The sequence below is a fragment of the Arachis stenosperma genome, chromosome 10, assembly GCF_014773155.1.
Source record: "Arachis stenosperma cultivar V10309 chromosome 10, arast.V10309.gnm1.PFL2, whole genome shotgun sequence".
In the NCBI taxonomy this organism is placed as follows: domain Eukaryota; kingdom Viridiplantae; phylum Streptophyta; class Magnoliopsida; order Fabales; family Fabaceae; genus Arachis; species Arachis stenosperma.
The window spans coordinates 130,490,313-130,611,529 of NC_080386.1; the positions used below are offsets into that span (position 1 = coordinate 130,490,313).

Genomic DNA, 121,217 nt, shown 5'->3' on the forward strand with positions numbered 1-121,217 from the left:
ACGTTTGTTTTCTAAAAAAAAAAACAGCTAAAAGAATCACAAATTTAATAATAATCTAAATTACAAATATTATTTTATATACTTAAGTTTGATTTGGTAAAATTTTTTAAAAAATATAAATTTTTTATTTTATATTTAGTAAATAATAAAAAAAATCATGTGTTTATACTCAGTTTTTTTTTGATAGTTTTAGAACTCACTTAAATCCCAAATAAAAAAGTGAGAGCAAGCTACAAACAACAAGAAAAAATTTTAAAAAATATATAAGGTAGAGTTTTAAAAAATAATTTATACTTATCAAAATTAAAAAATCTAATATAATTTTTAAATTTAACTCTTATATTTGTGTCTATTATAATATTTATAAATTTTAAAAATTATTTTACTGAAAATAATTATTATTTGTATTTATTGAAAATTATTTTAAATTTAATTTACTAAATATAAATATTACTATTTTTAAAAGATATATTTTAAAAATTACTTTAAAAAATAAAAATTTTACCAAATCAAATTTTAGTTTGTAATTTCGTTCTTTTGTTTAAAGTTTAAACTTTATTACACAAATAGTTTTATTTAATATTTAACAACATGATTATTTAGATAAATTTGAATCATAGATACGCAAATCTTAGTATAATATCATATGACATGTGAATGGATCAAAACTATACAGGATGCCATGTGACAATCTGTCGAGGACCAATAAGAGCATGAAGTCATTTTATTTTATTACAAAAATATTCAACACCTAACACATTTATTTAACTACTCAACACAGATCACAGTTAAGGCACTACCACAAACTACTACAACCAGTCAACCACCAGTCAACCCCTTGCTTACCATCTGTTCCTTCAGATCTCATCACTTCTCTTCAGAAACATGGCTGCTGAAGCTGTTTTATCTTCCGTTCTTAGTGTTGTTTTCGACAGGATGTCCTCCCCTGAAGTTGTTAACTGGATCAAAGGGAAGAAGCTTACTCAGAACCTGATTGAAAGGTTGAAGACTAATATCTATGCTGTTCAAGCCTTTCTCATCGATGCTGAGCAGAAGCAGATCAAGGAGAGACCTGTCAAGAACTGGCTTGATAGTCTCAAAGATGCCATGTATGTTGCTGATGACTTGCTCGATGAAGTCTTCACCAAAGCTGCCACTCAGAAGGAACCAGGTACCTTCCTCTCTCGTTTTCTCAATTTGCAAGATAGGGATGTAGCAAACAGGATGGAGGAAGTCATTGATAGGATAGAGTCTCTTGTGATTCAAAAAGACACTCTTGGTCTGAGAGAGATTCCTAAGGAGAACATGTCATGGAGGATCACTACATCTCTAGTTGAAACATCTGATGTATGTGGCAGGGAAGAAGACAAGGAGGCCATAGTAAAACTGTTGTTGGATGATGATAGTGTTGATGCTACTGGTGGTCATAGTGATGTATCTGTGATTCCCATTGTTGGCATGGGTGGAATAGGAAAGACTACTTTGGCTCAATTTGTTTACCAGGATGACAAAGTGAAGGAGAATTTTGATTTTCAAGCTTGGATTTGTGTGTCAGAAGAGTTTGATGTTTTCAAGGTCACCAAGACTATAATTGAGGCAATAACTTCAAGTTTTTGCAGCTTGACGGATTTGAATTTGCTTCAGCATGATTTAAAAGAAAAGTTGTCAAGGAAAAAGTTCTTTGTTGTCTTGGACGATGTATGGAGTGAAAGTTGCGAAGATTGGGATAAACTTCTAAAACCTTTTCGAAAAGGAGTTAAGGGAAGTAAAATTCTCATAACTACTAGAAGTAAAAGAGTAGCTTCTGTGGTGCAAACTGTTTCACCATATGAATTGAGCTTATTGTCTGAGGAAGATTGTTGGTTAGTGTTTTCAAAACACGCACGTCTCTCAACTGTTTCTATGGAGAATCCAACCTTGAAAAAAGTCGGCCGAGATCTCGTAAAGAAGTGTGATGGATTGCCCTTGGCAGCTCAAGCCCTTGGAGGCTTATTGCGTGGAAATTCTGATATCAAGTATTGGAATCATTTATTGAAGAGTGAGATCTGGGAACTCTCCGATGATAAGATAAAGGTTGTTCCTGCGTTAAGAATCAGTTATTACTATCTTCCTTCGTATTTAAAGGAGTGCTTTGTTTATTGTTCTTTGTATCCCAAAGACTATGAATTTAGCAAAGGCGAATTGATATTACTATGGATGGCAGAGAATTTTTTGCAACCAGCAGGAAAAAAGACTCCAGAAGAAGTTGGTGATGAATATTTTGATGAATTGATTGCGAGATCATTTTTCCAACCTCATAAGATTCGTGAAAACAAGTTTGTGATGCATGATCTGGTGCATGATTTGGCAATGATATTTGCTGGAGAATTCTATTTCAGAGCTGAAGAGCTTGAGAACGCAGTTGAGGTTGATATTAAAACTCGCCGTTTGTCACATAATGCCAAAGGCAATTATCCAATCTCAAAACTTTTGGAAGTTTGTGACCGAGTAAAACATACAAGGACATTTCTTGAAATCAATTTGAATTTCCTGATTCCATTTAAGATGGAAAATGCACCTTGTATCTTGTTGTCAAAGTTGAAGTACCTGAGGGCTTTATCATTCAAGGGCTTTCCTCTTGAGTCATTGTCTGATTCAATAGGCGAGTTGATTCATTTGCGTTACTTGGATTTGTCTCACACCCGCATCATGACATTGCCCGATACACTTTGTAACTTATACAATTTACAGACATTGAAACTGTTTGAATGTTGGAAACTAATCGCCCTTCCTGTTGGCATGAAAGATCTTACAAATTTGCGTTACCTTGATATTAGGGGGACTGGTTTGCATGAGATGCCGGAAGGCATGAGCAAATTGACAAGTTTGCAGGTTTTAAGCAACTATGTTGTTGGGGAGCGTAAAGGAAACAAGATTAATGAATTGGGAGCACTTGCAAATCTACACCAAAGAATTTTGATTGACAAATTGGAGAATGTGGTCAATAGCAGGGAAGCTTTGGAGGCAAGAATGTTTGATAAGGATGGTATTGAATCTTTGATCTTGAAGTGGTCGACAAATAAATACGAGAATATAGTTGATTCCCAAATTGAAAGAGATATACTTCAAGAGTTACGACCTCATATTAATTTGAAACAACTAAAAATTTGGGGTTACAGGGGTACAACATTTCCAGATTGGTTGGGACATTGTTCTTACCACAACATCACCCAAATAACACTCGGCAGTCTTTTGTCGGGTTATTTTAAGAATTGTTGTATGCTTCCTTCACTTGGACAGTTGCCCTCTTTGAAGCGCCTGGAAATTTCAGAGTTTGAAAGGCTTGCTATTGTGGGCGCTGAGTTTTACCGAAATGATGAATCTTGTCTGGAGACTCCATTTCCAATTCTTGAAACTCTTAGATTTGAGTCAATGCCTTGCTGGGAGGAATGGCGTTCGTTGGAGTTCAATGCATTTCCTCGACTTAGGAAGCTTATCATAATGAATTGTCCCATGTTGAGAGGAGATTTGCCAAATCAACTACCATCTTTGGAAGTTCTTAGTATTCAGAATTGCAAGCGGCTCAGTTGTTGTGTTCCAAGAGCTCCTGCGATTACCTGTTTACGCATAGAAGGAAGCAATGAAGTGAGAATTGGGGAGCTACCTGCTTTGCTGGATAATCTATCAATTAAAGGAAAGCATCAAGTGAAGTCGGTGATGGAGGCCATTACGCAAACCAAACTCACTTGCCTCACATCTTTATCCATCTCAGGTTGTTCATCCCACCTATTGTTTCCAGTGAGTAGTATTCCGGCATCCCTACAAGAGCTGACGATATTGTATTGCAAGAAATTAGAATTCGAAATGGAAGGCCAACACCACTCATTGCATAAACTAAGGATACAGAACAGTTGTGATTCGGTTACATCCTTCTCGCTAGATTCCTTCCCAAATCTCGTGCATGTTGAAATCAGCGAGTGTGAAAAGATAGAGTATCTCGTGGTGTCACGCTCTCTTTCATGTCTCCGTTCTTTAGAGATAAATAATTGTGGGAGTTTGAAATCCCTGCAGACGCTATGGATGGCATCACCTCAGCTTGAACATCTCTCATTACTTGGTTGCCCAGAGATTGATTTGTCGGCTACAGGGGATCCACATCGTTGCTTGAGAGATCTTACCATCAGCTACTGCGAGAAACAACTCAGCTGTGTAGCATCGCAGTTTGATGGGCTTACTCATCTTTATATTAAAGGTGAATATGAGAGTGTGAAGTGTCTCCCTAAGGAAGGTTGGTTGCCTGCCACCCTTGAGTCTCTCACACTGGATCGCATTAAAAGTGTGGAGATGTTGGAATGCAAGGGACTTGCCCACCTCATCTCCCTCCAACAATTATGTATTTATGAATGTTACAATTTGGAGAACATTGACGGAGAAAAGCTGCCTGCCTCTCTGTTACGACTCAGCATCTCTGAAAGCCCTTTGCTGGGGAAACAGTGTGAGATGAAGGACCCGCAGGTTTGGCCCAAAATTTCCCACATCCCCGCCATTCAAGTTGATTTCAGATGGATTTGGTAATCCAACAACTTCAACAGGTAATTCTTTCTGTATCACACAACGTTATTCTGTGTTGCCCAGTCACTGGTTTTTCATTCTTCATTGTTATTAATGTCTTGTATCATTCATACAGCTTTTCCAACAAGAGATAACTTGTGCAGTTACGATTTTGCTTTTGATGCATCCATAATATTCAATCATTCTAATACTCACAGGAATTCTCAGAAACAAGACAATCATAATAACTGCAACAGAGGAAGGTTCTTCAGGAGATAAGGGTAGAAAACAGAGAATGGAATTCTCACCATGATTGCTTTCATATAAGTGGTTAAGAAACCTGATGATAAAAGTGGTATGGATGGCTGAACTTCAAATCATTTCATGAAAATTTGCATATTACCTGAGAAGGAATATCTACTTTATAATGTTGGAATAACTTTGATTACTCAAAATATGAAAATTTGTATGTGGTGGTTAAAACTTTCTTGCAGAAAGCAACTTAGCAACCAGGGACAATAATGGACACAATCCAAGAGATTCAAGAGTGGCATGACACACTCATTGATACAGAGAGGAGCCCCAATGAACTTCATCAACTGTTCTTGGACATGCCTGTTTTGGTCCAATCACAAGGTAAGCAACTCAATGACATGGAGAGCCACGTGAAGAGTGGGTCCAGCCGTTCCAGTTTGCAAGGAAGCACCAGAAGAATACCGGAAGTCCACTTTCATTGCCTTCATAATATTGATCATTTTCATATTGATTTTTGTCCAGTCACCAAAAAAAAGATATTGATTATTGTCCTTATTTACCTTTTGAATTTCGGTTCATGTGTATGTTACACTCAAATTCTTCCAAACCATCTTATAATAAATTTCAGGCGCATGAACTAAAGTTTAGCAGATAAATTTAGTTTTGCTTTAGTTAATGGGATATTGATTGGTGGCTATGAACTAATTGGACTAATTCAAAACCTTATCAAGAGAAATCAGGTCAACATATTCTGTCACTGTGTCACATAACCATTGCATTGTAAAATAATACCTTGTTTGTTTTTCTGAACCTACGCTTTTCAAGATTGAGACTCTCATGTTCATGGTCTGGAAGGTTTTACTTGTAGTGAAATAAGAGTGGCAAAGATTCACAAATGAAAAGTATAGGCAATGCAGAATATTTAAGTGGTTAAACAATGAAAAGGGAATGAATTAAGATGATGATGATGAAGATAATCTTGAAGAATGCCATCATCTGTCCACTTGCATTCGCTAACCTTCTCCATGAGTTGACAGCAGCTCCTTATTATTGGTGTTTAATTCATCCATAGCCACTCTAATCTCTTCTGAATGCATGTATTTTGTTTTTTGGGATTTAAAAAATTTTCTTTACATGTATCACATGCTATAAATATTGTTGAATTACCTTGCTTGGAATTTATATATTGGAGGAATGAGATTAGTTGTTTTGCACCCATAAACGGTTAAACCTATGGTCTAAGATTTGTTTTTTTCTCTATTTTCTTATGCATTGTTGATTAAGAATTGCATGTTTTGTTAGAAAAATAACAAAAATTAGTCAATAATGCAGCAACAACTATGTTTATCCCACTTTATGATACGTGAACAGTTGAATAGTAGCACTAAAATTTTTGAGAATCAAGAAAAGCTGAAAGTTTCCACCTCAAACCATCAAAGAAGAGAAGCAATTAAAAATAGGAATATATTACCAATGCATCAACCAACTGTTTAAACGTATTATTTACTCACTGTAAACACTAAACACTATTTGCATCTCTTTTTAGTTTTTACATATTATAATAGATAGATAGATATTTCAAAATATAACATGTACAATACAAGTAGTGGAAATTTATTATTATTATTATTATTATTATTATTATTATTATTATTATTATTTTGCATGATGTTCAAAATCACTAAGCTACGGTTTTATGTTGCAAAAATTCCATAAATATTATATCATATAGAAAACTATTTTTGATACTTTTATTTAATTTGTAATATTGATTAAAACTAATAACCTATAAATTAAAATGTTGCATTAGCTATTAATCACATTAATTTAGGTTAGGATCGGATGGAGAGTATTTTCACAGAGAAAGCTCGAGTAAAGTGCAGTTTTTTAAATGATGCAATGTAATTCCGAATTATGAATTTCGTCTAACTGTATTTTTATTGATAAAGGACCAAAAAGTACTTCCGTATCAAATTACTTAATTAGCTAGTGTGCATGAATAAGTTCTAAAGTATACAGTGTGATTCATTAGATATTTTTACTTTCTTATTCTTTCCAAATTATAAAGAGAACGAAAAAAGGATTGTAAGAATAGCTCAATTGAATATATTGAGGGTACAAAAAACAAAAGGAAGAACAACAGTCAGAGTTGGTTACTAATGTTGTGTTATATACCAAGAATACAACAGAGAACAAATGGTGCCTAATGTGGTGCATTTCCTTCAAGCTACATTTACAAGTTCAAACTGATCTTTCATCTGCTACATCATGAAGCATGATCATTGTTTGTGATTCCTATTCTTGAGGTTTCCTTGTTGAATATTTGGTGATGTATTCTCAAGAGTAGTACTCAGATGATGAGCAAAGGTGCGGCGCTGAGTCTTTTCCTGGAAGTTCTTGATGGTGCCACTGCCATTGTAAGGTCTCTGACTATGAGGAGTAGCCTTTCTTGATTCAGATTGTATCTGTGGATCCTGAAAGTATAAATTACAATTAGAAAAATTAAGAGTGTGTTTGGTTTGCGTTTTTATTTTCTATTTTCATTTTCAGGATCTTGTGAAAATGAAAGAGAAAATAGGACAGAAAACAGAATTTTGTTGTTCTAAGAACCAAATCAAATTTTATAAGGACTCAATTATCCGGAACTGCATGGAGATTAAGAACAATATTGTTAACCAAACAAAGCTTGAGGAGAAAATGGGAATGAAGATTATATTATTATTGCAAACAGTTTAAGATACCTTCTGTGTCTCCTTGTTTGATTCTTTCCTTTCCTTGTAAAAATCAGGTAGTGGCCTTGCTTTGAAGCAAAAACTTTGGCGAAGTTTTCTGATCTCTGTCTCTGCTTTTTCCTGCAAAATGAGGGGATTGAATGATTTGGTGCTTAAACTGAACTGAGGAACTAGATATTGTTCATAGTAACAGACACTTGGTATTAAATTTTATTTGTCAACCAACCTTGAGTTTTGTATGAAGTTGCACTTTTTGTGCCTCATTGGCATTGAACTTTTCTTCAAGTTTCTGAAATTGATTTAGATCAATAGAGAAAGGAAAGGCAAGTAATTTAGTAACTCAGTTAATTAATTCTCATTTTTATTTGTAATAAGGTTAATTAAAGCTGATAACAAACTAAATTTGATTGATGGCAGAACCTTCTTTCTTCTTGCAGCCCTTTCTTCTGTCCTCAAGCTGAAAGGTGAGGATATCATTGGGGATCTCATTTTATTTCTGCATTCAAGTAGAAACATTGTAAATACTAATGTAAAGAAGAGTATTCACAAAAGCCATAAAACTTCTTTAAGCCAGAGCTAGGTTATGTAAATTTGTGGTCCTTGAAACTAAAGATAGCATGTTTCAACTATTGACAAACTCTACATTATGTCTGGCATGGATAACATTTGAACATAGAAACAATCCAAATCCATATAGCACAATGAAAAATCTTATAACACCTTCAATCAGAGTGGAAATGACTTACTCTGTTGAGAGCAAGCGCCATTTAGAGCTGGCTGTATTTTTGCCTGTGCTTGATAAATCAAGAGGAGTTTTGTTCCTATGGTTTAACAAAACTCAAATGCACCGAATCAGGATATAAAAACAGTTTTACATCATAATTAACAACTTACTAGAATTAGGTACCTTTTCTTTTCTGTTAATGGGGTCAATGCAGAATGCATCTGCATTTCCTTCTTATAAGCCTGCATTTAAAAAACAACACTTTAACATCATAGAAATATAGATTGTGAAAGATATGGCAAAGAATCTGACATACCATAGTTGGTGTTCTTAGAGGAGTTAATGATGCATCCTTTGAAGCCTTTGAGGAACCAGCACTAGCTCTTGCACTTTCAAATTTCTTCATGACTGATGCAGTCAATCTATTAAGTTCTCTAATAGGCGTAAAATTGACCGATTTGTAAGGAGTAGATCTTCTTTTATCAGCAGAGCTTAGTAATGAAGCATGCTTGTTGCTGCTGCTAGTTGGGGTAGCAGCAATATTACAGTTATCTCTCTTTGAAGAAAGAGTAGTCGCTGTTGATTTGATTGGTGTAGAAGCAACTTTGGAGGTTGCATTGCTCTTTAGCAATTTGAAGGAAGAAACTGGTGGTTTCTTCTTGCTAACTGAAGGCAAAATTTCTTGATCATATCTTGAACCCTGCTGAAATAATCAAATATTAAATCAATGTTATGATCTTGATTCTTAAACAATCAAACCAAAGAATAAAACACTAAGATTAAATTTTCTAAAAGGACAAACATTGTGAACCAAGAAAGTAATATCAATAACCACCTTCAGTAATGGTGTCATAATTGGAGTTGTTTCAAGGATCTTTTCAGCATCTTCATTTTGGCTTTGCAATTCAATCTTCATTGAATTCCCAACCAAAGGTTCTTCTTCCATCTTTGACACAGCTTCTTTTACCTTGTTACTTTGAGGCAAAATAGTACTACTTGCCTCTAAATCCGAAACTGAGTAATTCCCATTGGCACTGATAATGGAATCTTGTTCTTCTTTGACAACCAATCTAGTGCTTGAACTTCTTCTCTCTGAATTATCATCAATAGCATTGTTTTGTGCAACATCATTGTTTGCAACTTCGTCGACATGCTCATCTTCATTATTGTTTTGTGGAGCAGCATTGTTTGCTTGTTCGAGCAATGCTGCTGCAGCCGCCTTTTGAGCGGCGAGTTTCTTGTAGTGAGCTTCAAAGAAGGCCTTCTTCTGAGCAACTGAGCCAGGCCTTGAGAACCTCTCTGCCTCTTCGACGTAGCGGTTGTGAGAGAAGCTTGACCATTTCTCCCATGCAAGAGACTCTGACATGAACCTCCCAAAGGAAACTGATGATTGCCCCAATGCATGAATCGGGTTTCTCTGAAAAGTTTCACAGTTTTTTCAAGGTAAAACACCTTCATACAACATAGAGAAGAAAAAAAACAATGTCTTTTCAAGTTTTCATGATTAATTGCACCCAATAATATCATGCATGTGAAAACCTAACTCATCAAATGATTAACAAAAAAAATAGTAAGCAAAATTCATGGTCCATGAAAAATCAGATATAGGGTTCCTAAGCAAAGATTTGCAATTTCAAGCAGTTCATATAATGAGAAAAGAAATGAATACCAGCTCGAATTAGAAATTTTCATCTTTTGTTCCCATTCTTTCAAAATCACATGCATTCAAGTGAAAATTTAAGGAAAAATTTAGGTTAAAAAAAGGAAAACAAAGAAAACAGTCAAAATAGCAAAAGAATAAGCGGTTTATTCTTGATCAATTGCACCCTAAATTATCCAAAAAACAAAGAAACTAAGACAAAATCTGCAAGCAGTTAGTGAAATAAGAAACTAACACCAGCTAAAACTAAAGCATGAGAGTATAATATGAGACAAGTTCTTGAATTAACCTCATTGGCTTCATTGATAATCCCAGAAGCATAACAGAATGGTTGTTGCATTTGCATGAGACAAGTTGAGTCCCCCATGTTTTTCAGTTTCACTACGCAACGTAATAACTATAACCTGAGAAAGGTCCAAACTTTACCACTAACAATAACAAATTATAATCATAATTAATATTACTATGATGATATATGATGTGATTCACCATGTTAATGTTAGTAGTATTATTCTTCTATTAATATTTTTATGCTAATGTGGCCGTTTGTTTTGTACACATTCAAATTTGAAATTCAAAATAATAAAGGCATTCTGTGTCCAATACGATGTGGAAAAGCTGACACAACTTTAACATATTATAAAAAAAAATTAATTAATTAAAAACAAGATGTGCAGTGAGAGCGTAGTGTGTAAACTTTTTTACAAGTTTGCAAAGTATATGTGTAGGGCCCACTAACAAAACGGTTGGAAGAGGAGCCCAAGTTTGGGCCCACATATTTGAGAAATAAGACAATTAAAAAAATAATTGTAAAAAAAATATTCTCTATAACGGCTATGTTTGAATTTGGTGAAGCTTGCCTTCAATTCAAATAAAAAATGTTGTTGTGGTTCAACTTTTCAACCTAGGAAGAGAGTTCTTTGATATGGATGTAACATTTTTTCAAGCCTCGTATTAAAAGGGTTTTAAGAGAAAGTTGGTGGCAACTACAAAGTGTCAAAGTTGTAGAAGGTTAAGATGTAACATGCTGAACCACAGTTAGTTGCAACATCGCCTTGGTGAAAATAACTAGCTTAGGATATTGACTAATTTATCTATGGATGTCTATAGTTGGTAATTTGAAAATAATATATAAGCCATTTTGATGCATATGTACTAGAAGGAGTTTGTAGTGTGGATGATTTGCTAGAGTTGAATGGTAATGAGATGGAATATTACGAGAATAAATTCTAGTCATTTTTTTAAGTGGGACAAAAAAAATGTTTTGCTAAAAAATAGAATCGAGTAAAGAATAAAAATGTTTACTAAATTTTTTTAAAACATATGTTCATTGTACATGATTTTTTTTTTCTGTTGAATTTTCCTATTATAAAATAACAATGTCAATTTTGGTTGAAAGAAGATGTAAAAATGATATATAATAAGATATCACAGTTTAACATTAATTTTAGAGAAACATTTGAGAATTTTCTGAATAATTGTTGCTAGAATTGATGCATATGTAGCATCTTCAACTCTTCAAGGGATGCTTTCGTTGTCCTATTTATTATTTTATAATATAATGTTTAAACTTTTCTAATACGTGGTACTCTAGTTATTTTTGGAGATAACAATCAAGGGATAGATGGATGAATAATGGGGATAGGGACACAGTATTTTCCACTAAGCAGCATCGATTAGGAGAAGGAAGAAAATAATATGAGGAATTAAAATAGATGGGAGAACAGTAAGAGAGGTGGAAAATGTTACATAAATGATACAAGGTGAGTTCTTCAATGGGAAAAGTATAATACTATGTCAGAGCTCAAAATGCCTTTGTATCCCAAGGCATAAAGAAAAAGTGAAATGTATACATACTCTCACTCACCTATTCTGCATGATCACCCAAGTTGAACTTGAAGGTGCATGCTTCAGTCACTTTCTCTACATTACTAACGTTACATCTTATCAATTTTGGGTACAAAAATAATACAAGCACTCTCAAATTCAATAACAGAATATTAGTTTCTCCCTGTAAACTTTCTCAATCATTAATGTCCAAAGAAAACATCAAATGGGAGGCCTCTTGGATGGTCAACAATCAATATTGCTTGCTTGCTTTGTAGGAATGAACAATATAGGCTCAGTCAAGGAACATGCCTACTAATCCTTCAATTTGAACTCCCAATCAAATTCTGACCACCCGGCATTACAATATGGGAAAGAAAAGGATCAGAATGTTACAGAGGTACGTCGAGGCCACGGCTATGTCGGTCACGACCGTTCATTTCCATGAATCCTGTATGAACACTTCTTCTCCGTGTTCTATGGGGTTTTGCCCTTGATCCTCTTCTTTTATGACCTGAATACACCATATAAACGACAACAACGAAGCCACATCCGGAAAAGGCCCATAGGAATATCACCCAAAATCTGAAAGAGCTTGGCATCTCATCTTTTGGAACACTATCCAAATCCTCAGAATCCTTTCTCAGTTGCTCAGAATGATTTACTGAGATATGATTGCTTATTGAATCAGTACTTTCATCTACAATGCCAAATTTCCTTGACATGCCGCTTTCTTCTGTTCTTTGTTCCTCTTTTGGTGGGGATAAAGAATTTGCATTGGGGCATCTTCTCTCATGATGCAAAGTCAGTGCTTCATTCAGTGTTTTTGCACATTCAATGCTCAGCAGATCACGCTGAAAACCATCCTCATTGGCTCGATCTAGTGTCGATAGATCTGGTGGGTCTGGAAACTTGGCCCAGCATCTGTTGACCATGTCAACGTCCCGCCAATCTGCCTTGTCAAAACTCCAATTCCCAGTACCAAAACGTAACCCATAGTGAAAAACTCGATACTTGACCCCCGGTGCAGGTACATATCCTGGGTATATCAGTATCTCATTGTTTACAGTATGCTTCAATTTTAGCTGCATCAATAACATTACTGGTTATAGCGGTGAAGTTTCTTCATACTAGAAAGGAAGTAATTACAAAGCATGCAATACATAACACGACATGCCATTGGAGAGAAAGACATAAAGCAGAATGATAGGTAACAAAATGACTCATTTCAATCCAGGACTTTGACTATAGAGGCTCTAAAATCATGACAATGACCAGTTCTCCAAAAAACTTCACCTGTTAGGTGTAGGGTTCACAGATCAAGAATGGTTTTCTAATAAATAATATACCATTTATCTACTTGTCTTATGCTAGTTATTCGCATCTAGATGCATGACGGAACACCCTTAAGTCAATCGCCACTCAATAATAGCTTTGTTTCGAAGTCTGCCACCATCATTTGTTTGAAATTATCAAACACTTTTCCCTAAGAATGAGTGAGTTTGTTTGAATTAGTTGTTGCAATATTCACTCCCCCTAATTAATTCTAAACCACGTGTGTAAGCAATTACATATGCTAACTCTATTTTGGCTATCTAAAAAACCAAACGTAAGTTCGATTCATGTTTGTTCTACCAGATTGGTCTTCGCTAGTGTTTGCAGAAAACAACAAAAGTAAACATGATCGCAAAAGCTATGCTTATATTTATAGATTCAAAGAAGCTACTACTGAATTTTTGAAATTGTGTGGTTGGTGGCCAAAACATGTAGGAGCAATAGCTACCTAATTCAAAGAAGACGAACAAAAACGTTTGTGTTCATATGCATCTTAGTTACTCAATAGCAAATGATCTCTAGCCAAGACCCAAGCTACAGAATTGATTAATGCTTTAAAGGCTTAAGGAGGAGATGCTGGACCTTAGGTTGTATTTGTAACACTATGGAACCCATAAGCATAAACAGGTCAGTAGAGTATGCATAACAAAGTATGTAAAAGGTAAGAGAAAATACCTCGGCTGCTCCAAATGAGTAGCCATACATCTCACTGATCCAACCAGATTCATATATGTCTCCTGTTATATTTCTTGCATAATGAGCTCTATCAGCTCGGACTTCCTCAGTTTTATGTAGCCATAGCAAAGCGAATTTCCGAAGATCATCTATGTGCATAATGATTACACCACCAACCTTGTCACAAGCCTCAGGATGGCTAGTGTGCAATTTGGCAAGCTCGTTGTCACAGCCAATGAGGTAGCTACCAATAACAGGAAAAAGTAAATAAGTCACCCCGAGGATGCAAGAGAAACAGACATCATGAGAAACATATATGGATGGATTCATGCAAACTCTAGTCATCGAAATCGCATCTCCAGGTAAACAAAATTAACAGATCCCATAAACATAAATCAACTTCGGCAAGCGTACTCATAGGGAGTTGAAACTGGACGGCCACGAGCAGCCTTGAATTCCCATGGTGTAATCGGGCCTCTCAAGATCATATCAGCATCAAGAATCACTATGAACTCAGCATCAATATTTGCATGGTTAAGCCAGTGAAGTACAGCAGCAGGTTTATTAATTGCTGGATACCTAAAACAAAGAGACAGAAAATCATGTTTTTTTTCCTATAATCTAAATCATACAGGCGAGTGAAGCATTTAATAGTGGTAGGCTCTCAATAACAGCACATAAAGAGTTGAGGCACAAGAGATCTTGTATATAATTTAGGTAATCAAAATCAAACATGAATTGATATAACACGAAGATTAAGCAGTTCTGCAGTATTAAATAAATATATGAAGATTATTTGGACAACATCTGAGGGTATCCTGAAACAATAATAGAATAATCCATAAACCATAATTTAGAATACCAAAATCAAGCACAATTTTGATATAATGATCACATATAGCTGACTTCTGAGAAATAAACACAATTGAACCAAAAAAACAAAGGGGGAAAAAAACGCAAACTAATGTAGATAATGAGCTTCGTCATGGCATATATTGTTTCAGTTAGAATTTGAAGATAGTCATTGGTCATAGTGATGAACCACAGAGATTGAATTTGATCTAAATTAGTATCCTTAAAATAATTATACCACAAAAGTTAATCCTTTGCTTGTTCCATGCCTGATTTTGCAACTACTAATGATAATCACTTCGTCCAACAAAGTCAGTCAAACTGTAAATATCAGTTCAGACATGACAAGCAACTACCAGGGAAAAGGTTAGAACAGCACAACTTGAATTGAATAGCAGAGACACATAATTACCAGTCTCCTGTTAATGGATGTCGGCTCATAGAGGGAACATAATGGGTAGGAGCCAGATCATGACCCTTATATTGCTTCAAGTCTTCGTCTGTGCAGCTAAGAAGTCTAGTGATATTTCCTGGCTGTCCACTCAATCGGAAACTATGCATAAGTCCTACTGTCTGCCAATCAAAGTATGTGGTACATTCTGTGGAAAAAACAGTATGAATTTTAGGATGCGGCTTCTCAGCATCAAGAGCATTGTCATCTTCTTTGGTATCCTCCATCATTTGTAAAGTAGCAGGAGTTGGATATTTTGGCTTTGTTAGTTCAGCAAAGGCTTTGCTTTTCAAAAAGTTCAAATATTTAGACCAAGTAGGTTTTGGACAACCATTTGCTGCGTGCTGCAGCAAAAGACCCTCATTTATAATATTTATGCACTCTATACTTAGAAATAGTCCTCGCCTTCGATTAGGGTCAAGTTCCATCTGCCTTACCTGCAAGAAACTTCTAGTTTCAGCAAAACTTGGGAAACCAATGCTAAATTTATTGTGCCGTATATTCAGTATATTAGAACTAAAACACTAAGCATTTATCATTATTATTATTATTATTAGTTAAACCACCACACATAAATTTCCTCCCATAAGTATACTTGTTTACATACCTCCCTGGGATAAGGGGGTTCTGGAAAAAGACGGCCACATTCATAAACAATTCCATCTTCATGGTGAGCCAATTTATTAAATGACCAATTTCCTACACTAAACGGAAGCCCATAGTGAAGAAGAATCGGTTCAATTCCCTCCCGAGGAACATAACCTGGGTAGATCATCAAGTTATCATTGATCTTGTGCCGAAGTCCTATCTGTAAACAGAAGGGTGGAATCCAACAGTGTAGATTGAAAGAAGAAAAGAAAGCAAAGAAAATAATCAGCAAAAGTTGAATAGTCAAGCAATACAAATGGAGTGCTAAATGGTTTGAGTAGAGTTTAGTAAATATAATAAAATAAAAAATTAATTCAATCATTTTAAGGCAATGAATTTGACTCACTTCAGCAGCACCAAAAGAGTAGCCATACATCTCACTGATCCATCCTTTCCCATAGATGTCACCAGTTATGTTTGTTGCCCAGTGTGCCTTATCTTCCCTCACTTCTTCTGTTTTGGAAAGCCACAATGGTGCGAAAGCTCGGAGGTCATCTATATGAAAGGCCAAAAGCCCACCAACTTTGTCGCAAAGTTCTGGGTGTTTCGTATGCAGTTGAGCCAAAATATTGTCACAACCTCGTAAGTACCTGAAGAAAGAATTTTGGAATATGGCAAGTTTCAATGATAGTGCCTGAGAAAGAAACACACTACAAATTTATAGTTTTTTGTGCTTCAAGATACTTAAATGCATTTCATAGGTTCAAGCAAAGCACCCTAGTTTGCACTTTGAACTTTTGATTCTCTTAATGTGATACGTTAAAGATGAGATACATATAAAATACCTAGGCATCCCAAACTCCAATATTTTCATAGTATATGTACTGCCGCATGTTAAGGCGCACAATGCCATTATCATCATCCTTCTTCTACAAATAGTTCAACTGGTAGTGGGAGGTATTATCTAGCTTCTAACACTCTTATTATCATTAAGGGTGAGTTTGTGAGTTTTGATTTTACATTTAAAGGCAAGGAAGGGAAGTGCTCCTACTGTAAAGCTTAATCCATTTTACACTATGAATAAAAATTCCATAACACATTGTTAAAGGGAAAAGGGTGTAAATATATTGAATGAGAAATGAAAAAGAAATTAGTGATTACCCATAATATGCGGCAACAGGTCTTCCTTTCTCTGCACCAAGCTCCCAAGGTAAAATTGGGCCTCTGATTATCATGTCTGCATCCAGAATGACAACCCAATCAACATTTTTTGCATCTTTACTATGTTTGAGCCAGTGCAAAACCCCAGCTGGTTTGTTTATTGCAGGGTACCTGAATAGCGGACATAAGAGTTAATATCTCATGCTCATATGACAGAGGAATTACTCTTCATTTGCAAGGAGGTATGCATGTGTTTGATTCGGCACAATGAAGCAATAAAACTCAAAACACTTGAACAGAGAATAGCAGAGAGCACAAAACTTTTCTAAAATACCAAAAGTACAACAAAAAAAACACATCGACAATGTAGCAAGATCAGCAAACAATACTTATCTAAGACCCTTCACTAATTGCTGAAAAGAGTAAGCTTAGAGATCTGAGTTTCAACACTCAGAAGAGACATCAACAAACTTCTTACAAACCTCATAAGATGTCACTACTCATTGAAGCACTTTTAAACCAACAAGTAGAAATTCTACAATCAAAACTTCTATAAACACAAATCTCTACCTTAGTTTAAAAGAACAATTTAGCTACCACAGCAGCCCACAATCCATTCAAGAACATACACATCCCAACATAAAACATACCTAAGAAAGAAGAAAAATAGTAGCAGCTATCACACAACTATACATGCGACACACTGTTGCAGAGTTAAAAAAAAAAAAAGGATGTCCTACTAAACAACATAGGCCAATCAATCAGAAACTAAAGTCAACGGCACCATTAGCATTCATTCTCAACAAACCACATCAATCAATCTACATTCAGGTCACAAGGCAAAAACCTTATCATCCTTCTCGTTGTGCCAAGGTTCACCTTCTAAACTCAAACATATACATATACTAAAAGAACGAAATAACAGAAATGATTTATCCTCTAATAAATGCATCCTCCTAATCATCTTCCTAACAACTTCAAACCAAATGCCTTCTGATGTTTTCAAATTATTCAATGCATTTGAATATTTTTCTAGTTCAGAAATTACGAGGATAATCAGGAGAGTATATGTATCATTATTAATCAAGAAATAATACAATGCTTAATTAATATATTTGAACACTAAAAAGTGATTGCCAATGTAACCTAAAATTGAGTGTTATCAATTTTACCAGTCACCACCAGAACTTAAGTTGAACACTAATTGATCGTTACAAAAGCTACTAGATTTGATAACTTCTACCACTAATCACACCATCACATCAAAAACAGAAAAAAAAGAAGATTACCAGTCACCAGTTCTGGGATGCTTGCTCATAGAAGGAACCTCAAACGTTGGCGCCAAATGCATCCCTCTATAGTTCTTCTTCTCCTCATCCGTACAACTCAGGAGACGGGTTATGGGCCCGGGCTGCTTGGCCTTCCTGTAACTGTTCATGAGCCCAACCGTCTGCCAGTCGAAGTAGTTCTGACACTCAACAGAAAACAGCGTGTGGAGCCTCCATTCATGCTTCCTCGCCGCTTCGCTAAACCCAATGCAAACCACAATTCCCACTAACAAAGAAACAATTAACACTCTCGCCATTGTTTTCTCCTCTGAGCTAGATGTGAAATTGGTGTTTCCTGAAGCTTGAAGATCTGGATTTCATGCCTGGCTTGTTGTTCTTGTTGTCAAGTCAAAATTGAAGCGTTGAGATTTGTATTTATAGTATTGAATTTGCTACTATAAAGTATTGAATAATTGAAGAGTTCAATTAATTGCCTACGATCTACAATAGTAGTAATTAATTATTGTTATTATGAATCTGGAAAAACGTGTTGTTGGTAATGGTAACGCTGGCTATACTGTGAGATTAACAAGTATACGATCGCCAAAGAAACTTTTTGTCACTTTTGCATTTTTATTTTCGATTTCTATAATTTTTTTAAAAATAATTGTAAATAGAAAATAGAAGTTTATTTATTTAAAGTATTATAATAAAAAATAAATGCGAGTCAAACAAATTCTAAGAATTTCATAATTTAACATACCAAATAAAACATTATTATTTTAATGAAAATTATTGAAAATAAATACGATATTCAATCTATAATACTTTAAATAAGTTATTTGCATAATCCAAAACAAACACAAACGTCATAACTCATAAGTTTAAAACAAGCTCTCTTTTATAACCAAAAGATAAGTAGAATATATTTGAGTATATATTTTATATATTATTTTTATAACTAAATCTAATTAATTTTTTATGTCATTATTTTTATTTTTTTATTTTTATTATTAATTTTAAATTAATAAATTAATTTGATTAAACTTAATTACTAAAATAACTTAATAACCGGTTACTACATATATTGATCTTAATGGCTCTTTTGCAGAAAGGATGAATCTGAAGAGCATATTTTGTCCACTTAGTTGGAATTAATAAATTGATACACTTAGACTTGAACCATATCTTTGGCTTAAATCATCTAAAAAGTTAAGATAACAAATTTATTTTTCTTTAATTTTTACATCGTAATCATATTAGTATCTTAATTTTAAAATTAATCAAATTACTTCATAATTTTAAATCATCAATAAATTAATTTTTCTATTAAATCAAAAAAATTAAGATAAAAATTCATATTCAGATATTTTTATATAAAGTTATTAATTAAAAATCTTTAAATGATTTGACATATAAAATTTTATTAGAATATAAATTAAACTTGTTATATAATTATTCTTTAAAATATTATATTATAAGAAATAAATATATTTATTAGTATATTTAACCATTTAAAATCTAAATTATTTCTGTTATCAGTAGTTTATTTTTCTTACTGGTAGACACTTTTGTCAATGCAATGTTCATTCTTTAACACTAAGCAACAAGAACAACACTATAGGACGCTGGCGTTGCCGCAGTGTTTTACTGTTTTTACCTACCATAGTTGGTGTCACTTTGATCTTAATACTAAATTTGAGTTTATGGATGGAGAAGACGATGAATTTGCATGCATGAGAAGAAGAATCTGCATGGAGTGTTTTTAATTTTTTGAGAGGGCAATTTAGAGAATTCACTCTACTACTCTACTTGTTAGTTGTTACTATAATTTTTGGTTATTAAAATAATATTTTTCATAATAATTATTCATAACATTTTAAGGAGTTATTGACAACCTCCTTCTATCTCTATCTCTGCATTGTTTCTGTATTGTGCTCGATTCCATGATTCAATCTCAACAACCTTCACATTACAACGAGCAATTAGCTAGGGGAACCAAAATCAAAACAACCAAAGACCCCTAATTCCCACGTAATTTATGAATTTCAAGACTAATCGTAATAAATAACCCATGCATTTATCGTGATAATCAAAATCCCCAGAATACCCCTCCGTTTTCCGGTTACTTGGGTTGGGGGAAAAAGGAAATGCCGACCGTGGCGGTGAAGCTCTACAGCGTCTTCTTCAAGTTCCTATTGAAGCAGCGTTTGCAGAATCGGATCCAAGACTCGCTTCAAGAATCCGACCCGTTCGGAGTCACGTCCAGGCCCGGCGAATCCGTCGCAGCCGCAAACCCATCCTTCTCCGACGGCGTCGCCACCAAAGACATTCACATTGACACCTTCACGTCCCTCTCCGTACGAATATTCCTACCCGAGTCAGCACTCGCCGAACCCGAACTTGCACGCGGTTCAAAGCCTCACCATCTCAAATCTATAACTGACTCTACAAACAAATTAGCTCAGGCAGGACCTGGATTAATCCGCGCCGAAAAGGCGTCGCTCGCGTCGCGGCGAGCGGGGGCGACGCCGAGGGAGGAGCCTCGACGGAACAGCCTCGGCCCTACCGGAGAGGGATTGAGCTCCGCATCCGGTGGCGGAGGGTATCTTGGATACTCGCCGGCGCCGGGAGGCCGACGGAGAAAGCTGCCGGTGATTGTGCAGTTTCATGGAGGAGGTTGGGTGAGCGGGAGTAGTGACTCGGTGGCGAATGATTTGTTCTGCCGGCGGATCGCAAAGCTGTGCGATGCGATTGTGGTGGCGGTGAGTTACCGGCTGGCGCCGGAGAACCAGTATCCGGCTGCATTCGAGGACGGGTTCAAGGTTCTGAATTGGCTGGCGAAGCAGGCGAATTTGGCGGAGTGTAGCAGGTCCATGGAGGTTAGGAAGTTGGACGCTCACAAGGCTATTGTTGATTCGTTTGGAGCTGCGGTTGTGGAGCCATGGCTCGCTGCTCATGCAAATCCATCGAGGTTTCTTTTCTTTTTCCTTGAGTTTATCACATTGATTTTTCCCTTGTAGATTGCTCTGTTTAAGCATTTCGCTATCTGTATTGAAATTTGACATGATAGGATCCTAGTTATCAGCGAACTATAGGATGTGATTTTCTTCCTTTGTAATCATTGATTGTTTCGTTTAAATGTAGATGCTGATTGGCCAGCAAATTTAAGTTAACATTTGCTTGTTTAGGTCTAACCAAGTTATAATCAGATAGCAGAACAGCAAGACATGATTATGATATTTTATTAGAACATCATAGTCTCTAAACAAGTTATGAACTTCTTAGTAATAAGAATATAAGATGCTCCCTTAGTCTACAACAACAGAGAAGCTTAAACCAAATATATGAAGAAGACGTGATTTGTGAATAGTTAAAATGAAGCAAAGACATGTTTCTGTACTTTAACTTCTTCCTTTCATGTTTCCTCTTGGAAGGTTGTTATGCATTGTGCTACTTTGGTGCTTAACCACTTTTTCCACTTTTATTTTGAATCAGGTGTATTCTTCTAGGTGTGAGTTGTGGTGCAAATATTGCCGACTATGTGGCTCGAAAAGCTGTAGAAGCCGGCAAACTTCTGGACCCTGTCAAGGTGGTAGCACAGGTCCTGATGTATCCATTTTTCATTGGAAGTGTGCCCACTCATTCTGAAATAAAGTTGGCAAAGTCTTACTTTTATGACAAGGCTATGTGTATGTTAGCATGGAAACTTTTCCTAAACGAGGAAAAATTTAACCTCGACCATCCAGAAGCCAATCCCCTTGCCCCAGGCCGGGGTCCTCCCTTGAAGTTGATGCCTCCAACATTGACAGTGGTAGCGGAACTTGACTGGATGAGGGACCGAGCCATCGCTTACTCGGAGCAGCTCAGGAAAGTGAATGTTGATGCGCCTGTTCTGGAGTATAAAGATGCAGTCCATGAATTTGCAACGCTTGATGTACTTATCAAAACCCCAGAGGCCCAGGCTTGTGCTGAGGACATCGCCATCTGGGTCAAGAAATATACCTCACTTAGGGGTCACGAATTCTCGTATTGAGTATGATATCCCATATTAAGATGCTGATCAGTGAGAAAATATTGACCTTGTTTTCGAAATTAGCTTTAGATATCCCTTGCGCTACCAAATTAATTGGGGGTTTGGTGGCATATTAGTTAATTTGTTTTAATGCTTATGTCCTGCCGTCCTAGGTGTTGACAGGTTCTATGTTCAATCCACCTGTTGGTGCTTTTTTATAAGATAGAGTTGTCTGAGAGTGGGATTAGTTGAATCAGTGAGATGCATTTATCTCATGCACACAACAGTTGGAAGCCACCCAGTTCATTTTTCCCCTGTATTATGATGTACTATCTTATGGAAGGGTATAAAGGGTATAAAATTTAGTGCAATGCTCCTTTAGCATAAGTATGACAATGTAGTCTCCAATCCATTTTCTTATTCTATCTAATCTCCTTGTAGTAATGGTGGGTCATAGTTAAATTTTGTACAAGAGTTGTCCTTGTTTCTCGATAGGATTTAGAGTTCAGATTAAAACGACTTTTTTACCCATGAGGTACGGTTTAGTGATGATCATAGATGAAGTATCGAGTTTCTTTAATAATAAAGCATGTTCTTGCATAGTTTGCTTTGTTGGGCACAATGTTTTGCCTCCACTACAGACAATTGTTGAAGTCCTACTGCGACTATAAATATGCTATGGTCTTAACATGATTTCCTTGGGCTATTATCACAAATATGTTGCGGTAATTGGCCCCACTGCTTCCACCACTTGGTTTCTGGTGAGAAGAACCATTGGAAGCTCCATTAGAGGATCCTCTCATATAGCTTTAAAGCTATGTTTGGATATTGTCTCTAAGATAGAAAGATGGAGTTAGTAGATACCAAAATTTGTTTGGTTGTAGAGTCAAAGAAAAATGTCTCTGCCTTTATTTTTGTCTTCCTATTTCTGTCTTTCTATCTATTTATTCTGTATCAAAGGCAGAATCTGAATGCGAATTAAGAGATAGTCTGGTTAAAACTTATAATTATCTTCATGCCGAAGCCAAACCAATTTGGCTTGTTGATCTCAAAATATTGGAAGCATTTGAGGGAATGAGGAGCCAGTGTGACTCAGTGAAGTATGGCCAGTGATCAATATGTTACTTTTTTTTTTTTGGCGTATTTTGCCTGGGTGGCATCTCTGCTGAATGTACTGTATAACCATTTGTTATACGGACTAACTAGACATAGAATTATATTTCTTTTTTAAAAATTGTACTACAACTTTAGTTTCAAGCAAGCTAGAAACTGCAGCCAAGGCTTGGACCCAGTGGCAGAATCTGCTGCCTCACAAGGAAGTTATAGAACCCATATTAGTAGTGGTGTGTATGTTTGTGTTGTGTAAAAGAACAAAAAAAAAAGCAAGCTAGAAACTATTGTAAGATCACTTTATTACATAATGAAAAAGAAATATTTGCAATCAATCTCTTCTTTCTTATTATCAACGTGTGATGTTTTCGGTTGAAAAATTTAAAAGCAACTTGCAGGGGGCAAATTGCTTCTGCCCTTTTCAATTTTCTTTTCGTAAAAAAATTTCTTTCGGGGAAAACTAATTAAAAGTGATATTCGGATGAATAACGAAACAGACATAAAATAAAAAGAAAATAAGAGAAGCATTTGAAGTCAAATAGAAATTGTTGATGCAAACGATATGGAAAAGAGGATGACAAGTTTGGCGTCCACGACGTGGTATGCACAACTGGGCCAACATGACCGTGTAATTAATCAACACAATTCAAAGTTCTGCATATAATTAAATTGACATTTCATAAATAACGCTATCTAATACTATTATGAATAATTAATTATATTACAATAAAATTATTTAACAAGAAAAGCATAGATATTGGATATGTAAATTTGCAATAATATGATTTTTCAGGTATTGTGATATCTCATTTTGAAACTTCAAGCTTGCACTTCTATTTTCCCTTACCTTCAACTTTCTTCACTTCCAATTTCAACCTATAGCCAACCTTCTTCAGCTCTTACTTTCAGAGTTTCAGTTTTTCAACCTGAACCCAACCTTCTTCAACACTCACTTTATTATTTATTTATTTAATTACTTTTTGTCAATAAGTTACTTTAATTGAAAATCAAAGGCAGCCCAGATGCAATAAGAACATGACAAATTGACAATAATTGTTAAGATTCTTACTATTACTGATTAGAAAGAAGTGACCAAGAGAGACACCATTAAGTGTCATTTACATTAATGGGAGACAAACTGCCCCAAAATCAACTGAAAAAGAATTGTTTCCAGAATAATAAACAAGAAGCTAATAAATAATAATTAACTACAAAGAACTTTCCTGATCAAACTCTCTGGGCCTATAGCTATCAAAATTGGAGATGTTACCAACCTGTACAAATATACATGGCAACAGAAAATAAGTAGAACTATTAATCAGTGAATCTTCTGATTCCTCTCCAATGCAACGCAGATACGTCTCAGACAAGTCCCAGCACTCAAGGGCAATGCAGAAACTGTAAATATCCATATAACATAAATAAGAAATAAGAAACAACTTAATTCTTGTAGCCAACTACCAACGAGCCCAATAACAAAATCGACATACTGAATTTTAGGACACCAAACAAACTATTCAATGCAAGTACGGGCTACCTAGCAAACATACAACCATAATGCATTCAAATATCTAGAATGATATCAAGTCTATGCAAAAGCTCAAAAAAGAATAATGAGCAAATAGAGTGTAGTCTTTCTTTATTTACTCAAGAACTGAGAATGTAAACCAGTGACATGAATACTTTGCAATACAAACCTGATATAAAATCATCAACATATTCAGCATCAATCTTTCCATGAGCCATTGCACCAACCTCAATAACAGAAGCACGCAAGTTAGTCAATGACCTCAACAAAATCTCACAAGTTTGTTTTGGTGGCCAGGATACTGATACTAAGACTGAGAGTCTGAGACTAAGACAAGAGACCGGACACAAAATTGTATTTGGTTGCAGAGACATGGAAATAGATACTGAAATTTGTGTATTTTGTGTACCTTGAAAATTGAGAACACTGAAGACAACTTGGGGACACAATATTTACCTCATTGCTCCCACCGGAGCACCACCGCCGACTGCCAGACCTTTGCCGTCAGCAACCTCTTTTTGGCAAGGATCCAATGGCCGACTAATTTTCTGGCGGTGGTCCAGCTAGGAGTAATCATGTCCACCTAAAATATTTTGTCTTGTCCTCAACTATTGCCAAACAAGTTAGACACAAATTTGTGTCCATGTCTCTGTCTTTGTCCCTATCATTAAATGTATACAAAGGCATTAAGCATACCACAAACACAAGGTTCTCATCTTGATTAGCAGCAGCGAGGTAGTCGTTTATTTGAACAGCCTTAGGTGAACTGACAGAAAGCCCTAAACACAAGAAAAGCTATACATAAGAATTTTTATAACATGGATGAAAATATCAGTGGTTTATAGAAGGAAACTCACCAATCTTACGAGAATTAACGGGTAGGTGTTGAGTTACAGGATTTTCAATTAGGCGCAAAAGTTTTCCACGTTTACCCTTTGACTTGATGCTGAACTTTTGCAGTAGCTCAGCTATAATTATAATTAAAGATTCATAAAAATAAGAATAAATTAGGTACATGACCTTAATGGTGAACCATAATAATGAAAGACGAATGGAATAACAGATTTATCTGAAATAAAACTCACCCATCATGTTGCAAAAGCTTCCAAGAGTCTTTGGTATCTGGGTGTTTGGTTCAACTCGGATTAGTATTCCTTCATCAGTCCTAATGAACACACCACGCAACCTACCAGCCATGCAAAGCCGACTACCCATAATTTGAAGAAGAGCCTAATGATAATATGAATAAAAGAAAGTTAAATAAAAAATGAAAAAAAAATGAAACAATGTCTGCTTGATAAAAAGGGAAGTAAAAAGAAAATAAAAAACCCTCTTAAATTAGATAAAAATAAATTCAAATCAAAATGAAAGGGGAGAAAAAAAGTATATACCCATAGCACAAAGGAACAATATTTACAATTACCCAACAGATCAACACTCAAAGCAAGGTTTTACAATTACCCAACAGAGAGAGAAAAGAGGATGAACACGGGTGGTTCTACTAACCTCATGCACAATATCAGGCCTATAATCATAAGGGTTCTTGTTTTTCCTTCGAAGGAAATTGGCATGCTCATCTGGATTTAAAATCTGGTACCTCTGAAAGAGTTCATGAAAAGAAAAATGAATTTAGATATAGCATGAAAATTACAAAGTATTTAGTTTCATATTTATCACAAAGCAGTTTCATTCTTATCACTACTAAGAAAAATGGGAGAAAAATTAAGGAACAAAGAAAGAGGCACGAGAATCTTTCTATTAAAAGCGCAAATCAACTTTCAACTTTACATATTATAAAAATATAATAAAAAGAATACCTTTCCAACATAAGCAGCAACCAGCGAGGCTTTCTCAAGAACAAAATAGACTCCACCTTTTGAGTCCGGGTAGCAAGGAGATACAGGAATTCCTGCAAGCCCCACCATTGTAGTAGCATGTTCTTTGGGCCCCATTGATTCATCACATTTGCTAAGCTTTGTCTGTAACAAAGCAAAATGTACTTCAAACTATCTGTTATTCCTTGGGATGTAAAAGCATAAACTAAGGCATGGAGCATACCACAGCAAGACTGAAAATAGCAGGTGCAAATGTAACGCGTAAAATACTCGCAAATTTATAATACCCTCAAAACTTGAAAGTATATTTAAGGGTAAACCACCATTTTGGCACACGAAAGATTCTGTTAAGATCTTTCAGGAGACACGAGTGCCTTTCTTTCTGGCGGCACCATATTAAATTGGCAGCTTACCCTATATTTGATGAACAGAGAAAGAAAAGACATTCTGCAAATGGAAAATAACTTCAGGCTTCAGCTATGACAGGCCATCCTAATCCATCTGGTCAACATGTCAAGTATATGGGCTGGGCGGCTGGGCCAACTTTGTAGTCAGTTTCATAGTGTCTGGGCTAGCTGTTTTAGGACAGCCACATGCCTATACAGCCTAGGCCTTTTTAATTCTTTCTTTTGAATATGATTTACATAAGTACTACTTAGCTTCAAATATTCAAACTGAGTCCGAACATCAATAACATAATGTCACAATAACACAATATAAACCAAATTATATAACTTAAACACAAACTGAACTAAACATCACATACAAATGCAAATGAAGGTTGGAATTGTGAGGGTGAAAATAACCTTTTTCGTAAGACCCCCCTTGAGAGAAGGGTTGCCAAGGATCTCATTACCATGATTCTCTGGCTCTTCCTCCTCCCAACATTGGATTTGGGTTTGTTTTTCATCCCTCTTATGCTTCAGTTTACTGTCTGCACGAGGAGTGACCATCCCTATAATAAGTCATTAACATCAACCAATTCAGAATTGTCTTTCCAGCACCAAACAATGCACATGCCTATTTTTTATTGAAAGAAGAAGAGCTTATTATGATAGCTCAAGATTTAAACCAATAAATTAAAGACAAAGCACATTGACTTATAAAATGTGCCTAAAATATAGTCAAGCTTATGCCCAAATATCAACATGACAATACATGCTTTTTCTTCGATGGCATGTCTTTTGGACTCTAAACGTCCAAATTTGGATAGAGCCCAGTGAACATCAAGTCATCAAATCATGCTACAAATGGCAACAGAAAAGGCAATAACACACCATCATATCAAAAATAAAAGGTCTCAAGAAAGAGACATTACATAAGAAAAAGGGTGAATTATACTTACCTTCCTCCAGGCTTACTAGCATTATATTTAATCCCTTATAGCGTTTAACCTAACACTTACCATGTAACACTCACAACTGGTGAGAGCATTAGTACCCTTCTCAAACTGTGAATAACTAGAAATATACATATAAGCCTCCATATTGTTACCCTCACTTAACTAAAATGGAATATTCACTTAAAACAAAATAAAATTAGACAACTAATCATGGCTAATTTTTTTTAATATGAGGTTGAGATGTGAGCTATACTGAGTTATGGAGTATTGGGGAGATATACACGGTTGTGACGGCGTTCAATTTTTTGTTTTAGTGGGAAGAAATCGGACCGTCCGATTTCATTGCAGAGAGAGAGAAGGACACAAATCGGACCCAGGGTTTTCTGAAATCGGACCCAGGATTTTCTGCCAGACCAGGGTTTTCAATACCTCCAATCGGACGGTCCGATTTCTCTTGGACAGCCATCATACGCCAGTGAATCACCATACACCCCCATAACCCAGACACCATTCCTTTCATCATATTAAAAATAAAAAGTTCAACTAATCATCTGAAAGTACAAAAGTAACATATCTAAGATTGTAAGTACAAAAAAGTTCCCAAAAAGTTTATATACAATCTAATCCAATTAGCTCTTTAGTCACATAAAGCTACATTTCAACCTAACTCTTAATTAACCATTTACGAGACTAACATAAGCTTAATGCTAATCATAAATTAGCTAACAAGAATCACCAGTCTAGTTTTTTGAACTTTAGACGTGCATATTTAACTAAGTCACCCCTAAATCCTCTCAAACTAATCCACAATTCTAACAACCAAGGCTATTTCAACCCAAGTTACTCTTAAGTAAATCAGTATTGAGAGGGTTTAGCTCCTATTCCACATTCTTATATCTAACCACAATGCAGTGCCCAATCGCATTAAAACACGTTCGATTTCTCAAAACCACAATCAAAATCACGAATTACTCAAAGTCACATAGCCTAGGATTTGACGGAATAGCACCTCAGTTTGAGTTAGTGATACGCAGCTGAGACAAGGCGGCAGCAACAACGTCAACAACGGCAATGGCAGAATCAGCGGGCTCCCTCTTCTCTCTTCTTCTTCTCCCACACGCACACGTGCTCTCTCCCCTCGTTCTTTATTTATTTTGCTAACTTAGGGCTTTTTGGGTGAGCAAGAAAAGATATTTTTTGAGTTATAAAAAAAAATTTTTATCTATTAATTATGTTTGGGTATAACAATATAAAAGTACTTTTTTGTTTATTTATTACATGAAAAACATCTTTTTTTTAAAGGAAAAAAGATCTTTTAAAAAAATATGTAAATTACAGGTTCTCACAAAAAATCTTTTTTTATTTTACTAGTGCTTTTATTTTTACTACTATAAATTTGTCAAACACGTTAAAAAATAAAAAAGATCCTTTTTTAATTTTTCATTAAAAAAAAGATTTTTTTTTTTACAAAATAATAGTGCCCAAACATGCACTTAGTGAAAAACAATTGGAAATTATATATAGAGATTAGGGCAAAGAGCAATTTGGTCATTACCACAGGGGTGAATCTCTAGTACTTCAGGATAACAATGGAATAATACATTGTTTGCTTATCCTAAACACTCTTTGCAACCATAAAAACGAGTGAGATTAAAGGGTCCGAGCAAAATTTAGTATTACAACATTGAATCCCTTTTCCATTATGAGAAATTCCCATGGATCCTTTCCATGCCATTTTTCTGTTGAGCAGGATCATCTTTTAGAGGCAAGTTCAGAGCATACTTTTATGGCACTGGATCGAGGAAGAAGGAAATAACACTAGCTAAGTTTTGAGAGAGAGAGAAGGAGTATTTAGAACATTTTGTAAAATAGGAAAAGTGGATATATTACAATATTCATTCCAATCTTATTATAACTGGGGTGAGCACCTCCTTTTATAGAGGTCTCTAGATAGAAATAATATCTCACGAAATCTAGACAAACCTATCATACAATGCCAACTGGAGGATAAGGATAAATCTTATCTCTTTCTAGCTTTGGAAATTTTTGCAGGTCAAACCACTTGGCTCAGGGTGCTGGGAAGCTATCTCCCAGATAAAGATGTTCTATTTGGCTTTGATGCATTCTTCCGAACTCATGGATTGCATATCAAACCCACTGGCCTAACTTACAAAGGGCAGTTTTTGCTTTTTGCGGAGATGCAAAGCATTTTTTAAATCCAAGAAGCTCCAGAAGAATATAGAGAGATCCAACAACTACTTATTAGTGTCTGTTGTGACAGTCATGACCTATTCAATCACCCTGCACCTTTGTGAAAGAATCCAGAATTCTATGTTCGCCTCCCTTTCAAAAAGAATGAAGATATCAACCCAACAAAGGCCACGCATTCAGGAACGAACCCTGAAGATTTAAAGTTGGCAAGAGCTGAATGCGTAGCCCTTCTTGTTCAAGGACTTATTGAACCGACCAATTCTAACTGGGCATGTCAAGCATTCTATGTTGAAAAAAGGGCTGAACAAAACAGAGGAAAAAAGAGGCTTGTTATTGATTATAAGCCACTTAATGTCTTCTTACAAGATGACAAGTTTCCTTTACCAAAAATCTCAATTACCACACAAAGGTTAAATGGAGCAAAGATATTCAGTAAGTTTGATCTAAAGGCTGGTTTTTGGCAAATTGGGCTCCACACTGAGGATATATACAAAACAGTATTTTGTATTCCTGAAACCCAATATCAATGGACAGTAATGCAGTTTGGACTCAAAGTAGTCCCTTCCCTCTTCCAGAAGGCCATGACCAAAATCTTTGAGCCCATATTACACTCCACACTTATTTACATTGACGATATATTACTATTCTCGAAAGACAATGAAGCCCACAAAGCACTTCTGGCCCAATTCACTCAAATCATCAAAGATCAAGGAATCATGCTATCAGCAAAAAAGAGCTCTATTGCAAAAACAAGAATCGAATTTCTTGGGATGATTTTTGAAGATGGATTTTTTCAACCAGGAGAACATATTGCCAAAGGACTAATCAACTTCCCTGATGAGAACATGATAGTCAAATAAGTCCAGCAATTATTGGGAATCGTCAACTACATCAGAGACTTTATTCCAGATGTGACTAAACACACCAGCCAGCTGTCAAAGCTCTTGAAAAAGAAGCCCCCCACCATGGGACCAGAGCAAACCACAGCTGTCAAAATCCTGAAGAAGATAGCACAGGACCCCCTCCTTTAAAGATTCCTAGCATAGAAAAAAGAATATTGCAGACAGATGCTAGTGATGAATTCTAGGGAGCTGTGCTACTCGAAGAGATTGATGGGGCAAGACACTACTGTGCGCATGCTAGCGGAAAGTTCAAAGAATCCGAAAGACATTACCATGCCACTTACAAAGAGATTCTTGCTATCAAAAGAGGGATAGAAAAATTCAATTTCCACCTCAGTTCTTATCATTTCACTGTGGAAATGGATAACACCTCTTTCCCATCGATGCTGAAGATCAAGAAAAAGAACTTGCCAGATTCTCAACTCTTGCGATGGAAAGACTGGTTCTCCCGCTATAAATTCGAGGTGAAACACATAAAAGGCCACCAAAACACACTTGCTGATTTCCTATCTAGGCCAACCAAAGAACCACCTCCTAAACCAATAGAACCAATCCCAAAACCAATCCACTACATCTGCACCATGAGTTCTTACAAACCCTCATACACCATTTCATTTTCTGACTGCCCTCTTCACAAAAGATTGGCCCTTTTCCACTCCAAGCAACACCCTAGACAGAGTTCCAGATAGATAGTCTAGCCAGACAAACCTTGTTTTACTGGCTACACCATCTCCTTATCATAACCCAAATCCATCCAAACCTAAGGTACTTTGACATGGACACCCCCTTTTGCACTGTGCTAATAATCCAGGGACCTATCCCAGAAGAAATGATGTGGTATATCTGGGCTCTTTCTTCTACCAATTTTTGTGTACTATACTTTAAAATTTATTTCTATACTTTAAAAAGACTTGTGCATGTAGTACAAGCTCTTTGAATTATGTGCTAGTAGAGCACTGGAACACGTGTCACACGTTTCATTTTTCATTTTGAGAGTGACTTTTATTATAGTTGGACCAACTTAGTTGCAAAAAATATTTATATATATCATCACCCTAATATTTATATATAATTTATTTAAAATAAAATTATTATATATTTATTAAAAAGATTAATTTACTTAGTATACAAAAAGATTAAGTGATTAATTTACTTAGTATACAAAAAAATTAATGTAGTTAATATTCTATAATATTTTAGTTTACATTAATTTATATATTTTTATATTTTTTTCAAATGGTAACCTCTAAAATATATTTCAACTAAATTAAAAAAAAAGGATAAATTAACTATTATGGAATGGTAAAATTAATTATTTAGAATTTTTTCTAGTATATTTTTTATTATTCATGCATGATGTTTTATAAATTTATTTTATTTTTTGTTTTTAATTTATGCGTAAAGGAGTGTATATATGAATAACAAAACTTTTCGCATGTTGCACAAATTGAGTTGTCAGTATTCTTTTATAGGTAAAGTATATTTTTTGTTTCTGAAATTTATTAAAATTTTTAAAATTATCTCTAAATTTTGTTTTGTTTCAATTTTATCTCTAAAATTTTTTATTTTGTATCAAATATACTCCTGATGTTTAATCTAGTTACAAAAAATAAGTATATAAAATTTAAAATGGTTAATATTAATTTATATGTTTTTAATGGTTTTTCTAAATGAAAATTTTTAGAGCACATTTTAACTAATTTAAAAAATAAATAAATAAATATGTCTTGTTATATAAAGATAAAATCAACTATTCAGATTATTTCTCTTTATACATTAATAGACTATACTTATTTAATATTTGAATTATTTCTTTTAATTTTTGTATTGTTCCAAGTTAATATTTAATATATAAAAAATATATTATCTAATTAATATGCATATGAATATTATATTATAATTTATAAGTGTAACTTGAATAATTGAGGTTAATTTTTAAAGTCCTAAACATATATTATTAAGCAGATTTATAAAAGAAATAAATACTACTATGTATCTTAATATATTGTGTGTCATTTTAAAAGACGTTAATATTTTTGTAGAAAAATAGAAAAATAATTATATTAATTAAAATACAAAAACACATGACAAAAATACTATTTGTATATTAAATATTTTTGACATTCGTATAAAAATATAATTGTTATTAATTAATCGCATATCTAATTTTTTTAATTAACAAAACAAATAATCTGTATATATTAAAAAAATACTGATGTCAAAACAATATTTATTAAAAAGATGTCTAGACTGCAAAAATAAAAAAAAAATTAATCACTTAATATATTTTTTTAAAATATTTATTATTAATAAATTTATAAATATATCTTATTTTTTATTGTAGTATATTCTCTTCTACTGAAATTTTGAATAAAATAAAAGAACATTTAAATTATTGTGTGTCATGATAGCAATTAAGACTGTGTTTCATTTATTTGTTTAATTATTCTATAAAAGAGTGCTATATAAATTCTAAAAATAAAAAGACAAAAGTACTACCTATTAAAGTGATAGTAATATACATCACCATTATCATGCACATAAATCTTAAATAAAAAAGAATAATTATATATAAGATTAAATATTATTTTTTTATTCTATAAGAATGATCATTATTAATAACAAAAAAATAGTAATTATAAAAAAAATAGTGAATTAGTGAAAGAAAAGAATTTTGATATGATCTAATCTTTATATGACTCTCGAATTCTTTGTCTATTTGATAGAATTTACAGAAAAACAAATTCATATACTTGAATTACATAAAAGAGTAATTATATACTCAAATATAAGGATGTCCAAGAGGTGAATGAAAAGAACCACCATACTTTTGTGAGAGAAAAAGTATTGGATTTTAGTCTAAGAAGTATCCAACAAGCCCTCTAGTTGCCACTTGCTGAGCACACTTTGACTTGCTATAGTGAGAGGGTGAGTCAAAACCAAAAGTTGGATCAAGTATGTGTTGAGATTTGCCTCCCAGAAGTTCAGTGGAGGTTGGGTTCGGATAGTAGACCGAACTAAATGAAGAGCAGCGACCTCATTGCTCTGGCTACGGGATGGATGGACTTTATCTATAGGTCTATTATGCCCACTAACAACCAGTCGGAATGCACGATAGACAGAGCCATACTAATTTACTATATCATGGGCAGAAAGTATGTGGGTGTGCAAGAAATAGTTGCATACTGGTGCACGAAATTATAAATCACACTTTTCACAACTCGTACCACTAACCAGCAAGTGCACTGGGTCGTCCAAATAATACCTTACGTGAGTAAGGGTCGATCCCACGGAGATTGTCGGCTTGAAGCAAGCTATGGTTATTTTGTAACTCTTAGTCAGGAAATTAGTAATAAAAATGATTGGGTTTATGAAGAGTAAATAACATAAAATAAGTACTTGTTATGCAGTAATGGAGAATAGATTGAGGATTTGGAGATGCTCTGTCTTCCGAATCTCTGCTTTCCTACTGTCTTCTTCTTCACGCACGCAAGGCTCCTTCCATGGCAAGCTGTATGTTGGTGGATCACCGTTGTCAATGGCTACCATCCATCCTCTCAGTGAAAATGGTCCAAATGCGCTGTCACCGCACGGCTAATCATCTGTCGGTTCTCACTCATGTTGGAATAGGATCCATTGATCCTTTTGCGTCTGTCACTACGTCCAGCACTCGTGAGTTTGAAGCTCGTCACAGTCATCCCATCCCAGATCCTACTCGAAATACCACAGATAAGGTTTAGACTTTCTGGATCTCAGTAATGGCCGCCAATAATTCTAGCCTATACCACGAAGACTCTAATCTCACAGATTCGAATGCTCTGTTGTTAGGAGATGCAATCAAACACGTGGACCAGGAATCAAAGAGATACACACTCAATCTAAGGTAGAACGGAAGTGGTTGTCAGGCACGCATTCATAGGTTGAGAATGGTGATGAGTGTCACGGATCATCACATTCATCATGGTTAAGTACGAGCGAGTATCTTAGAACAGAAACAAGCGTGATTGAATAGAAAACAGAAGTAATTGTATTAATCCATCGAAACACAGCAGAGCTCCTCACCCCCAATCTTAGAGTTTAGAGACTCATGTCGTAGAGATACAATGTAAAACGTGAAAATATCATGAGGTACTTAGTAAGTCTCTAAAAGTTGTTTTTATACTAAAATAGTAGCTAGGGTTACAGAAAATAAGTAACTAAGTGCAGATAGTGCAGAAATCTACTTCCGGGGCCCACTTGATATGTGCTTGGGTTGAGCATTGAGCTTTACACGTGTAGAGACTTCTCTTGGAGTTAAACGCCAGGTTGCAGCCTGTTTGTGGCGTTTAACTCTGGTTTGTAGTCCGTTTCTGGCGTTTAACTTCAGAGTAGGGCAGGAAGTTGGTGTTTGAACGCCAGTTTACGTCGTAAAAACTCGGACAAAGTATGGACTATTATATATTGCTGGAAAGCCCTAGATGTCTACTTTCCAACGCAATTGAAAGCGCGCCAATTGGGTTTCTGTAGCTCCATAAAATCCATTTCGATTGCAGGAAGGTCAGAATCCAACAGCATCTACAGTCCTTTTTCAGCCTCTGAATCAGATTTTTGCTCAGGTCCCTCAATTTCAGCCAGAAAATACCTGAAATCACAGAAAAATACAAAAACTCATAGTAAAGTCCAAAAATGTAATTTTTGCATAAAAACTAATAAAAGTATACTAAAAAGTAGCTAAATCCTATTGAAAACTATATGAAAATACCCCCAAAAAGCGTATAAATTATCCGCTCATCACACACCAAATATACAACATAGCATTCAACCCCTCTTCACATGCCAGACTGGGATTCCCACACCTTATTTATCGTCTCTGTGACGCCTCTAAGGCAAAGGTGGAGAATGATTTTTCTATTTCGATTGAAAGACCAATCACCAAGAAAACCATGGAGTATGTGAGAGAGTATCAGAGAGTCCAGAGAAGAGAGCAAGCCGAGGAGGAGACTCAGTAGAACCAGCCTCCCGTACCTCAAGGGCATTACTTTCCACCTCAGGAGTATTGGCAACAGCTCACTTCCTCTCTTGAGCAGATGAGGATGACACAGCATAGTCACGACGTCCTTCTCCATCAGATTGTGACGGAGCAAAAGACTCAGTACCATGAGCTTTTTCAGCTGAGGCCGAATTTTGGACGACTGAGAGGACCATACGGACCATAGCCTAAGGAGAGAGGCACCCACCGTGATGACTGAGGTGGTTTAGTTCCTTTTTCACTTCCTATTTTTCTTCCGTTTCAATTGTTATATTCCTGTTTTCTATTGTTTTGCTTTATCTGTTGCATAATCTCTAGTATTTTCAGTTTCTTAAGTTTTAGTTTAATTTGGTTGTTTGTTTTTAATTTAAAAAGATGTCTCATGTACCGCTCACTGAGTTTGAAAAGAAAAAGAAAAAGAAAAGTGATATATTGCATGAGAAATTAAGTTTAGATCTAAGAGTAGCCTTATTTACTTAGATGTGGTGGTGTTTATCTGTGACTTTGAATGCATGATATGAATAGTACATAATTAAATTGGGATCAAAGGATGTTGATGCATGATGAACAGGAATTTAGAGAACTATGATGAATTCGCTGACATTCCTGAGCTTCAAAGGATAGTGAGATGCCAGAACTAATTTTGGTCACAGTGTTATTAACCCCACATAGAAAAGAGACTGGAGCTTAATGGAAAACCTCAACTCATGTAAATTCACATCTCAGGTCTATATTGTTTTCAGTTTCTTGAGAACAAGTAACAATTCAAATTTGGTGTTGTGATGCGTGAGCATCTTTCTTATCTTTTCTTAGTGAATTTGGAATTAAATTTGTTGAATTAAATCAGGATTTAGGTGTTTTAAGCCACCATGAATACTACTTTGAGTTGTTTGTAATTTGATTGATTTCGGGTAGCATTCGGGCATATCTGGCAGAATTTAGAAAGAAGAAAAGGAACTATTTACATGCAGAAGGTGGCGCCAAACTTGAGGATTCAAATTTGGCACCAAGATCACAAGAAACTCACAATTGGACTCAGCAATAGTGCGCGCCAAACTTGATCCAGCTCAAGTTTGGTGCCAAGATCACAACAAAGCCACAATTGGATGCTGCCATGATGGCTCCAAACACCACATCCCGGCATTTGGCGCCGGAAGCGTGGGAATATGGCAATGTTACAATGGACATGGCGCCAAACTTCAGTCAGCCCAAGTTTGGCGCCAATTTACTGGACGAGAGAGGATCCCACATGAATTACACCAAATCCGAATTATTTAATTTGATTCTTATTTACTTTTTAATTAAGAAAATATATTTTTTAGGTTTTAGAAATCATATCTTACATTTATTAGGATTAGATATAAAAGGAGAAGATATTCTGACTTAATCTTCTTCTTCTCTTCTTCCGCACTTTACACTTTTTTTTTGCTAGGATTTTTTCACACAATGAGCAACTAAATCTCCATTGTTAAGGTTATGAGCTCTGTTTATTTTGATGGATTAATAATTATTGTTTTGTACTTCTGATTAATGCATTGATTTACATTCAAGAATTTGTTCCGTTCTTCATCCTACTGATTAGAGTATATTGGAAAATAACACTTTTCTAACTTGAATTCTTGTTGAATCTTGGAAAAGTTATCTCACCTAAATAACATCTTGAAACTGAATTCTCATAACTCTCTAACTATCTGAACTTAATGCGATACGTGACATATAATCATATCATCTTTGGACTATTAGGGTTTTATGTGATTTATAAACTAGGATTTGAACCTAAACCCTCTAATTAGATCAAGTGACCAAGGAATTGACAATTGATTGAGTTAGAGGATGATTAAATTACCAAGAAATTGAAATATAATCACTTAAAGTTTGCTATGAATTGAATCTTTACATAATCAAAGTTGCTAATAAGAATTGTTAATCCTAAAATCTGAACATCTCCAAACCCTTAACTATTTTCTCATATAATTCTCACAACTAATTTACTGTTTGCTTTCTTAGTTTCTCTAATTACTGTTTAATGCAATTTGAACTCAAAACACTCCTTTTTGTTTGTCTGACTAAGTAAATCACTCAAACATTGTTGTTTAATCCATCAATCCTCGTGGGATCGACCCTCACTCACCTGAAGTATTACTTGGTACAACCTGGTGTACTTGCCGATTAGTTTATGGTTTCGAAATCTGCACCATTAGGCAAGGAGGTGGAAGCTTCTTGGTGTGACATATCTCCCTGTAAATGTCTACAAGAGAAACTCGGAGTGGGTGTAATTATGATACCTTCTAGGTTTTTCCGAGTTATACTCCTTTTTTTCGTAGTTTCTTTCTCCTTTTTCCGAGGTGGGTAAGGTAGGTTGGATATTGGGAGAGGCTCTCGAAGTCAAGAATTCTCTTCTATGTTGATGTATTTTTATGTCTGTTTTTGTACTTCGTACAATGAAGCTGGGTGTTGCTCGAATATGGATTGAGAGAACGACCCCTCTTTAAGGCCATTAACTAATCTCATTATCACTGCTTCAGTAGGTAGGTTTTGAATCTCCAAGCATGCTTTGTTGAATCTTTCCATGTAATCTCGAAGTGTCTCCCCGACTTCTTGTTTAACTCCTAGCAAACTCGGGGCATGTTTTACCTTGTCCTTCTGAATTGATAATCTAGTGAGAAACTTCCTTGCCAGGTCATCAAAACCAGTTACCGACCTAGGGGCTAAATGATCAAACCATTTCATCGTGGCTTTGGTCAGAATTGTCGGGAAGGCTTTGCAACGGGTAGTGTCGGAGGCATAGGCTAGGTACATCCGACTTTTGAAATTGTTAAGTTGGTACCTCGAGTCGGTTGTTCCGTCATAGAGATCTATGTCGGGAGTTTTCAAATTTCTTGGGACCTTGGCTCGCATAATGTCTTCAACAAACGGATCTTCTCCTCCCAAAAGGCTTTCTTTCCGATCTGCTCGATTGCTCCGTTTTCTGAGGTTAGCTTCTAATTATAAGAGCTTTTCTTCCAACTCTTTTTGCCACCGTACCTCCCTTCGCAGTTCTTGTTCATCCTTCCGATGTCGTTTAGCTTCCAGCTCGAGTTGCTCTAATTGTCCACTGTGCCTGTGGACTAAGCCTAGCATCTCTGTTGGATGGGGAAGTTCCTCATTCTCGAGCGGGTGGATCTCTGATTGGATTTTCCAAGGCTGAGGGTTTCTAGATGTTCCTTCTCCGTGAGGAATATGAGTTCTCTCCCGAAGGGGGGGGTATTGCAAATGTGAGGTCATCACGGTGGGCTCTGGTTCTGACTCAGATGTCGTGTGACGTCTTCGTATTGGCCATCCGCCATTATCAATGGTTGAATCTTCGTTCCTCGGCAATGGCACCAATGTTCCGAGGGTTATCTGAAACGTTGATTTGGGCTTGAGCCTGAGGCTCACTCCTTCTGAGGCAGCATCCGACTTGTTTCGGTGCCGATGTGTCGCCATCCGAGTTCCTCGTGAAGAGGAGGAGGAGGGAGTAGTAGCTGCAAGAGACTCCAATGCTTAAGCTAGCAAGGACTTTAGGCAGAGTTTTAGTAGAATAGAATGTGAATATACATGAGGAGTGTCAGTGTATTTATAATAGAGTTAATAACCACATTTTGGAGTAGTCCCTTCATTTTAGGAGTTTGTTAGAATCTATCGTTTAGTGGAGATAGAGATTGTAGGAGAGATTTGTGGAGGCAGTTACTTATTTGGATAAGTGAAACTGCTCCTTGTCGTCGTGTCCGACCTCTTTCCTTTTTGGGTGGGTATTTTGTCCTTGTTGGGCCTAACTTTATATTTTGGGCCAAGGTCTGAACACTAACCATATTGCCCTTACCACTATTATTGTCATAACTCCTTTTGTTGTCTCCAATTTTCACCTGCTATAGTTGTACCTCAAAAGTGAGGAGGTTTCATCGAGTTTAGGATCGGATTAAAGTCTAAAAATTAAACCGATAAATATTTAGGACCAAAACTTAGTTAAGACAATTTCAATTTCACCGAATCCCATATACACTCCTATTCATATAACTTAATATTTGTTCCAACTTCCAACTTCTCTCCCACCAAAAAAAAAAAGGGGGAGGAAGGAGGATATAATTTCAATATTTTACATAATTCAATTAATTTATTCAATTTTTTCTAAATTGCACGATGACCCCTTTCGGATACAAGTTACAAGCACAAAAGACACATTGTGCCCGTAAACAAAAAAACTCCAAATAAGTGTGGCAAACAAGTCAAATTAACAATACTCTTTTTTTTATTTTTTTTATGTCTTATGAATTTTATTAATTATTTTTTTAGTTAATTAGACATCAAATTATAATTTTTATTTTAATTAACTTGATAACAAATTAACAATACTCTTTTTTCCAAATTTTTCTAAAATAAAAAAAATCTTTATGGCACCACACAACTTGCCAAACATGCTTTTAAAATAAAATCCTCCACATGAAGTGATCAAACAAGATTTATGTGTGAATGATCTCATAGTAGACATAATATATGATAAAAAGTTTGGATCATTTGATCCATGTAACCAACCTCATTATTGTGTTACTCGAAATTACCACATTTTGATAGTGGGTGAAAGTGAAACATCGGAGTATGCAAATACTAGAGTCCTTGGAGAATAATAATCTTGGGTCTACAATATTGCCACAAAAGAGGGGAAAAGAAAAACGCAAACCTGATTGCCAAATCAATGCACATCATTGCATCAATTTAGTCACATTTCACCTACTGCAACCGTGCAAATCAAGCTGTCCTGCTACGACACAATTATACCTTGTGAAGAAAGGCTTACCACAATTTTGGGTTGGACAAATTCAAAATGCAAAACAATTCATAAGCTAGGCATCAGTAAGTTAATAGCAACAAGTATTGTGTTGAAAAACAGGAAAGCTCATGTCATGATCTTGGCCGATCTAACATAAAGACTATCCACAACTTTTCCAATATTGGAAATGGTTTCCAAAGTTGCAGGATATATGGCATCTGTCTTGGGGTCATCAAATATGATGAGGCATCCGGCACCTTGATCTAATGTCCCAGCGAACTTCTTGTCCAAGATCATCTGGGACAACTTCCGCTCCACGTGATCAATAGGTAGTTCAATGAGCTCCGCAATGTGTGCAATCTCAACTCTTGAGAATGGCTCGATCAACCTGCAAAGATTCTGCTCGAGAAGGGTATCATACAGGGATTGCAAGTGCCTATGGACGATTGGGTCTTCCTCCAACTGCACCTTGTAGTCTCGCAGAGTAATCTCGAATAACTTCAGGGAGCGCTTAGAATGAGCATCTGCAACAGCTTTCATTGCATCCAAGTCAGGGCCGACATATTGCAAACCAGCTTTAGAGGATATGATTCCACCAACGTCATCAGCTTGATTCACCATGATCTTACATAACAACATGTATTTCAGGCTGAAAACAGCCTTTGGATCTTCAAGTGCATTGAAGGATTCAAAGGCTTCAAAGAAATAACTATATGCAGTTTTATAATCCTTCTCCTCAGCATGCAGTATTCCACTCTGCAGATCTATGGCACCTTGCTGTGCCGGCGGCACATAAATAGCATTTGCAGCTGTTCTTGCTGCTGTGAGTGCAGCTTTTGCCTTTGGAAGGTTCCTTAATGAGAAGTGTAGCTTGCTTTCCAGCAAGTCTATGTCTACAAGTAGAAGCTTGTCATCTAATCTTCTAACCTCTTTGACCAAGCTGGAGAGTAAAGTCAAAGCTTCTGAAAACTCCTTATTTTCCATCAGAAGTGCTGCAAGCCTTGCCTCAACTCTCTGCCTCAAGAACGTACGCTTCTCAGCACGAGTCCATTGCACCATTTCTTTGCAGAGTGCAATTTGAAGAGCAGATGTCCCTGGAATTTTAGCAACTGCGTCAATTATTCCCCTGACAATCTTTGCAGTTTTTGCCTTAGGGATCAAGGAGAAAAAGGGCCTCAGTTGTGTGAGAAGGCTGCGCAGATCCTCCCCCCTATTCTCTTGTCTTAGAAGGTCAGTAAGGTTTGTGATGGCCTGCTCTTTCATACGCAAAGCTTCGGATGAAGAAGAAGGATCCTCGAGTACACGGTAAAGAATGGAGATTGCTTCAGATGGGTTTTTGGCCTCCATTGCAAGAGCAAGTGACTCAGTTGTTGCAGCAAGATGAGATGAAGCCATGGCTCCGGTTTGGACAAGATCCTGCATGAAAACGTTTATAACTTGAGTGATGGGAGTAAGAAGCAAAAGTTGCAACTACTTTTGCTTTACTATCATATTTAATTTGTGATTGAGTGAAAAAGCAAGTAGTTGCAAATCGAATGGGTTTCAATAATTTTTAAGATTTATATAAGCTACCTGTCTGAGCCTTGCATGACTTGTTTGGTTAAATTTTCCATTCTATAAATTAAATTGGTTACTGCAGTGAAATATATAACTTTTTAGTCAGTATGGTCCATGGTATTATGCCATACAGCATTATCGGCCACAAATCAGACTATAAAGAACCACCATACCTAAAGCGTGGCAATTGACAAGGCAGACATCATTGTGACATTACAAGACAAGTTTTCAAATAAGAACAGCCAAAATTTCTTCAAAACAGGTGGGTTCAGCTAATGGCAGTTTTTCAAATTATCATAAAGTTTAACCAAATGCAATATAAAGTATCATCACAAAAACAAGGTCAAATTACACTCATGATCCACCCCCTCAAGGTTTGATAAAATAAAACCCAACTCTCCTATATTTCTAAAACCATATATTGACCTCTCCTGAAATTTAGGTAATAATAGTCCGTACTTTGTAAAATATGAAAAGGTTGGTGTCATTTGCACTAATAAAATAAAAAAATAAAAATCTTTATCAGAAAATTTAAACTCACAAGAGATGAAGACTGAACAAGAGAAGTTGTCATATCCCAACCCCTTATAGAGAGATGATGTGAAAGGAGTGATGGAACTGAGCTCAAAGTAAGATTAAAAAAAGAAAACATATGGTTGGTTACGATGTGGAAAAATCAGCCATTCTTACAGATTCCATTCTACAGTGATTTTCCCTGGAGTCTATTCTTGTTTTTATTGAATATGGATGAATAATTAGGGAGAAGTTTTTATTACTGCTATACTTATAACGACCAGCTTATTAACATCAAGATGACTACAATGTAAAATAATCAGCTGTTATCAATCCAATAGACATACTGGTAAAATGATCATGAAACACCATACTGATGCCAGACTAAAGCTGCTAAGCAATTCTGCAATGGAAGCACACCTCACTGATTGCAAACACCCTAAACCATACTCATAAAAGGCCCCTCCATGGTATATGACAAACAAAGATATCTTTTCTTTTTCTCTAAATGTGAATAATACAGTCTATTTGTTCAAAAAATACGAGTGACATAGAGTTGCCTTTCATGCGCATCTAACTCTGGATCCTTCATCAATACACGAGTGACATAGAGTTGCCAAAAAAATTGGAACAAAATCAGCAGCATAATCAACATGTAGAAAGAAAATATGCAACAAGAGCAGCAACAATAGCACAGCAACAAGAAACAACACCAACGCACAATTTCAGAAGCAGTTTTAACAATTATGACAGTAATCACAAATAAATAAATAAAAGAAAATTCAGAACCACTAAGTACAAGAAATGTCAACATTCATCCTTACGATTTAGACAAACACTTCTGTGTGTGGCACTAAATTTCCGTTTCTATTTCACAGCCATTCTAAATTCTTAAGTATAATCAAATGAAGCCAATAACCAGTACTATACAAGAGTATCTAATTAAATGCTCAAGTAGTGGAAACATGAACAATCCCAAAATTATGGGAAAAAAAAAGCGAATTTCCCTAAAATCCAGAAATAAGGACAAACGAAACTACTAATTAGTTCTAAGTTCTAACAAGAAATACAAATGAATAAATAGCTTCATGAAATTTCGCAATAAAAATAACAGGGAAAAAATGCAACCTTGGGGTCGGTGACGTGGGTGTTCTTGCGGATCTCGGACGATCGGAGACAGAAGCTAAGAAACGGAACGGACGGAGCAATAATGAAAGGCAACAACCTGAGACAGAGAAGAGCGGTGAAGAGCACGAAGAACAGCACTGTTGTGATGGAGCTCGAGGAAAGTTGGCGACAGCTGCGTCTCCAATGCAGAGAAACAGAGGAGGGAGGGGGATGACGGACGAGTGAAGTCGGTAGGGTTCGGATTTATAACTTAACCGAAACTAAATTAAATAGTCAAACAAGGTCAACGTCCATTTTGCCAAGGTACACACCAAAACTTAGGAATTTACTTCCCAAAGTAATGGTGTACATGGGTCAAGCCACATAGGATTTATCTTAATTTACATCCGGTCCAAAATATAACTAGGCCTATAGAAAATTGTATTATTTGTGTGATTGTGTTTAGTTTATATTTTATCTTTAGTATTTTTGCATTGTTTTGTTACCAAAAAAAAAGTAAAATAAATAAAAATAATAAATTAAAAAATAATAATTAAGACAATATTTAGTTATATAAATATTTTTTCTTTGCATTTTATTTTGCATTTGAACGAACATTAACTAACTTTTCATTTTTTTCACTAAAAGTATTTTATCTCTAACATTTTCCAAATAATTTTTGTCTTAATAATTTTGCATAGCATATCATGAAAAAAAAATATTTACTTAAAATAATACAAATTTACTTAGTGCTTATTTGAACGCTATTATTTTGTTAAAAAAAGATCTTTTTTAATAATTTTTTTTATTTTTTAACGTGTTTGGCAAATTTCTAGTAGTAAAAATAAGAGCACTAAAAATATATAAAAAAAATTTTTTTGAGAAGCTGTAATTTACTTTTTTTTTTAAAGATTTTTTTCCTTAAAAATAAGATATTTTTCATATAATAAATAAACAAAAAAGTATTTTTATATTGTTATACCCAAACATAATTGATAAATAAAAAGATCTTTTTGCATGAGACATCCAAACATAAAATTACTTTTACTTCTCCATAAGATTTAAAAAAAATAATTCGAAAAAAAATCTTTTCTTAGAAGTTTACCCAAATAAGCTCTTAAAATAAATACAATAAATAAAAAAATTTGTTGAAATACTTTAAATTCAGTCAATTGTTAGATGAAATAAACAATTCCTTAATTAGTCACAAAAAAAAACAATTCCTTAATTAGAACAAGGTTGTTGTTTATTTATCATTTTTGAATATAGTGAAACAATTTATGTTCCTTAATATAGTGACATGTTTTTTATGCTGCAGTTGTAAGAGTACCACAAACTTTTTGCATGTATTAAAACTTTTGCTGAAAATATGAGTAATTACCAAAATTAAATAAAAAAGTGGTAAATTTGAGTCATTATTTACACAAATATTTACAATTTATGTGATGTAAAAGTGAAATATACGAGCTTTAAAATTATATATATATATGCATGGGTTAATGTTCAAATTCGTCCATGAAAGATCACGCGATCTTCATTTTCGTCCCTGAATGATTTTTTTAATCAAATTAGTCCATAAACTGTTAGTCAAATTAGTCCTTCCGTCAATTGGATGATGACGTGTCACGTTAAGTGCCACGTGGCATGATGACGTGACACACCACGTAGCAGTCAGTAACACGTGGCACGTGACAGGTAAGTGACACTTGACATATAAAAAAGTTTTCTACTAGTCAAAATAGTCCTTAAAAGTCCAAACGTAAGTCATTTTCATCTCTCAAATTTTATAAATTAGTCAAACTAATCCTTATATAATTTTTACGATGAAGTAATGTCATTTTTATTTATTATTTCAACAACCATGTCATATAAATATTGTGTCTTATCATCAATTATATTTTATTTTATATAATCAATTTGTTTATAAAAAAATATTTTTTTATTTTTTTATTTTTTTATTTGTTTGCATTCTATTTATATGTTTGCATATATTAATGTTATTTTCATTTTTTAGATGTTTGGGATATAAATTGATATTTTTTAATCTTTACTTAAAATCTTTTTTTAATTTCCTATCATTCTTTACAGGAATGTGTTTTGCATTCATTAATCCTTAGAATTCTAATTTCCTACCTCTTACATTTTTTTTGTAAATAATTAAAAAATGAATGAATGAGAATGAAAAACATATAAAAATGTTATATTAAATTTAAGAAATTTTTTACAATTAATATAAGAGATTAAGAAATAAAGAACAGTAAGAGTTTTAACATGTATAAGTTGTAGAATTTGAATATTTGTAACTGAAATTTTTTGTAATTATCATTATTATGACACTTTTAATGTATATTTATTACATTTAATTAGTACTTGATATTTTAATTGAATAATAATAGATAAAATTTTTTTGTTTTAATTTTTTAAAAATATTTTACTAAATAATGATTGGTTGATTTTAATCTTTTATCAAATCATTAGAATTGTTGATGGGGCATCATTAACAAAAAAAAAAAATAAATGGCTTAAATTTATTGTGCAAAAAGTTGGTAGCAGCTTTTATAAATAGATAAATACATGTGCTATGTGTGATCAATGATGTTTATAAAAGTTTGCTGTTGAAATAGTAGTGATGATGATTACATTTTCTAGGTGAAGAAATGAAGATGAGTATGAATAAGAATATATTGTGTATAATTTGTGATTATAATTAGTAGTTGAAATTGTAATTACTGAAAAGATTGAATGCAATTGTAATAGTTTATAAAAAGACCGAATAGAAAATAAGTTTCGATGATAAAGCAAGGAAAAAGAAGACAACTATACAACAATAATTATGCAGTAACATTATAGAATTGTAACTTGAGTTAAACCCCAAAATGGTCCTTGAGATTCACCGTTTGCATCAATTTAGTCTCTCGTTCACCAATTACACCATTTATGTTCCGATTTTGTAAAAATTGCACCAAAGTCGTCTCTAGCCACATCTCCGAAAAAATTAGTGAACGCCGGGCACTGAGAAGCCACGCCCGCCCAACCTTCTTTCTTTCTTCTCTTCTTCTCTGAAACCCAGCCCAGCCCGCAGACCTCCACACCAACCTTCCGTCAGTCCATCCGTCCCTACCGCCGGCGACCACGGTCGCTAACCCTCCCTCCTCCCTTCTTCCTTTTCTTTCTTCCCTATTTCTCCATTACTTTCCTCCTGTAAGCAACACCCCTGTTCGTGGCGCCACCTCTGTCTGCACCTTCCAGTTCCGGTGAAACCCACCAGCGGCGGCGAAATTCTGTGCCGCTACGACACTACCTCCGCTCGTTACGCTATCTTCTTTTTTCACTCCTCAACGCAGGTTCCATTCCGTCCTCTGTGTTTGTTTCTTTTTTTTTCTAATTATTTTTTTTATTTCAGTGCCTTTTGATTCTACTTTTACTGATCTTGTTAGACTTAGGATAGTTGATTATTTGTGTTTCTGGACTGAATGTGGTTGAAATTTTTGGGTTGATTGATGCTTACATTAAACTGAAATTGCTGTATACAACCTGTTCGATAAATTGCCTGAAAGTTAAATCTTATGTCTGATCATCATAGGCTTCAAATTTTGTTTTCATTAGGCATTGTAACTCATATTGTGCAGTTTTCTATAAATTTTTATGATGATTGAGATTGAATTTTGGTTATGCACTTGGTGAATGTTCTTGCTTAACACCAAATTGAACTGAAATTTTAGATTTCATTCCTTGTTTGGTGTTATATGTTAAGTGCATACAGAGTTAGCAAGTGAATTGATGATATTGCGTATCTATGTAGTTGTTAAACATAAATGATCATATACACAATCACACGAAGGTGACGATGCCATGCTAGAAATTGGGATTAAAACTAGGTATAGGGACCACATTGGGTCAAACAGTTTCAATTGCCACCTCAGCTTGTTGTTATCTACGCCAACGTGGCTTCTCAGTGCCAAGTCACTACCGGCGTTCATTAATTTGCCCGGAGATGTGGCTAGGGACGACTTTGGTGCAATTTTTACAAAGTCGGGGACATAAATGGTGCAATTGGTAAGTCAGGGACTAAATTGGTGCAAACCGTGAATCTCAGGGACCACTTTGGGGTTTAACTCTCATGTAAGATCTTAATTACCCATTTGTGTGATAATATTTGCATTAGCTCTTTATATAAATTGATTTTAATGGCCTTATCTAGATGAAGAACAGCTCAAGATGTAAAATTCCTAGTCCACCAATATGTTCTGCCACAAGACAACTAACCCATCTTGCAATTCTTGTTAAGATGTAAGATAGACAAAAAATTGAAGCCGGGGGAAGGAATCATATTCCACTACTTAGTCATGTTAAGTATTAAAAAATACAATCCATAATTAAAAAAATAGAAGAGGAAGCAAAGAGACAATGCAATCATATACAGAACAGTAGAAATAGCGTAAAATTTTCATTCCTGATCATATGAGATACAAGGCCTAAATCATGAGATACACAACTGCCGAATGCCGAATGCCGAATGCTTAAACCGATTCTACTAAAATGGCACACCAGAGGGATAGAGTTGTGGTAGAAAACCCAGAATACATTTACCATATCCACAATTTCTTTTCCTTTTTTCAACAGGCCTCACTGGTATGCCAGTTTACTCTTGCAGGGGTGATGAAAACTTCAAGGAAAATTTGAGTCCACACTGCATTCATTTGGTTAAAGACATCTTCACCCTTCAAAACCCAGCTTGCACTTCCTGATTTTAGCATTTTCATCTCAAAGAAAATCATTCAAGATGAAGAACACGGGTAGGTAAATACTATTCTCTCCTAGCAGTAGGGCATCATAGGGCAAAGAGAAATAAGATATAGCAAACATTCAAATAAGAACAGAAATCATACAATCATCGTGTTATAAAAGGTGGGGGGACAAATATCCCAACAAAAGAATAGCAAATCCACACAGGCAATCATTTGATGTCCTCAGTTAAATTTTGGCGGCTGCACAAAAAAGTCTTAATGGTCCATCAATGCTGTTTCATTCTCAGACAGGGGAGCTGCAAGAACGGAATCCCAAACTGATTAGCCTGGCAAGGAATTTTTTGTGTTAATATAACCCCCCCCCCCCCCCCCCCCCCCCAAAACAAAAAAAAAATTGATATTCTAGTTCAATTGCTGAATGTATGCGTCAAAAGTAGTCGCTTTGACAACATGCATTGTACTTTATAAAAGCAAAACATTTAGAAATCATCAAATTCTAGGAAAGGAAACTCAACATACCCAACAAGTCTTCAAATGAATCTGCTAAAAGTGATGAGTCCATTAGCAGAGGGGGAGATAAGACTTGATCCTGAGCATCCTCAAAGTCAAGAACTGACCGTTGTGCATCAGAAGTTGTATTTGAACCAGTAGAAAGGAAACTATTTACATGGTCATAATCAGAAGAGAGCCTTTCCAAATCATTAAACATATCTGGAAATTCATCAAACTTTCTCTCCCCATGACCGTCAGATACATGATTCTCAAGCAAGGAATCTTCAATTTGAGTTCCAAATAACCTTTTGCTTCTCAATGAAGCCGCCCTCTTTTCTGCATCTAAGTGAGAAAAACCAGATTCTGAAAGAGGAACAAAGAAGTGCTCAGAACTTCCATCCGAATGACTATCTCGCGAAGATTCTGAATTGCATGACCGCAAAGACAATGCCGCTTCTCTTACCGACCTCTTCAAATTCTGGATGTAGTAACTGTCACTATCTACAAAATACAGACATTATCAATCACTTCATTAATGAACACTGATGAAATTCTCACAGAAATGCCACTTCAATATAATGCAGCATGTTTAAGGCCAACTCTCCTACAATGTTGAGTGGTATTCTCAACACGCCCTCTCATGCAAGTGACCCTTGGACTGAAAAGAATGGGCATTGCACAAGTTTTGTGTTGAAATATAATTGATATGAATTATGAAACAGGCAAGGATCAAACACCTAAGCTTAGTCAGAAAGACTCAGATATCAAGTCAAAGACACTCTGTAAAGGTGAAGCTATCAGGAATTTGCCAAAGAATGATTTTATATCCTCAACAAATATTTGGGAATAGAGCAGAAAGACACGGCATACCTTCTCCAGAACTAGCTACTTGATTACTTGAAGGAGGATCCAAAGATTTGCTATCAGATTGATTCTCTGTTTGACTGGGTTGAGGAGCATTAGCATGCCGCCTTTGCATATTTCCAGCTTTTCCAGAAGACGGGGTCAAGCTAAATAATTGAGGAAGCTTTAAAGTAGGAGGACTAACTGAAACCTTGTCAAGCTGAACATTGGATAGTCTTGAAGTCACCTCAACAACATCATCACTGCTACTGTCCTGAATAACACAGACGTTATGTTAAACATTGAAGTAAAACAAGATCTCTTTGTTAAGACATTAAACAATAATAATAATAATAATAATATCATATTACCATCCTCCCACTATTATGTGCTTGAATAGGTGACGTTGACCGACCATGATGCCTGTTCATTTGAGGTAGACTGGAGGCTATGCAGTTTACCTTCTCGGTACACTCTGATATTGACTTCTGTATTGTGGGAGCAACATCCTTGAGTTGGTTAATAAGCACCTACAAATGGAGAGTACAATGTGAAATTCCTACTAAAAAGAGAAAAATACTTGCTATAGGAACAACAATTACAAATCAATAACCCTATTCCAAGAAGTGAACATACATAGAGCAAACACATGTTTTAATGATATACAACAATTTCAAGAATTGAACCGGCACACAGTAGGAAAAAGGGATGTAACTCTTCATAGAGCATAATGCAATAAATTTCTTCCTCTCTCTATCATCAGAGCAATCAAGCATTTGACTGTTTGCATCTTGAAGAAGACAGTCCATGATTCCATCAAACTCTTAGAGGAAAAGATGCAGAAATTTATAGATGCATTTGATCACTCATAAAGGGTATGCTAAATATTTCTGACACAAAACTATTCCTCCACTCTCAAAAACAATATCCCCTCTTCCTAAAACAGGGGAAGAAGGTTAAGTAAAAATAGAAGCAAAACAATGTAATTTTCTGCATAATGTAAGTTCTAGCCTCATCAACACAAGTTGACTGAGAAGCCAATAAGGACATCATTTCTCCTTCACTGTAGAATCAGTTTGAAGAACATGAAGCCACCTTTGGAGGTCGCTCAAGCAGCTCAGCCTACAAAGGATCTTGCAGATCATAAGCATGACTTAATGAATTACCTGAAAGCTAGCCAAGTGTTGCTGATGCTCTGCAAGGGTTGCAGCTAAGGACTCGGCATGGCCACTTGAACCACCTTCTTGTGCACTCCGCAATATATCTGGACCCTCTCCATCGTTTGCTTTTGCCTACAAATCATAGTAAGGTTAGTTAGAAGTTTCCATATATAATAGAGATGATAATTCTAAGCATTATGAGTGTCAACTTAAAAAGGTTAGAGAAAATATGCATGCAAGTAGTAGAGACTTGAGAAACAAAATAGAACCAATAAAGTGAATCCCCAAGCATTTAGTGCAACATAGGTAAGATTATCTTATTTTCAAGAGTTGACCACAAACAATCAGCACAATTCCAATGTTATTAAACAAACTGTTAGAAATGACATGGTTAATGTCTTATGCCAAGTAATTAGTGTGTGGCATTCCTCAGGAATAGCTATGTATTTATTTGTCCTTAAAACTATGTGTGTAATTAGTTACTCTTTTATTAATGACTATATATAGTACTCAAGAATTCAACCAATTTGAACCTAAGCAATTAGTCTACCCTACTCCTTATTCAACATGTATTAAAGAAGTTGTATCTCGCAACCTATCCTTTAACTACTCTGCTGCTGAGTTGCTAACTAAAAATTGAAGTTCCATTGTTGAGTATATATTGAGAATTTCAGCCATCAAACACCTTCTATTTTCCTTCCATTCTCCTACTTGAATTCAAATTACCTCCTACTTTTCCCTCTTTCATATAGATACTGTTTACTTTTGCCACCAACAACTCTGACATGTTTTCCAGCTTGAAAACTCCTTAATATTTCAGTCAGTGGTATACTTCATACCCAAACCTCAAGACACTCCCAAGAACTTTGGTCCTGTCATATAGCATTCCCAGATGCTATAGCCATGTTACAGGGCATTCTAATGTGGCCCCATGACCCAGGCACATGGCCCCATTTAGTGGCTTTTCAAACATAGATTGAACTTGGAGGAAGTCTTTGTTGAAATTTTATTCTACTATCCTATTCCTTGCCACTCATGTTTATGGTGTCTTTATATTCTATTTGATAAGGGAGCGTGAAAGTTTAGAGAGATTTAGCTTGAGGTGAAGTGTTATAAGTGATAAATGTGACTAATGTATTATTCATGTGATTAGTGTGTGGCATTGAAAACAGAAGGAGTCTTAAGAATTATACATTAATCATCAGTCCTTGGAGTTATGCATGCATTTACTCACTAATGACTATATACTGATGGGTATCTAAACCTAAATACTGAAACACACAACCTCTTTGAATCCAAGAAATTCAGCATGCACTGTATTTTGATTTTTCCTAAAGTTCAGCTAAAGCATCATAAGTTAACGGGGACAAAACAAGGACACGCATATTTATTAGGAAAGCCAGGTAAAATGTTTATCATTATTTTGGACTACAACAAGATTTAGTTGCAGTAAAACTTTTACTCAAAATTTAATGTTTTCTGAAAATGTTATGTCTAAAATTATTTTTTCTCTGCACTTTCTTCTAAATTGTCAAAACTTTCAATAAAAGTATTTCACTCAAATTTTTGTTTTATCATATATAAATTAGAAATAATAAGTTCATTAATTTGTTTAAAGTTTTTAATAAAGGTGAAGGACTAGTAATGAAAAACATCCTGTTCTCCTCTCCTTTCACACACACACCCACCCATCCAAACACAAACATGCATGATCGCATATATAAACACACACACACACATAATAAGTTCATTGATTTCTTTAAAGTTTTAATAAAGGTGAAGGACTAGTAATGAAAATATCCTACTCTCCTCTCCTTTCACACACGCACACATGCACACACACACACAAATAATAATAAATAAAACAATTTGACAAAAAAATAGAACTTGCAAACATGCCCTTAGAGACTACCAATTTTAGGCCTCTACCCTCATAGCCTATAAAGCACTGACACATCATTTTGGTACTAAGAGCACAAGGATTTCGTACAACAAATGAATGACTCATCAATTCTTGTTCAATTTAAATTTACTTTTTCTGACTCCGACATGGCAGGATATGACAGACAAGTCCATTTAAGTTTTAAAAGAAACAAATACACAAATTTCGGGTTTATTTTATATCTTTAAACAATATTAATAATACATAAATAATAAAGAAAGAAACTAATGTAGCTCGGGTAAAGCTTATTATATGGTTTCACAGTGTTTAATTTTTCTATCACCGGCAACCAATGCATAAACAATAGAAAATAATGAATGAAAGTGGCTACACGAGCAGAGGCACTAAGAGCTCTGAAGAAAAGCTTGTAAAGAACTTACCAAAAGAAGAGATTGTTTGTGAATACGTTGCAATGCATGCGTCCATCGACGTATAACCTCTGCTACATCAACAGTTTGATGGGCTCTTCCATTCCTGTCTTCTGCTCTTGTCAATATCTCATTGCTAAAATGAGATCCATCACTTTCTTCTTTGTTATCCATGTGCACTGCAGAAAAATCACCAGGCTGACCAGATAGAACATCTGAATAAGGAGCCTGAGAACTCTGGTCCATTGCTGCAAGCAAAGATGAACCAGAAATTCGATACCTGAAATTTATATCAAAAGCATGTTAGAGAAATTACCCCAAATATACCAGAAAGCTAACAAAAGCTACATCCAACTTACCTATGCTCCCGGTGAGCTATCAAGTCCTCAATAGGGCCTGATGCAAGAACTTCATGTTGACCTGTTCGTAAATATCGACAAAATTCAATATCATTTATATAAAGTACCATTCCAGGTGGTTGAGAGACAAAACGTGCAATTTGAACCTTAATTCCCTAGATTGAAAGGCAACCAATAGCAATGGTTTGTCAACAATACCCAATGACAGTAACAATAATGAACATATCGGGGGTAAAAGACCTTTGAAAATTTTGTCAGCTACAAGTGGAATGTATTATGTTTGTTGAACAGCAATACGAAAAGAGTCAAAACATACTCTTAATCAAATTTTCAGTAAGGGTGTACAATTGTAAAAATCAAATCCCAGCCTTAGCAACTTACAATTGATTACTTTTCCAAAGTCCAAACATAAGGAACATAAAAATGGGGTTGTAGAATTACATGAGCCATGAGATAAGTGAAAAGAGCAAGCTACTTCTTAGTATCTCCACTTACTTTTACGAGCTAACAAAGACTCCCATAGACGAGTAGCTTTTGAAACCAAATGGGAATTCTGACTTGAACTGGATACAAGATCATCCCAGAGTTCTCCTTCCAACTTCACCTTATTCCTCAAGTCATGCAGTTTTTCCAGCTCTTGTTGCAAATAAGCCTGAGTTCAGATTTTCCATTATAACAGTTTAAAAGAAAAAATGTTATAATATAAATAAAAAACATCTGTACATTGTTTCAGGTAGTGTTCAGTTATTGATATACCTCTTCAGCACATAAGCCACGAAATTCAGCAGTCATTTCATGAGCCAAATTTGACCACATAGCCTGACGTTGTACAGCCATTTCAGCATTCTTAAGAAACTTTCTTCTTTCAAGGGCTATTCTTGCCTGAGTAAGAGAAAAGATTCACTTGAGTTATTCAATACCATGTGATGTTATAAGAACATAAAAGAAAATAAATAAAGCCAAAAATAATATGGATTACATAAAAAAGAACAGTGTCAAAACGAAGAGTACAATTCAATTAAACAGAAAATATACGCAGAACTATAATTTTGGAATGCATCAAAGAATTTAGCTAGAGAAGGAGACAGTTACAAAGACATGATAAATGGCTATGTCCCAAAACAGAATTTCTCTGTATTTTTTGTCTACCCAAACATGGGGAAAGATTTCTGTGTCTCTACTGTCTCAGCGTCTTGGAGTATTAGTGTATTACTAAATGGGGCCTTATGGCTTTTAAAAACTCATCTAAAAAAGAATTAACATGGAACATTCTGTAAATGTTTAGCATGAAATTGAGAATTCATGTCATTCTCAAATAATCATGTGAAACACATCACAACTGTTTCAACTTTCAACTAAGAGACACATACACAATGGAAATCAAATCATCCTAAAGAACTTATGGATGATTAGAATCTGTCATACCTTTGTAACTGGAAGAAGAGTAGCTGCATGTGAAAATGCTACATCAGTCAATGGTGCAGGCAATGGGTTGGAAGATATATCATCTGAAAATGTCCGCCTATGAACCTCTCGTAAAGCATGCAAAGAAAGTTGCCATAGAAGCTCAACAAACCTGTATCAACATGTGTGTATCTCATTACAGAATCCAGAACGGAGGAACCCAAAAATTTCTCACTACATGAAATTAACTCAGTCCATCACAACGTATTTTCTTTTTGTAATGGCATCTTTTTTGGCTCGGGTGAGGGAGGAAGGAATCCAGTCACTTAACAACATTTTTAAGTTTTACCAAAGGATTTCACTTATAGTCTATAGTCGATGTATGTTCAGGGTTCACTAACTACAAAAGAACTTCCTCTTCTTGTCATCAAGAGATTTAATTTTGATGCATGGCTCATCCAACCATGTATTTCTAACCATTAAAGGAATGTGTAAAATGTCCATGTATATTGTTAAATAACAGTTTACATTTCACACTTGACACTTACACTGACCCGGGATCAAATTTAAACTATAAAAAAAGCATCCACCACAAGGTTTCATCTAATGTTGGGATCAAAAACAAGTAACAACACACAACACAAATCAACAGAAACATATGGAATCAACAACAATGTGCGACTATTTGGGTACCAACCTAGGTCCACAACAAGTAGCAAGCGAAGAAACTCTAGAATTGCTCCGAGGAAGCGCGCCCTGCGACTCAAGCTCACTGATAATCCCTTGCACAACCTAGCAAGCATTTGCCATCGCAATTCTCAAAACCATTCACATTCAAACTCAAAACACACATAACAAAAGTTGCTTGAAAGAAAAAAAATATCACCTTGCGAAAATCACGCGATTGCGCGGAATCAAAAATAGGCCAAACCTTATCAAAATCCTGAGAGATCAAAATGGGCAAAGACGGGTCAGAGATCACAGGAAGCGAATTAAAAATAAAAAATAAAAAAAATTGGGGGAATTAGGGAAATGAACTACTTTAGCGGATTGAATTGGGCCACGAAGGGAGGAGAGGATGAAGTAAAGAAGCTGTTCCCCCAATTTAGGGTTTGAATGGCGGAAGAGTCCGACCCGAGGGGATGAACTGGATGCTCCAACTCCGATAATCGCCGGATCCAGACCCAACAACAAGCAGTTCGTGTACATTGCACTCTCTAGCTCTATCTCTCTCTCCTTCTCTCTGTCCATCGTCATCACCCTTCTTCTAGAACCTTCTTCTATGGCTTCTTCTTCTTCTTCTTCTTCTTGGTTCTCTCTCTTCTCTCTGATCTTGTTCTCCCTCTCCCTCTCCCTCTCCGTGTGTTGTTGTTGTTGTGAGTTTTTTTTATTTTTTTATCCTTCAGATTTTGTTTTATTCGTATTTTCTGGGAATGGAGGTCCTTGTAATTGTCCAAAATTGCAAAATGGTGCCGAAATTTGAAAAGTAGGGGGCGGGTTTTAAATTCTAAAAAATTAGGGGCTATTTGGTAAGCAGTACTGCTTGGAAAAAGTAGCTGTTGTCGATGCCGGCCGACTGCGGTGTCGTTTGTTTTGGGAATTTCAATTTACAAATTTGTTTTCAATATATTTTTTTATTATTATTATTAGCTGAATTCTGACGTTTAAAAAAATTGATAATTAAAAAAAAAAAGACAAAATAGTTTATTGAACTGAAAGGTACGTTCGACAAAAGGTTCAACCGTCAAGTAATGTATGTTCATCACGTCAAAGTTTCTCTTAACTGAAATGAGATTATTTGATGGTTGCATATTTTTTTATAAAACCATTTATTGCTTTTAGATTTTTTTTTTTTTTTGATAATTGAGATTCACATATAATTATCTTTATGTAAAATTAATAATAAAAAAATTTAGATAATTTAATAGAAAACTATGTTATTATTTAACCATTATTAACTATCAGTTTCACTTAAAGGCAATTACCCCAAAATTTTTAGTGTTAATCTTTTATTTAGAATTTTTTGTGTATTTTTTAATGTTTCAGCTGTTACTATTTTAATAGTTTATGTTATCAAAAAAAAGATCAATTCATCCACTTTTAAAGAATTTATAAATAAATGGCAGCTTAAATGGTTAATAAAAATAACAAGTATATTAAAAAAGAAGAATTAAATAATGTAAACTATATTTATAAAAATAATGTTATAATTAGTAATTACTAATTATAATTATAATTACTTTTATACTAACGATGTATTTTTTCTTAAGAAAAAATAATAATCAGTTAGCATAACATCATATATAATGAGATTGTTAATAAATAGTGAAATATATATTTAGATTGAAACTTCTACCCAAAATTAATACACTGAAAATACTTTCATCGGCCAAATAAATAAAGATTGGAAATTGTAAAGAAATGTTAAAACATATTTCTATTAGAGTAGTGTTTGGAGTCTTAATTTAGCTTTTTAATTAATACTTAAAAGAGTAAAAAAATATAAATATATATTTTATCTTTTAAAAATATCAAAAAAAATAATTTTTTATTTAAAATTAAAAATATAATTAGGTTGATGAATTTGGACTCATTATTTTTCCTTTTATTGTACCTGGGGATCTTGTCATTCAAATTAATACTTCAAAGTTGGGTTATATAAGAAAGTAGACTAAAAGGATCATATGCAGAAAATGCAAGTAAAAGAAAAGGTAGATTATAAGGGTAAAATATAATACTTCGATCTCTTCCAATTTATTTTGTGTTTTACTTGGTAATGATTAAACTATTAAAGAGTCATGAACTGATTTTTATAACCTCTAATATCTATTATAATATATTAAAGAAAATACTTAAAATAGTATTACAGTGAATGAATGATATATAAATTTTTATATTTTATATAAAATTATCATGTCATCTATAGTATTAATATAGAAAAAAATATTTATCTTATATTTATATTTATACTACTATAAAAAAATAGCATTTATATAATAAATTTAGTATTAATCTTATAATTTTACATATTAAATTATCTAACTTTACAAAAACAAATAAAAAAATTCATATCAATTTTCTAAATTCTAATATTGCAAATCCTATTTGAAAAATAAATTTTATGTTATAAAAATTTATTTATTTATCTATTTATTTATTAATTTATTTATTTATAATGTATAAAAAAACAAAGAAACAATATTGAGAAATTATGTTTCTTCTAGCTTACAAAATTGGATGAGTAGTAATATTAGGAGACTTGAGACGTTTTTCTTGGCAACTCTTTAGTTGATATAGTGCTTGTTTTGGTGTTATTATTTTGATAAAAAAATATATTTTTTTAATAAAAAAATATTTTTTTATATTTTAATGTGTTTGGCAAATTTCAAGTAGTAAAAATAAAAGCACTAGAAAAATCAGAAAAACATCTTTTTTGAGAAACTGTAATTTACATCTTTTTTAAAAGATCTTTTTTCCTTAAAAAAAGATGTTTTTCATGTAATAAATAAACAAAAAATTACTTTTATATTATTATATCCAAACATAATTGATAGATAAAAAGATCTTTTTGCATAAAATACCCAAACATAAAATTATTTTTTAATTTTTGATTTTTTTATTCGTAAACATTTAAGTATTCGAAAATTTAAAAATATTTCTGACCTTTTTAAAATTTGGATATATCGATCTCTCGTATTTACTTCTATCTGACTCAACGAAAAAATCAAACGTAACTCTCGTTGTACTGACGTGGTTGATATAGATGCACACGCGAAAAAATTTTTGAAACTGAACAAATTAGACTCAGATATGTCTAAATTTTGAAAAGGTTAAAAATTTAAATATATGTTTAAATCTTTAAGAACTTAAATATTTACGAAATAAAAAATTAAAGATTTATTTGTTATTTTCTCAAAAAAATAATACCATTTTTAATCCTTTTAGTCCTTGATCATTTTGACAAGCTAATTTTTTCTCATTCATAATTGGAGTAATAGCTTCCTTCAATCTCCAAGAATAAAAATATTGTGTGTCATTCATTCTCTTAAATCAGAATTGGATTACGCCGTCTTTAAATTCTTGTAAAATAAATTGTGATGCAAGTGTTGATGTTGATTGCGAGACAAGTGATTTTGGTTGCATAATTAGAGATGGAGAATTGGAGATGAAGCATAGGTCAAGGGTTGCACTAGTGCCCTTCCTCCATCTTCAATGGTCCGTTGTAATATTTTTGTTATTTGGAGAAGGTTAGTTTTGACTTGGGAAGCTAGGTTGAAGGATGTCACATCATGTTAATTCAAGAAGAGTGTTCTGATAAGCAAGTTATATATATATTTAGACATCATCTCCAAAATTTGGAAATTTTTGCCTATTCTTAGATAAGCTAGTAGGCATGAGTATATTGAAGGATTGGGTCCTTGAAAGGAGCTTCACACGAAGATGATGAAAGATGCTGTTGATCATGTTTTCTCTCTTTTTTTTTTTTTCGTTCCTTTTTTCTTTTTTTAATTGTTAAGTCACCAAAAAAAATATAATATTGATTTCAAAAGTTGTCAATGACTTAGAGAGGAGGAATTGAATCTAAGACCACTTTTTATTTTATTTTTAAATTTAATCATCAAAACATATTTAAAATAAAATTTTACAATTTCTGTTAAACAATTATGCAAGAGACAAATTGGTTTTATCTCATAATATAATGTCAAAATAAAAATAGAACAAAAAAGAGAAATTTTGCATTACTGGGTATCTTAGTTCAACCATTAATGCAATATGACCTACATTTAGTCTTCATCATAAATAATAATAGAATTTTCACTATATTTTCTAGAAATTACATTCACCAATTCTCTATAATACTTCTTAATCCTATCAAGGAACTCATAAACTTCTAACCAAACCTTGTTTTGACTAAGCTCCCTAGCCTAAATTCTCGATAGTAAGTGCTTACTCAACCTAGTACGAAAAATCTCTCAGGCTCATGACACAAAATTGAAAAATATCAAAAGGTTTAGACTTTTTTTTCATCAGTCAAACAAGTTATAGGTTTAACGTTTGAATTTGGATCCTCTAAATTTTAAATTTGTACTTTAGAGGGTAAAGTGTAATCTTCTACCCTTGAATAGTTTATCTCTCATATTTATTCTTGGTCCCACCTATAAAATAAATGGTGAGAGATCACACTTTATTCTCTAAAGTGAAATTCAAACTTTAGAGAATCCAAATTCCTAACGGTTAGATATCAAATACTGATCATGTCAAGATGGCTGTTTTGATTGTCTTAGAAACAAGAATCTGACATTTGGAATAGTCTTTGCAACGCTTGAAAAGTGTTAAATGATGAGTTTGCTTGGTGTATTAAGAATTTAAACAAGAATTTTAAATTTTTCAGATGGAGGAGAGAAGGACAAGTATCTAATAAGATGGATTATGTTCACATTTCTTATTCGAATTTCTGGATATCTGGTCAATTGGTAGGTGGCATTGGAGATTCTTTATCTCCTATATCTCAGAATATAAAAGGTAACATTATTTCTTACAATCCAGATATGTAAATGGGTTTAGAAGTGAGTTGGTATTGGTCTAGAGCTGTATCCAAAATCTATAACTCGCGCAATGGTTACTTGTAGTTGTCGAAGTAGCTTTTTGGCTGGGAGAAGTGGGAGAATTGATTTTGACTTTAGCGTCAGCTTGTTCCGAAAAAGCACAAGTTTTTAGCTTGGCTGTGTTTTAGGGAGGCTCTTCATATTGCAAGTTCGCGTCAAAAGAGAGATATCGTCATTGAATAATTGTCCAAGATGTTTTTTTTGTCAGAAATTAATTTTACATTGTATTTGAGATTATCCAAAAACTCAGCTTGTATGACATATGTTGGATATTTCTTGTCATCCTCTAAATTTGAAAAACTAATTCTTGTATCATAATAGAGAGTATCCATTCAAGTTCTTTTTGAAACTTTGGTGTACATGGTGACTGTAGTCTATAGGAACGAATTTACGTTGGGTAGTGTGGGGGCAAGTGTCCCATTAAAATTTTATAGAGTTATATGTTGTATATAAGACAAAAATTTATTTGCCACTCCTCAATAAATAAATTTGACTTCGCTTTAATTTTTTTAAATCTATCTTTGTTTTCATAATGCATAAAAAAAAGATCTCACTATTTTATAATAATATCACATTGATTATAAAAATAATTAAATAATAATAATAAAAAGATAATTAAAAATTAACTCAATAATTTAAATTTAAGTACTAAAAGCATAATTTTTTTATGCTCTCTAAAATTCTAATTTTCTTTTCTTGTTGTTCCTTCTTGACTTTTTGTCTTTTAGTAAGACTCATTAACTTTATTCTTTAATTTCTCTTGATTCAATTAAAGATTTATTTTTATTTTTATTTTTTAATTTATTCAATTATTTTGCATTTTATTCTATAGTTATGTTATTGTATATTTTTTATTACATGGTTAAGTATTATTGAATAATAAGATTCATTAGTAATTTAAATTTTGAAATATAATAATATTAATGAACAACAAAGAACATTTAAAATGAAAAGTAAGACCCAAATATACGAATATCCATTGATGTTTCTTCTTTTGAAGTTTGCTCTAATTTTGTTAATAATAACGACATCAATTAAAAAAAAGTTTAATTATAAACATTATAAAGAGTGAATTTCATAATTTTATAAAAGAGAAATTTTTAAACAATTATTTAATGACATATATAAAAAATAAAATATTTAATTGTATTAACAATAAAAGAATTATTCAATTTTTTTAAAATATAAAATTTAAAAGAATAAAATTCTAAGTTATATGTTATTATTTAAATTACTATATAAGTGTTTTAATTTATTAGTTAAATAGCTAGAAGATTAATTATATTTTATAATAATAAAATATAATTATAAAATTATTATCATGTTATATATATTTTGTCCTCACTAATAAATTTTTTTGGATCCGTCACTTATGACGAGTAAGGAATAATGGCATTGTTAATTTTCAAGAAACTTGGAAAAATGAATGATCTGGTTTTAGTTTTAGAAAATAAATTTAGGAGTATTTTTGAATTACAACATATGTCCATCCCTTCTATTCTAAGTGGTTTTTGAAATTTTTTATACTTTTAAAGATTAATTGATATGCTAATTATTTTGATTATGGTGATAGTGTTGGTTTTACTTGAGTCATCAAAGATTGTAATGAATGTTGACAAAATGGGTGTTTAAAATGATTGAGAGTAGCAGTATTTTTTAAGTGAAATTGTTTGTTATTTGAAAATGTTATCTCTTAACCTAAAATATGTGTTAACAAGATGTTTGTGAGATGGAGTGTGTGGAAGCGTTTAATCTTATTACTAATAATCAAAATGCTTTTAGGTTTATTGATACGTTGATGCTCAAAATAAGGAATATTATGTATTCGAATTGGCATGTTGATTTTCGTTTAATTACGAGAGATATAAACTCAGTGGCGAACACAATAACAAAAATATGATGAAATTACAATTTTATTAAGTGGAGATTTCTTTTTTTGAAAGAAATTTGAGAATTGTCTTAAGTGGGACTGCTCATCTATTTAAGTAGTTTTTAACTTTTTTTTAGCTTATTTAGTAAAAAAAAATGACAATTAAGTCTTGAAAATTTTGATTTTTGATTAATTAATTTTTGAAAAAAAAATTAACCCTCTAAAACAGTTATTGACAATATTAATTTATCACGTAAAATTTAAAATAATATTTATATGTATTATTAATTATCGTGATATATTTATTTATAAAAGATCATTATATTTTACTTATTTTAGTAAGATTCGTAATAAATAAAAAAAAAACAAAATATATATCATATTATCTATTAACAAAATTATATATATGTTTATTATTTATTACCGTAAAAAATTTAATTAATATTTTTTTAAGAATTAGTGTTTATTTGGATATCATTATTTTCATAAAAAAAAGATCTTTTTTAATGAAAAAATATTTTTTATTTTTTAACATGTTTGACAAATTTTTAATAGTAAAAATAAAAATACTAAAAAATTAAAAAATATCTTTTTTAAAAAATTATAATTTATATCTTTTTTTAAAAGATATTTTTTTAAAAAAAATATTTTTCATGTAATAAATAAATAAAAAAATATATTTATATTATTATACACAAATATAATTAATAAATAAAAAATCTTTTTATATAAAATATCCAAATACAAAATTACTTTTATTTTCACATAAAATCTTTTAAAATAATAACTTGTTCTTGTATGGATACCTGATGGGAGAGCTCGGTCCCTGGGAGTCGACGTCGAGTTGTTATCTTCGGTGCCGACCTTTGAGCTTTTGTGGAAGTCCGAGTTTTTCTCCAAGGAGATGTCCAATTGCGCAGAGTGTGAGCAAGGAACAAGGGGGGAGTGTACCTGCAAAGGCACTCCGAAGATTAAGTCAGTATTGAGAATTCAATGTATCCTTTGAAGATAAAATATCATACCTTTATAGGTGAGATAAAATAGGTCGGTTACGTTTTTATTGATCATCTGAATTGAAGAGCAATTAATAGGTTTTAACAAGTGATAATGTCTGATTGTAACGTATAACGTCGAGTTATAACGTAAAGTGCCGAGTTATGGTGCATAATGCCGAGTTATTGTATATAATGCCGAATTATGACATCGGATTTGTAACGGCCGTATCATAGCCCCCAAGCTTAGCCTGGATATATTTTGATAAAGCAGGTTGAGCTTTTTTTAGTTATAACTCGGCGATTTGAGTTATAGGTATGGAGCCCCCAGATCAACTTACTTTATTAAAATAATGAATAATTTGAATTTTCAGACGTAATTTGAAGTTAACGTGCATTGGAAAGTGTAGTAGTATTGTCATTGATTGTGCCTTTGATTTTTCCAATAAAATTTTGAACCGTTGATTTAATAGATGCAACGGTTAGGTTTTTTCATGGAACCGAGTAGTGAATTTGAATAGTTGCTGAGACGATGTTGATAAAAGTGAATTAGTTGGGCGAGAATATTGAGTTAGTTCACTGTTGTTGGTGATTTGATTGAGTTTGATTGCGCATGTGTAAACGATGCGACTTTGAATTGAAGAGTTGTCGCGCAATGGATAAGTATTTTTACTTGTATGATATGTGATTGAGTTTGTTGACTGTTTATAGTCATAGTTCAGAATTGAAGACTGAGTTTGATTGCGCATGTGTAAACGATGCGACTTTGAATTGAAGAATTATCACGAATAGATAATAAATTGAAGATTGTGTTTGATTGCGCATGTGTAAACGATGCAACTTTGAATTGAAGATTTATCGCGAATGGATAATTGATTGAAGATCGTTGATAGTCATAGTTCAGAAGATAGTTGATATAGATCTGATGATAGTTGATATAGATTTGACAAAGAGTGATAATGATTGATATAGAGACAATAATGATTGATACAGCTCGGATAATTATTAATATAAATCTGAAAACAAAGATAATAGATATAGATTTGAAAATAGAAAAACAGATATAGGTCAGCGAATAGGGATAACAGATATAGGTCGGCAAATAGAGATGACAGATATAGATCAGCAAATAGAGATAACAGATATAGATCTACAAATAGAGATGATAGATATGGATCGAAAAATAGATATAACAGATATAGATTGGCAAATAGAGATGACAGATATAGATCGGTAAACAGATATAACAAATATAGATAAAAAAATCAGAATTAGATCGGTAAATAGAGATATCAGATATAATTTGGCAAATAGAAATATCAGATATAAATTGACAATTAAAGATAACTGATAAAGATCGGCAAATAGAGATAACAGATATAAATCAAAAAGTAAAGATGACATAAATAGATCGGCAAATAGATATAACAGATGTAGATCGAAAAATCAGATATAGATCAGCAAATAGAGAGATCAGATATAAATTGGCAAATAGATATAAGAGATGTAGATCGAAAAATCAGATATAGATCGGCAAATAGAGAGATCAGATATAAATTGGCAACTAGAGATAGCTGATAAAGATTGGCAAATACAGATAATAGATATAAATCGGAAAGTAGAGATGGCATATAGATCAGAAAACCAGATAATAGATATAGATCGGCAAATAGGGGTAACGGATTTAAATCGAAAAATAGAGATGACATGTAGATCAGAAAAATAGAGATAACAGATATATATCGGCAAACAGATATATCAGATACAAATTGAAAAATAGCGACGACAGATATAGAATTAAAAAATAGAGATAACAGATATAAGTTGAAAAATAGAGATGACAGATATATATTAAAAAAACAGATATAGATCGACAAATAGATATAACAGATATAAATGGACAAATAGGGATAACAGATATAAATCGAAAAATAGAGATGATTGATATAAATCGGAAAATAGAGATGACTAATATAAATCGAATAACAGAGTGACTGTTATAGATCGGCAAATAGAGATTTTTGATATAAATCGGCAATTAGAGATGATTGATATAAATCGGACAATAGATATAACATAAGTTGACAAATAGGGATAACAGATATAAATCGGAATATAGAAATGATTGATATAAATCAGAAAACAGAGTGACTTATAGATCGCAAATAGAGATTTTTGATATAAATCGGGAATTAGAGATGATTGATCTAAATCGGACTATAGATATAACAGATATAAGTTGGCAAATAGGGATAACAGATATAAATCAGAATATACAGACGATTGATATAAATCAGAAAATAGAGTGACTGTTATAGATCGTAAATAGAGATTTTTGATATAAATATGGAATTAGAGATGATTGATATAAATCGGACAATAGATATAACATATATAAGTTGGCAAATAGGGATAACAGATATAAATCGGAATATAGAGATGATTGATATAAATCGAAAAAATAGAGATGACTGATATAAATCGGATAATAGATATAACATATATAAGTTGGCAAATAGGGATAACAGATATAAATCGGAATATAGAGATGATTGATATAAATCGAAAAATAGAGATGACTGATATAAATCGGATAATAGAGATGACTGTTATAGATCGGCAAATAGAGATTTTTGATATAAATTGGCAAATAAAGATGATTGATATAAATCAGACAATAGATATAGATCGGCAAATAGAGATGACTGATATATAAATTGAAAAATAGAGATGACTGATATAAATCGGCAAATAGAGATAACTGATATAAATTAGAAAATAGAGATGACAGATATAGATTAGAAAACAAATATAGATCGGAAAAATAGATAAAGATCGACAAAACAGATATAGATCGGAAAAGCATATATAGATCGGAAAAGCAGATATAGATTGGCAAATAGATATACCATAGATGAATTGAAAAATAAAGATGACAGATATTGATCGAAAAAGTAGATATAGATTGGCAAATAGATATACCAGAGATGAATTAAAAAATAGAGAGATGACAGATAATGATCGAAAAAATAGATATAGATCGGAAAAACAGATATAGATCGGCAAATAGATATACCATAGATGAATTGAAAAATAAATATGACAGATATTGATCGAAAAAGCAGATATAGATCGGCAAATAAATATATCAGATGATTTGAAAAATACAGAGATGACAGATAATGATCGAAAAAGTAGATATAGATCGAAAAAATAGATATAAATCGGTAAAATAGATATAGATCGGCAAATAGATAAACTAGAGATGAATTAGAAAATAGAGAGAAAAATAGATATAGATCGAAAAAACATATATAGATCGGCAAATAAATATACCATAGATGAATTGAAAAATAAAGATGACAGATATTGATAAAAAAAGCAGATATAGATCGGCAAATAAATATATCAGATTATTTGAAAAATACAGAGATGACAGATAATGATCGAAAAAGCAGATATAGATCGAAAAAACAGATATAGATTGGCAAAACAGATATAGATCGGAAAAACAGATATACCAGAAATGAATTGAAAAATAGAGAAATGACAGATAATGATCGAAAAAACAGATATAGATTGGAAAAACAGATATAGATCGACAAATAGATATACCAGAGATTATTTGAAAAATAGAGAGATGACAGATAATGATCAGAAAAACAGATATAGATCGGCCTTTTTTGGGCCTTAATGATTTACTATATGACCTTTGTTTACAAAGGTGCAGGTAAGTTTGAAGCCATTGGAAGGAAATGGGGCCTATAGAAAGAAGGATGTTTATTTCGAGGCCCCACGGTGGGCGCCAATTGTTCTTGTATGGATACCTGATGGGAGAGCTCGGTCCCTGAGAGTCGACGTCGAGTTGTTATCTTCGGTGCCGACCTTTGAGCTTTTGTGGAAGTCCGAGTTTTTCTCCAAGGAGATGTCCAATTGCGCAGAGCGTGAGCAAGGAATAAGGGGGGAGTGTACCTGCAAAGGCACTCCGAAGATTAAGTCAGTATTGAGAATTCAATGTATCCTTTGAAGATAAAATATCATACCTTTATAGGTGAGATAAAATAGGTCGGTTACGTTTTTATTGATCATCTGAATTGAAGAGCAATTAATAGGTTTTAACAAGTGATAATGTCTGATTGTAACGTATAACGCCGAATTATAACGTAAAGTGCCGAGTTATGGTATATAATGCCGAGTTATTGTATATAATGCCGAATTATGACATCAAATTTGTAACGGTCGTATCATAACTCAAATTTTTTTTTTTTTTTTTTATAAATTCACCCAAACCGACCCTTAATTAGTCCGAACTCTCCGAAGCTTAAATTGCTTCGGAATTTAATTGTCGCTTTTTAAAGTATATAAACTATACTTTTTTCCCTATGCGAAAAGTGTACGCGTGGGACGAACAAAACTCAACATATCCGAGGAAGAGAACAATCAATTGTGATTTTCGTTCTCCACTTCACTCCTCCAAGTCTCTGATGGTCATTGATGCCTTGTCTCCACTGAATCCTAAGCGGAGAAGGTTCACCAACGCTTATTCCATGGTAACTCTCTCATCCTCCTAAGATTCTTTTCTTCTTTCTTGCCTCATGATTTTTTTATTTTTAATTTCGCTGATTTCAAGAATTTTTCCTCCTTTTCTTTCTTTTTTAAGCTTAATTTCTAGTTTCTCTTGATTTTCTTATCCAATTGATTTATGTTACGATCTGGCTTTGCTTTGTTTTTTGCCCATCGTTGTTTTTCTCATTTTCCATAGGTTTGTTTAGAATTCTTTTCATTTAATCCTCAAAATAAGTCTAATGAACAAAAAACCCTAAATTGTTGATCACAGAGTGCAAAATTTGTGAAAGAAATATGAATGGTTAATGTTTAGTACTTTATTGCAAAGTTTTAGTTTTGAGGCGATCTTTTTGAGGGTTTTTTAATTTTCTATTTTTCTTTTAAAATCATCCTAATTAGATAGCCAGATAGCTTTCTAAACAAAATACCGGTTATGATCTATGAAGTATTGTTGCATTTCCACGAATCACCATTCCACCTCTTTGAAGTTCTTGATTGAAAAAATCTGAAAATGCCTCTTTTAAAGCGAGGGTGTATAGATTATCTTATAGTGTATGATAAGAGATAGGGATTGTTGTATCTTAAAATACCCTAAACTATTGTTTACTTTATGTTAGTTTATTTTTTTTCTGCTAATGGTTGGTGCAACCCACTCTACGCTAGCATGAAGTTTTGAACTTCTCACCTTAGCTAAGAAGAGTCAAATCTGAATTAATCCATAGCCCTTTGTAGCTTCTTTCGTTCGCCTTGATTTCTTGGATTTCCTGAATGATTGGTGTTGGTCAAATTCGGCTTCATTTGACATCTCATGTCCTTCAAACCTTATGCTTAATTGCGGAAATTCAAATTGAAATTTTCCTTATTGGTGCCTGTAAATGGGGCATTGGGCTGTGTCCTTAAGTTTAGTCGGTAATAGGAATGCAATGCCTATTGGCTATTGTATAAAATTCGTTCATGGTGAAAATATGGGTGTCCTAGGTTCTGTTCTGAATGCAGACCACCATGCATTAATATTTATTCAAAATCTATGATTGGCCTTATAATATTGAAATAATGAATTAGAGAATCCACAATTCACTTTTCCTATTCTCTGAAATAATTAAGATCTTTTGAATCATAACTACTGTTCCAATACACATGTATCACAGGTATCATTTCCGAGTTTAATATACTGTGCCAACTTCTTGTACACTCATTATTTTGATGATGTTTGATTGCTTACTCAATTTGTTGTTTTTCGTCTGTTCTTTCTGAATCGTGTTTTATGGCAACAGGCCAATCTTGCAGATATGAATGAAAGGTTTGGGCGAGAGATTCGTGTTTTTGAAACGTCACCAGTTTCTCCATCATTAAATGCTGCACCAAGTAACGGTATATTTTAGCAATCACGTGAATTTAAACCCTCACTTATTGACTTTTCTATATATAATTTTCCTTTCTTAAACTTATATTTTGTGATGATTTTCCAGAAGGAGATGAGACAGATGACTTCTATGAGTTCACCCCAGAAGACTATTACCGACTTCTAGCTACTAAAAAGGAAGGTAACAATGATGAAATCATTTTATGACTGAAGAAGTAACACAATAAAATAAGAAGTTAAACATAAGCATTAATTTCCATATTTCTCATTATAGTTAAAAGTTTATCTAATATATGTCAAAAATTGAAAATTTAAGACTTAATGATTAGTTGATGATCAGTATTCCATTTTACATGCCCCATTCATTGGTCATAAGTACTATGTCATACTGTATTTTTTGTATTCCAAGAGTCCACTAAAGAAAATTATATTATTCCACCTTTTGTAACTATGTGTTCTGTTTGCACTTGATGATCAATAGTGATGAAAGGGAAATATGAAATAATAACCTAACTGCCTAAGTACCTTACAAGAATTGCACACTGCAATTTCCTCGCTGTGATATTGTTATTTAATTATATTAATGATTAATGATGTGCAGATAAATTCTTGAAGACTCGAAAAATCCGAGAAGCAGAAGAGGCAGCTCGTAGGTCAAGAATAACGAAGGTAATGGCTACCTTCTTTTTAATGGTGGAGAATTTTGGTTAGTTGCCTGTATAGAATTTTTTTTTTCTTTTTATTCCAAAGAATCTTAAAATTTTCATGAATATTAAAATTTAATTCATATCAACAAGAGTGAACACTAACAAGTCAGTTGTATTTGATCTTGTTGTAGGCTGTAATTCGAGTTCGTTTCCCTGATAATCACACATTGGAGGCTAACTTTCACCCATCAGAAACCATCCAGAATTTAGTTGATCTTGTGACTAAAGTGATTGCGCAGCCGGAGCAGCCATTTTATTTGTGTAAGCAATAACGAATTGATCTTCTATATATGATTAAATCTTGAATGAGTTACACTGATAGTTTGTAATGATCTGTAACACAGTTTTTTAAGGTCTCTCAATTTCTTTACTATCAGATTAGCTTTTCCTAACATCATCTCCTGTTAAGTGCTAACTGAACTGAAACACAAATCATATGCCACTTTAATTATGCAGATACCACACCGCCTAAGAAGCTGATCAAAGACATGTCTCAGGATTTCTACACTGCTGGTTTTTGCCCTGGTGCCATTGTGTACTTTTCGTACGAGGTTCCAAAAGGTGTGTTTCTATTGTTCGAATGACCATTTTTTAAAACATTTGTGTTATGATTTTACCACACAATAATTATGCAAGTTCTATGCGATCTTCCTTTTGTCCCACTTGAGTAACCGACCACACAGGACAATTATTTTGGTAAACCAAGAATTTGGTTTCATTTCAGACATGTAAATTGAAGTGGTTATTAAGATCAATATGTATGGCTTCTGCATTAGTTATCTTTGTTAAGAGTTTTCTCATATAGTCATATACTCATATGTATCTTATATTCCTACTCTAACTAGCAAATAAAATGAATATTGCATTTAGAAATATTAGTTTGGCGTTGTCCAAAGTTTTTCCGCATCTATCCAATCATTTTATTCTTACGCTTACAGTGAGGATTGCATGTAAGATTTGTGCAATTTAAATGACACTCTGGCGTGTGTACAACTTCTTACAAATTTGATTACCTATTCTATATCACTAGGAAATTGAGGGGAACTTTTCAATGGCAAAGAGGAAGTTGAGAGAAATTGATAAAAATTAAGGAATAGAAAAAAGAAAAACTTGAAACATGTTATAAATGAGAAAAACAAATTATTTATTTTAAATGTAAACTAAAAAAAATGTGAATTGAGGTGCACCCCTCAAGTTTTTTCTTTTTCTTGATTTAAATTTTGTCTTTTAAGGGTTATGAAAAATTTAATCCTACTTGGTTTGTTCACCTCTCTTGATTTCAATGTTATGTTGTAATTAGGTGATAACACTCTTGTTGGCTCCTACTTGGGTGAAGATATCATGGCCTTGAAGGATTTACATGTATCTGCTGATCAAGGTCAGCAGTCACAGCCTGTGCAAGTGGAACCAGAGTCTGTAGTGGCACCACAACCTCCTCCTGTCGAAGAGCGAAAACCGGCTGAGAAAAAGCTTGTTAAACCAAAGTGGCTAAAAATGTGATATCATTGTTCCATAGTTCCCATGGTTGTTTCTATAGCACAATTCACTTGTGCTTAATTTATACCATGTATAGTGGTTGTTCATTCTGGTCTTCTGGAGATACTTTTATATGCCTTATTTTACTTTCTAGTCTTGATATCGGTCGAGTATATGGATCTTAGTCAAGTGTATCATGCTAAATCCAATAGTATGCAGCATAGTTGTTTCTTCTCTTTTAATTCACAGTATACATAGTTGTTTCATCTCTTTTAATTCACAGGATACCTTTCCTTACAATGTTTCTTTGTAGATAATGTTTGAAATACCTTGGTGAGAAAAAGTCTCCCATAGTCCCATGATCTAGTCATGTTCTGGTGTTAGGTTAATTCCCCTGATGAGAAATGATAAGATAACCCCATCTTATTGTTGCACAAGAGGTGCCTTAGTATTTATTTGGGGAAGGAGGAGAGGGTGGTTGAGAAAAATGTTGATGGAAGTGTCAAAGAATGAGAAAGAAGATGAAGGTGAAAAGCGGCAAAATTGGAAAATAAACTATTGAGTTGTTAATGTAGTAGATTTGGATTTGAATGGTAAGGATAAAATTGAAATTTAATTTACAAAGTTTGGATACAATTGAATTAAATTAAAAAGGTAGAGACAATTTTGAAATTCTAGACAAATTTTAAGAAAAATAAATATATTTTATCCGATTATAACTTATTTGTCAATATTGCTTTATATTATGTATATTTTTAGGTAGCGTGATTGTATTTGGTGGTCATAGATTGAAATTAAAATTTTAAGATACAATTTTAATTCCTTTAATATTTTTAAAAAGTGAGGATATAAGAGTACTGAAATTTTTGGGACGGATACTAAAATTTTAATATTTTTTTTAAAATGTTTTTATTTAACTTTTTAAATTTTAAATTTATCTCTCAATTTTTATATTTACTTAAATTAAACATAATATTGGGACATAACTTAGTTCATTACATTTTACATAAGATATAATACAAATATTTAATTTAGTCTCTATTTTTAAATCTCAATCTTAGTCTTTCTTTCATAGGCAGTTTTAATTTTCATGTTAAATTCTTTTTAATTCACTTTTCAATCTACTTCTAAATTCTAAGCTGAATTGTTTAGTATATTAGTACTAAAATGATGCATTACGAGATGGATTTATAAAAAAAATACTTTTTACAATTTTATATTGAAAAAGTTTATTTGTATTTTTAAATACGATTGACATTCGTATAAAAAATTAAAAATATAATTATTATTAATTAATTACATATTTTAATTATTTTTAAAAGTAAAAAAAAGGGTCAAATTCAAGTTATGGGATATATGTTTCTAAATAATAAAAAACATTTAACCTATATTCCCACTTTCTAGTCTTTCTAACTAGCAATTTATACTTTATATTGTGAGTTGTAAATGGTTATAATGCAATGAGTAATCTTGAAGGCTGAAAAAGATTATCCAAAAGATATATACTGGGGTAGAGAGAGATGGAAAGATTGAGACTGAGAGACGGAGACTAAGAGATAGAGATTGAAATAAATTTTAGTATTCTATTTGGTGTAAAATGGGAGACAAAAATTAAAACAAGAATGAAATTCTAATTTAATTTGCACAAAGAGTAAAATTGAAATAAAGGTATTTTAAGTATAAAATGTTATTAAAATTTCAGTCTCTATCTCTAAAAATTTTAGTCCCATGTGTCTCCACCTTTTGGAAGTACTCAAATACTGAAATTTTAAAAATAGAGACAGAAATTTTAATACTAGTTTCTGATCCAACAAATATAATATTGAGTTTCATTTCCTCAATACCTCAAAACAAACACAAACTAAAACAAATTCAGTCCAATTTCGGACATTTATTATTGTCAATATATTATAACTCAAATGACATAATTTTTCTATTTAAAAATTTCGAATTTGAATTTCATCGGTTGAAAACTTGAAATCCAGCAAAAAAAATCCGGTGTGTGAAAAGATTGTCTAATCCATTAAAAAAAAGACATTTATTATTATTATTATTATTATTATTATTATTATTATTATTATTGTGGTGAAAAATTGACCTCAAATCACATCGTTAATACTTAATACACACAGAAATGAGAACAAAATCTTATAGCCATTCTCATTTCTTCTCTGTTCGTTCCTCCGCTGCTTCTGCTCTAGCCGTCGCCGCCTGCGCTCTCCGGGTAACCGCTCCACCACCGCTTCTACTCTCGTTCTGCTGCTCGTGCTTCTCCAATCTTCACTACTTCTACTGCTTTGTTGCTGTTCTCGCCACCGCTCTTCTGTTTCCGTTTCTCTGGTTCGCCAGCTCACCTCTTAAACTTTAAAACTTACATTTTGTGATTGTTTTCCAGAAGGAGATGAGACAGATGATTTCTATGTCTTCACCCTAGAACACTATTACCAACTTCTAGCTGCTAAAAAGGAAGGTAACAATGATTAGATCATTCTATGGCTGAAGAAGTAACACAATAAAATAGGAACTAAAAATATAAGCATTTGAATCTTTCTCATCTTTAGTTAAAACCTTATCTAATATAAGGCAAAAGTTGAAAATTTAAGAATAAATGATTCGTTGGTTATCGGTCATAAGCACTATGTCGTACTGTATTATTTTTTTTTATTCCATAAGGCTGCTAAAGAAAATTATATTCTTCCACCTTTAGGAACTACGTCACGTTGTGTTCATGTGAAGTTGATGGTTGAAAATCATTTGATGATAATTTAGTGAAAACTTTTTTTAATTGTCTTAGTAGAAGTTGATAGTTGAAAATCGTTTGATGACAATTTAGTCAAGTTTGTCAAATTATCTAGCGATTCTCAACTATCACCTTTATGTTAATTGCATGTGAGTCTTCACCAGAAAACGATAATAACCTAACTACCTAAGTACCTTAAAGGCTGGCGTAGATTGTTCAAGCATTCTGGTACTGTCAGAGAATGGGGTCAGGTCAATGGCATGTTGAAAAGAGGTGCTTTAGCAGTGAATCTCCCCAATCAATGGATCTCGAAAATGGACCTGAAACTGGGTCACTCTCCATAGTTGTGCTTGGTGCTTCTGGTGATCTTGCTAAGAAGAAGACATTTCCAGCATTATTCCACCTTTACCGCCAGGTTTTAATTCAATAGCCTCCAATTTGTGTTGGAATCGATGATAATTTCTCTTTTTCTTGGTGACCTTTTAAACCAATAACTGTTATGAAGTTTGGCGGTTTCTTTTGTAGGGATTCCTACCAGCAGATGAAGTTTCTATTTTTGGATATGCAAGAACAATAATCTCTAATGATGAATTAAGAGAACGCCTACGTGGGTGAGGTTTATTTGAAAAAACTCGATCACTGTATTATTTTCCTTATCTAGAGTGGAAAAAATGTTGATGTAACTTGCTTCTTTCAGCTGATTCACAAATTGTAAAGTAATGTAAATCATTTGATTATTTGAATGAATAATAAAGCATATTTTCTTGATACTTATGTTTATACTAACTGAAATTTTTCAGCAAAGAGCTTTCTATGATTGTTATCTTGTGCATGCGCTGGTTGTTCTATTATGACTCAGTCACATTTATCTTCCATGCCTTCTTAAACTAGTTTCAAGTATAATAAATAATTGGAGTTGATTGTGAGTTGACATGCAGCTATCTTGTTCGGGACAAAGATGCTTCCTCTGAAGAGTTGGAGGTTGTAGCAAAGTTTTTGCATCTGGTAAGCACCGGCCATTGTGCATCATTTTATAATTTTTGTCAGTCTTATCATAAAATTTACCCTTCTGATTGGTCAAATTTTCATTCTCTTTTCCTCTCATCTTCCTTTTAGATCAAATATGTAAGTGGCCCATACGATTCAGAGGATGGCTTCCGTTTGTTGGATAAAGAGATTTTGGAGCATGAATCTTTGAAAACTAGTGCAAAGGGTTTATCTCGACGGCTTTTCTATCTCGCTCTTCCACCTTCAGTATATCCATCTGTTTGCAAGATGATCAAGACTTGCTGCATGAACAAATGTAAGATCTAATAATCTCTTGTTGGGAATGTGCTGCAAATGTTTCTGCAAGGAAAAAATAGGCAACCCTGTATGGCATAGCATAACCCCACTAGGGTGTAGTTCTCAGTCAGACAACTATTATATAGATTGAGAAGCAAGTTAACCAACACTAATCTCTTCTTTCGTTTGATTGAGTAAAATGTTAAATGTAGATTACTTTCCTGCATGATATTTTTCTAGATAATAGTGGAGTTAAATTGAAGTTATTTCTATGTAGTGGGTTATGCTTTTGGCATTTGAAACTAAAAGAAATGAGAATGTTGTAGGGATGAGAATATTGCAATGGATTAGCAAAAAAATTGGACAAGATCGGGTTAGAAATAAAAATATCAAGAGAAATTTGGTCTGACACCTAATGTGATTTGTGAAAAAGATGGTAAAATAGGCCTTATACGATAAAGTAGAATAGATGAAATCCAATACCTAGAAAAAAAAAAAAAGAAAAAAAAAACCTGTAGCTGAAACCACTAATAGAGATTTAAATCTTTAATGGACAAGGTTCACTATAGGACATGATAACATTATTTCATCTATGCAACCGATCCCACCGGGTTTGGCAGTGGTTGTTGTATTAAAAGAAATAATCTGATATGAACTTTAAATATGTCAGCTTTTCCTCATTGCTTTCTATTAAGTACCTAAGTAAAGTGGGAAACCACACCCTAAAAGCTAGTCTTTGAGGGGAAAGAACCACTCTCCCTAAATACAAAATCAAGCATCCCATACCACTTGATGGGAACTTTATGCACCTCATAATACCCAATTCTCTAACACTTTCCCATGTTATGCTCTTAATATTTTTCACTTGGAGCATCTACTATTGCATTTATTGATGGGTCACATCTATTTCAATTTTATAGCTGATGGTGGATGGACACGTGTTGTTGTTGAGAAGCCATTTGGTAAAGACTTAGAATCTGCAGAGCAACTCAGTACCCAGATTGGGGCATTGTTTGAGGAGCCTGAAATTTACCGTATTGATCACTACTTGGGAAAGGAACTAGTACAGAATATGGTACTTAATGATTACATAATAGCTTACTTCTTGTTTACTTCATGAGTTCCACCTGATCCATCTTCATTTGACTTTGCCAGTTAGTACTTCGTTTTGCAAATCGCTTGTTCTTGCCTCTTTGGAACCGTGACAACATTGCTAATGTGCAGGTGAGAAAGTGCAACTTTGGGTTGAGGTTTAAAAACTTGAATGAAACTAAAGAGGAACTGTTAGTTGGGATTCACAATTCATGTTTTATAGTTTGTGATCATATCTATCAATTGTTAATGAACATGCCAAAATTCACCCCATCTGTCCATTGTTACCTTTTTCAGTTACTGCATTACCCAACATTGGTGTCACCATCTTAAACTTTAGATTGTGATTGCTTGCTATTTCGCAGATAGTCTTCAGGGAAGATTTTGGAACTGAAGGCCGAGGTGGATATTTTGACCAGTATGGGTAAGTGTATTAGTTTATTTCAATTCTTTTTATAAGTTATTTGGTTGTATTTTGTTGTGTAATGAGAATCCATGGCAATAATAGGTTTTCAAGTGAAGTGATGTTAAGAAAAACAAGTTTCTGCATACATCAATTATTGCTCTCCTATATATGTCTATTTTTAGCTTTTTATTTGACATGATGTATATCTATTGTAATGATGAGAAAACTACAATTTATTAATATTTTACTTTATTGTGGCAGAATTATTCGAGATATAATTCAAAACCATCTACTTCAGGTGAGGCCTTTATTGTAGAATAAAGTAGATTTCATATTGCCATGGTGTAATGTTAAGCGGTTGCTTCTGTCCAGTAATCAGATGCAACAGTAGTGCTTAACTTCATTCCCCTCCATTCTTGGTATCTCTCTTGAGGATGCATTTGATTGAACAAAATAGTATTGGCACTTAAACTTCAATACTTTAAGTGTTGATTTTCAACCTTGTATTGGTAATGCATGAAGGAAATTCATATAAAGAGCCAAATGTGTACTTGGGAAAACTATTAAAAATTTTAAATTTAAATTTTATGTAGTACATAAATCTAAAAGGGTCTGTTTGGAACCTTTTGGAATTGGAATGGAATTGATTTGTAAATCAATTCTTTGTTTGGAATGGATAAAAATAGGAATTGATTTTATTTGTAAATCATATGGGTTTACTTTATAACTAATCTCAGATCCTCTCATTTTTGGGACAAGAATAGGACAAACGAAAGTTTGGGACAAAATTGAGACTTGAACAGAGTGTTTGGGATAAAAGGGTACTTTACCCTAATTATTAAATATTATACTAACTGTAGATATATGATAGGAATCTTTGGTTTTTTTGGGTTTTTTTTTTGGGGGGGGGGGGGGGGAGAGAGAGAGAGAGAGAGAGAGAGAGAGAGACAAAACAACAAGAGTGATGAGGAAAATAAATAAGAAACTAGAATAAGTTTCAGGGAAGGGGTGATCTGAGAAACTTACTGCAATGTTTTTGTATTTGATATTATATGATTCTCTCCTCATTTTAACAATAGGGATTTTTACTTTCGTGCAAATTTTGTGTCTTATTTGTGAACTTTATTTTGTGTAATTGTGTGCATCTCCTTACACTCTCAGTTTCTCAATTTGAATGGTAATGGGGATATAAATGATGCACAGAGTCAAAATGGCTGACTTACCAGCCCATTCCAAACCCCCCAAAATAAATTTCCATGGGTCAAATGGACCTACAGAAATTCAATTAATATATGTAGTTAAAATTCTATGTACAATTGTTTTTTTGTGGTATGTATTTGCAAAGAGAGAGAAAAAATGGCATGTGATGATAACTTAACAAACCGCTTATTGATATACTGATTTTGCAGTGTGACAAGTACAACATAATCCACTTATCTGATGCCAAATATTTATTTAGCTCAATTTTAATCTCATGTTTTAGGGGTTTTTTTTTGGCCTTCTACATGAGAGTATAATATATGAGGCTTTAGTTGATCATTTTGAATTTTGGTTTTTTGTGTATTTTTATATTTACGGAGGATGTATTTGTTATCATGTGCTTATTTATGATGTAATATATTATTTTACTATAATCTAGTTATTCTAGTTGAACTCCGGTTAAACTGGTTGGATGTAGCTTGGTAATCTAAATGGTTTGATGTCCGGTCTAGTATTAGGAACCTTGGTTTACATATTCCTCTATTTTATTGCTATTTTATACGATGGATCCAAGATATTTAAACCGCATGACTTGTGATATGGTATTATCTCCAGTTTCATCTCTAGAAACATTAAGTGTGTTGCTGATGGTGAAAAATAGTTTCATCATTGCATGTGTTATTTCTTTTTTTTTCCTTTTTATTTCAAGTATTGAATTAAATTATCAAAGTGGCACTAGGAATATTTCTAAGTGTACCTAAATCTTTCTCTAACCGGTGATTGGAAAACTTAATAATACTTTCTTGATGGACTTCACCATGCTTTTTAGTTTTGTAATAACAAAATTTTCATTTTAAAACCTGGATATGTCAGGCTTTAGTTCACACAGTAACACCTATTAAATAGTCTCAAGCTGCTCCAGCATTTTAAATCCTACATTTATAAGCTGAACATGATAACCTTGTTTATTTTCCTACAAGATCAGGTTTTTTGCTTGATTGCTATGGAAAAACCTGTTTCTCTCAAGCCTGAACACATTCGAGATGAGAAAGTGAAGGTTTGTCTCTTTCGGCTAAATTAATGTGGAAACTATAAGTATATTATTTTGTTCTGTAATTTATTCTGTCTTTCAGGTTCTCATATGAAGTAATCATGGTCTGTACCAACATTTTGCTCTCGTGTTTTCTGGTTTTATGTATTTATTGTGCATACTATTACTCAACTGCAGCAAAGTAGGGTATTTTTATAGTTAATATCTTTCCATGTTAACTTTTTTTTTTTTTGTTTATCTTGAATTTTTCGGTTCGTGTTCTAGATTGCTCCTCACTTTCTAGTTATTTGAAAATACAGGTTCTTCAATCAGTAGTTCCTATTAAAGATGAGGAAGTTGTCTTAGGACAATATGATGGCTATAGGAATGACCCAACCGTACCTAACAATTCAAACACACCAACTTTTGCATCTGTTATTCTCCGAATAGACAATGAAAGATGGGAAGGTAGGAGAATAACTCCAGCATTATTTTCTAAAACTAATTTGCATTACAAGTTTAGGAAATTCTCTTGGCCTCCCTTATATGCTGAATGTTTAGCAAATAACATAATGGTTGACATTCTCTTAGGGCTGTCTGCATGTATATTTTCTATTCTTTGGTATATATTTCTGCACATTTGATCAATTAAATCACAATTAAAGACATTGGTGGTGAGAAATTGGATTCTTTTAAGCTGTCTCGCCGTTTATGGCAACAGGACCCATATCTCATTTTTTTTTTTCATTATTTGTATTCTTCATGGGGGAGTCAGATCTGGTAGTTGGGATCCGGTGAAGATACCCGGCGAGGGTAGTGGGGAAGCTTACATATGGTATGACAATTGACAAGTTGAGTCCAATGGGAGAATGTAACCACTGGTAACTGAGGTAGTGAAATTAACAAAAACAAAGAGCAAGACAAATAAAAGAGTGAAGCAAGATGATTTCACTCAATTTGCGGACATAGAAGAAAGGAAATACAAGAAAGAAAAGATTATGGCTGTGATGGTAAGAGCCAGCCTCTCTCTCCTAGCCTAGCCTTAATTCTTTCCAAAAGTCTGCCTCTCCCTCTCCCTATTTTGCTACTACTTATACTCTCCTCACTCCAATTGTGAAAATCTGTTAGAATCATCCCTACTGACCCTCTTTTACGTTTTTCCCACTAATGCTGTCATGATTCTCTTCCCTTGTCTTTCCTATTCTACCCTCCACTCTCTTCCTTCTAGTGTAATGTAAGGGCAGAGGAGAAATTTGCTTCCCTTTATGATTGGAAGCTTCTATTCCTAATACTTCATTCTTGCTTGGGTACGTAACAGAGAAATTGGTGAGTTAGTCCTCTACATCAATATCCGTAACTCCCATATACAATTGTGAGACATATGATCATAATATGTGGCACTTTATTTGTTTGGCAACTCAACTTCCACAAGCTTTGAAGATGATGTTCTCTCCTTCCCAGTGGTAGAGGAGGCTGTTGGTATTGCTATAGACTTGAGCTGTGGCCTTTTGGGCTTGAAGGTGCCAGAGAAGATTTTAGGTTCTTTGTTTGGCAGATATATCACAAGGTACTCCCTTTGGCGATAACACTTGGCAAATTCATATGGATTATGAGAATTGCCTGCGACTGTGTTCGAGGGCGTTGCAAGTGTGGCTTTAGGCTTTGGAAAGTTGATGGCAAGACCAAGAAATGTTTTGTTTCCTGGTTATAGAGGGGAGCTTTTGGTGCTAGAGCCACTGCATTTGTTGTCTACTTGCGGTGGATTTGGTGAGCTTGACAGGCATTCAGACCTACCAAGCCACAGTTCTTTTTAAAAAAATGCTCTTATTAGTTATAAGTTTTACCATCTTTTTTTTTATCAATTTTTTAAAGAAAAGAAAAGAAAAAAAAAGGGTACATTTGAAGATTTTGTCCAAATTAAAAGTAAATTGTTAAAACAACGTGATGACAAGAACAAATGTGCATGTATTTGGAACAGTAAAATGTGTGATTAAATGACAATGATTCTGTCTCAACCATTTTATTAGTAGTAAAGATTATCATTAAACGTCTTTGTGTTAGGTGTTCCTTTCATAATAAAAGCTGGGAAGGCCCTGAATTCAAGAAAGGCAGAGATACGAGTTCAATTCAAGGATGTTCCTGGTGATATATTCAAGTGTATGGCATTGGACCTTTTTGTTAATTGGATTATTTTTCTTCAATAAGTGCTTAAACTTGGAGTTGCATAAATTTTCTTTCCCCCTTTTGGATAAGTAATCAGATATAGGCATAGGTTGTAACTTCGGAAGATCAGGGTATTTTTTATCTTAAAAAAAAGAAAGTATATTTGGCACTTTTATGAGTTTCCATTAGGTAACATTTTATACTGTCAATGCATATAGATTATTTTCTGTTTATAAATCCATAGCCACAACCAAAGGTAACAATTAAGAGGAACATATCTTTATTAGCCACTATGAATCTTTGACAAGGAACATAAATACATAACAGCTGCTACTAGCTTGCCTATATTCTTGTAAGTATTTGATAAATCTTGATCTTTTCGTTTTCACTGTGTCTTTAGTTCCTGGGTTTTTATTTTCTTATCAGATACTAATTGAGTAAATGCTTAAATTGGTTTTTTAAATTTTACGTATAAGTTAAATCAGTTCCTCAAATTTCCATTGAATTAAATTAGTCCATGACCTATTCATGTTGTTTGACCATGCTCAGTTGGACCTACATGTAGGATGCAACAAAATGAGTTTGACCATAGTTTTGTGGTGGACAATAATGTAGGTCAAACAACATGCAAAGGGAAAATGAGTTAGGGGAGAATTTAAAGATTTAATTGAGGGATCTATTTCACTCGTGCATAAAATTTAAAAGGATCAATTTGAATATTTTTTTAATCTAATCATCAGTTGATGTACCACTTGTCCTTGTCAAGGTCAAAAGCAGGGGAGAAATGAGTTTGTCATACGCCTGCAACCTGAAGAAGCTATGTACATGAAGCTGACGGTAAGTGAGTTCTTAAGTAGAACTGTTCGGTTACTTTATTACCAGATTTTTTATGAGAATCTGAGGTTTTATTAACTTAGGAAGGTGAACTTAAGCATAAGAATGAGGACACTTGTTGTTTATATATTGAATAGTATAAACCAAATGTGTTATCCATTGCAGCACTGCCTGTAATCAATTTCTTTGCAGTGAAATTGAAGCTTTGATATATGTGTGTTTAACACTTCCAAACTATTACTTTTGTTCTACCTCTTGTATATGATAATGAAAAAAATACTAACATGTTAAATTTATTAAGATCTAGACTTTAAATGTTATATAATTTAAGGTTTAATCATTTTATAGGTTCTTATAGTTAAAAATTTATAATTAAAATATTAACAGTTGAAGTTAAAAACAACAGAAACAAATGATTCTAAAAGTATTCAAACATAACAATGTTAATATGAAATTAGTTAAAAGCTTTTATTTACCATAGAAATCTAATCTAAATATAAAAATTTTAATTATAGGATTTAATGATACTTCTTGAAGTGGACTTACTAGTTCAATGTGTTGTAGGTCAAGCAACCTGGACTCGAGATGTCAACGGTGCAAAGTGAACTAGATTTGTCATATCGACAACGCTATCAAGGAGTAAAAATTCCAGAGGCTTATGAACGTCTAATTCTCGATACGTATGTTGCTTTTCCTACCTCATTTTTTGGCCTTAGCTAGAAGGAAAACGATTTGAATCAATAGTGATCTGATTGGAAATTTGTTTGCAGAATTAGAGGTGATCAGCAACATTTTGTTCGGAGGGATGAGTTGAAGGTAGATTGTAGGAGGATTATTACATTCTTTATAAACTATTGCAACCGAGTCTGTTATGAAATCACTTCTCTTATAAATTTAAACTAAAAAGGTGAAGAATATAAATTATTATCTCTCTAACAGAATGTTGATTCAAAACTTTGTGTGATCAGGCATCATGGGAGATCTTCACCCCACTTTTGCACCGCATCGACAAGGGCGAGTTCAAACCATTCTCTTACCAAGCAGGAAGCAGAGGTCCTGCTGAAGCAGATAAGTTGCTAGAAAAAGCTGGCTATGTTCAAACACATGGTTATGTATGGTCACCTCCTTCCTTAGAATGATTCAATGCAATAATTTTGCAATTTCTTATATTTGTAATCAATATGTTTGGGAAGATTCCATGACATAAAAATATTTTCTCCTGATGGGTTTGTCTCTCATGAATTTGAGTTGAACAAATATGTGCCATTCAGAAGGTATGTGTAAACTGTAAAGTGATGTCTCTAAAGTCAAAAGACAAAAAGTTCATGTAGCACGGTTTGTTACACTATCTTCTTAAGATTAAATTGATGCTTAAAGAGTCACCAAAAAAAAAATGATGCTTAAAGGTCTGATTTCATATTAAGGAGTGCTTTTTTTTATTTTTAAATTTTATTATATTTTATATGAATATGTGTATTTAAAATGATAATTCATTAATCAAGTTAATTATTTTATAAATTTTTTTTAAAATAAACTACAAATGATTTTTACAAAGCCAAAACCGATATCATGTCCAAATATACAATTGATATCATTCCAGTTAAAAAAAATCATATAATTGACAAGAGTTCGGAGAAACAGAAGGTAATAAATAATACTGTGAAAAAAATTTATTTTAATAAATAAATATACATTTTCTCATTATATGAAAAATATAAGAGAATAGCTGTCAAAATATAAAATAATGTTATATATACTATTCCTTTTTCTATTTTTTATTTATAGTATTAAAAGTAATTAATAAAAATTAAAAATATATGATCTTCTATATAATTAAAAAGATATATAAAAGGGATGTAAATAAAGTGGTGTAACTATTTTTTCCCTAAAATGTTTTGCAATAAGTACTGAGTTATAAAGGATTTGGAATTTATAATTAAAAAGTAAAATATTGAAACAAATTCTTAACTATTAAGTATTAACTATCATACAAATTAATAATAAGGTTAAAATAAAAATTTATTTAAAATATTAGGAATAATCGAATGAAATTGAACATAAAAATATTTTAAATTTTTGTCAGTAATAAAAAGTAGATAAATCACTAAAAATACATTTAAATAATTTTTGGGTTAATGAAAATATTTTTAAATTTTGTTATTAATAAAATTATTTTTAAATAATTTAAAAACGTGTGAAAAATGTCTAATTATGATCAAATATAAGTTCCCATAATAAAAGACTGAGATGTAATTTATTTATTAATGTTAAAAGTTCACTTAATAAAAAAAATCTATTTGGCATATCACCTTTTTTATTAATATATAATATTATTTTTATCATATTTTTAAATAATTTAATATTATTTTTATCGATAATAAAATTTAAAGAAATCATAAAATAATTTGAGTGCATTTTGTATCGTTTAACTAAAAAAGTAAATCTGGTCTTGTAAAAAATCCAAATCGTTAAACATAGCAGAGATACCCTAGCTTAGACACACAACCCCAAATCTCCATTTGCATCTCTTCTCTGCTCGTTCCTCCGCTGCTTCTGCTCTCGCTGCCCCGCCGCTTCCAGTCTCATTCTGCTCTTCTGCTTCCGCCTCTCCGGTTTGCCAGCTCACTTTTTCTCGCTGCAAGGTGCGAAGTAATACTTCTGTCATTTTTTTCTGCCTTTTTGCGATTTTTTTATTTTTAATGGTAAATTTTATTATCTAATTCCGATATATTTTTGTTTTCATTGATGTTCAATGTGTTGTTGTTGTTATCGCTGTTGCTGCTATAATTTTTATTGACGATCAATTTCTGTAAACAATTGCCGGTGTGGCTTCTAATACATGTTCCTCTGGTTAGTGCCTCGGAGAATTGATAGTTGATAGTTGAGAACCGATAGATGATTTGACATGTTTGACTGGACCGTTCACATTTTAACTATTATTTTAACTATTATGTTTGACTATATACTGTGTTTATATTTTGTAGGATTTGTATTCCTTCTGAATTTTTTGTATCCAAACTCGAGTTAATTCGTAAACTCAATCCATTTTACAATTTAGAGTTTAAACTCATAAACCTGTTACGAGTTAACGATTTTAGCTTGATGATTCTAGATTGGATAGGTAAACTCTCCAGCTTGCTTACCTTAAATGCTCCTCTGACTTAAACTTATCTTTCAGAAGAAAATCATGGCAATGAACCATGTTAGGTTAGTTAGTCGAAATCTTATTACCAAAGAATCAATTGGAGTTTCATTCCAAAGGACATTTGCCACTGGTAAAGCGAAAAAAGGATCAAAAGGGGGTGCTGCGGATGCGCCCAAAGCATCATCTCTCAGCAAGGAAGTCAAGGCAAGTACGGTTGTAGGCGCCAACATTCTCAAGGAAGGCGCCGATCCGAAAATCCAGCCTGATTCTGAATACCCTGATTGGTTATGGCATTTGCTTGATAAACGCCCGGCACTAAGTGAACTGCGTAGGAAGGACATTAATAAACTGCCTTACGAAGATCTTAAGCGCTTTGTTAAGCTGGATAACCGAGCAAGGATCAAGGAGAATAACTCTCTCAAGTCCAAGAACTGATTCAATGGTACATAGCAGAAAGTTGTGAGAATGACAGATCAGAGTTATATCCTTTTTCTTTTTTGTAGTGTTGTGGTTCCAGTCTTCTGGGATTCCTTGGAGCAATTGAAATGAATTACATATGCTTAAGAGTTGCATGATGTAGCAATCTCGATTGGTTATACTTTTTGCTTTCCCCTGTGATCTTTTAGCAGATTAGACCCGATGAACTTTGTTTGTTGTATTGGACTGAGGTATGTCAATAAAATCTTTTTTGGTAGCTTTGTGTAGACCAATTAGATACTTGATTATAAAGTTATAATACTTGTTCAAGAGAATTCGTGTAATTTCACTCAAATTTTTTATTTAGGCAGAGTCACTTGGAGAAAGATGAATGCATGATCATAGTCTTTGTATTGCATTTAGTGCTATTGTGGAAGGTTGATTTCTTCTTACAAGGGTGGCATGTTAAAACTTTCAAATTTGATATTTGAACCTATCTCTTAGGTACTGCAGGTATGATTAAAGAATGATAATTCTTATAGAATTGTTTAGAATCGGGATGAAGTGGTGGTAGATGATAACAATTTCACCCATTGTTCGCTATATTGTGACTTGTGAGAAACATAAATTAGCGACGTTTCCTTCCCTCAACCCAATGAACTAAATAAATGAGAAATCAAATACCGGTGAAGCGTAGACACTTTTCGGATTTATTTGTCTCTGTACACGCTTAGGCATAATTAAATACTATTATGAGTCTAATTTTATTTTTAATATGTATTCTTAAAATAAATTTAAAAATAATATATATTATTAATTATCAAAATAAAAAATATTTAAAATATTTTATATAATTAAAAAAGATATTAAAAAATTAATTTATATTTTAATATTAATAAAATATTAAAATATAATTATAATTTATTTAAAAAGTATTTTATATTATATATATATATATATATATATATATATATATATATCGTGTCTCCGTGTCTTATAAAAATTTTAAATTTGTGTGTTGCGTGTTCTGTATTTTGTTGTGTCTTGTGACAGTATCAATGTCCATTTACTAATAAATTGATTGTGTTGCGTGTTCTGTATTTTGTTGTGTCTTGTGACAGTATCAATGTCCATTTACTAATAAATTGATTTTTATTTTCTTTACACCTTCTCTTTCCTAGCTTCTTTAAGCTTCATTGTATGTCAATCAGAAATGAAGTTTGAAAATAGAATTCAATAAACACCAATATATGTCAATCTCTCTTTCTATTCTTTCCTTTTTTTTCTTTTTATCCTTTTTGCCTATAGTTGTTAGAACCGAATCGATTATCAAATCAGACAAGTCATTGGTTTATTAGTTTATTGGTTCAATCAATAAATCACTGATTAAATCAGTAGAATCGGTTCTACGTAAATAAAAAATATAAAATAGTAAAAACTGAGTAAAGTGACAATTAGGTCTTTAAAATTTTCAACTTCAGATTAATTAGCCCTTAAAAAAAACAAAGTACCGATTTGGTTCTCTACGATAATAAACCGTGGACATGTTATGTCTCTCTATCAATTTATCATGTAAAATTTAACGATAATGCTTATATCTATTTAATACTTATTTTAATAATCGTATAAATCTTAAAGAATTATAAATTAAAAAAATGAATATAAAACTAAAATTATATAAAATAATTCAATTATGTATGTATATAATATATATATTAACTAAGGAACAAAAGTTTTGTGGCATATCTTGTTGGTATGCAGCAAAAGGACACGAGTTCGAAGCCATATTACCGGTTTTTCAGTCGAACTGCTGGTCTGGTCCAGTTCTTACGCTCTGTTACATATTTTAATTCCACCCATTAAAAATGTTGAAAGAAAATAACACTCTCTATGGTTTTTTTTTTTTTTTTGGGGTATTGACACTCTCCTATGGCTATGTCATTGTAACATGTAGTTGGGCCCTAGTCTTGACATTATTGCTATCAAACTTCGTGGGTGGAAGCCACCATCTTCTGCTCCCCGGCTAGTGTTCTAAAGAGATTGGAAATCAAATGATATCTCACTTTTTGAACCTTCACTCCAAATGCATCATGCCATTCTCCCTTTTCAATCATCAACTTTGTAGGCCCTTTTTGTTTAGTCTTTATACCTTATTGATTCGGCTTTGTGAGCTATTTAAATATCTTAACTAACAAAGTGTATCACATACACATTTGTACAATGTTGATTGTGCATAATGTTCACAGAGCAATGGTCATTCTTTTTATTTTTTGGGTAAGCAATGATCATTCTTTTTTGTAAAGTTTAAAATTATACATAAAATATCAACTATTAATTAATTATTATGTATAAAAATATGTATTTCACATTTCATAAAAAATTATTATAATATTATAAACAAGTTTAATTATTCTTCTATTACAAATTTGATTATTTTATTACAATAGATTTAATAATTTTAATGGTTGATTATTTAATTAAAAAACATATGAATTAATATTTGTAAATATATATAAATATATAATAACTACTTTGGTGGGTAATTTTTAGTGTAGATGATTTTTTTTTTCCAAATTAACTGAAGAATTAATTCATGGAAGGCAAGACTCAAACGAGAATTAGGTTGGAGCCAAATTAGACTACAATAATTGATAATAGCCAAAAAGCTTTAAAAGATCTTCATTTTGGTTGTGAGTGTATTTTAAATAAAATAATAACTAGAACCTATTTTTTGTTGGGTGCATCTAATCTATAAATTAAATGTTACAATGAATAAGTACCTAACATACTAGAATTTCCCTTTTTTATCTCTTTTTTTTTTTAAATTTATTTCACCCTAGGTGTGGTCCCTTTCTGTAGTGTATAATAATGCATCCATTATGAAGCATAACTATTCATAAATAAATCACAATCTTAATTAACTACCATGGCTAATTCACTCTCACTGCTAGTAGTGGTTGTGTGTTATCCTTCATTATCTTATCCCATGTGATATGTGAAGATATGGTCTCATTTCATTTCTTAACCCTTCAATTCACCACCCTCTACTAAAGCAAAGAAAGAGACTAGCATGAGGTAAAAGAGGGAGGCAAGAAATGAAGAAAATGATATTAGAAGGTGATGGAATTGGACATGACATGCATGCATGCATCATTGTTGTTATAAAAAGCAGGAAAATCCCTCTGCCCTATAAATGAAAGAAGAAAAAAAGAAGAAGCTCTTTTTGTAGTGGGGGGATGCAGTACCTATATGTTAAAAGCTTCCTTTTTCACATGGTTTTGTGCACTTTTTAGAGCTTTATAATGGACAATGGTTGTGATTCCAACACCATTCAATAATAATGTGAAGTATGGACTACTTTGGGTCACTTTTAGGTACCTAGCTTACCAGGACAGCTCACCAAAAATCATGTGCTAAGGTAAGGTGAACTGCTACCATAATCTGAAATGTTATCATAACAAATGTTGATAATTAGTGTTTAGAGTATAAGGTGATAATAACATTCTTTTGGAATAATTAGTCTATAAAAAAAATTAATCAATATAATTAAGTTTTTTACGATAATAAACAGTAAATATGTTATGTTTTTCTATCAATTCATTATGTAAAATTTAACGGCAATGCTTGAATTTTTTATTAATTATAGTAACGTGTCTATTTATAAAAGATCGATATAAAAATAACAATTTTTAGAATGAAACTTTATTTGCTTTATTCTTTAATATAATTTCTCTATCCGTTTCATTTTATGCATGTAGTCCCAATTTCTGTAGTATCCTATTATGAAAATCAACAAAGTTCGTAGAATGTCTCATAAAGACACGCAAAAAATCTTTGTCAGTAAACTTTATACTCGCTCGTTTTTTTTTCTTAATTGTGTATTTATAGTATACAAAAACTAGAAAATTCTCTTTACTAGACATTCTGAGTTTACCTCTATACAACAATCCACGTTATTATTCTATTTATATAGTTCACGCTTTTTAAATAAATTGAATTAAATCAATTCGATTTAATCAATATAATTTCGTCCCAAATATTAAATTCAACTTTTACGTGTAAATTGAATCATACTAATTCGAATTACATGCATCATACTTCTCTCACATAAATCGAATGAGTATCATTTGAATTATATATATTAAAGGTAAATCAAATTACATTTGATTCGATTTATGTGACTTGCTAGTAATTTAAATTTAGTGACTTTAATTTACATGTATAGGAAATAAATCAAATTTGTTAGATTCGATTTATATAAAATGAAGGTACATCGAATTGCATTGATCGGATTTACATAAATTTAGGACCCATAAGCACACTTTGCATTAGGATATTCACGTAAATTAAAACTCCTAATAGATTAATGATGTGATTTGTCTTTTAAAATATGTATTAACTAAATCTTAATAATTATTATTTTTAAATACTTGTGTGATTTAGGTTAAGGTGATTTGGTTCATACTTTATTGCTATTAATATCGGATAGGTATCAAAACACCTACAAGAGATTCGATCGTGTAATATTTCAAATTCAGATTGTTAGTTGTTCAATGAGACACAAGACTATGAGAAAATAAATAAGAAAGAGTGAATGAATGCTTTTTGGTTGTGGTCATGTAATGATTTAGTCAATACTGAAATTTTTTTTAATAAATTTTAACATGATTATATATTATGATCATTTCTGGTATTTATGTAAATATTATTAATATTAAAATTATTTTATATATTTTAATAATATTTTTTAAAAATAATCTTAAAACCTTTTGTTTAGTAGATTAGATTGAGATATTCACCCTCAAGAGTGACACGTTAGCATTCTCCAGTTGTCCCTCACGTTTCTAATGTAAAATGTAAAATGGTCAAAGTCAAACATTCTCTCATTTTTTAATGTCCATTAGTCTGTTTCACCTCTACCGTTTTTGTCAATCGAATGGTTTCACTAGTAATAGTAATATTCTTTTGAGGTAATTAAGTTGGGTTGGTCTAGTGGTTAGTTTACTAGTCTGCAGCAATTCATTGGCCAGCGACAAACCCTTAAATGGAGCTCAGTACTCCAATATGAAAAATGTGTGGATATTATATATATATATTTTTTAAAACATTAAGAGGTCTACTAAAAGGTTGGCAAATTCAACTCAAATATAGGATAAATATAAGAAAAAAAAAAGAATATTATTCTCTAATAATTTTTTTTATTTTTATTTTGCTCTTAAAAATTTTTAAAAGATGTGATTCACAACTTTATATTATTATTATTTTATTTAATTAAACATTAATAAGAGACATGATTTATCTACTTAATATTTAACTTAACAAACAAGTATTTAACTGAGTAAACTAATTACTTAAATTGAAATAAAACGTTTCAAATTTTCTGACATCACATGCAGAAATTTTAGAAGAAGAAAAAGGGTATATTTTACTAGAACATATTAAAATATATTAAATAATTACATATTTATATATTTACATTTATAATTAAATTTTATAAAAAATGTATTAAAATTTTATAAATAAGTTAATCAAACTAGATTTATTTTTATATTCATATTCAAAATAAGTATAATATAAAAAGAAAGTGATAATTGATTTCTTATATATATTTATGCGTTTAAGTGATTTTTTAAGTAGTGAATTTAAAAATTAATTATTTTTACATAAATAACAGTATACCATGAGTTGTTTATGCAAAAAAAATTTTCACTCTCGATACATAAAATTTAAATTTTTATTTTAGTAATTAATCATTTTATTTTATATATGTAGACACATACACAAGACCTGAAGACCATGCATTATGGATAGGATTTCACTAATTCACTTGAAGAGTGTTCAAAAGTATTATCTTCTTGGTCCATTTTTAAAGTACCATGTTTGGATGTTGAGAAAAAATATCGGTGATTACTGTGGTATCTAAAAAGTAGCATCTAACTTATTAAAAAATATTTAAAATTTATTATAAAATATAAATTAGATAAAAATTAGACACTAAATAATACCCATGGTAAAAATATTTTGAAAGTGTACTAGCTACTACTAGGCCTTTAGCAGTGGTTCAACCTCCTACTTCTACCATCTTTATAACCAACCTTTTTCATTATCATGTTGTGTCCTTTGCAACCTACCCTGGTTTTTACTACACAAAACCATTATTAATTATTATCATCTTAAGGACTTCACTTTTTCAAAGAGATTCCAAAGCTAAGCAAATTTTCCGGGAATATCCCCTTTTCATGGTGCGTGTGTTTTTCTTTATCTTCTCCAAATTCTCTTGGGATTATGATCACTTTATATATATAAACCATATTCTTCTTTTCTTTAAACCTTTTTCTATTTGGTTACCTTTCTTGGTTTTAGCTTTGTGATAACAATCATGGTTGTTTCCATTCTCATACTGTTTGCTTTCTATTAATCATGTGATCACACCGATACCGATCATGCACATCGATCTTTCTAATTATTATTATTCTCTGTCTATGTTCTACTCCTGAAAGATTCATACAATATTTTTTCAATTAGTACTAATTGATGTGATTATTTTAAGTATTAGCCACTGGGATTTAAATTCTGCGTTGTATATATACAAAACAAATATTTAAATATAGTTTAGATCCGCGACAGATTAGTCTCTGGTCTGTACAGTGTCTTCATAACAGGATTCTTCTTTTTCGCAGTGATAGTGTGGTTGCGAAATGCATCATACAGATTTTCCTCTTCGATGGGAGAGCACAGGGGACCAATGGTGGTTTGCGTCGCCAATCGATTGGGCGGCGGCCAACGGCCACTACGATTTGGTCCGTGAGCTGCTCCGAATCGACAGCAACCACCTCTTCAAACTAACCTCCCTGCGGCGAATCCGGCGACTAGAAGTGGTTTGGGACGACGAAGAACAATTCAGCTACGTAGCCAAGTTACGGTGCCAAGTTGCGCAAAAGCTTCTTCTAGAAAGCGAATCGAAGAAGGGGAGGGAGTCGTTGATCCGCGGCGGGTACGGGGGATGGCTGATGTACACGGCGGCGTCGGCGGGCGACTTGTGTTTTGTAGAAATGCTTCTTGAGAGGAATCCTCTGCTGGTTTTCGGCGAAGGAGAGTACGGTGTGACTGATATACTGTATGCGGCTGCGAGGAGCAAGAAGTGTGAGGTGTTTAGGGTGCTGTTTGATTTCGCGGTTTCGCCGAGGTTTGTTACCGGCAGAGGGGGTATGGAGGAGCATATTGGGGAGATTCCTTCTGTTTATAAGTGGGAAATGACGAATAGAGCTCTTCATGCTGCTGCTAGAGGTGGTAATATCAAGATCTTGGAGGACCTTCTTGCAAATTGTACTGATATTTTGGCTTATAGAGATTCTCAGGGCTCAACTCTCTTGCATGCAGCTGCAGCCAGAGGCCAGGTTGAGGTAATGCTCTCTTCGTTTTCTCAATAATTTGATCGTTACTCAAGGAGACTTAGACCTAGGGTCAATTTGGGTAAACTATAAACAATTTAATTAAGTTTTTTTTTTTTATAAAAACATTAAAATATAAAAATTTATATTAAAAATAGTTTATAAATAAATTATTTTATATTTAAATTTTTATTATAAAAGTATTTGTTTTAAAGTTGTTTTAAAAAATAAAAATGATAAAATAACTTTTGAAAATATTCACTTCTTTAAAAATTGTTAAACAATTTTTGAAAAGTTAAAAATATATTTAAAAAATTATATCAAACAACATTAAAGTGATTTTTTATAAGTTAAAAGTCTACAAAAAGAACATTTAAAATTTTTTAAATGAACTCTTAATTTAGTAAAACTTTTACTTTTTAAAGTTGTAATATTTATATTTAATAAATCAAACTAAAAATGACTAATAAATACAAAAATAACAAGTGCATTTGATACAATGACTTTTAAAATTTAAAATGAAAATGTTTGATAACAAAAGAAAATTAGTCAAAAACAACCATAATTTATCTTATTTAGCATTCATTAATTGTAGACTTAGATATAGGGTCAATTTGGGTAAACGGTAAATAATTTAGTTAAGCTTTTAAAAAAAAATAAAAAATATAAGAACTTATATTAAAAGTAAATTATAATATATTATTTTATATTTGAATTTTTATTATAAAAATATTTATTTTAAAGTTGTTTTAATAAATAAAAATAATAAAATAATTTTTAAAAATGTTAACTTCTTTAAAAATTCTTAAACAATTTTTGAGAAGTTAAAAATATATTTAAAAATTTATATCAAACAATATTAATGTGACTTGTGAGTTTTTATAAGTTAAAAGTTCCAAAAGAATAATTTTTGAAACTTTTCAATTTCAAACGAGTGTTTAGTTTGGTAAAATTTTTATTTTTTTAAAATTAGTTTATAAAATCTAATGTTAAAATATAATTTTTTAAAAATTATAATATTTATGTTTAGTAAATTAAATTAAAAATGATTTTTAATAAATACAAATAATAACAATTGCATTTGATATCTTGACTTTTAAAATTTAAAACTATTATAATAGATATAAATGTAAGGATTAAATTTAGAATTAATTAATGTATAAAGTTATATTAAACTTTTTAATTTTAATAAGTACAAACCAACTTTAAAATACTCCCTTTTAAGTGTTTTTAAAAGCACAAGCACGTACATTTTTTTTATTTACCAAACACAAATCAAAGTGCTTACAAGCAGCACTTGACAAAACTTTACTAAACTAAACTTTTTTAAATAACATGAACAACATGCTTTAAATTTGGTTATTATTAAATACTCATGTCATTAATTAATTTCGAAATAAAAGAATAAATAACCAATAACATTTTTGAATAATGTGTAAATAATGTGAATTAATAGAGTTAAAAGAGTAAATTAATCTTAAATTTAATTAGTAGCATTAAATTAAAATGTAGTGTATTTTGATTTGATTAGTAGTTGTTCTTGTTATTTAAAATGGTCATTATTTACCTAACACTCTTCATTTGAAATTAATTTATTTTTTTAATCTCATTGTTCACATTGTTGATTAATGTGGTTGTCTACCTATAATTTACCAATTTGAAATTCTAATGGTTGTTGTGTTGGTTTTGACAGTACATCTAAAATTGTTGGCACCCTTGCAGGTAGTTAAGTATCTTATATCATCCTTTGCCTTGACCAACTCCATAGATCACCAAGGCAACACTGCTCTCCATGTGGCTGCTTCAAGGGGCCAATTAGCCGCGGCCGAGGCTCTTGTCTCTGCATCTCCGGCGTTGATCTCTCAGACGAACAACGCCGGCGAAACTTTTCTCCATAAGGCCGTGTCCGGCTTCCAGACACCCGGCTTCCGGAGATTGGACCGACAGGTTGAGCTTCTAAGAAAGTTACTGAGTGGTAAGAGTTTCCATGTGGAGGAAATCATAAATGTGAAGAATAATGATGGAAGAACAGCACTTCACATGGCCATAATTGGAAACATTCACACTGATCTTGTTCAACTCCTAATGACTGCTCCATTAATAAATGTGAATATCTCTGATGTTCATGCCATGACTCCACTTGATTACCTTAGACAACAACCAAATTCTTCATCCTCAGATATTCTCATCAAGAAATTGATCTCAGCTGGGGGAATGTTTGGTTGTCAAGGTCACAATTCAAGAAAGGCCATAGCTTCACACTTGAGGAAGCAGAGCATTGGAACCAGCCCCGGCGTGTCGTTTCGAGTCTCCGACACTGAAATATTCCTCTACACTGGCATTGAGAGTAACTTAGACTATGCTTGTCCTGATCATGGAAGTGGAGGAAGGAGTTCTTCTTCGTCAGAGCACATTCCGGATGACTTCACCGCCGCGAATCGAGTATCGTCCGTGAGCAAAAGGCCTAGCTCTGTAAACTATGCTGCATCAAGGTTGAAAAGGGTCCTTCAGTGGCCAAGGGTGAAAGATAAGAAAGGTAAGCTATCATGTAAAAATACTTCAAATTTATACATCAAATTCTGCTGCCAAACCCTCACGAACAATTGTTTTCATATAAAATTGATAGTTAAAAATTGCTATATGATAGTTAAATTAGTGAATATTTATAGCAAGGTGGAAATTCAGGTGCAATCAACTTCACATGAAGTTGATACCTAAAAACTGTTAGATGATTTAACTGATTTAACTAAATTTTCATCTAACGGTTCTCAAATATCAACTTCACATGAAGTCGACTTCATCTGAATTTTCAGCTTATGTCACTTGAGTACACATGTCATAAATTCATTGGAGACACTAAGAATTTCTCTTATTCTTATTGCATTTGTTGAACAACTAACACAGAAGGTGAAGGAATGAAGAAATCTATAGATGAGGGTTCAGTGGACTCATCATGTAAGAAATGGAATAACAACAACAACAATAATAGTAGTAATAACACTGCCATTGAAGAAGCTCCAACACCATTGAGGAAAAGATTCCCTTCAACAAAGCCAACATCACTTCCTAACAACAAAAGAACACTCTCAGTGAGGAGTCACCAGTCAAGTCCCAATGCAAAGAAGAGATTTGCCTCAGGACTAGTCCATGGAGTAATGCAATCAATGCCACAGGTTAAGGTCTCAGGGAGGTCAAGGTCTAGCTCGTTTTCGAAGTCCTCGACGATCTCTTCGCCGAGATCAATGGACAAACAGAAGGGTGTTTACATTGCAGGGCCTTCTTGTGATGATGAATCACCACATTTGAGTAAGAGAAGTACTTCAGTTAGTAAGAAGTTAAGGGTATGTTTTGGTGCACCTGGCCTTAATGTCATGAAGAACCCAAGTCATAGGAGGCAAGAGAGCCAAACTAGTTACAAGGATCATGCCATTGCTGTGGCTTAATTAATTAAATTGGAGCTTAATTTGACTAAATTGTATCTATTCTTACAACTAATTACTTAAATGTTATTAGTTTTGTATAATAATGAACTTGTAACATCGTGTTACGATTTCATGCATTACAACTTTTAGTTTACTCTTCTGATATTATAATAGAATTTGTGTGCTTAATTTGTTATAGTTTTGAGACTTAATTTGTCATAAGCTTTTCTCTCTGAAAATTACAAGGAACGAAGAAGAAGAAAATTGTTCTTTTAAGTTTTATCTTCTTACTTTTACTTTAATTTTTATTGTTTCTCCAATCCAATTTTATTTTTTCACAAACAGTTTATTAATCTGGTTCCTAGAACCATTTAATTTCGTTCTTTGTTCCACCATTTAATTTTATTTTTTCACAAACAGTTTATTATTATTTGTTGTTACTTTTACTTCTTTTTTTTATGTCTAAATATGACTGAGGAATAGTATATTATTATAAACGGTTTTGTAACACAACCTATCAAATATAAAAGGAAAAAGATAGAACACTCACAACAAGTTAAAATCAAATCACATTGAAGCACATATTAAAACACCTTGGTTGACTTGTTCATCAGTATTGACCTTATAGAATTGTAAGCATGGTTGTTTATTGACAAATGGAACTCCAGTTGTTTGCTGACTAAGATTATTGCTATATCTTGTCTCTGACTAATTCATTTAGAAGATGTTTTAAAAAGATAAAAGTAATTTTAATTTTAGATATTTCATATAAAAATGTTTTTATCTCACAATTATATTCAGATACAATAATATAAAATTATTTTTTATTTATTTATAATGTTAAAAATATTTTTTTTAAATTTCATTTTTTTGTTTTTTTATTTTTATTATTTTTTTAAATACATTAAAAAATAATTTTATTTTTTTTCTAATAATTTAATAACATCCAAATAAATTTTATATCTTGTATTGATATATACACATACATCTAATTTATCCTTATTTTTAGATGTGATAATAAGTACGCTTAAACCATTGAAGTAATACTAAATTTTTGATACACTAATTAATATTGTAAAATGTTTCGCACAATTTTCTAAGTCAATTTTTTTTAAATGGTTACTTACACAATTAATATAAAAAAGATAGAATTATTTTTGCTCACATTGAATTATTTAGAAATTATTATAATAAGTATGTGTATAACACTATAAAATTAAATATAATACGTACTTAAGTAGGAAGAAATTATTAAAAGAGACCGTCTATGATGTCAATATTTTTATTAAAATTTGGCCAATACTTAATTAATAAAAAAAAGTGAATAATTTCATATTATTAAATGAAATCTTACACCATTAAAAATACTAATAATAATTAATTAATAGTTACAAATCACAAAACTTATTAATTCCTAACACTCCTCTTATTAAAAATGTACAAATTAAAGAATATTCAACAATGTAAACACAACATAATGTTTGGGTTACTTGAGACACTTGATAGTGATACCTTTTATCAATGAGGAATTATACATCATTATATATCGGTCTCGTACTTTAATTAGTTTGATGTTTTGAACGCCCACAAGCTAAGAACTGAAAATTCATTATACGACTTTTAATTTCCAAGAAAATTAAGCTTACTTCTCGTATGCAAAACTTAATCACCTGCTATATTGATGGTGTTTATGTGTGGATAGCCGATACAGCTCGTTTTATTTAGCGTTTGAACTCGTTTTTTTTTTTTGGGAAAAAATGGAATATAAGATGATATAGATATTATTCAGAGTGAATAACGTATTTTTTTGCGTGGTTAAGATTTTATATTTATAGAGTTATTGTGCTATAAGTAATTACTCAATAAGTCTAGTATTACTGAATTATTAAAGATGTTAACTTATTTATGTGGTAATTATTTTTTAGTAATATTTAATTTTATAAGATAAATCTGTTAAAAGAGCAAAATATAAAATATGTATTCTTGATGTAACATGTATTTATTTAATTTTAAGTAGATTTCGATTTATAATTTTATGTGGGTCAAATTATAACTAATGGATCAGATGGCATACAATAAACCTTAGTATATCTATTTTTTCTCCTGTAAAAAAAAAGTTTAGCTAAAAAGTTTTAGATGACTCAGATTATTGGAGATGCTATAAGTATATTATCTTCCATAGCTCCAACTAATTCCTAAAAATCAAACATTTTAAGAGAACTTAGACCATAGTACCTAAATTAAGTATTTTGAAGTGAACAAAATTAAAATTCACTATATTTTTATGTTAGCAAATTAAATATATAACATAAAATACATCACATGTTTCTGTTGGATTGGACGGAATTTTAGTGAAAACATGGACCTTTTGAGCGTGTGTGAACAGATAGAACTTGTGGCTATGGTGTTTTGAATTAGTTGAAAATTATGCTTGTTGATTGACCAAGGCAATATTCTATGAAATGATAATATGTTTTTATTATTATTTTTTTCGGTAATACTATGGAAAAAAAATAGTAAAAATTTGTTTTATTTAATATTTATTAATTATCACGACAATTAATAAATACTAAATAAAATAAATTTTAAATATTTTTAGTTAATTTTTTTTGGTTAGTAAATATTTTTGTATTTTTTTATTGAGCCGCAGCAATATAATATCCTATCTTGTATTCATATGACACGCACGCTTTTGAATTTTGATACATGCAAACGAGGATTATATCTGTCGATCTTGTCCCTTAAAATATTTTTCGGGCTTGATTCTAATAATTAATTAACATCGTGATGATGTAATTGTATATGAAAATTTTCTCTTTTTGAATTACCACTTTTTTTCTCGCCCTTTAGTTGAATTACCACTTAGTGATCTATTTTTTTCACTTTTAATTATTATTTTTTATTCTAATCATAGCCAAATTCATAATTTTTTAGCTTAAAAGATGAGTTTTTTTTGTGATTTTTTAAAATGTGAGTTTAATTTTAATATATTGATAGTATAAAATATTTTATAAAATTATCTAATTATATTCGTTCTTTTAGATGACGGTTAATATAAAAATAATTATTTTTATTAACAGGACGTTATGTAATTTAATGTACGTGTAAAATTATTTTATACTGATAATATATTAAAATTAAATTCTTAAAAAATAATATTGTTATAATAATTTAATTCGATTGTAGGTATCCATTATTTATCACGAAAGAGGTGAATCTTCACAATATGTCAATATCCTTGGAACGAAAAGAACAAAAGTTTACAAAAACAATTTTCAAAAAAATTATAATAATATCCAATATAATCTAAATTAAAAGATAAATATTCATAAATCATAATATATTAAAACTAACAATGTTATATGATTAGTAAATATTATTATTTTAAGTTAATATTTGGTCAGCAATAATTTACACTTATATTTACAGATTATACATATAAAATATATAATTTGTACCTATATTTATTAAAATTTATACATATGAATCAACACAATTTACATTCATATTTATTAAAATTTATACACATAAATTAATAAAAATTATTTATTAAAGACAATTTAATATTTATAATTGATTAATTATTGGTTAAAATCATTACAATCTACTAGATCCTATGACTTTGTGTATTAAAAAAAATATAAATCTATACATGTCATTCCAAAATTAAATCATTTTAATATATATATATATATATATATATATATATATATAAAAGATTTTTCATGTATTGTTAATTACACTTTTATGATAGTATTTCCAAGGTTTTTTATTGACAAAATCCATAATAATTTAATGGGTCTTGTTAACATATAATTTAATAGCACATTTTAAAACTACTATAAAAATAAAGAAATATATTTATTCTGATTAAGAGTAACGGCTTCAAGCTCAAGAGATGATAGGAGTCCAAGTTCTGAAACTGATATGGGTACAGAACACTACTCGACATAACACATCGACATGCGAATTTTAAAATCTTACATGATACAAAAATATGTATATATATATAATATAAAGTATTTTTTTAGAAAAATTACAATGATATTTTAATATTTTATTGATATTAAAATATAAATTAAAATTTTTAATTATTTTTAATATTTTATTATAATTATATTAAGTATTTAAAATATTTTTTATTTTAATAAATAATAATATATAATATATCTAAATTTATTTTAAGAATATATGTTAAGAATATATAAGACTGGACACATTGACACGTGATGATATTTAGGTGTGTCCAAGCGTGTTTGGAGAAAATTTTTTTATTTTTTTATTAAGACACGATTGGATATAGCAGACACGTGTGTCGAACGAGTATCGGTGAGTATCGTGTCAAAAAATGTGTCCGAAACGCGGACACGACAACTTTGCTAAGTGTTCGTGCTTCCTTGCTCATTAGTGATGATCTAGTCGAAAAGACAATTTGTAAAAATTTATGATGCACGGGCACAGGATATGATACAATATGATACGATACGGTACGGGATACGTAGATATACAAATTTTAAAATCTTATAAGATACGGGAAAACGGTATATATATAAAATATAAAGTATTTTTTAGATAAATTATAATACATTTTTGATAGTTTTTTGTTATTAAAATATAAAATAATTTTTTGACTGTTTTTAATGTCTTCTTTTAACTATATAAAAGTATCTAAAATATTTTTGTTTTGATAAATAATAATATATATTATTTCTAAATTCATTTTAACAATATATGTTAAGAATAAAGTAGGATGTTTGGGAAAGTATATGGAGGCAATGAAATATTTGTACAATGTCTACAATAGAAGTTCATGAACTATTACAGATATAACCTGTTACCTTTTCCCATCAACGTAAGCTTCTGGGATGATTTGTATCATAACATGGTATCAGAGTTTTAGATCCGAAAGATCAAGGTAACTCATATAGTTCATTGTACATATTGTACAAATAAGCCATTAGCTCCCTAGCAAGACTCTGTTTGTTTATATAAGACCGTAACAATATTATTAAAAATTATTGAAAAAAATTTCTTATATATTTTTAATATATTAAATATGTTAAAAATTACAAAATATATTATTATCTTTTTAAAATATGTCTTTAGTACATAAGATAAATAAATCCTAATTTAATATATAGACATGATGAAACTTATTATTACCATGTTGGGGTGGGAAGCTTCAACCTTTAATGCTTACTAACAAGCCATATAAAAACATTAATTAGGAAGTAGACACCGAAAATTCTTATAAGTTTCGTTGCAACAAGTCTCATTCTGTTTATTCGGTTTACGAAATTGTTTTCAGTCTCACCCATGGGACAACTTCCATTACTTATTCTTGTCCTATTCTATGATTATGATTTAAATTTCACAAGATCGATCATTACGCTAGGACCAAGAAAAATACTATGTAATATGTATCCGTAATTACACATGTGCCAATTTCGTTGGTTCTTTGGTCAACTCTACTGCAACCAATTAACTGCATATTCAGTTTATCAATCAACCACAATTTCCACACCACATGCTGCTTCTTTCGCTCCTATGTTTCTTTATGAATCAAATTTTTCCAAATTTTTTTTGAGCGGTCAATTTAGCATTTATAAAAATATTTAAGTGCGCATACAAAATAATTACTAAATTAATCATTATAAATATATATAAATATTATTATATAATTATTAAATTAATTATTTATATAAAATATATATTAAAAAATATATATATAAAAAATAAATTTATCTATAATTATTTTTTATACACATAATATTTTTGTTTTAACATATATTATTAACTATATAATAAGTAATTCTCTTTTAATATGCAGGTAGCATAGTTAGTTAAATTTTGATGATATAAAATAAAAATAAAGATATTTTCATTTTGAATTTAGAGACCGATGTATTTTTCTATTTAAATATACTAATAAATAAAAAATTGAGGAGATATTATATATTAACATCATAGATAATATTATTTAACAAAAGAAAAAAAATTTAAAATTTAAATTTAATAAAAAATTATTTTTAACAAACTTTATATTATATTTATTTGTTTAACAAACTGCTATAATATTAATTGAAATTGTATTAGTTATTATAATATTAATTCCCTAACATTACTCAAAAATGATATCTCTTGCTCTGAATGAACCAACCTTTTTTAATTTCTTCTATTTCTTTTTGTAGTGAATGAGTAGTAAACCAACCTTAATCAACCATTTGTGCAATGGTGAATTGAAATCTAACGCTGATTTTTCTAAATAAACACGGTCCCTGCTGCAAAAAATAAATAAATGAATAGTGTTGCATTTCGACGAAATTTGTATCACATGAGTCATGACAAAGAAACTAAACATACATCACCAATAAAATAAAATAAAATAAAAATCTGAAAAGTCAATGTATGACCTCTTAAAAATCAACATGATTATTTTTCAATTCATGATTTTCAGAGATGACAAACGTCACGTCTAATAACTCTCACTTTTTTAGACTTTCATTCTCTTCTTGTGAAGTTTTATTTTTTTAATTTTTTTTTACAAAAATAAATATCAAGAAACTGCCATGTAATGCTATAATATATCTCTATAAATATCGAAACATTATAAGTTTTTCAAAGCTTAGAGAGCACCACACCCAATTTTCCTAAGCAAACAAGAACACATACACCATATATATTATCTGAAGTGCTCTCTCTCTCTCTCTCTCTCTCTCTCTCTCTCTCCACCACCACCAGCAGCTATGGAAATTGAAGCATCAAATGGTCACAATAACAAAACTGTGAGTAGTTTCTATATACATAATCTTTTATTATTGTTCTTGAGCGTATTTAATTTATATTAGGTTAATAATTTAATATATAATTCTATGAGCTATATATATATATAGCTAGTAATATTATGAATTTCCAATAATAATGTTCATGTCGTCCATTATTTTGCCTTTTATTTTTTGTTGATATTTCTCTATTTACTCACCATTTTAGTTTCTTAGAACACATGTCACTGGGGGTAAAATAGTAATAATAATAATCTTTAATTAAATACAGAAGTATTTACTAATAGTAACGCTCTTCATACGTCACCTATACACGTACATGTGTCTTAAGATGACAAGATTCCTTTAACTTAAAAAAATGGAATAAATAGTACACATATGACTACATAAGATGATTTAAAAACGTTATACAAGTCAAACTAGAAATACACATGCATAACACGTATGAGTTTATATAAAAGTCAACAAGTTTTAAATATAAATATCTCTTATATGCTTAATAAGGGTGAGAAATTTTCCCATAATATTATAAACAAAACATTTATACAATATTATCAGCACTTCAAAATAATATCACAAATTAAATGTCAATTTTTTTTCTGTATATCCATAGTATTTTTTAGTGTGATAGATCAAAAACTAATTTATCGTGAATCTAAGCTCTATTTAAATGTTTGTCGTTGATTAATGAGTTGCTGCATACACAAGATAAAATTTAAATTTTTGACACCTACTTAAACGGATAAGTAAGCTAACTACTCAACCCATCTAAGTTAATGAATTGAATGTCAAATTTATAACTACGTCCAATATGACTTATATTCATAAGTTTTTCTAATAATTATTGTGTAGTTATTGTTGTTAGAGTTGTTTTTTTCAATAATAAGAAATAAAAAAGTGTTGCCCAAAACGCCTCTTTGATAACTCATGCAAGTGGAGCCCAACATAAAATTGTCTCCACAATGAACAAAATTGTCAATAATCTCCTATTTGTGGCACTTCTTTTATTTATTTATTTATTTTGGGACGGTAATATTCTTTAGTATTTAATTTAGATTCGGGCAAGTAACCCTATTCAGAAAAATCCTGCTTATATATTCTCATTTTCTCTCAGATAGGAAATATATGAAATAAAAAAAAAGTTGTTTATCTATTAAAATAAGTACGTGTTACGATTTTTTTTATTTTTCTGCATTTCCATTGACTAATAGTTGTTAGGAATTAATCTCTACATGTTATTTCTCAATTCTCACTATAATTGTTATTTACTTTATTAATATCATTCTTTTAAAATTATTTTACGGAAATAATTAACAAAATGAGCATTTCTTTTGTTAATGCTTCTCAGTTCTCACTTCTCACTATAGCTGGCTTTTTAGAAGAAAAAAAATAAATAAAACAGTTGACCAATGCTTCTAATAAAACATTAGTTGTATTAATGTTATTACTCTTCTAGATAAAAATAACTACTTTTTCATTAGTCAAAGTCATATATTGATATGTTTGCTGAGCATCGTCAAAGTCAAAATTGTGGACCAATCAAATAGGCAAATAGTGAGATAAGTATTTAGGCATCTTTTGAGAATGAGAGCTAAGAACATTAAAAAAAAATGCATATCCTTAGAAGATAACAAAAAAAGAATAATCACTTCACATGGCAACAAATTTAGCCTTTTTGTATATTGCAACTCCAAGATTTTGGTAAGACCCTCCTCTGTCTTATTTCTAAATAGTGTTGTATCCACAATTAATTCTGTTGCATTTGACCATTCCATAATAATATAATTTAGGAAAAATATAGACAAACAATGAAAATACTAAACAATGTAAACAATAGATATATTGGAGGTGTGCGGATAATTATTATAATATTAAGATTTAGGTGTGTAATTTAGAAATGTAGTGTGTATTGATTTGATTGGTAGTTGTTCATGTTGTTCAAGAAAGTTATTAGTTACCTAACATTATCCTATAATTTATTAGGTGACAACTTCAACTGTCTAAAGGTGTTATTTAGAGATAAAGAATTTGTTACACTACTATTCTAAAGAGATTAATTTTTTTCTTATTTCTTTAAAATATTCATCTTAAAAATAATTTGTTAGTAACTAAAAATATTTTAGAAATATATAGACTACATATAATGTCAAAAGAATTATTAGAATGAGACTGATTAACTACTAATTTTTTTTAACGAACCTAATTAAATTATTATTTGGTTCAATTTTTAAAATCATAGTATCTAACTATCTATGTTAGTAAATATGTAAACATAATTAATCATTTGTATTATATATTTAGCTTAAATCAGAGGGTAATTTTACAGTTGGTTGTTGACAAAATTAAAACAGAATGTAGAAAAATCAGAGAGGGAGAGGCAAATTGATGAGTGGCTTCCAATTACATCTCAAAGGAATGCGAAATGGTGGTACTCAGCTTTTCACAATGTCACTGCCATGGTTGGAGCTGGTGTTCTTAGTCTTCCCTATGCAATGTCACAGCTTGGATGGTAAAAAAATCTCAACTTCCATTGTTGCACCTACACCAATGATTTTTTAAAGGTGGAAACTCAAGTCCAGTCGACTTTACGTGAAGTTGATAGTTGAGACTGGACTTTACGTGAGGTTGGTAGCTGAGTCAGCTCTCAACTATCAACTTCACGTGAAGTTGACTGTTCCTGAATTTTCACATTTTTTAAAATCAAAATCAGTCACTATGTATTTGTATATATTTATGCAGGGGTCCTGGGGTTACAGTAATGATCCTATCATGGATCATCACCCTATACACGCTATGGCAAATGGTTGAGATGCACGAAATGGTTCCGGGGAAACGATTCGACAGATATCATGAACTGGGTCAGCATGCATTTGGTGAAAAGCTAGGGTTATATATTGTGGTGCCTCAACAACTTGTGGTTGAAGTTGCAACGAACATTGTGTACATGGTAACAGGAGGAACATCATTGAAGAAGTTCCATGATACTGTGTGTCCAAGCTGCAAGAAAATCAAATTGACATTTTTCATTATGATATTTGCCTCTGTTCACTTTGTACTCTCTCATCTCCCAAACTTCAATTCCCTTTCTGGTGTTTCCTTGGCAGCCGCTGTCATGTCCCTAAGGTATAATAACTACGTTTATAACATCACTTTTCAACTTTTCTTGCCTCCTTATTACATTCTAATTATTATATCAATTATATTATATATAGAGTAAAAATCAGTTACTAAATCAATCATTGGTATAAAATTTATGTTAAAATAAATTTAAGAAGTGAGATTAGAATTATCTTTTATAGTCATAAAATATAGATTTGTAGGATCAAGACATGAGACTGCAATGAATCTTCTTGTTCTGAGTTGGTATCTCCATAATAGTAAAAGTATATTTATAAGAGATTTTATCGCTCAAATTAGTATAGTTTAAGAGGTATAAGAATTAGGATAGATAGCATATTTTGTGAATATATTATATCTTTTATTTATATTGTTTAGGATGTGAATCTAGAAAGAATTTGAATAGTTCTGAAATATATATGTAAGAAGTGATTGTTATAGTGTCTAAAAGGTGATGTCTAATTTATTAAAAAAATTATAAATTAATATTTTATTTAAAAATTATAAAAATAAATTATTTAAAAAAATTTAAAATTTATCATAAAAAATAAATTAGACAAAATTTAGACTCATAAATACTATAAAATTAACTTATATAAAAATTTCAATCAATATGATTTAGATTATGTTTTTTTGTAAACTGACATGTTTTCAAGAAGGGTATTTCTCAACTTTAAACTCGATATAAAAACTGAAGTATAATAAAATACAAAATATATATTAAAAAGAAGTTAAATAATACGTATATTTATATATAAATATGTAACGACTAATTTGATAGCAAAATTTTTTTTGGTGCACATATGAGATTGTTGTTACTATATTAAGGATGGTTGAATTTTTTGTTACAGTTACTCTACAATTGCTTGGGCGGCTTCCGTGGACAAGGGAGTTCAAGAAAACGTGCAATACGGTTACAAATCCGGTAGCGCAGCAGGAACAGTATTTAATTTCTTCAATGCCCTTGGATCTGTGGCATTTGCCTATGCAGGACACAACGTGGTGCTTGAAATCCAAGCAACAATTCCGTCGACGGCGGAGAAGCCATCGAAGATTGCAATGTGGAGAGGAGTGGTTGTGGCCTACATAGTGGTGGCGCTCTGCTACTTCCCTGTTTCTTTCATTGGTTATTGGATGTTTGGGAATTCAGTTGAATCTGATATCCTGGTCTCGTTGGAGAAACCAGCTTGGCTTATTGCAATGGCGAACATGTTTGTTGTTATTCATGTGATTGGAAGCTATCAGGTTTATGCTATGCCTGTGTTTGACATGATTGAAACTTTGCTCGTCAAAATACTCAAGTTCAAACCAACCACAACGCTTCGTTTTGTTGTACGTAATATATATGTTGGTAAGTAATAACTTCATCCTTCATCACAATAATAAATTTAGGTGAAAACTCAAGTTCAGTCGACTTCACGTGAAGATTTAGGTAAAAATTCAAATTCAGTCGACTTCACGTAAAGTTAATAGTTGAGAGCCGTTAGATGAAAATTTAGTCAAATCAGTCTCAATTATCAACTTCAGTTATCAACTTTACGTAAGTTTTCACTATAAATTTAAGTAATTTAAATTTTTGTACGAGTGAAGTGACAAATAAATTTTTAAGAATTTATATTTTTAATATATTAGTTTGAAAAAATTACTAATAAAATTCTTTAAAATAACGGATGAAAACAAATTACTTTTAAATTAGTTCCTATATATGATTATGATAAAAGATTTTAATTTAAACTAATTTGTTTATATTTATTTTAAAAGACTTTATTAATACTTTTTTTTCTTTAAAAAATAATCTGTCTGAAATATAAGTTATTAGAAATTTATTTATAACTCTAGTTTTTTTTTTTATTTGCACGCTATTATCTCACTTCAATTGCATTTTACTTTTATATGTGTGATACAATGATTTGTGATATTGTTTATCTTAAAAATTTAAACAACTATGTAGATATGCATGAACACTGTATATTTCTATTTTTCTATTTTTCTTTTGTTTTTTTTTTGGAAATTTTAATATTATATCTTTAAATCATTTTCTAAATTATTCAATAAAAGTACATATGAATATTTATATATATGTTAGACAATGACATTTCTTTTTTCTTTTTCCAGCATTCACAATGTTCATTGCAGTTACCTTTCCATTTTTTGATGGACTCCTTGGATTTTTTGGAGGGTTTGCTTTCGCTCCAACAACATACTATGTAAGTCATGACTACTTAACAATTTTATTATTATTATTGTTGTTGTTGTTATAATAATTTTGATTAATGGATTGTTCTTTAAACTTTTCAGCTACCTTGCATCATGTGGCTTATAATCTACAAACCAAAGAAATATAGTTTGTCTTGGTGGACTAACTGGGTATGTTTAATTAATTTTGGTTTTGTCTAAGTTACTATTTGTTCACAATTTATATTAATTAATCCCTTTGTTTAACAATGTGCTCTATTTATCATTGCAGATCTGCATTGTGCTTGGCGTATTGTTAATGATTGTATCACCAATTGGAGGATTAAGAACAATCATAATCAAAGCTAAGACCTACAAATTTTACTCTTGAACTCCTTTATTACAATCGTCAGTTAGTGTATAGTTTGAAGTTGATAGTCATGAAGTCAACTCAAGACACGATTCAATGACACAAAGATATCGCTTTTGATCATAAATTGGAATGTATTAATTGTTCTTATAAAATTCTTAGATGGGAAAGGAAATTGTTCCTATGAATTGTTCACTCTAGAGAGGAATGTAAGATATTAAAATGTTTAGTCTAAGGTTATATGTAAACAATATATTTACTTTTGGAAATGATTTTTTACATGGATGCTCACTTATGAGATTTATATATATATATGATCGGGCTGATTTATGACGACTTAATAAGTTGAATTTATCCAAATTCAAGTACTAATGTACAATGTGTTAATATATAAATTTAAATCTCAAAGTAAAAAACTTTCATTCAATTTAATGTTAATGAGTTGAAATTAAACAGGCTTATTTTGGCTTGAATCATTTTTAAGGGTTGAGATAGAAGATGACGATAGGTGTAATATTAGGAATAAAATTTAACTAATTTTAACCATTAAAAAAAACAGTAAAACTAAAATTGAATGTTAATTATTTCAATAAGAATATTATTTTGTAATAATAGTAATAATATTTTGTAGCTGAAATTGTATATACTTTAGTTGTGTATTTTAATAAGTTAGAGTATGCATTTTGAATGAACGGTATTTTCGAAAATGAAAAATAAGAATATTTTGTAATAATAGTATGGAATCAAAAGATTAAATTATTGATTCACTTATAATTAATAAAGTCTAATAACATTGATGGTAATGAAATCTTAGTAGTTAACTGTTCTGAATTTAGCGTCTAAATTGTTATCGGGCTTAATACAACAAATTTAAATATATCTCCGTCATTCTAATAGTCTGACCGTTTGAGATTATTTTTACCTCTTAATCCCCTATCAAAATTATATGAAATAGAATTTTTTTGCACAAAGATAAGATAATCCAGCGAAGTCTATAAAAATAGAATCCCATCATTACCCTAGGCCACAGAAGGGTGCCCAATGTGGCCTACACCCATGCAACGCGCACTCAACCGGGAAGCAGTCTTAAGGACAACAATCTTAAGAAGAAGATCACCGGTCTAACAAAAGCAGGTCATTCAGCGACCTAGGAGAAAATACAAACCACATAATCCAGGAGTTTTGCCACTAAGTTCAAATCCTGAAAGGTAAGATCACCACAAACAAACGCTACCAACCAGAGCATACGGACAAATCGATCTCTCGAACCACCTCCAGAAAGGAAGCACAGAACGAGAACCCTGGATCGACATCACAAGAGGCGTAGGTATCGCAGTCGATCCCGAGATTCCAACCGAGAGGACCATGGAGAAAGACACTAGAGATATTCCAAGCAAAGGCGACACAAATGCATGGTAATGGAAACAACTCTATTCACCGAAAAAGTCCTGAAAGTAGGGTTACCAAAAAGGTTCGATAAGCCAACCAATATGAGGTATGACGATTGACGACACTAAAGATCCCCAAGAACACATAACGGTCTTTGAGGCCAGGATGAACCTGGAAGGAGCGGTCGACGCTATCCGATGTCGGGACTTTCCATAAACCCTAGCCAGCCCAGCTATCAAGTGGTTCAACACGCTCCCAAACGGCTCGATCTCATGCTTTGGCAACATCTCCTAGAAATTTCTGGCACAATTCACCATACATATAGCCAAAGTAAAGTACCCGATCAGCCTCCTAGGCATCACCCAATACCCGGACGAGTCTACAAAAAATAATCTCGATAAATTCAACGACAAATGTCTAACCATAGAGAGACTGACCAATTCCGTGGCTAGCTTGTGCCTAACTAACGGCCTGATGAATGAGGACTTCCAGAAGTACCTCATAATAAAGCCCATTTGGTCGATGCATGAGATCCAGAGCGTAGCAAGGGAATACATAAATGACGAAGAAGCAAGCCAAGTCGTAACCGCCAATAAACGACACCATAACAACACGGCACCTCGAAACAACCCCCCACTTGAAGACACGATTGAGGAACTGTTTAAGCCAAATGCTCAAAATCGACCGTTATGGGAATCTTTTTTGCCGATCTAGACGCACGACAAAATGACCTGCCGAGACCAGAATCGGAGAGAGACTTAGAGAATCAACAAATAGGGTAATCCAGAGAAAAAGTCACTTACATCAACAAGAATTGTAATTTATGTTTTAGCATTTTTCTTATTTGATATTTTGTTTTCCTTTCTCGCTTTTAAAGGGAACCCATCCTACCCAAAGCAGTGGGAGATTTTAACGAGGCCTTCACCTTGTAAACATTCTCAATTTAAGTAAAGTTTTTCTTCCTTTTACAAGTAAATCCAAAATGTTAAATAGAATTTACGGCTCACATTAGCGTCGGTTTTATGCATGGAGTCAGTGACAATTTTGTTATGGGACTTGCCATACCAAATAGTTACTGGAGGATAACCGTTTCCGATGGTAAAGTCCCGATAAATATTTGGCGGGAAGATAAGGCAAATAGGCGTCAAACGTAGCGTCGAAATTATTGTCGGAAGAATCCGGCGGTAGACACGATTAATGGAATGCTACGTTTTGGTGATCCACAACGCGTTACAGTCAAATGTATCCATCGGTAAATTCCACGATAATCGTGTCTTAAATTCGAACCGCAAATCCTATTTCCTTTTATTTCGAATTCGATTTTCTCTCTCTAATCTCTTACCTTCCTTTCTCTCTCTCTAACCTCTCACCTCCCAGTCTCTCTCTAACACCCCTGCCGCCGTTGCTACAGCAAACCCCCTGTGGCTGCTTCTGCTCTTTTTCTTTTTGGCGATGTCAGTAATACTTGCTAATTTTACTTGTTATTAACTATTTTAAATTAGAATTTGTGTTGATTATTGTAGAATGGTATTATTATTAGGATTGCTTAGTGAAATCTCCATTAGGTATTTTTTATTATTGTTAATTTGTTTTTAATGTTTTACTTGAAAATTATTTTTTGGTATTTTAATTTTCTTTTTAAATTGTTTGCTGCTTTATATTAGAGAATGATTAAAGGCTGACTCAATTTTGATAGTCCTGGAATACAATTATACAAGCATTTTGATTTGAAATTTTGGTAGTCTTAGAATAATTTCTTTTAGTTTGTTATCTTTCACCTGGCTTCTGTTTGGATTTAAAATTTTAATTGGAAAAATCGTTAACAAAGTTAGAATGTTTTAAAAAATTGTTAACAAAATTAGAATGGTTTATCAAGTGCTTTGAAAGTTAAAATGCTTTGAGAGTTAGAATGCAAAGTTAGAATGCTTTGAAAGTTATAATGTTTTGAAAAATTAGAATGATTTGAGAAATTGTTAGAATGTTTTGAAAGTTAAAATGTTTTGAAAAATTATTAATAAAGTTAGAATGCTTAAAAAAGAAAATAAGATAGAATAAAGTTAGAATGTTTTGAAATTTTAGTAAATGTTTGAAGTCTCTTGGTGGGTGGATTAGAATTTTAGAGTTGATAGATATTTGGTTTGGATGAAACCTTAAAAGGTGAAAAAATCCGAATTTTAGGGGAGATTCTGTTGAGATTTTTATAAAATTCTGTTGGATTTATCATATGTATCTACCATGTTATATTATTTATTTTTGTATTTAACTAATTTATATCATTTATACATGATATTTTTATTTTTGAGAAACTTTAATGTAATATATTTTAATATTGGAAAAAGATTGTCTCTTTGCTGCGACTCAAGTTTTATTAATATAATTATTATATTGAGTGTGTTAATATTTTTTAGAATTGGTGAATTTAATTGTATTTTAATTAGTGTTTGTAATATATTCGTTGTGCAGATATGATGACAGATAGCAAAGGTAGGTCGAGTGGGTCACGTGGTCGTGGTAGAGGTCGGGCCTCCACCGAATCTCCAAGGCTGCCTAATCATCACCCTTTACCCCGACTACTCCGTCGACCTCTGTGACGTCACAGGCGGATCCAGTGGACAAGCAACTCATCATGGTCCCAAATCTGAACTACGTTCCTTATTCTGCTACGCTCTCTTACAGATGTAGCGACGACGTTGACAAAGCCCGCGGTGACTAATTCCTCCAATGTCCCCCAGCAGGATGTCCCTCCACCACCGCCCATCATCCAACTGAGGATATGGCCGGATGGCATGTAGTTGTGAGTACATACTTTATTTTAATCTTATGTTTGTTAATCTTAAGTTTATGTGTTTTTATGTATTTGTTGATGTTAAATTTTTTCTCTCTACTAGGTTTTCACCAAATCTCAATGATTGCACATAGGAGATCTCTGACGTTATTATGTCGATACATGTACGACCACCCATGACCGACCTATACGCAGATTTCTGGTGAATCACTTTATGCAGTTAAAATTCATATGGGATACAGAGCATAATCTCATGATCTGAAAGATTTACGATCGTCGAGCAGTCAAACGTTTCAGCAGATGATGAGCAACTTTCGTAAGGGACGCGACCACCTGACATCGTGGAATTGGAGGCCAACCATCAAGAAGGAACTAGAGGCCCATTTTACTCACAAAGAGGGGTTCAAGCGTCGACGTCTGACGAACGTCACTAACAAGGCTTCGCCTAGGTCGTCGAAGTATACGGATGGGTCGACGACCTTAATGAAGACAAAGAGCAGACTGGTAAAAATTTTGTCGTTGTTTTATGTTTTAGTAGTTATTTGAATTAGTCATTTAATTTGTTCATTTATTTTATTGGTTGTAGTCTAAGTCACTGGACCGTGAGGCGAATTGAGAGAGGAGGTGCGAAAGCTAACACAGGAGCTCCACCAGCAAGTGGAGCAGTTTGAGTAGAGGTATAATTAATGACTTTCTTGCACGCATGAGAGAAGTCGTTGCCATTAGCTCAGACCTGACAAAGAAGTTAGAGCAACTCGATCGGTTGCGATAACAGATGGAGGAGTACAACCAGCAGATGCACACTGGTTCCAGCAGCAACGCTGCTAGTGGGGCACCCTCGTCAATGCCTTCTCCACCGCCTCAGCAGGGGACTACGACGACGACGACAACGATGACAATAACCGGGATTTGTAGTGGTTATGGTTTTATTTTGTTCTTTGTTTATTTCATTGTACTCTACTTTTATGACCTTAGTTTGTATTCAAACCATTTATTTTTAATAAAATAATTTTTTATTTTTGCTAATTTTAGATTTCTGCTAATAATTTTGTTAAATTAATTTAACTACTAATTATGGCTTATTAGTGCCCAAAAAAATAAAAAAAATAAAAAATGTAGCTTTGGTGCCATTTCACTTCAAATGGTGCCAAACTTATCGTCGGATTAATTCGACGGTAATCGTCAACTCAATCTCGACAAATCCATTGAAAACATCGACGGAAAATTTGCCGATAATTCGCATCGGACGAAAAAAATTTGCCAGTAACGAGTTTCCAACGCCGTTTATACTGTCAATCCTAGGACGACAGCAAATCTGATGGTACTCAATATTTTTTTGTAGCGAACAGATATTCAAAATTAACAAAACTAAAATATCAAAACGGCCTACCAACAGGCCTAAAAGTCTTTGAAACACAAAGTAACGTTTCGCTTTTTCACGCGAGATTCACAATCCCCCAAACTATGGAGAATTTAACTCAATCAACATGAAGACTAAGCAAGCTTACCCTTATGCTTTGGTGACAACTGTTTTGGACCTAGCGTTCGAATTCTTAATGGGCCTAATACAACTAGCCCAAGAACATTTTGCCATCCTAATTATCTGAGACCATCTTTACCTTCTAATCACCTTCTAAAATTACATGAAGTGGAATTTCCTCCCACAAAGATAAGATAACCCAGCAAAGCCTATAAAAGGGGAGTCTCATCACTCTCCCAGAGATGATCATTCTACCCTAGCACTTATTCTCTAGCTCTCTAATTTGGGTGTCTGAGTACCTTTGTAGGTACCACCTCTACACTTTCCGAATTCAGCCTTGCCATCCCGTCGGACCAACAGATGCTCAATCCCTCTTCACTTAAACAAGCACTCTTTGAACTTTTAGATATCGCTTGAACATTAACTAATTTGAATTGGTCGAGTGATCAGTTCATTCGTCCGCTTAGGTAAGTGTTGAGGGTGTTTTAAATTCTGCCTTGTGTATATAACAACTCATTGATCAGTATCAGACTCTTAAATAAAATTTAAATTTGCAACGAATTAGTCCTTAGCTCAAAAAATACCATGGATAAAAAAAATCTTAGTAGTTAATATATATAGTGATAAACATAAAAGGAATATAAGATCATCAAGCTTTGACAGAATGAATTCTTAGTGTTTATAGTGAATCATGGTCTATTTTAATAAGAGGAAAATTGAATCACTATAGCAGTAACATAAAACATATCAATCATGCATTTTCGTACTTAATTGGCAGAAAAACCCACTTTTAGAATAATAGAATATAGTTGCATTATATGATTTGAATAATAAAAATGCCAATAACATAAAGATAAATATTTTAAAAAAAAATGTCTTTAAGGTTTCACATTTTTATTTAATTTTTAGAATTTTTTTTGTTTATAATTTTGTGAAAAAAAGGTATAAAAAAATATTTTTTTTCTTTTTTTTTTCTTAATAAAATTCAAAAAAAAAATTAAAAAAGAATCGCAAACTAAACACACTCTAATTGTTTTGTTTTTATGATTGGAATAATATTAATTTTCTTTGCTTTGTATTTTTTTTCTCAACATGGATCTTATTTAGACTTTCTATATATTCAAGAAAAATATTAGAACTTACAAATTAAAGTGCAAAGATATTATATTATTGCGAGAGAGAGTATTATGCACGATAAATATTAGGGGTTAATATTTTTTATTAATATTAGTTAATATTTGGTTAATGTCTTATTTTTATATTATTAGAATTTAAGATTTAAAATTTAATACTTAAGTTTGATTTGGTAAATTTTTTTAAAAAAGTACTTGTAATTTTAAAAGGTATAAACTCTTTATTTTGTATTTGATAAATTAAAAAAACCATATACTTATGTTTGTCCATGATTAATTAAATATTTCCTTTGTATATCAATAGACACTTATGATTATATATTCTCACAACATTTAAATATCATATTTAGTCTTGATTTATTTTCATAAATTCTAAACTGATATATTTAAAATGTAAGAAAAAAAAATAAAAAATTCCTACATAGAATAAAATGAAGTTAATTAAGCGTGTATATATATTGGCTTTTTAAAATCCTGCGGGATGCATTTCTTTAAAATAAAATGAAAAATAATTATGAAGCTAGAAAAACTAACATCACAAGTAATTAAGAGAGAAAGTATTGTTATCATTTAGCGAAGTTTTGACAAAAATTAATAGGATAATACTATGGTGTACAATGAAAAATGAGAATTATTCTTTGTAAGATAAAACAAAAAAAAAGTAATACAGATATTTTATAAATTTAATGAAGAAATTCACCCAATTCTGCTATTCTAAAAAAAATCCCAAATAAACAAACTTTTAGTAATAAAAAAATATTTAAACCATGCCTATTCCAACCTCATCATGTATATTCCATCACTTAAATTCTTAAAAATAATATTTATGTCCAATTTCTGTGTCAACACAGTTGAAACAGTAGTTACTAATTCTAGGTAGTAATACGTGTACACTTTTTAAATATTAAAGTCTAAAAACCAATGCCAGCCAAGTCAGTTTAAGAAATCATATAATACAGTAATCAACCGTTTCCGTTTGAATACTAAACTCTGATTTTCTTTTCCCTCTTAAAGAGTTATATATAGAGACCCTACTAATGCATTCACTTTCAAGCATACATGATAGTAGTAGTAACGTGTAACGCTAGAAGACAGAGTTCAAAATCAAATAAAACCAGAGAAGCAAGTTCAGATTCTTTTGGAGCCTTGCCTAACAACACATTGCCCCACATAATTAAATAGAAGATTAATCTAATTTAACATAACATCATTTGCCTCTACTCATCCCCTTCTCTATACTCTATACTAGAGTCATTAACACATAAAGTAAGTTCATTATTCATGCACATATATATAGACATAGATAACGACAAATATAAATATCTACCTACTATACATTTTTCATGAGATGCAATGTCTTGGATGGACAATAGTTAATACAGACACTAAACTTGATTGCTTTTTAGTAGAGTAATAGAGAGAGCACTTTGCATGTTGTGCTCTCATACGTTTTACCTTTTTTCTCCTCCTCTCCCAATTCCCAAGATACCTCAAATCCCAATTTACCCCTCATAATCTTCCTTCCTTCCTTCCACTCTTAATTCCTCCACTCATCACTCTTCTAATTAAACACTAACACACTTCCTTTTTTTTATCTTTTTATCTTTTACTTCTTATTTGTCTTCACTCAGGATCTGAAGAAAACTCTTAAACTAGAATAATGCATAAACCATAATGGGGGAGAGGTGCTTATGCTTATCCTCAATCCACACACACATAGTTATATCTAATTCTACCATAAGTATAGAGAAAAAGGATACATTATTTCATGTTGCATTCTTTTTTTTATTTATTTATTCAGAGACCCAAGCTGAGTGCAGCTTTCACGTCCAGCCTCCATGCAAAGCCGCCACTTTCCAATCTCCAAACATCACACGGCACCATCTTCGTGCACTTCTCGTTCCGCCACGTGTACTGCAGTCTCACCCCGCAGGTGAACGCCGGGTAAGAATAGCAAAAGCACCACGCAGCGTTATCCTTCACCTTCACCCACACCAACGGCAAACCGTTTCCCTCACTCGCCACCATCCTCTTGAACGCCTCGTTCACCCACCCAACCCTGAAGTAACCGTCCGAAACGAACGCTGGACACGTGTCATCCTCTAAGCTCTTCACCATCTCAGCGTCCGTACAACAACCTATTCCTATTCCTCTTGCTCCCTCGCCTTCCCCCATGCACGTGCCTGTCACGCTCTCAACCGTCACCCAGGACTCAACCGCCGCCAGCGACGGCGGAGGAAGTGGATCTAGAACCTTAACCGAGTCAAGATTCGCCGCCACGCGCGGTGGCTCCAGGTTATTATCGAGGATCTGGATATTCTCCACGGTTAGGTCGAGATCAACGTTCTTACACCACGAATCTCCGGCGAGGGAGTGTTGTTTCGGATCCTCCTTCTCCGGCATCAGCTGGAGGGTAACAACCGCGACGTTTTCGCTTGTTTCACCTAATTTCTCGTGAGATTTATCGTTGTTCTTTCTCTCGCTAACACTGTTCCTGCGAACCCTAACGTACTTCCTCTTCGCTCTTTTTCCGGTGAGTGGAGCCTTGCCGTTGCTACCTTGAGCTTCACCGGAGGAAGGGAGAGAGCCTCCGGCGACAGGTTTGGGTGCGATCGGCCGAAATCGGAGCATTATTCTGTTAAGTATTCTGTTATCGTGAGGAGCAGCGTTGGCGCTGCTGGCTCCCCAAGCTGGCACGCTCCACGCGTCAGCACCACCGTCCATGACGCCGCGGATCTTTTGTGTGTTTCTCTCTCTAAGTTTGTTCTTTTTTCTTTGTTTCTCTCTCTATGGCGTGGTTCGGTTGGGGTTACCTCTTCAGTTTCTCTGATGGAGCGGAAGCGATAATGATAACGGCAGCACGGTGGCTGGGTGTGTAGTTGCCACGTGTCTAGGGCAAGACAGGTGGAGCAGTACAAAAATTTTAAAATAATCATAACACTATTTGTTGTGCTGTTTTTATTTCTCATATTTAAAAAAAAAAAAAACTTAATCTGAGCGTACTAATACTCAAATAGATTTATGTATTTAAATTACTTATTTTGTTAAGATAACTTTAGTGTAGATGTGTGTGAAAATTCAATTGATTTGTACTTTATTTAGTCATTGGTTCATCTAGTATTTCTTTTGTATTTATCTTTGAGATATATATTTTTGTAGCTACATTGCATTTTTCATACTTACTTAGTAGGTAAATGATATAGAAATGGAAGAATTTAGTTGAATAATAATGAGGATGTGATGATAAAATATAGGTACGAGAAGTAGTTGAACAGTGGAAGAAGGGGATTGGGGGGAAAAATGAGAGAGAGAAGGGGGTGGGACCAAGGGAGAAAGTGGCGTATCTGGGAGGCGGAGATAGAGGCATTGTGATTGGTCCCACGGGGAGAAGGGAGTGACCAATGAGGAAAGAGAGGGTGTCCAGCACTCCTGGAAAGAGATGGGGGTACGTGGCTTCTTTACAGGGAACACCACGCCACAATATTCTCACCTTCGATGTGGACATTACTTTTGCCCACCAGGTTCTTTCCAGAACCACCCCACGTGCATACCTTTTATTTGTTAACAACAACCCACTCTACATTCTTGGTTATACTTGGGTTATCTTAACAATACCACCAACAAACAAACAAAAAAAATAATATTTGTTTAGCAAAAAATTAACTTGGATTATTATAAATTTTTTAATGAAATTTAGATTTACGATAAATTCTCTTTTAGTTTTTCTAAAAATATCATAAGAAATTAAAAAAATTTGTTTAAAAAAAAATATGTAATTAATATTTTTATATTTATCTTATATTTAAGTTAATATTAACTATTTTTTATTAAAAGTATTTTTCTTTACATTTCTCATTGGTTTATATAATTAATATTTTTATGTTAGATAAAAAAATATTACTAAGAAAAGTAACTTATGTATTAAGTAAAAATATAATGATTACTAAAATTTTCTCAAAGAAAAGTTTTTAAACTAAAACTAATTATTGTATTGTCAATTTAATTTTTTCGAATATAAAATATTTATTTGATAATCAAGTATAAAATTAACCTTTTTTTTTAATTAACAATGAGCTGACAAAAATTTCAATCACAAACAATAAGAGAAAGGAGAGAGAATGAAAGAAAGATTACGAGAAAAAGACAAAGTTAGTTAATGTTGATTAACAATAATTGGTTCTCAATATTTTTTTTAAGATAAAAAATAAAACTTTAATAACACTCGTCAACAAAATTTATTTTATAAATTTAAAATATTTATGTATAGAAAAGAGCCATTTTATTGTCCTATTATTCTATTCTTTTTAGGTGCACATTTGTTTATCTATTTTGTTCTTTTTATGAGAATTTATAGGTTTTTTTTCTCCCGTAAAGCCCTAAATCTGAATTGAATTAGGTTATTAATATTTTTTGTTATTCATAGTATTTATCGACCTGACAGATTAAGAATTAATCTATCGTGGATCTGAATTTTATTTAAATGTCTGTTGCTAACTTATGAGTTATTACATTCATAAAATAAAATTTGAACTCTCGACACTTATTTAAGCAGACGAATAAATTATGACAAACCCAAATTAGTTAATTAAATAATTATTATATGCTAGAGAAAAAAGAAATAATAACTTTACCAATAAGGTGTTTGATTGGAATTGATAGAGCTTGAGTCTCTCCAATATATATAAGGTTGAGTTTAATACCCAAATCTATGTATAGAGAGGGCTAAAAGTATCATGGTGTGGGGTTTAGTTAAACGAGACATACATACACTACAATATTCTAAAAAAAAGTTTTGTTAAACAACACAATAGTTATGCAAAATTTTCACTTAGCTCTCCTCTTTAAAGCCCTCACAAGCAAAAATTCTAATATTTTAATAATTGATTACTTTAATAAATAATTATAACTTATATCCATAGTTGTAGGGGACCTAAACAAGATATAAATTAATAATATATTTTTTTATTATTTCATGTGAACAAAATTTTGTTTGA

General features: G+C 32.3%; 13 protein-coding genes across 20 annotated transcripts; 7 read left to right on the forward strand and 6 right to left on the reverse strand.

Moving 5' to 3' along the window:
- Window positions 1–782: 782 nt before the first annotated feature.
- Window positions 783–5,500, forward strand: LOC130956236 (putative disease resistance RPP13-like protein 1). Of its 2 annotated transcripts, none has more exons than XM_057883284.1 (3): window positions 783–4,571; window positions 4,759–4,885; window positions 5,025–5,500. In XM_057883284.1, the coding sequence occupies exon 1, from the start codon at window positions 886–888 to the stop codon at window positions 4,552–4,554; it is 3,669 nt and encodes a 1,222-aa protein (XP_057739267.1). In that variant the 5' UTR covers window positions 783–885; the 3' UTR covers window positions 4,555–4,571; window positions 4,759–4,885; window positions 5,025–5,500. The 2 variants fall into 2 exon arrangements, with proteins under 2 accessions (XP_057739267.1, XP_057739266.1); XM_057883283.1 differs by having other exon boundaries at window positions 4,749–4,885; window positions 5,025–5,498.
- A 1,385-nt stretch (window positions 5,501–6,885) lies between these two features.
- On the reverse strand, window positions 6,886–10,380 carry LOC130956163 (protein WVD2-like 7). Of its 2 annotated transcripts, none has more exons than XM_057883207.1 (9): window positions 10,191–10,380; window positions 9,077–9,658; window positions 8,558–8,941; window positions 8,425–8,483; window positions 8,264–8,338; window positions 7,938–8,013; window positions 7,744–7,806; window positions 7,527–7,637; window positions 6,886–7,259 (listed from the first exon to the last, which is right to left on the reverse strand). In XM_057883207.1, exons 1-9 carry the CDS (start codon window positions 10,266–10,268, stop codon window positions 7,065–7,067), a joined length of 1,623 nt encoding a protein of 540 aa, XP_057739190.1. In that variant the 5' UTR covers window positions 10,269–10,380; the 3' UTR covers window positions 6,886–7,064. The 2 variants fall into 2 exon arrangements, with proteins under 2 accessions (XP_057739190.1, XP_057739189.1); XM_057883206.1 differs by having other exon boundaries at window positions 8,558–8,944.
- A 1,255-nt stretch (window positions 10,381–11,635) lies between these two features.
- Window positions 11,636–18,617, reverse strand: LOC130955809 (peptidyl serine alpha-galactosyltransferase). Its single transcript, XM_057882783.1, has 8 exons — window positions 18,080–18,617; window positions 16,791–16,961; window positions 16,036–16,279; window positions 15,649–15,849; window positions 15,003–15,478; window positions 14,153–14,317; window positions 13,739–13,982; window positions 11,636–12,813 (listed from the first exon to the last, which is right to left on the reverse strand). The coding sequence occupies exons 1-8, from the start codon at window positions 18,373–18,375 to the stop codon at window positions 12,121–12,123; spliced, it is 2,490 nt and encodes an 829-aa protein (XP_057738766.1). The 5' UTR covers window positions 18,376–18,617; the 3' UTR covers window positions 11,636–12,120.
- A 1,591-nt stretch (window positions 18,618–20,208) lies between these two features.
- On the forward strand, window positions 20,209–22,542 carry LOC130958109 (probable carboxylesterase 11). 2 transcript variants are annotated; one of them, XM_057885010.1, is made up of 3 exons: window positions 20,209–20,467; window positions 20,579–21,032; window positions 21,557–22,542. In XM_057885010.1, the coding sequence occupies exons 1-3, from the start codon at window positions 20,209–20,211 to the stop codon at window positions 22,092–22,094; spliced, it is 1,251 nt and encodes a 416-aa protein (XP_057740993.1). In that variant the 3' UTR covers window positions 22,095–22,542. The 2 variants fall into 2 exon arrangements, with proteins under 2 accessions (XP_057740993.1, XP_057740992.1); XM_057885009.1 differs by having other exon boundaries at window positions 20,209–21,032.
- A 1,714-nt stretch (window positions 22,543–24,256) lies between these two features.
- On the reverse strand, window positions 24,257–29,115 carry LOC130954854 (uncharacterized). The gene is made up of 9 exons (XM_057881636.1): window positions 28,898–29,115; window positions 27,353–27,501; window positions 26,529–26,690; window positions 26,218–26,310; window positions 25,797–25,941; window positions 25,569–25,679; window positions 25,408–25,490; window positions 24,881–24,938; window positions 24,257–24,581 (listed from the first exon to the last, which is right to left on the reverse strand). Exons 2-9 carry the CDS (start codon window positions 27,497–27,499, stop codon window positions 24,502–24,504), a joined length of 879 nt encoding a protein of 292 aa, XP_057737619.1. The 5' UTR covers window positions 27,500–27,501; window positions 28,898–29,115; the 3' UTR covers window positions 24,257–24,501.
- An 11,531-nt stretch (window positions 29,116–40,646) lies between these two features.
- Window positions 40,647–44,240, reverse strand: LOC130955577 (26S proteasome non-ATPase regulatory subunit 11 homolog). The gene is made up of 2 exons (XM_057882468.1): window positions 43,994–44,240; window positions 40,647–42,211 (listed from the first exon to the last, which is right to left on the reverse strand). The coding sequence occupies exon 2, from the start codon at window positions 42,188–42,190 to the stop codon at window positions 40,922–40,924; it is 1,269 nt and encodes a 422-aa protein (XP_057738451.1). The 5' UTR covers window positions 42,191–42,211; window positions 43,994–44,240; the 3' UTR covers window positions 40,647–40,921.
- Window positions 44,241–47,828: 3,588 nt separating this feature from the next.
- LOC130955323 (AUGMIN subunit 6) lies at window positions 47,829–56,658 on the reverse strand. The gene is made up of 13 exons (XM_057882164.1): window positions 56,330–56,658; window positions 56,175–56,231; window positions 55,986–56,080; window positions 55,310–55,460; window positions 54,641–54,766; window positions 54,380–54,536; window positions 53,885–53,945; window positions 53,538–53,805; window positions 51,222–51,347; window positions 50,427–50,585; window positions 50,083–50,329; window positions 49,240–49,713; window positions 47,829–49,016 (listed from the first exon to the last, which is right to left on the reverse strand). Exons 1-13 carry the CDS (start codon window positions 56,543–56,545, stop codon window positions 48,976–48,978), a joined length of 2,178 nt encoding a protein of 725 aa, XP_057738147.1. The 5' UTR covers window positions 56,546–56,658; the 3' UTR covers window positions 47,829–48,975.
- An 11,424-nt stretch (window positions 56,659–68,082) lies between these two features.
- On the forward strand, window positions 68,083–72,168 carry LOC130954393 (plant UBX domain-containing protein 1). The gene is made up of 7 exons (XM_057881129.1): window positions 68,083–68,306; window positions 69,597–69,693; window positions 69,792–69,866; window positions 70,287–70,354; window positions 70,524–70,653; window positions 70,849–70,953; window positions 71,693–72,168. The coding sequence occupies exons 1-7, from the start codon at window positions 68,139–68,141 to the stop codon at window positions 71,890–71,892; spliced, it is 843 nt and encodes a 280-aa protein (XP_057737112.1). The 5' UTR covers window positions 68,083–68,138; the 3' UTR covers window positions 71,893–72,168.
- Window positions 72,169–74,010: 1,842 nt separating this feature from the next.
- LOC130954112 (glucose-6-phosphate 1-dehydrogenase 6, cytoplasmic-like) lies at window positions 74,011–83,960 on the forward strand. Of its 2 annotated transcripts, XM_057880851.1 has the most exons (16): window positions 74,013–74,338; window positions 74,810–75,023; window positions 75,134–75,219; window positions 75,547–75,613; window positions 75,725–75,911; window positions 76,813–76,967; window positions 77,048–77,116; window positions 77,350–77,408; window positions 77,652–77,688; window positions 79,576–79,647; window positions 79,941–80,088; window positions 81,682–81,777; window positions 82,550–82,620; window positions 83,182–83,297; window positions 83,388–83,433; window positions 83,586–83,960. In XM_057880851.1, the coding sequence occupies exons 2-16, from the start codon at window positions 74,850–74,852 to the stop codon at window positions 83,754–83,756; spliced, it is 1,554 nt and encodes a 517-aa protein (XP_057736834.1). In that variant the 5' UTR covers window positions 74,013–74,338; window positions 74,810–74,849; the 3' UTR covers window positions 83,757–83,960. The 2 variants fall into 2 exon arrangements, with proteins under 2 accessions (XP_057736835.1, XP_057736834.1); XM_057880852.1 differs by lacking the exon at window positions 81,682–81,777 and having other exon boundaries at window positions 74,011–74,338.
- A 1,100-nt stretch (window positions 83,961–85,060) lies between these two features.
- LOC130954784 (54S ribosomal protein L37, mitochondrial) lies at window positions 85,061–86,479 on the forward strand. Of its 2 annotated transcripts, none has more exons than XM_057881550.1 (2): window positions 85,061–85,259; window positions 85,796–86,479. In XM_057881550.1, exon 2 carries the CDS (start codon window positions 85,805–85,807, stop codon window positions 86,195–86,197), a length of 393 nt encoding a protein of 130 aa, XP_057737533.1. In that variant the 5' UTR covers window positions 85,061–85,259; window positions 85,796–85,804; the 3' UTR covers window positions 86,198–86,479. The 2 variants fall into 2 exon arrangements, with proteins under 2 accessions (XP_057737533.1, XP_057737534.1); XM_057881551.1 differs by having other exon boundaries at window positions 85,079–85,266.
- A 2,927-nt stretch (window positions 86,480–89,406) lies between these two features.
- Window positions 89,407–97,190, forward strand: LOC130957944 (uncharacterized). 3 transcript variants are annotated; one of them, XM_057884807.1, is made up of 4 exons: window positions 89,407–89,597; window positions 92,860–93,582; window positions 95,293–96,106; window positions 96,475–97,190. In XM_057884807.1, the coding sequence occupies exons 2-4, from the start codon at window positions 92,878–92,880 to the stop codon at window positions 97,011–97,013; spliced, it is 2,058 nt and encodes a 685-aa protein (XP_057740790.1). In that variant the 5' UTR covers window positions 89,407–89,597; window positions 92,860–92,877; the 3' UTR covers window positions 97,014–97,190. The 3 variants fall into 3 exon arrangements, with proteins under 3 accessions (XP_057740790.1, XP_057740787.1, XP_057740788.1); XM_057884804.1 differs by lacking the exon at window positions 89,407–89,597 and adding an exon at window positions 92,290–92,421; XM_057884805.1 differs by lacking the exon at window positions 89,407–89,597 and adding an exon at window positions 92,504–92,561.
- A 6,409-nt stretch (window positions 97,191–103,599) lies between these two features.
- Window positions 103,600–109,727, forward strand: LOC130955596 (lysine histidine transporter 1-like). Its single transcript, XM_057882486.1, has 7 exons — window positions 103,600–103,777; window positions 106,126–106,283; window positions 106,514–106,897; window positions 107,743–108,242; window positions 109,007–109,098; window positions 109,190–109,258; window positions 109,359–109,727. The coding sequence occupies exons 1-7, from the start codon at window positions 103,739–103,741 to the stop codon at window positions 109,455–109,457; spliced, it is 1,341 nt and encodes a 446-aa protein (XP_057738469.1). The 5' UTR covers window positions 103,600–103,738; the 3' UTR covers window positions 109,458–109,727.
- Window positions 109,728–118,020: 8,293 nt separating this feature from the next.
- On the reverse strand, window positions 118,021–118,947 carry LOC130957749 (uncharacterized). The gene has a single exon (XM_057884595.1). The coding sequence runs from the start codon at window positions 118,945–118,947 to the stop codon at window positions 118,021–118,023; it is 927 nt and encodes a 308-aa protein (XP_057740578.1).
- Between the last annotated feature and the right edge of the window lie 2,270 nt (window positions 118,948–121,217).

Coding starts and splice junctions, on each gene's coding strand:
- LOC130957749 (XM_057884595.1), bottom strand. CDS start 118,947: ATGGACGGTGGTGCTGACGCGTGGAGCGTGCCAGCTTGGGGAGCCAGC.
- LOC130955323 (XM_057882164.1), bottom strand. CDS start 56,545: ATGACGATGGACAGAGAGAAGGAGAGAGAGATAGAGCTAGAGAGTGCA. Junction 54,767..55,309: donor CTCTTCTTCCAGTTACAAAG/GTATGACAGATT, acceptor TCTCTTACTCAG/GCAAGAATAGCCCTTGAAAG. Junction 51,348..53,537: donor ACAAACAATCTCTTCTTTTG/GTAAGTTCTTTA, acceptor TATGATTTGTAG/GCAAAAGCAAACGATGGAGA.
- LOC130954393 (XM_057881129.1), top strand. CDS start 68,139: ATGCGAAAAGTGTACGCGTGGGACGAACAAAACTCAACATATCCGAGG. Junction 68,307..69,596: donor TCACCAACGCTTATTCCATG/GTAACTCTCTCA, acceptor TTATGGCAACAG/GCCAATCTTGCAGATATGAA. Junction 69,867..70,286: donor TCTAGCTACTAAAAAGGAAG/GTAACAATGATG, acceptor AATGATGTGCAG/ATAAATTCTTGAAGACTCGA.
- LOC130955809 (XM_057882783.1), bottom strand. CDS start 18,375: ATGGCGAGAGTGTTAATTGTTTCTTTGTTAGTGGGAATTGTGGTTTGC. Junction 15,479..15,648: donor AACCCCCTTATCCCAGGGAG/GTATGTAAACAA, acceptor AGTTTCTTGCAG/GTAAGGCAGATGGAACTTGA. Junction 13,983..14,152: donor CCAGTTTCAACTCCCTATGA/GTACGCTTGCCG, acceptor TGTTATTGGTAG/CTACCTCATTGGCTGTGACA.
- LOC130956163 (XM_057883206.1), bottom strand. CDS start 10,268: ATGGGGGACTCAACTTGTCTCATGCAAATGCAACAACCATTCTGTTAT. Junction 8,484..8,557: donor CTCTAAGAACACCAACTATG/GTATGTCAGATT, acceptor TTTTAAATGCAG/GCTTATAAGAAGGAAATGCA. Junction 7,638..7,743: donor AACTTCATACAAAACTCAAG/GTTGGTTGACAA, acceptor CTCATTTTGCAG/GAAAAAGCAGAGACAGAGAT.
- LOC130958109 (XM_057885009.1), top strand. CDS start 20,209: ATGCCGACCGTGGCGGTGAAGCTCTACAGCGTCTTCTTCAAGTTCCTA. Junction 21,033..21,556: donor GCTCATGCAAATCCATCGAG/GTTTCTTTTCTT, acceptor ATTTTGAATCAG/GTGTATTCTTCTAGGTGTGA.
- LOC130954854 (XM_057881636.1), bottom strand. CDS start 27,499: ATGGTCACTCCTCGTGCAGACAGTAAACTGAAGCATAAGAGGGATGAA. Junction 26,311..26,528: donor TTGCTGCTTATGTTGGAAAG/GTATTCTTTTTA, acceptor GAACTCTTTCAG/AGGTACCAGATTTTAAATCC. Junction 25,491..25,568: donor CGTTAATTCTCGTAAGATTG/GTGAGTTTCCTT, acceptor TCTTGTGTTTAG/GGCTTTCTGTCAGTTCACCT.
- LOC130957944 (XM_057884807.1), top strand. CDS start 92,878: ATGCATCATACAGATTTTCCTCTTCGATGGGAGAGCACAGGGGACCAA. Junction 93,583..95,292: donor CAGCCAGAGGCCAGGTTGAG/GTAATGCTCTCT, acceptor GCACCCTTGCAG/GTAGTTAAGTATCTTATATC. Junction 96,107..96,474: donor AAGGGTGAAAGATAAGAAAG/GTAAGCTATCAT, acceptor CAACTAACACAG/AAGGTGAAGGAATGAAGAAA.
- LOC130955596 (XM_057882486.1), top strand. CDS start 103,739: ATGGAAATTGAAGCATCAAATGGTCACAATAACAAAACT. Junction 106,284..106,513: donor GCAATGTCACAGCTTGGATG/GTAAAAAAATCT, acceptor ATATTTATGCAG/GGGTCCTGGGGTTACAGTAA. Junction 109,259..109,358: donor TGTCTTGGTGGACTAACTGG/GTATGTTTAATT, acceptor TTATCATTGCAG/ATCTGCATTGTGCTTGGCGT.
- LOC130954784 (XM_057881550.1), top strand. CDS start 85,805: ATGGCAATGAACCATGTTAGGTTAGTTAGTCGAAATCTTATTACCAAA.
- LOC130955577 (XM_057882468.1), bottom strand. CDS start 42,190: ATGGCTTCATCTCATCTTGCTGCAACAACTGAGTCACTTGCTCTTGCA.
- LOC130954112 (XM_057880851.1), top strand. CDS start 74,850: ATGGGGTCAGGTCAATGGCATGTTGAAAAGAGGTGCTTTAGCAGTGAA. Junction 83,298..83,387: donor GAACGTCTAATTCTCGATAC/GTATGTTGCTTT, acceptor ATTTGTTTGCAG/AATTAGAGGTGATCAGCAAC. Junction 83,434..83,585: donor TTCGGAGGGATGAGTTGAAG/GTAGATTGTAGG, acceptor TTGTGTGATCAG/GCATCATGGGAGATCTTCAC.
- LOC130956236 (XM_057883284.1), top strand. CDS start 886: ATGGCTGCTGAAGCTGTTTTATCTTCCGTTCTTAGTGTTGTTTTCGAC.